General features: G+C 42.5%; 1 protein-coding gene across 1 annotated transcript; it reads left to right on the top strand.

The window, feature by feature from the left end:
• Positions 1-40,092: 40,092 nt before the first annotated feature.
• LOC129853453 (polypeptide N-acetylgalactosaminyltransferase 9) lies at positions 40,093-125,147 on the top strand. Its single transcript, XM_055919504.1, has 12 exons — positions 40,093-41,218; positions 54,882-55,065; positions 62,310-62,476; positions 66,703-66,877; positions 74,747-74,944; positions 79,068-79,185; positions 102,283-102,468; positions 104,236-104,373; positions 109,708-109,803; positions 123,072-123,239; positions 123,660-123,807; positions 124,962-125,147. Exons 1-11 carry the CDS (start codon positions 40,978-40,980, stop codon positions 123,804-123,806), a joined length of 1,818 nt encoding a protein of 605 aa, XP_055775479.1. The 5' UTR covers positions 40,093-40,977; the 3' UTR covers position 123,807; positions 124,962-125,147.
• The last annotated feature ends 19,032 nt before the right edge of the window (positions 125,148-144,179 follow it).

Here is a 144,179-nt window from a genome sequence, read left to right as displayed (position 1 = left end):
CAGCAGTGGAAATGTACTTTGACTTGAGTATTTCAACAACTCTTCTCTTCCTACTTGTTAGGCAATTATATCTACCTACGGGGGAAGGATGGCCAGCCACACAGGAGAGTGATTTTTACTAAGGGGGAGAAGGAGGCTGTGCTGACCGAGATGCATGCCGGCCATAAGTACATACAGTATCTCCCATTTATAACACTGCAGTAATACATCAAATTTTCTCACAGTAAAGTGTAACCTGTGTTTGCTTGTTTACGTATCTGTCTCTTACCCTGTTATCTTTAACTCTGCTCCTGTTCTCCAGGACCTAGGGGTTCTGCCCAACACCCAGACGTGGATCCACCTGATGGCCTCCATTAGCAACCACCCTCCAACTTTTCATTACATCATCTACAGCTACTGTTGTTGTTAATATCTGCTAAGATTTTTTTATTTTTTTTTGCTCTGTCATACTGGGCACATAATATGTGAGATACACAGATGAACTAAAAACACTCGCTCTGCAAACACCCTGGACTTTGCAGTCTCCCTCTTCAAGTCCCCCTTCCGAGACTGTCTGCCTGTTGAGAACAAGTGACAGGCAGAACCTCCCACCCACAAAGCACCCACCTCTATATTCCACACACCAGAATTCAGTATTTTAGTCTATGATTGCCATGTGAGTGTACAAAAAATTTGTGGGAAAAAATGAATGACACAAACTATAAAACTATCAAAGTTGATGTATTAAAATCTTATTTATTGGCAGGTTGGTTTTCGCAGCTGTTTCACAAGGTGTTCATTATTGTAAGTTGTACGGTATCCTTTGATGGTATTTATTTGTTCCACATTATTTGTTATATCCTAGTACCTACAATAGATGCATATATATATTCAACCACAAGGGTGTACCAATGAGCTGTGCAAAATAGAAAAAAAGGAATCATAATCGAGGGGCAGGTTCAAATAAAAACATGGCAGCCAGACAAGCCAGTGTATGAATCAAATGGATTTGCATATGAATGGAGTGGAAATTAGCTGACTTTGTGACCTGTAAGGTAAGTAACTTTGATGTGTCAAGCAGATTAGACATATTCTTTGACATTTCCGAAACGCAACGTTTAACACATGGATTTCATGTTGTACTGTTAACAAGGTACCCAAAAGTAGTTTGAATTGATGTTTTCATTTTATTAGCTAAACAAAATTTGTTTAAATAGCGAAACTGTCGCAGAAATCATCCTTGTTTGCATAGAGATGACGAAAAGAACGTCATTTAGGCTGTAATGATCTCCAAAATTCGAATCATTAGGTAACCACACCGTTGGTATAGCAACGGTCACTAATAGTTTATCAAATCCCATTGAGACCCAGTGGGGGACACTATTTGGCCGTGGGACATTATTTGGCATGACAGGCATCATTGTATTTGTCAAGGCTGTCTACATGTCAGGCCTGTTGTCGTTCATTTGGAGGGGATGGAGAGAAGTGTGTGCGCGTGCGCGTGTTACTGCATTCAAGTGTTTGGGTGCATTCACTGCCAGACCCCTCCCTCCCTGTTGAGAATGAAATGATTGGTCATGTCCAAAGTGTCTCTGTCACCTTAGTCGCACAACAGATATGACTTACCAATTCACACCATCCATACGCCTCTGGTGTTAACATGGCCGTTACAATTATGGAGAATGTCGCATAATGTGTGAAATATATGTCTGTCATTGTTATGAGAGAGTGTCAAAAATAACAAATTGTTTTCGAAAACAGACATACTGAACAACCGTGTAGGGCTTTTATACCAGCAATGGGAAATTATAGATCATAATGTGTGGGGTGGTAATTGAGGGAAAGGTGAAGATACTATGAACCAACATGAATTGTTTGCTTCAAAGGGAAATATTTGTGAGAAGAATAATGTTCCAGTGTACATATTGATTGGATATGCCTCGATTTTCCATTTCCTGCACTTTCTATGATTACCGCTGTGATTTATGGTGATTTAGGTCAGTGCTACACTCCCCTAGTATTGCACTTGAGGGTCTGAGTATTTCATTCTGACAGGAATACAAAATAATTCTATTCAGATAAAGGAAACAAATATCATGAAATGAGACACAGCGAAAGCACTCAAGAGTAAAATAAGTGTCTGGCCTTGCTGGTGTTTCTCCCCCTCCATCTCTCTCAATTAAGTTTAATTCTAAGGACTTTATTGGCATGGGAAACATGTTTACATTGCCAAAGCAGGTGCAATAGGTTAAATAAACAATCATAGAAACAGTGAACAATCACAAAAGTTCCAAAAGAATAGAGACATTTCAAATGTTATATTGGATACCAATAAATATAGATTGTATTTAAAATGGTGTTTGTGCTTCACTGGTTGCCCTTTTCATGTGGGAATATCGCACCAATCTTGCTGCTGTGTTTCACCTAATAGATATGAGAGTTTATCAAAATTGGATTTGTTTTCAAATTCGTTTTGGGTCGTTGAAATATGTGTCTCTAATATGGTCATACATTTGTCATGAGGTCAAGAAGTGCAGCTCAGTTTCCACCTAATTTTGTGGGCAGTGTGCACATAGCATGTCTTCCCTTCGAGTGCCAGGTCTACATATGGTTGCCTCTCTCAATTGCAAGGCTATGCTCACGGAGTCTATACAACGTCAAAAGCTTTCCTTAATTTTGGGTCAGTCACAGTGGTCAGGTATTCTGCCACTGTGTATTCTGTTTAGGGCCAAATAGCATTCCACTTTGCTCTGTTTTTTGGTTAATTCTTTCAAATGTGTCAAGTAATTATATTTTTGTTTTTTCATGACTTGGTTGGTTCTAATTGTGTTGCTATCCTGGGGCTCTGTGGGGTCTGTGTTTGTAAAAAGAGCCCCAGGACCAGCTTGCTGAAGGGACTCTTCTCTTGACTAATCTCTCTGTAGGTGATGGCTTTGTTATGGAAGGTGTGGGAATCACTTATTTTTAGGTGGTGGTAGAATTTAACAGCTCTTTTCTGGATTTGAATAATTAGCGGTACTATCCTAATTCTGTTTTTGCAGAATTCTGAATGTAGAGTCCCAATTTGGTGTTTGTCCCAATTTGTGAATTATTGTGGTTGGTGAGTGGACCACAGGGCAATGTTCTATAACTGATTCAAAGTATTTTTAGCCAGATCCTAACATACTGACCAGACCGGACACGTCGCATGCGCGAGTGTCTCCGTTGCCAAGGGCTAAAATAGAAGCCATTCCTATTTCTGACGCAGATCGCGCTGAAAGTCCTGCCTCTCCCATCTCCTCATTGGTTTATAGAAGCAGGTACCTACGTGCCATCTCCTCATTGGTTATACCCACGTGGGTGATTGAAAGATGAACTTTGTTGCCGGTTGTCGTGGTAATACAATGAAAGTTTAGATGCCAATCACCATATAAGTTCAAAGATGAAAAAGCCTGGAAGGAGAAGAGATGACTAGAAACGATTTGGTTGGCCATTTTATGTGTGGATTAATTGTCGGAGTAGAGGTCCTTGTGCATTTCAGGTAAAATAACAACTCAATGTTTATATCCCAAGACAAATTAGCTAGCAACAGCAAGCTAGCTAAATAGGACAAATTAAAGTTAGCTAGCAAGTGCAAGCTAACTAGCTAAATTGCCATACATGTTTAATGCTTTTCAACCTGTCCCCAAATGAATGTCATTGGTTCAGAGTTTGTTTTGATATTTTCACCTGCGTGTCGTGATCGCGTTTGGTGTGGGGGGAGCAAAATACATTTATGCACGTTAGTGCACGCGCTCAGCCGGTTTGGGTTCCGTGTAATAGAGATGTCAAATGTTATGTTCCTTTTGAAGACGTAAAAGGCCCCTCTTGCCTCTCAGATTGTTTACAGCTTTGTGGAAGTTATCTGTAGTGCTGATGTTTAGGCTGAGGTAGGTATAGTTTTTTGTGTGCTCTAGGGCAATAGTGTCTAGATGGAATCTATATTTGTGGTCCTGGCAACTGGCCTCTTTTGGAACACCATTATATTTGTCTTACTGAGATTCACTGTCAGGGCCCAAGTCTGACGGTATCTGTGAAAAAGATCTAAGTGCTTCTGTAGGCCCTCCCTGGTTGGAGACAGAAGCACCAGATCATCAGCAAACAGTAGACATTTTACTTCTGTTTCTAGTAGGGTGAGGCCGGGTGCTGCAGACTGTGCTAGTGCCCTCGCCAATTCATTTGTATATACATCCCATTCTCACCCCACGGCTCTGCGGAAATAAATATGTGTGTTTTTTGCTCATTTTAACTGCACAATTTAAGTTTGTGTACATGTATTTTATAATTTTGTATGCTCTCTCTCTCTCTGTTTCTCTTTCTGTCACTCATTCTCTCTTTCTCTAGCTCTCTCTCTCTTATTCCCTCCCTCCTTCTTTCTCTCTCTTTCTCCATCTCTCTCCCAGCGGGGTGAGACAGGGCAGTGGAGGGCCAGGCCAGTGGAGGGTCAGAGGGTGGTCTTGCTGTGCGTGAGTTATGATCACACTGAGGTCCAAACAACTCCAGAAGCTACTGAGGCAGAAATAAAACTCACACATGATGTCTGCTCACAGGGTCCCTCCCACCGCCCCCCAGCCAAGCCACGTAGGGAAGTCTAGAACACTGCTCCTCACTCAATCTAATATATCTGATTGGGAGAGGAGGGGTGAGAGGGGGAAGAGACAAAATAGATAGTGAAAAAGGGACAAGCGATAAAATAAGGGGAGAAAGATAGAGATACAGTGAGAGTGAGCGGAAGAGAGGGGACAGAGCAAAAGGAAGGAAAGAGAATAGAAAAAGCCGGACTGAGAGAGATAAAGACAGACAGGGGGGAGCCACACAAAGAAAGAGGAACGTAAAAATGGTGAAAGAGAGAGAGAGCTCCAATGGAACTGTTGATGGGCTTAATATGCTTCATCTGTGACGCCTCCTACTGTGAACTGACTGTGATGGGAGGTGATGCGTTAAATAAATGATGATGCTTCTGTCTTTGTAGTGGAGGAGAGGAACCACTGAATACTTCAGAGCTCTGTTTACTGTCTGATGGAGGAGTCCAATGAACTACATAATTGAAGTCATCGTGAGGGTGACACCCTGACGAACACAATGGTCGTACTGTTTTTAGATGCTATCGGTGTTTATGCTGCTACCTCTTGGTCAGGGAACAGGATTGAAAAATAGATTCATATCTTAAATAATGGAACTCAACTGGATAAATGAAGGATACATAAAACGGTGTTTAGTAGCATGCCGCCATTGCGTTATTATGGAGGCTCAATGTCACCTTGAGGCCCAGAGACCAAATGGGCTCTCTTCCATAGCGACCATCCCTTTAAATGTCTGTGGGAACCTACAGCCTCTGCTCTGTTGGAAAATCATCAAAAATAATTCCTAATGCCACCGAACGATTGCATCTTTGGCAACGGTTGTTGTTGTAGAAGGTATGCCTAACGTGTACCTTGTAAGACCCATTATTTTAGAAAAGGTGATGAATCTTTTACGATTACTGTAAATTAATGCAGTAAAACTGTGGTTGTAGTCTGCTGTAATAGTGCTATAAATTGTGAGTGAGTTAGAGAGAGCGAGAGAGAGCCTCTGGCCTAGTGAGTGAGCCACTGAGGAGAGATGAGTTGAGAGAGGCTCCTGAGAAACACAGCTGTAAGGAAGCAGCACATCCGTTCTGCAGCAAAGGTTCTCATGTGCCAATGACTATAGTCATTATACAATGCATATTATCCCAGGGAAACAACCACAGTGGCGGCTGCCGTGAATGCCTGTGCCTTAGGGGCCAACTCAGAGCCTAAGTTTATGTTGTTGTCGTTATTGTTGGAAATCAATAGGCTTCCATGGATGTTGAGCGCATCCCAAATGGCACCCTATTCCCTATATTGTGCTCTACTTTTGACCAGAGCCCTTTGGGCCTTGTCACTATTTAGGGCATAGGGTGTCATCTGGGATGAAGTCATTGTTGTTTTCCTGTACTGTAAAAAATATATATGATTCAATGTACAATCATAAGGTAACCAGCTGCAATAAGATTCTGAGTTTCAAAAAAATTGGGCACATACCTGAATCAATCAAATTTCAATCACATTTATTTATGAAGCCCTTCTTACATCAGCTAATGTCACAAAGTGCTGTACAGAAACCCAGCCTAAAACCTAGGAAGAAACCTAGAGAGGAACCAGGCTATGAGGGGCGGCCAGCCCTCTTCTGGCTGTGCCGGGTGGAGATTATAACAGAACATGGCCAAGATGTTCAAATGTTCATAGATGACCAGAAGGGTCAAATAATAATATTCACAGTGGTTGTAGAGGGTGTAACAGGTCAGCACCTCAGGAGTAAATGTCAGTTGGCTTTTCATAGCCGATCATTCAGGGTATCTCTACCGCTCCTATAGTCTCTAGAGAGTTGAAACAGCAGGTCTGGGACAAGGTAGCACGTCCGATGAACAGGTCAGGGTTCCATAGCCGCAGGCAGAACAGTTGAAACTGGAGCAGCAGCACGACCAAGTGGACTGAGGACAGCAAGGAGTCATCAGGTCAGGTAGTCATACATTTTCAAGTTAAATTGTATGTTCACTCAACTTAGAATTTTAGGTTGAGTGAACGTATAGGTAACTGCCAAAATAAAGGAAACACCAACATAAAGTGTCTTAATAAGGCGTTGGGCCACCACGAGCCAGAACTGCTTCAGTGCACCTTGGCATAGATTCTACAAATGTCTGGAACTCTATTGGAGGGATGCAACACCATTCTTCCACGAGTAATTCCATCATTTGGTATTTTGTTGAGTGTTCAATTGGGTTGAGCTCTAGTGACTGAGACTGCCATGGGATATGATTTACAATGTTTTCATGCTCATCAAAGCATTCAGTGACCACTCGTGCCCTGTGGATGGGGACATTGTTACCCTATGGGGGCATAGACATGGTAGCCCCCCAAAAAGGGCCTGCCCAGCATGTATATATGACCCTATGCATGATGGGATGTTAATTGCTTAAATAACTGTGGAAGCACCTGCTTTCAATATACTTTGTATCCCTCAATTACTCAATCTCTTCCATTATTTTGGCAGTTACCTGTATAATTCAACTTAAGAATTTATTCTACCTTACTTGCATATTTCCCAGTGTAAAATGTAACAATTTATGACAAAACACTCTTTAGGGCCTAGTTACACCCACGTCAAGCCTGCACGTCACATTATTCTGGCTTACAAAGTGATGTGTCATTCCTAATGGGTTTCAGCCAGAGTGAGGATATCCAACAATTGGAACTTAGACTCACCTACAACCTGCATTGAGAATAACTGCCAGGGTATAGAAGACTGATATTGCTGTCTACCTAAATCATATAAACTGAACAACCATTTCAGTAACAGGATGCCCAAGTCCAACTACTAATAGATTGGATTTGTTTAGAAAAATGTATGTTATTTATGTTTGTGTAGCATAACATTAATCAACTAATCAATGTGCATGCAAAAACACAGGTATTGAAACCAACAATTTTGAAAATCAACCTGCAATTGAGCTTGCTGGGAAATATGATAATGATAGGTGTTGTTTTGAGTGGTTTTAAGCAAATGTACAGCTCTCTTCGAGCAGAATTTGTTGATTCAATATACAATTGTAAGGCAACCAGCTGCAATAGGATTGTGAGAGTCCTCAACATTTCAATCAAATCAAATGTAATTTGTCACATGCTTCATAAACAACAGGTGTAGACTAATTGTGAAATGCTTACTTATGGGCCCTTCCCAACAATGCAGAGAGAAAAATAGAAACATAATAGAAAGATAATAATGCAAGGAATATATACACAGTGAGTAACGATAACTTGGCTTTATACACGGCGTACCAGTACTGAGTCAATGTGCAAGGGTACGAGGTAATTGAGGTAGATATGTACATAGGTAGGAATAAAGTGACTTGGCAACAGGATAGTTAATAAATCGTAGCAGCAGCGTATGTGGCGAGTCAAAAGAGTTGGTGCAAGGGGGGGTCAATGCAGATAGTCTGTGTAGCTATTTAGTTAACTATTTAGCAGTCTTATGGCTTGCGGGTAGAAGCTGTTCAGGGTCCTGTTGGTTCCAGACTTGGTGCATCGGTACCGCTTGCGTGCGGTAGCAGAGAGAACAGTCTATGACTTGGATGGCTGGAGCAAAATGAATGATGGTGTTGGAGTTGTGCTTGGCCACACAGTCATGGGTGAACAGGGAGTACAGGAGGGGACTAAGCACTCACCCCCGATGAGCCCCTGTGTTGAGGGTCAGCATGGCAGATGTGTTGTTGCCTACCCTTACCACCTTGGGCATAGTATATAGCAGAACCAACATATAGTGTTACCTTCCAAAGGCAAACATTCATTTGTAATTCGACTCAACAAGTTTTTATACATTTAGCTCACTGTGAGCAAAGTTTGTTCAGTGAACATTAGATGGATTTCTTGTCCTTCTGAAGTCCATCCAACTCACAGGATAACGCTGCTTAAGCAATTGTTTAAGTTGGCTTTTTTAAAGTGTGAGTGTTAGGTTGTTGTGCCGTGGGGGGATCCATTACTAGCTTACAGTTCCAGAACCACCAGGTCCAGGACCATCATCTCATCGTTCTGAATCTGTAACAGCAGAGAAGTAGGGGCCATATACTAACAATAAAAACACTGTTGATTTGGATTGAACGGCTGCACTCTTAAGTAGTGTAAATCGCGAACTGATTAGTGGGCCTATGTGGGGCTTGCCAGGCCAGGCTTGAACATATGGAGAGCAGAACATATCTTGCCAAGGTACCACTCACTCTGTCGTCAGAGAGTGTCTCTTTCCTGGAAAGGTGATCTCATTGCCATGGGTGTACCCATCACCTTGTTCTAGCTAAAACAGTATGTAACTACGGATCACCAGGCGACGGTGTGGACAGCAGATAAACACTGTCAGAATGTTTTCATGTGATAACAGCAAATTGGAATGGCAGGGAACATGTTGTTTTTTTGCCCGGGCTCCACTGCGAATAACCATTTGCATGAAATGAATATGTGAATGGGGAAGAAAATGGCTGAGTACTCAAGTTAAACTAATTAGCAAGCCCAGCAGGGGCATTTGTTCCACAGCTATCAAGGAATTCTGCGCTGAGCTTTTCATTATGCATTCAACACTCCCAGTCTCTATTTGGTTGGATAAAAAGCATTTAAGTACTAGAGATGGGGAGAAAAGGCAATGCTTGGAGCAATAAAAAAAGTGTTTGTTACATTTTAGAGGAGCCTTGCTTGTTTGTTTTTTATTTTGTCTAAAAGGACAAATTCAGATGTCACTGGGTGTTAACTGACTGGGTGTTAATGGAGTTTTTCAAAACTGTTTTTCAAAACTGCCAAAATTGAATTACTGTACAGTACTTTGTTATGGCTGTTGCTTTAGTTTTAGTCAAGGTTGCTTTAATTCTCTGTAATTCATTTTTAAATAGTGGAATACTCAAACTAGGGCTGCACAACATGGCATGTTCTTAACTCCATTACACAGCCCTAACTTAAATTAAATCATTACTCAGTTATGACTTGCAAATATGAATGCTTTCCTTTATCATGTCTTTTGTAGCATGTAAAAGGAGCACAACTTCAACTCTCTGAACCACCCAGGACGTACTGTTTTAGCATAGTACTGTGTAGATGCAGAAGGGAAATTCCATGGTAAAGGCATTAAGCTGAGACTCCGATTTTTCACTTTAAATGTGCACAGTAAATGAATAAATACATTTACTGGAAAAACTGCCGATGCAAAGATTTGGTAACAGAATTATGGTAAAATCTCTTGTCAGTTTTATTCTGTTACCAAACATTGCATATGCACAGTTATTCCTGAAAATGTGTTTTTGTAAAATGTTAAGTGGAATTTGTTAAAGGTTGTCCTTGTGCATAGAGTTCTAGGGTTTGTAAAATTTTTAGATTCATTGCTTTTGTTTGGTATGCATTTTAAAGAAAAAAAATTGTCTCAACTAAATTACGCTAACACGGAATTATCCATAACTACCATTAGCTGAGTCAGTCCTTCGATTGGTTTCTCTTTCTCTTTTCTCTGTATCATTGAGACTTGTAAATGCACTTAGAATGGGAATTGTCTTCCGAGCAATTCTCTAACGCGTCATTTCTAAGAACCCTTTGCTGTGTGTTATTCACAATATACCCATGGGCTCTCATGCCTTATTGCTTACTTAACTAACCACACATTTTAAGTGTTTTACTTCAGTGACAAACAATGTCATAGTGAAATGATCCAACTTGTTAAAAGACCAGGAGATACACAAGTTAATCCAAAATTGATGAGCGGTTGACTCAACTTTGCAATACTATTGTCTTCCAGACAGTCGTAGCGCAGATTACAATAGTCAGTATGATTGATCCCAGACTGAGCCTTGCTAATAGTAATGTCTCTCCTCTGCAGAAGTGTCAACAGCTCAATATACTGTCCACGTCCCAAATGGCACCCTATTCCCTATGAAGTGCACTACTTTTTACAAGTTCAAAATGTTCACTCTACATGGGTGTCTGGTTACTTAAGTATTCCTGTAAGGTGAATGACTTTGAAGCAGTACATCTTTTTTTGTAGAAAATCTAGCAATGTTAATAGCACACAAAACATAAAGCTAACCTGCCACTGGAAATACCACAGTGGGATTTTTATTTTATTTATTTGTATTTAACTTTTATTTAACTAGGCAAGTCAGTTAGGAAACAAATTCTTATTTACAATGACGGCCTACCAAAAGGCAAAAAGGCCTCCTGCGGGGACGGGGGATGGAATAAAATAAAATAAAAATGCAAAATACAAATGTAGGACAAAACACACATTATGACGAGAGACAACACACTGCTACATAAAGAGAGACCTAAGACAGCAACATAGCAGGGCAGCAGCAAGTAACAAAACAGCATGGTAGCAACACAACATGGTTGCAACACAACATGGCAGCAGCACAACATGGTAGCAGCACAAAACATGGTACAAACATTATTGGGCACAGACATCAGCACATAGGGCAAGAAGGTAGAGACAACAATACATCACGCAATGCAGCCACAACTGTGAGTAAGAGTATCCATGATTGAGTCTTTGAATGAAGAGATTGAGATAAAACTGTCCAGTTTGAGTGTTTGTTGCAGCTCGTTCCAGTCGCTAGCTGCAGCAAACTGAAAAGATGAGCAACCCAGGGATGTGTGTGCTTTGGGGACCTTTAACAGAATGTGACTGGCAGAACTGGTGTTGTACGTGGAGGGTGAGGGCTGCAGTAGATATCTCAGATCGGGGGGAGTGAGGCCTAAGAGGGTTTTATAAATAAGCATTAACCAGTGGGTCTTGCTACGGGTATACAGAGATGACCAGTTTACAGAGGGGTGATGTGTTCTGTAAGGAGAATTGGTGGCAAATCGTATGGCCGAATGGGAAAGAAAATCTAGCCACTCGAGAGCACCCTTGCCTGCCAATCTATAAATTATGTCTCCCTAATCTAGTATGGGTAGGATGGTCATCTGAATCAGGGTTAGTTTGGCAGCTGGGGTGAAAGAGGAGCGATTACGATAGAGCAAACCAAGTCTAGATTGAACTTTGTGATGATATTCAATGCCCTTTATGTCACGTTCCTGACCTGTTTTCCTTTGTTTTGTATTCATTTTAGTTGGTCAGGGCGTGAGTTGGGTGGGTTTGTCTATGTTTGTATTTCTATGTGGGGTTTTGTGTTCGGCCTGGTATGATTCTCAATTAGAGACAGGTGTGTATTGTTTGTCTCTAATTGAGAGTCATACAAAGGCAGCCAGGGTTTCACTGGTGTTTTGTGGGTGTTTGTTCCTGTGTCCTCACAGGACAGTTGAAGGTTAGTCACGTTTGTTGTTTTGTAGTTTGTAGTGTCTTGTTTGCTGTTTTTCATTAAAAGATGGCTTATTTCCCTCAATCCGCATCTTGGTCCTATCCATGCTCCTCCTCGTTTGAGGAGGAGAACAACATTGACAGTCATTACAGAAACACCCACCACAACAGGACCAAGCGGATTGAGGAGAGAGAGAAAGAACTAAAGCAATGGAGAGAAGAGGAATGGAGTTGGGAGCAAATTTTCAATGGAGAAGGACCCTGGGCTAAGGTGGGAGAGAATCGCCGCTCTCGGGAGGAGAGGAAGGCAGCCACAGCCCAGGAGCGCAGGTATGAGGGTACGCACGGAAGCCCGAGAGGCTCACCCAAAAATTTCTTGGGGGGGGGCTAAAGGGGAGTGTGGCGAAGCCGGGTTGGATACCTGAGCCAACTCCCCGGGCTTGCCGTGGAGTAAGAGGGCGTCGTACTGGTCAGACACCGTGTTATGCGGTAAAGCGCACGGTGTCCCCAGTACGCGTGCTTAGCCCAGTGCGGGCTATTCCACCTTGCCGCACTGGGAGGGCTAGGTTGGGCATCGAGCCGAGTGCCATGAAGCCGGCCCAACGTATCTGGTCTCCAGTACGTCTCCTCGGGCCGGTGTACATGGCACCAGCCTTACAGGTGGTGTCCCCGGTTCGCCTGCATAGCCCAGTGCGGGCTATTCCACCTCGCCGCACTGGCAGGGCTACGGGGTCCATTCAACCTGGTAAGGTTGGGGAGGCTCGGTGCTCAAGAGCACGTGTCCTCCTTCACGGTCCGGTATATCCGGCGTCACCTTCCCACCCCAGCTCAGTACCACCAGTGCCTACACCACGCACCAGGCTTCCAGTGCATCTCCAGAGCCCTGTTCCTCTTCCACGTACTCTCCCTATGGTGCGTGTCTCCAGCCCGGTGCCTCCAGTTCCGGCACCACGCACCAAGCCTCCTGTGCGTCTCCAGAGCCCTGGACGCACTGTTCCTTCTCCCCGCACTCGCCCTGAGGTGCGTTCCCTCAGCCCGGTACCTCCAGTTCCGGTACCACGCACCAGGCCTAGAGTGCGCCACGAGAGTCCAGTGTGCCCTGTTCCTGTTCCCCGCACTCGCCCTGAGGTGCGTGCCCTCAGCCCGGTACCTCCAGTTCCGGTACCACGCACCAGGCCTATAGTGCGTCTCAGCCGGCCAGAGTCTGCCGTCTGCCCAGCGGTGCCTGAACGGCCCGTCTGCCCAGCTCCGTCTGAGCCATCTGTCTGCCCAGCGCCGTCTGAGCCATCTGTCTGCCCAGCGCCGTCTGAGCCATCTGTCTGCCCAGCGCCGTCTGAGCCATCTGTCTGCCCAGCGCCGTCTGAGCCATCTGTCTGCCCAGCGCCGTCTGAGCCATCTGTCTGCCCAGCGCCGTCTGAGCCATCTGTCTGCCCAGCGCCATCTGAGTCAGCCGTCTGCCACGAGCCATTAGAGCCGCCCGTCTGTCCCGAGCCAGTAGAGCCGTCCGTCAGTCAGGAGCCGCTAGAGCCGTCCGTCAGTCAGGAGCTGCCAGAGACGCCCGCCAGTCAGGAGCTGCCAGAGACGCCCGCCAGTCAGGAGCTGCCAGAGACGCCCGCCAGTCAGGAGCTGCCAGAGACGCCCGCCAGTCAGGAGCTGCCAGAGACGCCCGCCAGTCAGGAGCTGCCAGAGACGCCCGCCAGTCAGGAGCTGCCAGAGACGCCCGCCAGTCAGGAGCTGCCAGAGACGCCCGCCAGTCAGGAGCTGCCAGAGACGCCCGCCAGTCAGGAGCTGCCCGCCAGTCAGGAGCTGCCCGCCAGTCAGGAGCTGCCCTACAGTCAGGAGCTGCCCTACAGTCCGGAGCTGCCCTACAGTCCGGAGCTGCCCTACAGTCCGGAGCTGCCCTACAGTCCGGAGCTGCCCTACAGTCCGGAGCTGCCACTCAGCCCGGACCTGCCGGAGTCCCTCAGCCAGGACCTGCCGGAGTCCCTCAGCCAGGACCTGCCGCCCCTTATCCCGGTGCTGCCCCTTGTCCCGGTGCTGCCCCTTGTCCCGGTGCTGCCCCTTGTCCCGGTGCTGCCCCTTGTCCCGGTGCTGCCCCTTGTCCCGGTGCTGCCCCTTGTCCCGGTGCTGCCCCTTGTCCCGGTGCTGCCCCTTGTCCCGGTGCTGCCCCTTATCCCGGTGCTGCCCCTTATCCCGGTGCTGCCCCTTCATTTAGGTGGGGTTAGTGGGAGGGTGGTCATTGGGAGGGGGATAAAGAAGCGGGGATTGATTATGGTGGGGTGGGGACCTCGTCCACCGCCAGAGCCGCCACCGTGGACAGACGCCCACCCAGACCCTCCCCTAGACTTTGTGCTGGTGCGCCCGGAGTTCGCACCTTAAGGGGGGGGTTCTGTCACGTTCCTGACCTGTTTTCCTTTGTTTTGTATTCATTTTAGTTGGTCAGGGCGTGAGTTGGGTGGGTTTGTCTATGTTTGTATTTCTATGTGGGGTTTTGTGTTCAGCCTGGTATGATTCTCAATTAGAGACAGGTGTGTATTGTTTGTCTCTAATTGAGAGTCATACAAAGGCAGCCAGGGTTTCACTGGTGTTTTGTGGGTGTTTGTTCCTGTGTCCTCACAGGACAGTTGAAGGTTAGTCACGTTTGTTGTTTTGTAGTTTGTAGTGTCTTGTTTGCTGTTTTTCATTAAAAGATGGCTTATTTCCCTCAATCCGCATCTTGGTCCTATCCATGCTCCTCCTCGTCTAAGGGGGAGAACAACAATGACTGCCTTTACACTTTATGCCCAGTGAGAGAAAGGAAAATAACATTGCATGTACTATATTTGTGATAAGGTCTAAGTCTCCCTATCATGCTTTTGTATTTACATTATGTAATCAGTTAATCAATGTTGCTCCAGCCACCAAGACGTAACAGGTTCCATGAAAAAAATTTAATCTGCTTAAAAGAGACTCAAGGTTGTCACAGTGATACAAAGCTGGGCAAATTCAATTGGATGAAATGAGTTGAGACAGTTAATACGAGAGCTGCTTGGCTGATGAAATGGATTCATTGTGACGGCTGCAGATAATAAGCTTTACTCAATCAGCTTGAGAGTGCATCCAACTGCCATTTCAATTGCTCCTACCTTGCAATACTGATTGAATAGAGCCCTGTGTGTCTATTGGGGACACATATTGTCAGGGAGAATAGCACTGTATTGTAGTGTTATCAAAAGAGACCGCCATAGAGCTGGGTTAGAACATTTGAATCGTTTACAATGAGAAAAATAAACAATTTAATGTGAAAGAAATCCTTCAACATAGGGCTTTCAAATACAAATGATTGTTATTATTGCGCAATACACATCCAATCTATTGAAAAGGACAATTCTAATTTTCAATGAAAATGAATGGCTTAATAAACATATGGTAAACATCCTTGACCATATAGTAAGCACGTCCTCATTTCCCCATGTGAGTCCTGGTCCATGATCATCAATATCAACAATCCTTCAACAAATCACTTAACTGACCCTAGATCGCCATTTAGCTGTGTTGACGCTGAAATGTTTTTTTGGGATCGTCATTTATAGGTCATTTTAACAAGAGGATTTCAGAGAACTGGCTTTTCTCACAAATTACAATTTTACACTCCACTCTATGAAATCAGGATGTGCATATGGTAGCCTGCTTAATAGTAGTTATCTTTTATGTTGGTCACAAGCCACTACAGATAATATTTTTATGACCACATATGGTATTTGATTGGTTGGCACTGTCACAAGGTTATTACTTACCACGATCACATTTTTTATCATGTTCATGTTACCAGAAAAGTTTTCTGCAATTCTCATTTCAATCCATATCCATTCACTTTATTGAAAAAAATCAATGGAACTCTCTCCAATGACTGTCAATGCGAAATCTTTCTGCAGCAAGCTCTAGTCTAGTAGTCACTAAAATGTAAATGAGGAATTCCTCAAACATAGCATTTGAGGAAATGTTCATTTCGGAGACAGAGATTTCTTTTGGGGAAATATATAATGCGACTTCCACACAGTGAGGCATTTTGCTCACATGGCCAACTGAAAAAAGTCTGCACATCAAAGAATACATGTCTTAACATCATGCTTTTAAAATGTTCTATTTGCTTCAGGCAGAAGGAATTTTTCTACAATCATCTTCCAAATGCTTTGGGAGTCATGAAAACATCCTTTTACACAGACAACAAATCCTTGACTGTGATGTCCTTCTGTTGTCTCATCTCAGGAGCTTTTAGGTTATTTAAGGATATTATATGACAGCCTGAGTATGAAGTCTTATGAAGACTGGAATCCCTGTCATGTCATTATTCATCATACAGCAACGAAAATGCACATGGACAACTGCTGCAATATCTGCTGTCCATCCAAGAACAGCTAACTATTCCACTGACAAACCAGCAGCTAAACGGTTACCATACAGAATTATTGTGAAATGCTACACCCAATGACATTGGGCAGTAAATGATTTAACTCCAAACATACAGTATTGGTATAGCCTATAGCTTCCATACCATCCACCATCAGTGCTGGTTGTTATTAAAAAGCCTTGAATCAAGTCAAGTCGCAGCAGAGGGGCGAAATGTGAAACACAAACATTTACTCTGGGAGAATTCTCTGAATAATTACCTGTGTGTGTGTGGTTTCAAATGAAACAATTGAATAGTGGACAGATTAAAGGAATCCGTCCTCCAGCAACCATTAATCAAAGACATTCGAATGAACTTTCAATTGACTTTCTTACCCTTGGGGCTAAAATAGATGTCACACTGAAAAATGGGGTAAGCAAGCAATCTGTAATTCAAACTTGGTTAGTTTCTGTGCTCAGTCTGCTGGTAGGCCATTCAAAAAGAACTTCTGAAAAATGCATTATCTAAAAGCCTGATGTCTATTAAATATGCCAAGTAGTTAGCATAATAGATCGTAAGCACAAGTTACTCTGTTTTTCTTGCCAATATTTGTATTTCTGCAGGCAATGGCAACACTTTACATCACATTGCTCCTATGTACCTGTATAGAAACACTATGCTTTACTTACTGTACTATAGTAATAGCATTATGCATGTAAAGTGTTACTTATGTATTGACCATTGCTATCTACATCATATAGGCCCTTATATTGTATAGTATATTTTGCTACCACACTTTTTAATTCCATTACCACCTTTCTATTACCATCTTCCAGACACGACAGTGTCCTCCCAGGGGGTGAGGTGGTAAAACGGGGAGCAGAGAGAGAGTTCCAGTGGCAGAGGAGTAGTATTGAGCCCCTGTAGTCCCCTCATGTGTCACCCCTCCTCTCAGTCGTCCGCCCACCGGCGCCCTGCCTGTAGCCTTTTGCAGTCACCAACCACCGCCCTCCTGCATCAACTTCTCTCTCTCTATCTCTCTCTTTCTCCATCACCACACAATTATTTTCTCTGGAATAACTGCCCACGTCTCTGTCTTTAATTACAATCACACAGACAAGGGCTTTAGCAAGGGGAGAAAGAGAGACACACGCAGCTTTGATGTCGGCTGGCTCCTGTGCGGTGCCTCCATTTTTTTAAATGGCTTTTAAATGGCATTAATGCTGTCTGACTAATTCCCACAGTATATGTTTGTTCTCTGTTAAAACTTCTCTGGGATATGTGGGACGCTAACGTCCAACTTGGCCAAAAGCCAGTAAAAATGCAGAGCGCTAAATTCAAATAAATTACTATAAAAATCTAACTTTCATGAAATCACACATGAAAGACACCAAATTAAAGCTACACTTGTTGTGAATCCAGCCAACATGTCTGATTTCAAAAAGGATTTACGGCGAACGCACACCGTGCGATTATGTTAGGTCAGTACATAGCCACAGAAAAACACAGCCATTTTTCCAGCCAAAGAGAGGAGTAACAAAAAGCAGAAATAGAGATAAAATTAATCACTAACCTTTGATGATCTTCATCAGATGACACTCATAGGACTTCATGTTACACAATACATGTATGTTTTGTTCGGTAAAGTTCATATTTATATCCAAAAATCTGAATTTAGGCGGGACCCTACTGTCTCACTTGGCCAAAAGCCAGAGAAAATGCAGAGCGCCAAATTCAAATAAATTACTATCAAAATCTAACTTTTATTAAATCACACATGAAATATACCAAATTAAAGCTACACTGGTTGTGAATCCAGCCAACATGTCAGAATTGAAATAGGCTTTTCGGCGAAAGCAAACGATGCTATTATCTGAGTTAGCACCAAAGTAAACAAAGAGAGAGAAGTATATTTCAACCCTGCAGGCGCGACACAAAACGCTGAAATAAAAATATAATTCATGCCTTACCTTTGACGAGCTTCTGTTGTTGGCACTCCAATATGTCCCATAAACATCACAAATGGTCCTTTTGTTCGATTAATTCCGTCGATACTTATCCAAAATGTCCATTTATTTGGCGCGTTTGATCCAGAAAAACACCGCTTCCAACTTGTGAAACGTGACTACAAAATATCTCAAAAGTTACCTGTAAACTTTGCCAAAACATTTCAAACTACTTTTGTAATACAACTTTAGGTATTGTTTGATGTTAATAATCGATAAAATTGAAGACGGGATGATCTGTGTTCAATACAGGATTAAAACAAACTGTAGCTAGCTGTCTGGTCACGCGCCTCTAACTGGACACTTCCAGTGACCCTCGTTCAAAATGGCCATACTTCTTCATTACACAAAGGAAAAACCCTCAACCAATTTCTAAAGACTGATGACATCCAGTGGAAGCGGTAGGAACAGCAAGAAGGTCAATTAGAAATCTGTATTCCCAATGCAAACTCATTGAAAAGAGAGTTACCTCAACAAAAACAAAATCTGGTCAGACGAACACACCAGGTTCCGCCTGCTAAATAAGTTCTGTTATACTCACAGACATGATTCAAATAGAGTGTTTTCTATCCAAATCTACTAACAATATGCATATCTTATCTTCTGGGGATGAGTAGCTGGCAGTTGAATTTGGGTATGCTTTTCATCCAAACGTGAAAATGCTGCCCCCTATCCTAGAGAAGTTTTAAGTAAAGGAGAACACATTCTCGCTGTTGTTGAAAGTATGTTACAAAGGCTTTTGATAGGAGAAACGCGGATGTGATTTGGTCTGACACAGTGGCTCCCCAATGCAATGTTCCAAATGTGGATTTTAGTCTGGCCATCTGGGCTGCTCTGCTCTGTGGTGCCAATTCCCACTTTTGGTGGATTGATCTGGATGCATGCACTAGGTTATGCATATATACACTCAGTAGCCTTTAGGTTATTAGGTACACCCATCTAGTACCGAGTCGGACCCCCCTTTGCCTCCATAACACCCGGAATTCTTCGGGGAATGGAAACGTTGCTCAATTGGTATCAAGGGACCTACCCGCCACAAGGCTGTACCGTTAACACCAGGCAGGATGGGACAATCAATTCATGCTGCTTACTCAAAATCCTGACTCTGCCATAAGCATGACGCAACAGGAACTGGAATTTTTCGGACCAGGCAATGTTTCTCTACTCCTCAATTGTCGAGTGTTGGTGATCGCGTGCCCTCTGGAGCAGCTTCTTCTTGTTTTTAGCTGATAGGAGTGGAACCCGGTGTGTTTGTCTGCTGCAATAGTCCCATCTGCGACAAGGACCGGCTGGCTAGCTGTGCGTTCCGAGATGCCGTTTTGCACACCACTGTTGTGCTGTTACTTGCGCTGTTACTTGCCTGTTTGTGGCTCTCCTGTTAGCATGCACAATTCTTGCCATTCTCCTTTGACCTCTCGTCGACGAGCTGTTTTCTCCAACAGGACGTTGACTGGATGTTTTTTGTTTGTCATACCATTCTCTGGAAAACCCGAGACACTGTCATGCGTGAAAAGCCCAGGATGCCAGCCGTTTCTGTGATACTGGAACCGGCGCACCTGGCACCGATGATCATGCCAATGTAGCGTGGTTCGTTCTGCGTTGTGTAATTCTTAATGAAGACGCTGCCACAACTGATGGTCTGCTCGTTGAAATCTTTTTATTTGCCCTGCACACGAAGAGACAACACACACGTTACCCTTGGTGCAGTCACAGCTATCCGGCACCTTGCTAGCCGAGGGTCAGGCAAAAGAGCGCCAAAAGGAATTAACAGGTGCTGCGTGCACACACTCGCTGCACAACAGCATATACAAGTAAAACTATACAGAACATAATTCTGACAAAATAAAAGACATACCTGCACACGAAGAGACAACACACACGTTACCCTTGGTGCAGTCACAGCTATCCGGCACCTGCGCGAGCACATGTACACTCACTCAACCACTGTCACAAGTACTTAGAAGTTACAACAGATACCCCAGTCAGTGAGCTCTGTGAAACTTGTTAACATAAATTCCTACACTGTCCACACTATAACAAACGTATGGTTGCAAAACAGTACATTGTATAACCTTATGACGGTTCCATATTAAACAGTTTCGGAGCCAAGGACAACATACCTTGCTAGCCGAGGGTCAGGCAAAAGAGAACGATAAAGTGGTATGGGGATACAGATAACCCGCGATGGGCCAAACCAAAGTATACAAAACTTTTACAATCACTTGTATGTACAATATTGGTATGAAAAAGTGTTTGTACACCAAATAAAAACATTAGCTATGCAGCTGTAATTAAATAAAAAAATACACTGAATTATTATTATTATTATCAGATTATTAACATTCCCTCTTGACCTGGCCTATTTGAATTGGTCCTTGTGTGCAATTTGGTGCGTAATCTAGGGGAACAACATCACACTGCTACATTCACCCCCACTGTTTTACACTAGATTATAGGCCCAAAACAAAACACATTACCTCAAAGGTAACAAAGCAAAGAAAGAAAAAAAATTCACACCCACAGGGCGACAGAGTAACCCAGTGTAGTCCCTTAATTCTAGACCCACAAATGGTCGATCAGCTGAAAAGCTATCCCGCGAAGGATTAGGAAAAATAAGGGGTAGCTAATCCCTTATTCAACCGTATATGAAAAATGCCATATACATTTTATGCCGATGGACTACACACAAAGTTACATGAATTGTCAAATATATTAGACAAACCCACAAATCATTCTAAGACATGCTTAGATTTCCTACATTCCTACAAAAGAAAAGGTAGGCAATATCCTACCGTCACTGAGAAAACAAGAACTGTTTCATTTCCTGTGTAGACATAGTTTGGATTAACCTATCCACTGGCTTAATAAGTCTACCCAGTCTAGTCCGAACACCCTCACCCACAAACCTAGCAGGAATGTCACAGACAGCACTAACCCTGCTCAGAGGTCTAACCTCAGGATGGGGAGTACTACAGATCCGCATCTCCGGAGCCAGCACACTTTCAGTTACCGACTCAACACTAGTAGTGTCAGACGACTGATCAGAATCCTGGTAGATTGTCACAGACCACACTGACGAAGCATCTTCAACCAAGGTAACATCATCCACACTGAATGGAGTTTCGCAATCAGAACTCTTGTAGGCTTCGGGGATATCTCTCTGATCCACTTCTGCTGAGCACACCTCACTTAAGGGGACTTCATACGGTTGTTCCACCTCACTTCCATCAGCCGGGACTTCACCATCCTCTTGGAGTATCCTCCCAGAAGACTCAGGAAGGCCTGCTACCCAGTGGACAGTCCTGGCGTCACTCCCATCCATTTGGCTGGACATTGCAGACATCTCAGAGATCACGTCACCACTCGATAGAGATCCGTGACCCTCAGGTTCCTCCCACGAAGGTAAAGGCAGAAAGTTGACTGGCATAATCAGGTTCCTATGCACAGTTTTGATGCGTCCAGTGGTAGGGTGTTGGATACGATATGTGTTCAGTGAGCTGTTCTTTGCAACCACTATGTACACCACACTCTCCCAGCAATCAGCCAGTTTCTTCTTGCCCCTCTCCCCCTTGTTAGCAAGTAGAACTCTATCTCCCTTGTGCACCGAGTGACCCTTAGACCGTCTGTTGTAGACCTCGGCTTGTCTCTTTTGTTGCTTACTGGCATGCTGCTGGGCCAATGTCATGGCCTCTCTCAGATCCTCACCCAGAGACTGGACATACTTATCCACATCTACTATGTCCCCATCCAGCAGCACACTTTCAAACATAACATCTACCGGCAACCTAGGGGTGCGTCCGAACATCAAGAAGAAGGGTGGAAACCCAGTAGTCTCATGAACAGTGCAGTTATAGGAGAATGTCAATGTGTTCAACATCTGAGGCCATTTAGCCTTAGACCTAGCTGGCAGAGCTCTAATCATCCCACCCAGTGTGCGATTCAGACGTTCTGCTTGACCGTTACCCATGGGATGATAAGGTGTGGTGTGGGACTTTTCAACACCAGATAACTGAAGTAATTCTGCAATAAGTAAACTCTCGAAGTTTGCACCCCTGTCAGAATGGATGCAATCAGCGAACCCATAAATGCAGAAGAAATTATTCCAGAGAACACGAGCAACAGTCTTAGCAGACTGGTTTGGACATGGATACGCACAGGCCAGCTTAGTAAAGTGATCAGTCACTACTAACACATCAATAGACTTGTTGTTTGAATCTTCGGCAGTCCAGAAATCAATACACACAAGTTCTAAAGGTGCCGTTGTCACAATGGAGACAAGTGGAGCTCTTGCTTCAGGCTCAGGTGCTTTACTCAACACACATCTCTTACAGTGGGCCACGTATTCCTTGACATCCTTCTCCATAGATTCCCAGTAAAACCGCTGTCTCGTGAGCCACAATGTGCGCTGCTGACCCTGATGACCAGCATCATCATGAACTCCCTTCAACACAAGGCCTCTCAAAGACACAGGTACAACATACTGGAATATTTTCTTCTTACTCACTGGGTGTTTTGAGACACGATACAGAATCCCTAACCGCGTGGTGAGTTTCCCCCACTGTCTTAGAGTATAAACTGTTTCTTTAGCTTCAAAGACTCGCTCTCTCCTAGATGGGCGCCGGCCTCTATCTACAAAGAACATTACTCTGCTGATGATAGGATCCAGTGACTGGTTATCATACAGCTCCTTGTGTGTAAGGACAGGTAAAGGGCTCTGACCCATGGACATCAACTTCTCAAGGTGCTGCACATGTGAAACGGACCTCACTGTGGCCCCATCATCCCATCGGCGATGGGCTTGGAGGACAGCAGACACCTCTTCACAGGAAACCAACCCACTGACATCGTCTCCAGCTCTACTCAACTCACTCCCAGGAGCCATAGACGTTCCACAGCCAGCCTCGGGCTGCTCACAGGAGAGACGGAACATGTCTTGTACATCATCCAGTCGAAGACCTCTGGCTTCCTCCAGCAGGACATCATATGGAATTCTTGTCAGTCGGTGCAGAACTTTGGGGCGGACAAATGGCTCTCTGCTCAAAGCATCAGCAACGACATTCTTGGGCCCTGGTATGTACTGGATATCAAAATCAAAAGGTGCCAGCTTTGCAACCCATCTCTGCTCACATGCATCAAGTCTCGGCTTTGTAAGAATATATTTGAGTGGATTGTTGTCGGTCCACACCGTAAACTTATGCCCTCGCAGCCAATGGCTGAACTTATCATGAATGGCCCATTTCATGGCTAGAAATTCCAGCCGGTGAGCAGGATACTTGGATTGTGCATGATTAAGAGATTTACTAGCAAAAGCTATTGGCCTGGCTATGGCCTTCCCATCTTGCACTTGGGATAGTACCGCTCCCAAACCACTAGTAGATGCATCAACAGAAAGCAAAAATGGCTGAGAAAAATCTGGATGAGCCAGCAGTGCCTGGTCAACTAGTGCTGCTTTCAAAGCTTCAAAAGCGAGTTGACACTCGGCAGTCCAGTCTGCAGCAGTGAGCCTGCGAGAGGGACCAGGCCTCTTTCTGCCCTTGCCTCTCCTAGGCTTCTTCTGACCTGTAGTCAGCTGAAACAATGGCCTAGCAACCATGGAACAATTCTCAATGTAGTGTTGATAGTATACTACCATACCAAGGAAAGAACGGATTTTGCTAGGAGACGGAGTGACACCATCAGCTTCCATCATCTCACTCTCAGTCACATTCAAAATGGTTTGAATCTTAGCAGGATCAGTGGCTACGCCCTCCTGAGAAATGATGTGGCCCAAAAACTTAACAGACCTCCTCAAAAACTTGCACTTAGACGGAGACAGTTTAAGATTGTGCTCCTGCAACCGCTGGAAAACCATCTCAAGTCTCTGCAGACTCTCTTCCTCCGTCTTAGCAAAAACCATCAGATCATCCAAATAGCAAAGGAGACTTAGAAAGTTTTGGTCCCCAAAGATGGTCAGCATCATTCTCATAAACGTAGCCGGGCTGTTGCAAAGGCCCTGAGGCAAACGATTGTACTCGTGCAGACCTAAAGGAGAGGAAAAGGCAGTGTATTTCTTATCCTCTTCATGCAGTGGCACATTGTAGTACCCTGATGTCAAGTCCATTGTGCTGAAGAAGGCATTACCTCCCAGCGCCGCCAGTACATCAGCCTGATGAGGCAGTGGATGAGCATCCTTCACTGTGCGGGCGTTTAACCACCTAAAGTCAGTACATAGACGCAAGTCCCCATTCTTTTTCCATACCAGCACCAATGGTGAGGCATACTCGCTGCTGGATTTTCTGACGATTTCCTTTTCCTCCATATCATCCAGTGTTTCCCTGAGTTTTTGGTAATCAGCTGGAGAAAGCCTACGATAAGGTAATCGAAATGGGCGGTCATCAGTCAGCCGTATGCGATGGCAGAACTCTTTTGCCTCTCCACAATCCAGGCTATGTCTAGAGAACACCGTGTCATACTTCTCAATTAAACCGACAAGTTTGTCTTTCCAGAACTGTGAGACTGGACACTCCTCAACCGACAGGCCTTGAAGTCCAAGATTGCTCAGTGTACTGTTTCCATTAACTACACTGCCATCAACTGAACTCTTGGCTGTAAGACTGCCATGTGAGCTGTCACATTGTGCTTTTGCCACGTTCTGGTAAGCAGCTTTCTGCTTGACATCATCAAAATCCTCCAATGCAATACAAGGGTACACATCTGCCACTTTAGCATTTCGTCTCAGGGTAACTGGCGAAGTTGTTGGATTCACAATCTTCACAGGGAGCCATCCATCCCCCCACAGAGGCGTAACTACTCTCCCTACTAGTATGTGTCGATTCACACAACGAGACGTGCTGGGCTCGACAACAACAGTACTGCCCACAGAGAGTTTTGTCTTTGGGGGTAAGCGGCCCCACACCAGATGCTCACTCATGGGTTGGAGCGTTACTGCCCTCTTCAACTTAATGGTGCCCACTTTATCTGGGATGGAGTCTCCTCTCCATCTCTCCAGATTTGATAGGAGACGCAGGAACTGGCTGTCCTCACACTGGCCAGAAGGACCTGGCGTACCCACCACCCGCCAGTAGCTGTCATTTGATTTGAACTGTCTAATCAGAGACTTCAACACGTTAGTGCCAACAATGAGTTCATCAACCTGCCCATCTACAATAAGCACTGGGACTACATAACTGAAGCCATAAAGCTGTAGTTTCAAGTCACACATGCCCACTGGGCTAGTTTGCGTCCCACCACAACCCACCAGTATGATGTCTGAAGGAGCTAGAAAGTTCCCCTCTACCACTCCTGCCTCCCTCAACCGAGGTACAATATCTGCGCGCAGAGTAGTAGCCATGGACCCACTATCTAACATCCCCTTCAGCTCAACTTTATCCTGTACTAGCACGGTGGTGTAAAACAAACTGTCATTCTGAGAAATTCTCATTGTGTTCTGAAAAATTACTGTGTTGTTCTTGGGTACTGACTCACAAAAATAAGAATAAACAGATGGGATATCATCATCATCATTGGAGGAAAAATTTGCCTGCCCCACATTGCCATCCTCAAAATGTAGGCTTTCTAGTTTTCCAGACCTGCCAGTCTGTCCACATCCAGGGCTCTTTCGCTTCCCAGTCTCACTACAGTCAAAGCTCATGTGGCCAGGAGAGAAGCACTTGAAACACAGCTGGTGCATCTGACAGTGAGCTTTGGTCCAGTGATTAGTGCTTCCACAGACAGCGCACTCACGCTCACGTTTGGGGAACTGTTTACGGGGCCCTCTGTTCACAGACTGAGTATTGCTGACAAGAGCCTTCTCTAGCATACTCAAAACTTTCTCTAATGTCCCACCCTCAGATACAGATTGGGCCTGTTCTGGTTCACGGCCACATCGAGAAAAAGATAACACATTAGGTCTGCTCTCAGGATCCACTTCCTCCTGGGGGGAGTCGAAGACAGCAGCCACCTGCTGTGAAAGTTGTATTCTACATGCTTTACGCTCCCTTAACAGTTCATCCAAACGATCCTGTACCTCACTGGCTGTCCAGTCACGCAGGGGTTTGCATTTGAACACTTGGACCAACTCTTTATCAGGACAGTTGCGTACAAACATGACTGCCAACTCTGAGCGCTGATTGGGCAAAGTTCTACCCTCACCTACAAGATACTGTTCAGCTGCGTCTGCAGCTTTGTTAAGCCTAATCCAGAAATCTAGTGGACCCTCATTAGCATATGGTTTCATTGAATAGAAATCAGCTAATGGCATACCTGAGTAGACAGTATCCCCAAAGTGTTGCTTGAGAACACTGAACACTGCCTTAACATCTGTGACAACAGGGTTGTTACGCATCCAGACTTTGGTCACATCCCGTGCCCTCCCCATGAGCCTAGACATCACCTCCCCAACATTCTCAGACCCAGTGTAACCCCTCTTCTCTAGGTAGACTCCCATTAGCTCCTCCCACTCCAGGACAGAGTACTCATCTGAGCCATCACCCCTGAAGAAAGGTGGAGCACTAACCTCTGACTTCACAACCAGATTCAGCTTGGACGCATCAATAAAAGTTGACCCACATTGTTCAGGCAGGGGAAACTGCTGGGATTGGTCAGGGGAATGGGCAGGAGAAAGACTTGAAGCCCCAGGCTGCAGTAAACTCGCTCTGATAGATTCTCCTATCTCTGAGCCAATCTGCTTAATAAGGTCACTAAGCTGACTCGGTGTCCCATTATTACTGAGGACTGGGGACGATGGTACATCAAGAGACAGAGGTGGGATACCCTGGTCAGGTGGAGTAAACAGCCTACTCCTCCCAGTGCTAGTAAACTCAGGACTAGCAACCACTCTACTCCCAGGAGCTGACTGTACAAATGGTGTAAATGCATGGACACCCCTCCCTCTACCCACACTAACCACACCAAAATCCCCAGCATAACTCATCTTATGGACTTGAGAGTCTTCCATGGCTCAATAGAGAACTAAACTACATGTAATTTACTGCATACAAATACAAAAAAAAAATGCAATAAACAAATTCCCTCAAAACATGCAAATAAACACCAATACAATTATCTAGTGAATATGCTACATTCACCTTCACTATTTACAGTATACATTCACTTATAGCAAACCATCAACAAGTGCGCATGCGCGGATCGCGCATCTCCTCCACATGCACAGCTCCGGTGGTCAGCTTGAGCTAACCAGTCGGCAGGTCGCGGCACCAGTTTGTAGCGTGGTTCGTTCTGCGTTGTGTAATTCTTAATGAAGACGCTGCCACAACTGATGGTCTGCTCGTTGAAATCTTTTTATTTGCCCTGCACACGAAGAGACAACACACACGTTACCCTTGGTGCAGTCACAGCTATCCGGCACCTTGCTAGCCGAGGGTCAGGCAAAAGAGCGCCAAAAGGAATTAACAGGTGCTGCGTGCACACACTCGCTGCACAACAGCATATACAAGTAAAACTATACAGAACATAATTCTGACAAAATAAAAGACATACCTGCACACGAAGAGACAACACACACGTTACCCTTGGTGCAGTCACAGCTATCCGGCACCTGCGCGAGCACATGTACACTCACTCAACCACTGTCACAAGTACTTAGAAGTTACAACAGATACCCCAGTCAGTGAGCTCTGTGAAACTTGTTAACATAAATTCCTACACTGTCCACACTATAACAAACGTATGGTTGCAAAACAGTACATTGTATAACCTTATGACGGTTCCATATTAAACAGTTTCGGAGCCAAGGACAACATACCTTGCTAGCCGAGGGTCAGGCAAAAGAGAACGATAAAGTGGTATGGGGATACAGATAACCCGCGATGGGCCAAACCAAAGTATACAAAACTTTTACAATCACTTGTATGTACAATATTGGTATGAAAAAGTGTTTGTACACCAAATAAAAACATTAGCTATGCAGCTGTAATTAAATAAAAAAATACACTGAATTATTATTATTATTATCAGATTATTAACATCCCCTCTTGACCTGGCCTATTTGAATTGGTCCTTGTGTGCAATTTGGTGCGTAATCTAGGGGAACAACATCACACTGCTACACCAAGCTCAAAGTTACTTACGCCACTCGTGGTGCCCATTCGAACGTTCAATCAAACAGTAACTGAATGCCTCGATGCCTGTCTGCCTGCTTTATTTAGCAAGCCACGGCCATAGAGTACGACCTTTCTTCACACAGGAAGCGGCAAAGGTCCTAATCCGGGCACTTGCCATCTCACGTCTGGACTAATGCAACTCTCTGTTGGCTGGGCTCCCCGCTTGTGCCATCAAACCCCTGAAACTTACCCAGATGCTGCAACCACACTTGGTGTTCAACCTTCCCAAGTTCTCCCATGTCACTCTGCTCCTCTGCACACTCCACTGGCTTCCAGTCAAAAGTTCTCATCCACAACAAGGCCATGGTGCTTGACTATGGAGCAGAAAGAGGGAAATTCTCCTCCCTACTTTCAGGCCCTACACCCCAACCCGAGTACTCAGTTCTGCCACCGCTGATCTCTTGGCCGTCTCACCCCTACGGTGGGTAGACTCCCGCTCAGCCCAGTCAAAGCTCTTCTCAGTCCCTGGACCCCAATGGTGGACCGAGCTTCTCCCTGACACTAGGACAGCAGAGTCTCTGCCCATATTCCGAACATGTTTGTCTTTTCCTACGGGCACTGACTTTGCTGGAAAAATGTACTTACTATGACTGATATTTGTTTGTCTCACCTATCCATCTTACCAAGCTAAATGACTCAAATGTAGAGATCTTAGCCACAAATACACACTCACCCTCACACCAACACACACACACACGCACACATACACACACACTGTACAGTAGACCCACATGTGGAATGCACACAGTACATGTGGATGTTCATTCCAGTAGCCTGGCCTGGACGACTACAGTAAATTGTTAACCATAAGAAATAATGATCTTTCTATTTTAGCATTCAGCCAGTAAATCATAAACCATAAGCTTTGGGAACGTTCACTGTCTCCAGCGACAAACCTACAGAGACCCAATCAATCTGCATACTTACAGGAACAGAGCTGGATCGTCAGTATAGAATAATGATTAGTGTGCACACAGGGATTTAAAACAACAATCTGTCTGGCATAATGATGAGGTAATATGGATAGTCCATTTATCTTTGATTAGATTTTTGATGCAGTGATTCATTCCCTTGGCCAGCTGTTTCATTATTATTTCTAATTACCTGGACCGATCTCCTATCAACGCTCGCTACACTGGCGAAACGTAATTGCTTCTGCCATAAATCAAGTAACATTTCAGGGGAGTCTGGAGAGTTCCCACCCTAGTCAAATGGAAAAAGTCAGGTTTATGCTTGTATTGAGTTGTATTGATAAACCCCATAATTTCAGTTTGACATCATGTCCATACCTTTGAGCAGCTGTCCGAACAACCATCTCAGCTCAAGGCCAATGTGTTGTCAAACAGACAACCTCCCCCAAGAGTGTCTGTTTGGTCGAACTTATAAAAAAACGACTTGCATCTGAGACCAGAGTGGTTAAGAATGATGAATTATGGGTAGCGAGAGACTAGTGTATGAAGCTCAGGGAGCACATTGTCTCTTAATGAGGCTTGTTGCTAATAAACACTGACGGTCCCGTCGGCCGGCTCAACTGCCTCCTTTCAGTGAGACTGCATTAGTCTGGGAAAAACAAAAGCACCATCAACCCATTTCAAACTTAACAGTCCACTGGGTTATTAATATTGTAATTGACGTTAAAGCATTAGGCAAATCAACGGTTCCATTTGTACTGCAGGAGAAGTGGCTTGGGCGGATCAAAATGAGCCAAGTTAAGGCAGATAGATCTGGGTTAGCCTGAGATAAAAAGTGATAATGTATGAACTTAGTACTGGCACACTCTCAGGGCAGGCACCACTGTACAGGAAGGTATGTTTAAACGAGACACAGTTTGTGCCTGTATACGTGTACATCTGAGAAAAGCACAGTAATTAACTCTGCATCCACTACCAGTTATTGTAATCCCAGACGCACATTGGTTGGTTTTATTCTGTATTGTGTTAGTTGCTTTCATATACTGTACTCTGAAATGTAAACCTGTTGTGTTGGCACTTTATTTTGCAGTTCAGAAATGATCATGTATTGACATGATGAAATGGTAACTACACAGTAATAACCCATGAATTCTTTGGTAGCGAAAAACATGAACCATATGCTAAAAGCAACAGTAGCCACAACTTTGTCTAATGGGTAAGGAAAAGTTGCATCAAAACCTCCATTACAAGTGGACAAAAGGCTGAACAGTGAAACCTTCTTTAACACCTCCTACCTGCTAAAGTAGTGCAATAAACTCTACATTTGGCCCTTGCCATCTGTTTCCTGGGAATGGGTGTCTATTTGCACTTTGTCTGCTGTTTCCTTTGGTCTGGACATTTCTACAGTAGACTCACGCCGTGGATGTCCATGATCGGTCTGACATCTGGGTATTCTTGCATAATAGCATCTCTTCTGACCGCATTACATCTCTAAAGGATTCAGCAGACTATGTCTGTGTCCAAAATGACACCATTTTCCCTATATAGTGCACTACTTTTGATCAGGGCCCATGGGGCTCTGGTCAAAGGTAGTGCACTATGTAGGTAATAAGTTGCCATTTGGGATGCAGACCATGGCTGACTCCTGTGAACCACATGCGGATGGAGAGAGGCTTCAGAGGATGAGAACGTTCTGCGCACTCATCTAAAAGCATCCGTTCAAGGTTGGGGAGACAAGTTGTGTAGACTAAATGGCTCACAGGAGTTTTCCTGACTAGGTGACTGACTAGTCACATGAAAAACTGCAGGCCCGTATTGGACATTTCTACTTACGTTCTTAACATTGTAGGATAGTGTATATATGGGGTACATTTCTTTAGCATTCTAATACAAGGGACACATGCTCAATTACAGCGTATTAAAACATTCCAAATTGAGGCATTTCTTGTCAAATGTCAATTTGATTTGGGGCTCAACATGGAAAATGAGGCTCAGTAGCCTCTCCTCTCCATCATGTCACCTTCATAGGTTTGATAGAGACGTGCAGAGACACTGTGAGGTGGATGAGTAAGGTGTGTCTGACAGCCTCCAATGCTAATACGGCTAAAAGGCCTCAGAGTTAGTTTATGTCTGGCTAAGCTGTCTTGTGCTGAATACACAAAACAGGAACCGGTCACATAGAAAGTTTAGGAGAGGAGGGGAAAGAAGGGGGGAAGAATGAAGGTAGCACAATAATATACTATATTTATGTAAATTAGGTATTTCTGTTTTTCTATTTTTAATACATTTGGTAACATTTCTAAAGACCTGTTTTCGCTTTGTCATTATGGGGTATTGTGTGTAGATTGCAGCAGCAGCAGTGATATTCGTATCATAATCGTAGTCATAATAGTAGTAATACTAATATTAATAGTATGAACAGCAGTGTACCAGTGGGCTACTGAATGATTCCCCATGCCTGTCTGTTTCAGCAGCAGACTTCTCTCTCCACAAACCAAATCAGCATATTTTGTCATTTGATTCATATTCAGCAGGAAACCTCATTAAGTTCTGCAGATAAAGCCAATTATTTCAAATCTACTTGTCATGCAGAGCATGATATCTAAAGGGATAGATACATGTGTATGAATAACAACCGAGGAGCCAACATGTTACCTAATGTGTTACCTCCTCTGAGCCTAGCAGGATAGACCATGGCCTGTCATCATACAGTTGTGAAGTTCAATAGAGCAATGTCTTTGATTCTTGTTCATTAACATTGAATGTTAAACAGTCCATATGTCTTGTTTAATCTCATAAAATGAAAATTCACTGTTCAGAATGGTTTGAACTAGAATGGCTTCAATTAAGTAAAACATCTGCTTGCTTTAGGGGGAAAGGCTGTATGTACAAAGGATGTTGTCATTCTTGATTTGGAGATTGAAGAAAGTAATGGTGGGACTAATGAGCACCCGTATCAGTTCGATGTGTTTTGGGGGTATTACCAATGGGGGTAACAGCATTAAAATTCCATTACCAACGTGGGAAAGTTTGAAATGAGAAAGATCTCCCTGATAAGTCTAAAGCTGGCAACCAAGCTGTCCTGATAAAGCACAAGAACCGCAGTTGTAAAATGAAGAACGCTAGTTCTTGAAGGCCTTGGTGTCAGACTAGGTTCCTGAAGAAAAACATGGATTGGTAAAAAGAAAAGGTCTGCTGGGACTATCAACCTCTATCTGTAAAACGTTTATCTTAAAATGTCTCAAGAAATTTACTCTAGTGCGAGAAAACATTTATAAGCCTTGAGCTCTCCGTCCCCCTACCATTCAATAAACGTTTTACAGTTATAGCCCAATTCTAATTGTATTGGAAAGTCAAACAAATCAAAGAGCATACATCTGCACTTGGCTACTCTGAGGAGAAAGGCCAGGGATGAAAATGTTTTGGAAGGCCTTTTTCTGGGTTACTCTAATCAAGAGAAAGTACACAGGGACTGACTCTGTTGACTGTAATTTACTAGAATCGTGATTTATTTGGAACCACTGATCAGGCAGCAGTTGGTCTCTGGCAGGCAGGGTACACAGTGGTGAGCATAGATAAGAGCTTCAACTGGCAATTGGGTAGATGGAACCTCCATTCTGAGGACTGGGGGACTGATTTCTTGGAGGATTGTGTTCTTGAAATAGGAAACCTTTTAGCCATTGAAGACAGAGGCTTGAAATCAAGGAATTTGTCTGGAAATATTGTAAGAATAATAATAATAAGAAAGGAAAGAAAATAGAACACCCTTTTCTAGGTTATTAACAAGGGTATTAAACCTTACTGTTACGTCCGTCGTCGGAATGAGACCAAAGCACAGCGTGGAAAGTGTTCATCGTACTTGATTAGAATGAACACCCAAAAAACAACAAAGGATAAACGAACGTAACGTTCTGCAGGGCTAAACAGCTACTGTGCAAAAACAACATCCCAGAAACTAGGGTGGAAAACAGACTGCCTAAGTATGATTCCCAATCAGAGATATCGATAGACAGCTGCCTCTGATTGGGAACCATACCCGGCCAACAAAGAAATAGAAAACTAGAATGCCCACCCAAATCACACCCTGACCTAACCAAATAGAGAAATAAAAAGGCTCTCTAAGGTCAGGGCGTGACATTTACAGTATTTACCTCTTGACTTATTCCACATGTTGTTGTGTTACAGCGTGATTCAGAATGGATTTTCTAACCCATCTACACACAATAGATACCCCATAATGAGACAAAGTAAAAAAAAATAATAATAATAATAGAATTCATTGCAAATTTATTGAAAATCAAATACAGAAATATCTAATTTACATGAGTATTCACAACTGTCATTACATGTTAGAATCACCTTTGGCAGAGATTACAGCCGTGAGTCTTTCTGGGTAAGTCTCTAAGTCTCTTTGCACACCCCGGGATTGTACAACATTTGCCCATTGTCACGATCGTGTACTGGAGAGACGGACCAAGATGCAGCGGAATAATGATACATCTTCTCTTTTTATTTAAAGAAGATGAACGAACACGACACACTTTAACAAACTATACAAAACAACAAACGACCGTGAAGCTAAATAACGTTGTGCACATACACATACAGGCTACAAACGTTCTACATAGACAACGCTAGACATCTGAACTCAACACAAACCCATATACTACACCCCATAACCCCTTTACCATAGAAACACCCAAAACCAACCAAACATAAACATTCCCCATGTCACACCCTGACCTAACTAAAATAATAAAGAAAACAAAGAATACTAAGGCCAGGGCGTGACACCCATTTTATATTTTTCAAAATTATTCAAGGTCAGTCAAATTGGTTGTTGATCATAGGTAAACAACCCTTTTCAAGTATTGACAAATATTTTCAAGCAGATTTAAGTCAAAACTGTAACTCAGCCACTCAGAAACGTACACTGTCTTCTTTGTAAGCAACTCCAGTGTAGATTTGGCCTTGTGTTTTAGGTTATTGTCCTGCTGGAAGGTGAATTCATCTCCCATTGTCTGGTGGAAAGCAGACTGAACCAGGTTTTCCTTTAGGATTTTGCCTGTGCTTGGCACCATTCCTTTTATTTTTATCCCCAAAAACTTCAGAGTCCTTGCCAATGACAAGCATACCCATAACATGATGCAGCCACCACCATGCACTCTTAGAAAAAATGGTTCCAAAAGGCTTCTTTGGCTGTCCCCATAGGATAAACCCTTTTGGGTTTCATGTACAACACTCTGTGTAAAAGGTTCTACATGGAACTCAAAAGGCTTATACAGTTTAAGTCAGAAGTTTACATACACTTAGGTTGGAGTCATTAAAACTTGTTTTCAACCACTCCACAAATTTCTTGTTAACAAACTATAGTTTTGGCAAGTCGGTTAGGACATCTACTTTGTGCATGACACAAGTAATTTTTCCAACAATTGTTTACTGACAGATTATTTCACTTATAATTCACTGTATCACAATTCCAGTGGGTCAGAAGTTTACATACACTAAGTTGACTGTGTCTTTAAACAGCTTGGAAAATTCCAGAAAATGATGTCATGGCTTTAGAAGCTTCTGATGGGCTAATTGACATCATTTGAGTCAAATTGGAGGTGTACCTGTGGATGTATATCAAGGCCTACTTTTAAACTCAGTGCCTCTTTGCTTCACATCATGGGAAAATCAAAAGAAATCAGCCAAGACCTCAGAAAAAAAATGTGTAGACCTCCACAAGTCTGGTTCATCCTTCGGAGCAATTTCCAAACGCCTGAAGGTACCACGTTCATCTATACAAACAATAGTACGCAATAGTACATATAAACACCATGGGACCACGCAGCCGTCATACCGCAAAGGAAGGAGACGTGTTCTGTCTCCTAGAGATGAGCATACTTTGGTGCGAAAAGTGCAAATCAATCAGAGAACAACAGCAAAGGACCATGTGAAGATGCTGAAGATAACAGGTACAAAAGTATCTATATCCACAGTAAAACGAGTCCTATATCGACATAACCTGAAAGGCCGCTCAGCAAGGAAGAAGCCACTGCTCCATAACCCCAATAAAAAAGCCAGACTACGGTTTGCAACTGCACACGGGGACAAAGATTGTACTTTTTGGAGAAATGTCCTCTGGTCTGAACATCGTTATGTTTGGAGGAAAAAGGGGGAGGCTTGCAAGCCGAAGAACACCATCCCAACCGCGAAGCACGGGGGCAGCATCATGTTGTGGGGGTGCTTTGCTGCAGGAGGGACTGGTGCACTTCACAAAATAGATGGCATCATGTGAAGGATAGTTATGTGGATATATTGAAGCAACATCTCCAGACATCAGTCAGGAAGTTAAAGCTTGGTCGCAAATGGGTCTTCCAAATGGACAATGATCCCAAGGATACTTCCAAAGTTGTGGCAAAATGGCTTAAGGACAACAAATTCAAGGTATTGGAGTGGCAATCACAAAGCCCTGACCTCAATCCTATAGAAAATGTGTGGGCAGAACTGAAAAAGCGTGTGCGAGCAAGGAGGCCTACAAACCTGACTCAGTTACACCAGCTCTGTCAGGAGTCATGGTCCAAAATTCACCCAACTTATTGTAGGAAGCTTGTGGAAGGCTACCCGAAACATTTTACCCAAGTTAAACAATTGAAAGGCAATGCTACCAAATACTAATTGAGTGTATGTAAACCTCTGACACACTGGGAATGTGATGAAAGAAATAAAAGCTCAAATAAATCATTCTCGCTACTATTATCCTGACATTTCACATTCTTAAATTAAAGTGGTGATCCTAACTGACCCAAGACAGGGAATTTTTACTTGGATTAAATGTCAGGAATTGTGAAAACCTGAGTTTAAATGTATTTGGCTAAGATGTATGTAAACTTCCGACTTCAACTGTACCTGGAACCAAAAAGGGTTCTTCAAAGGGTTATCCTATGGGGACACCCAAATAACCCTTTTAGGTTCTAGATGGCACCTTTTTTTCTAGGAGTGTGTTTGAAAATATGAAGAGTGGTACTCAGTGATGTGTTGGATTTGCCCCAAACATAACACGTTGTATTCAGGACTAACATGACACAGGATAAGACCCAGATGCAGACACAGGAGGCAGACAGTTCCAATCTCAGATAACAGGGGGCAGGTAAACGGCAGGTCCAGGGCAGGCAGAGGTCGGTTATCCAAGACAGCGTCAATAAGGGACAACGGCAGGCAGGTTCAGGGCAGGCAGAATGGTCAGAACCGGGAGGACTAGATAACAGAAACTAGAAATAATGGACAACAGGAGAACACTTTGGTAAGACTTGACAAGACAAACTGGCAACAGACCAACAGAAAATGCAGGTGTAAGTACACAGGAGATAATGGGAGAAATGGGAGACACCTGGTGGGGGGTGGAGACAAGCACAAGACAGATGAAACAGATCAGGGTGTGACAAGGACAAAAGTTCATTTATTTCCCAGATTTTTTTGCACTATTACTTTAGTGCAATGGTCACCAACCTTTTCTGAGTCAAGATCACTTTCTGAGTCAAAATGGAAGCTGAGATCAACCATACAGATTTTTTTTAAACATGACTTAAAAACACGTAAGCCTATGTAATATCAACCAATTAAAACAGATCAATAGCAATGAGGTTTGTGCAGTAGGCTATAGGCCCAATACATGACCACTGCATACCTTTTTTTTAATGGACAGGTGGCCTGCATCTGATGGTCAGTCTGAGGGGAGGGAGGGAGCGAGCAACCGTGAGGCTGTCTTTCACCAGACTCACCGTCCCTCCGCTCTCCCTCCCTCCACTGAGTAAAGGGGACACAGTCTTCTAGCTGATGGTGAAACTCAAGTCACACTGCATTATTTCTGCCTCAAGCACCAATTCATGTTGTTACTCCTATGACCAGAGAAAGTGAAATATTCCTTGATATTATAAGACATTAGAGGCTAAAAATAACAACAGAAGATTATCGGAACACTTTGCTATACTCATTCATTGCAGCTGGTTGTAGTGTGATTGGAATTAGGGAGAATGCACATTTTTTTAGCTTACAAAAGTATTGACAGTGCTGAATAACAAATTAAACATGAACTTACTAAAGAAAACAGCAGGTCTTGGCTGTATTCGTTGAGTCTCTCTAGTCATGGTTTTAAAAGTTTTGTAATCTCACATTATCAATTTTGCTGCATGATCAAGGCTTCTTCTACCTTCAAACACATGAAATGGTTCAAAATGGGAACACTTTGCCTTCCCAGCGCCAGGGCTGCTTAATCTAGTGCACCTACCGCCAACAACACGAAACAAATAAAAACATTTGGAAGCAAGGCTTTATCGTTGTTTTTTTTACAGAGATGCTTGGTGATTAACTAAGAATGACATGGAGATCGACCAGTAGATCGCTATTGACCGGTTGGAGACCACTGCTTTCGTGCCCTATTTCAAGCAGGATACATGCTTTGGAATATTTTTATTCTTTACAGGCTTCCTTCTTTTCACTCTGTCATTTAGGTTAGTGTTGTAGAGTAACCTCAATGTTGTTGATCCATCCTCAGTTTTCTTCTATCACAGACATTTAATAACTCTGTAACTGGTTTAAAATTACATTCGTCCTCATGGTGAAATCCCTGAGCGGTTTCCTTCCTATCCGTCAACTGAGTTAGGAAGAAAATGTATTGATGCACCGCCCAAAGTGTAATTAATAATTTCACCATGCTCAAAGGGATATTTAATGTCTGTTTGTTTTTTTACCCATCTACAAATAGGTGCCCTTCTTTGTGAGGCATTGGAAAACTTCCTCGGTCTTTGTCGTTGAATCTGTGCTTGAAATTCACTGCTCGACTAAGGGACCATAGATGATAATTGTTATATGTGGGGTACAAAGATGAGGTAGTCATTTGAAAATCATGTTAAACACTTATTGCACACAGGGTTATTCCATGCAACTTATTATCTGACTTGTTACACAAATGTTTATTCCTGAAATTAAGTAGGCTTGCAATAGCAAAGGGCTTGAATACTTATTGAGACATTTCAGCTTATAATTTTATATTACTTTGTAAAGCTTTCTAAAAACATAATTCCACTTTGACATTATGGGGTATTATGTGTAGATCAGCAACACAACATCTACGTTTAATCGATTTTAAATTCAGGCTGTAACACAACAAATTGTGGAAAGTCAAGGGGTGTGAATACTTTCCGAGGGGCACTGTACATGATGTTTTGCATTGGTAGGTGATGGCATGCCCTGATCTTTTTCGCATGTCCTTGTGCTTGTCTCCACCCCCTCCGGGTGTTGCCCATCTTCCCCACTTATCCCGTGGGTATTTAAACCTGTGTTTTCTGTTTGTCTGTGCCGGTTCGTCTTGTTTGTTCAAGTCAACCAGCGGTTTCTCAGCCCCTGTTTTTCCCCAGTTTCTCTCTTTTTCTCATCCTCCTGGTTTTGACCCTTGCCTATCCTGACTCTGAGCCCGCCTGCCTGACCACTCTGCCTGACCCTGAGCCTGCCTGCCGTCCTATACCTTTGCTCCTGCTCTGGATTATCGACCTCTGCCTGACCTGAGCCTGCCTACTTCAACACAGTCTGCACTTGGGTCTTACCTGAAACCTGATAGGTGAAGTTGATACACGTTTTTACGTCGTAGGCTACTTACACCTGTGATACCTGTTTGCGTTTTGTGTAGCCTAACTACATTAAGATATCTCTAAAGAGGTTGACTTGAAATCAATCAGCAATCAATTAAGTCATATACCAACAATAATTGATCAACCATTTTCTGTCTGTTGTTCTGAAGGGGAGATGGAAAATGTATAGGTTATTTTAATTTCAGTTAAACTTATTGGGAGTATGGTATCTCAATCAACCTGACTATTTTGTGTGGGATTTATTCTGTTGGTATTAGGATAATACAATCAATCTTGCCAGGTCAAACGTGCTTAATTCATTTGATATTCATTTGACCCTCTAGCATTGTCCTTACAGGGTTATTTTTGTATAGCTCCTGAGACCTAGCAAAAATAAGTTTGGGAATTATATTATTTTTTACATCACAGAAGTCTTTGGGGTGAAAACAATATGTTTCAAAGACACTGTAGTGGCCATTAGGACTTGGTTGATAGTCAATATGAAACATTTTACAATACAGTAAATGGGGACCGTAAGTAAAACATATAGTTAAAATGTGTATGCAAAATGTATATGTAAAATGTATGCATATGTAGCAAAAAAGTAGTAATAAAAAGTGAAAGATACTTGTCCTCCATAGAGGGGGGTTAATAATAGTGTATATATATATATATATATAGGGAATGCATCCTGATGTACATTACAGATAACATGTATTAACAAGCTCTTATTTAATGTGAAACACATAATTGCACTGCTCTGAAAACCCACCAAACTATTCCGGAGATATTTGCCTATTAGTGGTAGTTGTGATGCTAGCCATTTTGAAGAACCAGAAATGTTTTTGATAAAAGCCTCTCAAAGGTACAGCAGAGTGGCATGTAAAGGCCTTAGAGATATGGACCAAAAACTAATGTCCACTAGAAAGGACAAAAATTAGGAGCACATATCCTCTGGAATGTGTTGGCTGACTGGACATAACTACTAATGCTGCAATGGGAAAAACAGTAGCTATGATACTTACAAGCTCATCAACTCGAGGTACAATAGTCAATACACATATTGGACATAGCCTAGGGTTGCATAATACATTTTCTAATGACATATTATTGTTATCATGTTATGTTATTGTTATTAAGTGGCCGGATACAGTGCACCGTAAGTATTCCAAGAAAATTGCTTTTTATATTCATCTTTATTTGATCCCTGAGACAGCTCGTGAATATTCATGACTGTGCCGCTAAACGTCACAACGCAGTACCGCTTTCCCTGCGCTCTTCCTCTGAGAGACGTCTGAACAGAGAGAGGGTGGGATGCAAGACAGCATGCGAGAGCTGGCAACAGAGAATGGTTGGCTCGCTCACCATGCAGAGAGGCAGTGCGAGCATCGGAACCGTTTGACAGCATTTGAGGACAAACCCGTTCTGAACTTCTGTCACCACCTCAACGTTCTATTGCGACCAATGGTGGATTGGTGGAAGAAACTCACTGCATAATTGAGGGAGGCATGTGCACATTTCGAGACACATCCGAATCTATTTCAGGATCAGGACGAATCCTGTGACCACTACGCCTTTGAGAGGGGAAATGTCAAAGCAGTGATATCGAATGCTGCTTTGCAAATACGGTATTATGAACTGTTAAGGATGGACGAGCTGATGTTGTCCTTGTGACTGAGATTTGACGACTTTCCACATTACAGTGCACGTAGATATGTTTTGCTACAGTACATAGGATATCCTATTTAAGACTATGGTTCGTGTCTGACGTAATGCATTTATAGTGGACACCACAGAAGACATGTTTCTCTCCACCAGCAGTGAGTCTGTGAAGATATAGGCGTTGATCTAAAGAGAAAACATTGTTTTGTCCAGCATGCTTGTCAACCTTCAACTTCTTCAATATAGCATCTGGATACACAGTCTGGGAGACCATAAGCTTGAACAGTAGTAGCTCCACACCAGCCCAAGAGAAAGAAGCGTGCCGCCGGTATCTCAGTGGTGCTGAAAAGACAGTTCCTCGTTTCAGGACTCCCAAAGTTGACTTCCACTGAAAGCGTCTGATTTTCACTGCTACAGAGCCGAGAGTTAGCTAAATACTCCAAATGGATTATTATTTGGCTTGACGGCGTAAGCCCGACTGTTCTCTTGGGTTACATGGCTGTGGCACGCAAAATAAAAACGTTGCTCACGGTTAACATTTTTGTTTTTGTGGGGATCATATTGTTCTCAGTGTACTGCAGAATACAAGACCGTTCTGAGGAACTCATTCAGATCGGCAGGATATCAGACCAGAGACTGAGAACCAGGAATGGAAAAGTGTCCAATTTAGTGGACAGGCAGTCTATACTTCAGAGGCTGGAGCGGCTCGAGGACGTTGTCTACAACCAATTAAACGGTATGGAGAATACTTACTTAACAACATTCAGTATAGTCTTTACTCAAGTATGAGATCTTTTTTTAATTGTCAATATTAATTGTGGAGTCATATCTCTATAGTTATGTACATCCTGAGTTACTTTCATATTACTACAGAGCAACTATAAACAGCCTATGTATGTTACATTGGACTTGATCAGACAATGGTCAATAAAATAATATACAGCTGGTATATCAGCCAATCAGATGGTGTCAGTCAGTACAGTACAGTTTTTTTGTGCAGCGTGAGTCATCCTGTAATGGATGGTGGCTCTTCATGGTGTTACAAACTATTGCCAACTAGTGAATATGTTTTACTCAAGTAGAATCAATGCTACAGTTCCTAATATGTTCACTTAACTTGGTGTGATCCCTATCACGACCTTAGCCAATAGTTTTGTATTAAAAACAACCCTGCCTCTGACTACTGAGTTCTGCCTGTCTCATTCCTTTGGCCCCAATACAATCATCTTGATGGGCTGTCTGAAATCTAAAACAAGTTCCAATAGAATGGTTCTTTATCAGGTGCTGAACAAACTTTATTTCCTTACTAGCTTTATTTCATTAGTCACTGACATGTATTGTAGGAGATTTGGTCTGCCTGGCAAAACAGCATCCTTTAAATCGTGTAAAAAAACATCTGTGTGTTCCATGGTCCTACTCGCTTATGAAACATGAGAGAGCCATAGACTGAAAAGTCCAACATTTAATTTGAGAGGGCCTTTTAACCCTTGTAGAGAATATTGAGTATGCATCACCATGTAGCATTTTATACAGTCAATTCCCCAAATGCAGTAAGAATCAGCAAAATGTTATCAATAGTATATACAAATCCTATGATAAGCAGCCTGTGCCATTACTGATTTGTTTGAAGTAGTGAATCATTCCCTCAATCATAAAATAAAAACAAAAAATAATTTCCATAGAGGCAGGTTCTTAAAAGATAAGTTGTGTACTCACTGTATCAAACCACCATAGTGATATTTGGCCTTGGTGCCCAGCAAAAGGCCCATTTAATGACGGAACTATTGTATTATGAACAGGATTTTGGTGAAAGTGTTTGTGAAGTCAGTTTATTCCCTTTCTCAAAAGTTCTCAAGACCTTTGGAGCAAAGCCAGGAGGCACTGCCTCACCAAATATATGATGCATCCTCTCATTCAGGGGGCTTTATCTAGTGTAAGGGGCCGGGGAGCCCCCATGTATTTATGTATGTAGGGCAGCAGGTAGCCTAGCAGATAGAGCACTGGGCCAGTAACCAAAAGGTCGCTGGTTCGAATACCTGAGCTGACAAAGTGAAAACTCTGCCGGTGTGCAAGGCACTTAACCTTACATTTACATTTGACATTTTAGTCATTTAGCAGACGCTCTTATCCAGAGCGACTTACAGTAGAGTGCATACATTTTATTACATTTATTTATATATATATATATATATTTTACATTTCATTACATTTTACATACTGAGACAAGGATATCCCTACCGGCCAAACCCTCCCTAACCCGGACGACGCTATGTCAATTGTGCGTCGCCCCACGGACCTCCCGGTTGCGGCCGGCTGCGACAGAGCCTGGGCGCGAACCCAGCCCAGCCTGGGCGCGAACCCAGAGACTCTGGTGGCGCAGCTAGCACTGCGATGCAGTGCCCTAGACCACTGCTCCACCCGGGAGACCTTAATTTGCTCCAGAGGTGCTGAACTACTATGGCTAACTGTAAAAATAACATTTCACTGCACCTATCTGGTGTGTGACAAGAAAAACATTGTTATTCCCCCCCCCAAAAAATTATGTATTCTCCCTAAATATATTTTCCAGTAATGATATGTAGATAAGGAATCATCTACCAAACATTTTCAGTAACTGATGATAATCGATTCATCAGTTCCAGTCTTTAGGAATCTGAATCGCTGTAATGAATTCGCCGCCTCTTCTGACAATCTGCATTCTATCTACAGGATAATGACACTTTGGGAAGAGCGAGAGATTTCATATGGTGGTTATTTTGATACTTTACTTTGATGATTCCCTACAAAGCCCTGATATGAATATGTCCTTGTTCTCCTAAATGAGAGGTTAGATTCTGCACCTATCTGGTGTGTGACAATAAAAACATTGTTATTTAAAACCTTTTTTAAAATGTATTTTCCCTGAAGTCTACAGAGTCAGACAGAGTCTGGAGGAATCCTTCCCTCCTGTCACCAACCCCTCCATGTTTAGCATCCAACTATTTATTGACACACTTAATCATACATTTATATCCCGATTTATTACCCGATATGTAAATGGGGCACAGACCACTAATTGTATCCTATTGCAATTGGGATTGGCTGTACAGAGTGAGAACCTTGCGTGCCAATAACTATTACCATGTCCGGCAGCGATTTGAAGTAATTGCCCATTTTTCAGTTGTTTATTGTCCAACAGTGACATGCCAATGGATTAAGACAAGGCCCAATTAGATTTAGAGGACATTTAAAATGCCCAATCTTCTTCTATTACATGGCTTTGCAAAGTGATGCAGCTCCTGTGCATTGTGCAAGCATTTGTTCCAGTACTGCTCAGTCAGTGATTTGGACAATGTGCCCTCATTTTGTATTTGACTCTGTGTGATATTGGTTAATGTGTGGGTTTAAATATTCCATAGATTTGTGAACCAGTCCGTTTGTTTGCAAACGCCGCTTCACTGGCATCACAAATGATGCTCTACTTCCTATAGTTGGCACCCTACTTCCTATACTTCCTATAGTGCACTACTTTTGACAAGGACCCATAGGGCAAGTAGTAGTGCACTATACAGAATAGGGCATAGGGTGACATTTGGGATGCAACCACTGTATCCAATATGATCTAATATCATCTAGCACTATCTAATATTTCAATTAGGTCATTCCTCATCAAAACAACAGTGAAGTGTGTTATCAGCAACTCTTTCAGTACGGAAATAACCGAGAAGAGGGTTATCAGCATCTCTCCTCTGCTGAAGAGGCACTCTCCTCTGCTGGATAAGCGTCTATCTGGGTTTAAGCTTCTGGTTAACAGGCTTATAGGACAGTGTTGTGACCTAAACAGTGTATACAAAATGCCAGATCTCTACTTACTATCAGTGCAACTTTAGATTCACAGATAGATCCTCTCTGATCGGTGTATTCATGTTTTGGGCCAGAGGTGTATTTGTTTATCAATAATCATCAATAAATACAGTGCCTTTGGAAAGTATTCAGACCCCTTTGACCTTTTCCACATTTTGTTATGTTACAGCCTTATTCTAAAATTGATTAAATAAATGTTTTCCACTCATCAATCTACACCCAATACCCCATAATGACAGAGCAAATAACAGGTTTTTATACATGTTTGCAAATGTATTAAAAATAAAAAACTTTATCACATTTACATACTGCAAGTGTTCAGACCCTTTATTCAGTACTTTGTTGAAGCACCTTTGGCAGCAATTATAGCCTCGAGTCTTCTTGGGTAGGACGCTACAAGCTTGGCACACCTGTCTTTGGGGAGTTTCACCCATTGCTCTCTGCAGATCCTCTCAAGCTCTGTCAGGTTGGATGGTGAGTGTTGCTGCACAGCTATTTTAGTTTCAACATCAGTTGCATTCAGATGTCACAGCCTCCAACCCAATGCTGTCCTAAAACAGACAGGCTGAGCTGAGCAGGGCTGAGTGTTTGTCATCAGTGATGCATGTCACTCCTGGTTTCATCCTGTGTTAGTGGAGGTGATGAGATGGCATGGACGTTCCATCTGCACCACTAGATATGACTCCTATCTATAATGCCCAATTGAAGAGTTTCATTTAAAAATGACATATATACATTTTCTGAAACATTGGTAACTTAGCTTTAGGGTTTACACAGTCAAATGTATCAAATAACTACATTTCTAATTAAGAAATTTGCAAATGATACATTTGTGACGTCAATATTAGAAAACTTCAATACAGTAAAATGAGATCTGTATGTGTCACGTTCCTGACCTGTTTTCCTTTGTTTTGTATTCATTTTAGTTGGTCAGGGCGTGAGTTGGGTGGGTTTGTCTATGTTTTGTATTTCTATGTGGGGTTTTGTGTTCGGCCTGGTATGATTCTCAATTAGAGACAGGTGTGTATTGTTTGTCTCTAATTGAGAGTCATACAAAGGCAGCCAGGGTTTCACTGGTGTTTTGTGGGTGTTTGTTCCTGTGTCCTCACAGGACAGTTGAAGGTTAGTCACGTTTGTTGTTTTGTAGTTTGTAGTGTCTTGTTTGCTGTTTGTTCATTAAAAGATGGCTTATTTCCCTCAATCCGCATCTTGGTCCTATCCATGCTCCTCCTCGTTAAAGGGGGAGAACAACATTGACTGCCTTTACAGAAACACCCACCACAACAGGACCAAGCGGATTGAGGAGAGAGAACAAGAACTAAAGCAATGGAGAGAAGAGGAATGGAGTTGGGAGCAAATTTTCAATGGAGAAGGACCCTGGGCTAAGGTTGGTGTGAATCGCCGCTCTCGGGAGGAGAGGAAGGCAGCCACAGCCCAGGAGCGCAGGTATGAGGGTACGCGGCTAGCACGGAAGCCCGAGAGGCTCACCCAAAAATTTCTTGGGGGGGGGCTAAAGGGGAGTGTGGCGAAGCCGGGTTGGATACCTGAGCCAACTCCCCGGGCTTGCCGTGGAGTAAGAGGGCGTCGTACTGGTCAGACACCGTGTTATGCGGTGAAGCGCACGGTGTCCCCAGTACGCGTGCTTAGCCCAGTGCGGGCTATTCCACCTTGCCGCACTGGGAGGGCTAGGTTGGGCATCGAGCCGGATGCCATGAAGCCGGCCCAACGTATCTGGCCTCCAGTACGTCTCCTCGGGCCGGCGTACATGGCACCAGCCTTACAGGTGGTGTCCCCGGTTCGCCTGCATAGCTCAGTGCGGGCTATTCCACCTCGCCGCACTGGCAGGGCTACGGGGTCCATTCAACCTGGTAAGGTTGGGGAGGCTCGGTGCTCAAGAGCACGTGTCCTCCTTCACGGTCCGGTATATCCGGCGCCACCTTCCCACCCCAGCTCAGTACCACCAGTGCCTACACCACGCACCAGGCTTCCAGTGCATCTCCAGAGCCCTGTTCCTCTTCCACGTACTCTCCCTATGGTGCGTGTCTCCAGCCCGGTGCCTCCAGTTCCGGCACCACGCACCAAGCCTCCTGTGCATCTCCAGAGCCCTGGACGCACTGTTCCTTCTCCCCGCACTCGCCCTGAGGTGCGTGCCCTCAGCCCGGTACCTCCAGTTCCGGTACCACGCACCAGGCCTAGAGTGCGCCACGAGAGTCCAGTGTGCCCTGTTCCTGTTCCCCGCACTCGCCCTGAGGTGCGTGCCCTCAGCCCGGTACCTCCAGTTCCGGTACCACGCACCAGGCCTATAGTGCGTCTCAGCCGGCCAGAGTCTGCCGTCTGCCCAGCGGTGCCTGAACGGCCCGTCTGCCCAGCTCCGTCTGAGCCATCTGTCTGCCCAGCGCCGTCTGAGCCATCTGTCTGCCCAGCGCCGTCTGAGCCATCTGTCTGCCCAGCGCCGTCTGAGCCATCTGTCTGCCCAGCGCCGTCTGAGCCATCTGTCTGCCCAGCGCCGTCTGAGCCATCTGTCTGCCCAGCGCCGTCTGAGCCATCTGTCTGCCCAGCGCCGTCTGAGCCATCTGTCTGCCCAGCGCCATCTGAGTCAGCCGTCTGCCACGAGCCATTAGAGCCGCCCGTCTGTCCCGAGCCAGTAGAGCCGTCCGTCAGTCAGGAGCCGCTAGAGCCGTCCGTCAGTCAGGAGCCGCCAGAGACGCCCGCCAGTCAGGAGCTGCCAGAGACGCCCGCCAGTCAGGAGCTGCCAGAGACGCCCGCCAGTCAGGAGCTGCCAGAGACGCCCGCCAGTCAGGAGCTGCCAGAGACGCCCGCCAGTCAGGAGCTGCCAGAGACGCCCGCCAGTCAGGAGCTGCCAGAGACGCCCGCCAGTCAGGAGCTGCCAGAGACGCCCGCCAGTCAGGAGCTGCCAGAGACGCCCGCCAGTCAGGAGCTGCCAGAGACGCCCGTCAGTCAGGAGCTGCCCGACAGTCCGGAGCTGCCGTACAGTCCGGAGCTGCCGTACAGTCCGGAGCTGCCCTACAGTCCGGAGCTGCCGTACAGTTCGGAGCTGCCCTACAGTCCGGAGCTGCCCTACAGTCCGGAGCTGCCACTCAGCCCGGACCTGCCGGAGTCCCTCAGCCAGGACCTGCTGGAGTCCCTCAGCCAGGACCTGCTGCCCCTTATCCCGGTGTTGCCCCTTATCCCGGTGTTGCCCCTTGTCCCGGTGCTGCCCCTTGTCCCGGTGCTGCCCCTTGTCCCGGTGCTGCCCCTTGTCCCGGTGCTGCCCCTTGTCCCGGTGCTGCCCCTTGTCCCGGTGCTGCCCCTTATCCCGGTGCTGCCCCTTATCCCGGTGCTGCCCCTTCATTTAGGTGGGGTTAGTGGGAGGGTGGTCATTGGGAGGGGGATAAAGAAGCGGGGATTGATTATGGTGGGGTGGGGACCTCGTCCACCGCCAGAGCCGCCACCGTGGACAGACGCCCACCCAGACCCTCCCCTAGACTTTGTGCTGGTGCGCCCGGAGTTCGCACCTTAAGGGGGGGGTTCTGTCACGTTCCTGACCTGTTTTCCTTTGTTTTGTATTCATTTTAGTTGGTCAGGGCGTGAGTTGGGTGGGTTTGTCTATGTTTTGTATTTCTATGTGGGGTTTTGTGTTCGGCCTGGTATGATTCTCAATTAGAGACAGGTGTGTATTGTTTGTCTCTAATTGAGAGTCATACAAAGGCAGCCAGGGTTTCACTGGTGTTTTGTGGGTGTTTGTTCCTGTGTCCTCACAGGACAGTTGAAGGTTAGTCACGTTTGTTGTTTTGTAGTTTGTAGTGTCTTGTTTGCTGTTTGTTCATTAAAAGATGGCTTATTTCCCTCAATCCGCATCTTGGTCCTATCCATGCTCCTCCTCGTTAAAGGGGGAGAACAACATTGACTGCCTTTACAGTATGTAAAACATTTACATTTGACATTTTAGTCATTTAGCAGATGCTCTTATCCAGAGCGATGTCACACCCTGACCTTAGAGAGCCTTTTTATGTCTCTATTTGGTTTGGTCAGGGTGTGATTTTGGGGTGGGCATTCAATGTTTTGTTTTCTATGTTTCTTTATTTCTATGTTTTGGCCGGGTATGGTTCTCAATCAGGGACAGCTGTCTGTCGTTGTCTCTGTTTGGAAACCATACTTAGGTAGCCCTTTTTCCCTCCTTTCAGTGTGGGTGTTGACTTTTGTTAGTGGCACTTATTCCCTGTAAGCTTCACGGTCGTTTTGTATTTTTTTATTGTTTTGTTGGCGACATTCAAATAAAAAGGAATATGTATGCTCACCACGCTGCGCTTTGGTCCATTTCTTTCGACGGCCGTGACAAGCGACTTACAATAAGTGCATTCATTTTTGAGATAGCTAGGTGAGACAGTCAAATATACAGGATACAGACATTCCATTTCAACTGATCAATGGATATATAGTGTTTTGCAAAAAAATCGATTAATAATAAAAAATCGGAGAACAGTAGTATTTTACACACCCATGAAGGTACCAATATGCAATCATTTCTAATGAAAAAACACAAATGTGAAAAATTGGTGGGTAAAGCATTTGGGAAATAAACCCTTCGATTATGCTGCAGAGAGCAATGTTGTTAATAAAGCCTGGAGAGAGAGAAATCCTGACAAGGAATTAGAAATGTAATTTTGTCTCATCTCCCATACCCCATACCTTAATAGTATTCATCAGTAATTCTACAGTATATTGGAGAGCCCACAGACAACTCCCCAGCAGACTGGAGAGGGGGAATGGAGCCTGTGAAGGAATTAAATATATTTCCCAGTAATGATATGTAGATAAGGAATCATCTACCAAACATTTTCAGTAACAGATGATAATCATTTCATCAGTTCCAGTCTTTAGGAATCTGAATCTCTGTAATGAATTCACCGCCTCTTCTGACAATCTGCATTCTATCTACAGGATAATGGCACTTTGGGAAGAGCGAGAGATTTCATATGGTGGTTATTTTGATACTTTAATTTGATGATTCCCTACAAAGCCTTGATATGAATATGTCCTTGCCCTCCTAAATGAGAGGTTAGATCTGTGTGAAAATATTTCCTTTTCATTAGGAAACTGGCGTATTACAAGATTTATAGACAGATATGCTGTACTAGATTATAAAGTATTTTTGCCTTATAATTGCTAAATGGTGCTTTTGTGTACTTCTTCTTTTGAAACAGTTCTTTCCACTTTCAGACCTTTGCATGTGTTGCCATGCAAGCTTAGATTGTTGTGATGGCACATTGGGTCTCGAGATATCATTCTGATCATTTCCAAATACGAGTCACCCCTATGACCCATTGGTTTGCGTCTTTTGAAAAGAGCAGAAAATCAGGACTTTATGCGTAATGCCTTTCCCGTGTTGCCAATGTTTTATGGATCGCCCACATTGTAGCTTTTAAAACCAACCACAGGGAGTTATTTTCCTCTTCTTGAACAACAGATCACTCGACCACATCCGAGACATCAATATTTATAACATCTCAGCTTCACTTTTGACACGCATAACTCCACTTTTCCTTTAAATCATTCACAAAATGGGGATGTCTTTTAGTTTGACGTCTATCGGAAAAGCCCAAGTTAGACACTTTTTTAAGGTTATTGCATAATTTATCACTGTAATGACTTTAATGTGTCATGTTGCGGGTGCCTCTGTAAAAATGGATCCTGAGGTGAGCGACTGAACATCAAGATAGATATGCACTTGGACATAGTGCACCTAGATTGATGTTTGATGGTCTTTCTCGTTATATCTGCACAGACACATCTGTCCATCTGAGTGCATAGGAACAGTACATCATCCTCCTCTGAGTCCCAAATGGCACCCTATTCCCTATATAGTGCATTACTTTTGAACAGGGCCCATAAAGCTCTGGTCAAAAGTAGTGCACTATGTAGTGAACTAGGGTGTCATTTTGAATGCAAACCTTTATCTCCCAATAGCGTGCTGCAAACCTCGTAATACAGGGAATAGCACCTGTGTGTTTACGGTGGAACAACCAGATGTTTCCCTGTAATTACCTCATTGTGGGATAATTAAGATGTTTTGCTAATGTGTAGTTTGAAGAATGAAACTAGAGGAAGTAGAGGATATTGGGTAGAGGATGTGTCAGTGATACAACATGAATCATCACAATAGGATAGGATTACACACGTCTGTAGATATGCTTGTGTTTACACTAAAAAGCTTGACACTCTTTTTGGTGGCTTTGCCATAGTGAATAAGCAATGTACAGTTTTACCCCAGACACGAAAAGTCCTATTAAAAGTGCCCTATAAGTCAATCTAATAAACCTGTCGTCAGTGTCCTGGGGAAATCTTGTTGACTTGATTCCCCTACCCTTCCTTCACAGATTTATTCTGCTTCATAGTCACAGAACTACATCATGGTAGGCATATTGTCTGCCTTGACTGAACAAATTAATGTTTCTGCACATTGTATACAGGTCCAACCCAATGGTACAAGCACAGTGCTCAAACACTGTGGTCAACTGTACAGTAACACAATTAGTCATAGAGGTGCATTGACATTCAGAGTTCTGGCCAAACACTGTGGTAGCTGGAGCATATGCCATTGTTGTTTTCCAAGTAGTTTGCCCAACCTGAGTCACAATAATCTTTACTCTGAATGAGAGTCCAATACATTTCAATGATGAATCGCAGAAGCATATTGTTGTATTTTGTTGCCTTGTCTGGGACGTCTCTCATTGTTGTAGATAATGAGTCAACCTACTCATGGGTTTTAGTGAATGCAATCATTCAATGTTCGATTGTGTCTGGAATATGAATTATATTGAATGGCTTGAGGCTTGTCTAATTAAATATCTCAAGTAGCTTTACACACTTAGCAATATCTACTGTACCAATTCAGAGTGGTTTGTAATAAAACCCAATTTAATTTATACATCCTTGTAGCGGACTTGTCGTTTTTCATCCAAAGCTTAACCCCTCTATTTACACTAATAAGTTGTGGCATTGTAAGGATTCCTTGCTTTGCTCCAATCAACAGAATATTCAGCCTCAAGAGAGAAAAACATGAAAGATGAATCAGCAGCAGAGTGAGAAATTGTAGCTACAACAAATTATTCTCTGAGGTGTTATCAAAGCCCAATTGTTTTGGCAGCAGCACAACAAAGGCAGCTCCAAACCAATCATCACCAAATCCCTGAGCCGGTTCTGTTTGCTGTTGCTGCTCAATAATGCGTAAAAACACAGGATAAAACCAGTACTCTGGACCACACTCACAAGATGAACAGTGATGTAGTGGTAAAAAAATACGAAGGTAAACTCTGATCCTCAGTCACGGTGAAAAAAGTAACGTTCCCTATACTTACAATGGATTTTTCGGCAAGGTGGGTAAACTGTCACGCAAAATATGAAAAGGTGGGTAAACTGTATTTACCCTCCACTACACCACTGATGATGAGTAACATTGCTTTAGACGCAGAGTTTCATTGGCTTCCTGGACCACTGACTAAGCTTTAGCTTAGCGGGCTAATGTGCTCTTCTGACGTGTAAGAGACCAGGGTTCAAACCATGTCAGTCGCACGAGGCCTATGTTAAAATACCTCTTCTCCACTCTGTCAGGCAGCAGCAAATGGCAGACAGACTTCCTGGCTCAATGTGCATCCGCTTATCCTCTAATGGAATTTTCTTCAACCAGCCAGAAGAAGCGGAAAGTGAGGGGAGCAAACTAAGAAGGACTGCGGAAAACAAAACTGCGGGGATGTTAGGCTGTTTCCGAGTCTCACGCAGAGGCACTCCAGATTTTACTTTCCGTTGCTTCTTCGATTGCCTCAGTGTTATGAGAGCGGCGATTGGGATTCAGACTGGGTTCATAACGCTACTGAACCCCACCCAGGGTGTCAGATGACACCACTACGTTTCCCCTGATGTGATCCCTCTCGTGACAGGTGACAGCTTGCATCCGCCAACCGTTCAGCTCCAGTGGCAAATCTCCCAGAACCTCAAAGCCCTCATCCCCAAAATGTTTTCTTTGCAATGGCTTGTGGAGAAGATCTTCATTAGTATGGCCTGTTTACTTGCTGTTTCTGTCCATCTGTTGAGAAGAGGCAACATGGTTTACCTGTGGAGATCACACTGGAAGTATGATACAGATACAATTAAGCCCCTACACTGTGTAGCAGAGTTTAAAATATCCAAACCAGAAACGCTATGAGACTTGATACCTATAGTAGACAAGGTGCAGCAGTCTCCATACTTAAACAAACAAGGTGAAAGGTAAAAAAAAAAGAAAGAGCCAGGAATATAAATACAAACCAAAACTATCATTATGAGCCAGACTTTGAAGTCTGTCTGGAAAGTTTAACAGCAAAATATCCCTCTCTGTGATTAAAGACTGAACACTTCCAAGAGCATTCACTTGATGAGTTAAATAAAGGTTAAATAAAAAATAAAAAATAAATGAGACTGCTGAGATCTCGGAAAATCGAATTTCTGATAACCCATTGTGCCCTTCATTTCTGATAAACCTTTCCGTTTTAAAAATGTCACAGACAGGGGAAATGTGTTATGGTCTGTTAAATGCATTGTACTGTGTCATTTTAATAAGAGCATCAATGTCTGATACATTCAATCGGATGTCAGTTACAATCAGTGCTGTCAGTTACAATCAGTGCTGTAAAAATACTTAAGTATTTTTTTTTTATAGGTATCTGTACTTTACTATTTATATTTTTGACGACTTTACTTTTACTCCATTACATTCCTAAAGAAAATAATGTACATTTTCCCTGACACCCAAAAATACTTACCAGGACACAAAAATGGTCCAATTCACTCACTTCACTCATCAAGAGAACATCCCTGGTCATCCATACTGCCTCTGATCTGGTGTACTGACTAAACACAAATGCTTTGTTTGTAAATTATGTCTGTGTGTTGTAGTGTGCCCCTGGCTATCTGTCTGATGTGCTTATTATAAGCAATTTGAAATGCTTTATACTATTAACGTATCTTTACTTTTACTCAAGTATGATAATTGGGTACTTTTTCCACCACTGGTTACACTAGTGGGAGACTTAACTGACAGATTTATTTCTGATGTGTGATCCACTGTGCACAGCCACTGTGCACAGACGTCAATTCAACATCTATTCCACGTTGGTTCAACCTGTGTGCCCAGTGGGAAGACTTAAAATCACTTAGTGAACGGCCATCAATGTGCAGTTGAAAAGCTGTATTTGTTTGTTGATAGATTCTGTATTTACAGAGCTGACCCCTTCCTCTGCAGGGAATTATAACAGTCTAGAGAACTGCTATGGTGACCAATAGTATCTGTAAACCTGTCAGTCCCAATCAGTTTCAGTCTAATTCTAATTAGGTTATAAGGAAAGTGTATCTAATGTGCTTCTCCAAATGAGGAGAATTCCAACAGTGATTTTAGACCTGATATCCTGTAAAATGATCAGTACCAGGGAAATGTAGACTGAGTGTACAAAACATTAAGAACACCTGCTCTTTCCATGACATAGACTGACCAGGTGAATGCTATTATTCCTTATTGATGTCACTTGTCAAATCCACTTCAATCAGTGTAGATCAAAGGGAAGAGACATGTTAAAGATTTTTTTAAAGCCTTGAGACAATGCCCATTTACCCTCTGAATGGCACACATACACAATCCATGTGTATGTGTGCCATGGATTGTGTATGTGTGCCATTCAGAGGGTAAATGGGCAAGACAATATATTGAAGTGCTTTTGAACAGGGTATAGTAGTAGGTGCATCTGTTTGTGTCAAGAACTGCAACACTCCTGGGTTTTTCACATTCAATATTTTACCATTATTTAACTAGGCAAGTCAGTTAAGAACAAATTCTTATTTTCAATGACAGCCGAACGACAGAACGACAGATTTTTACCATGTCAGCTCGTGGTTTCGATCTTGCAACCTTTCAGTTACTAGTCCAATGCTCTAACCACTAGGCTACCTGCCGCCCCAATAGTTTCCTGTGTGTATCAAGAACGGTCCACCACCCAAAGGACATCCAGTCAACTTGAAACAACTGTGGGAAGCATTGGAGTCAACATGGGACAACATGGGCCAGCATCCTTGTGGAACGATTTCGCCCCCTTTTTGATTCCTTGCCCTGACGAATTGAGGGCAAAGGGGGTGTGCAACTCAATATTAGGAAGGTGTTCTTAATGTTTTGTACACTCAGTGTACATATCTCCAATGCAATGCTTGTGCCATAGAAGTCGAATGCAGACGTTATACTGTATATGTCTCTCTATGTCTTGCACCACTGCTTTTTCTCTGCTGCTCGCTCTACTCTGTCATCTTGAGAAATCCACGCCCAGGCTGGTATTTTCAGCACCTTTAAAGACAGATAGTGTAATGATGCACTCCCCATGATTCTCACAGCCCATGAATGTCAATCACCTGTCCCTCTGTGTGGCCTCTCCTCTCACCTACCACTCTCTGTCTTTTTTTGTTGTTGTCTGTCCGTCTCACTCTCTGTGTCTCTGTGTGTGTGTGTGTGTGTGGATGTCTGTGTGTTTGTCCTCTAGGGCTGGCGAAGCCCATGGGGCTGGTGGAGGGGCCTGGGGGGCTGGGCCAGGGAGGAGCAGCTGCCACTCTGGGTGACGACAGCCAGGTTGACGGGGAGGGGAAGTACGAGGAGTACGGCTACAACGCCCAGCTCAGTGACCGCATATCCCTGGATCGTAGCATCCCGGACTACAGACCCAAAAAGTAGGTTTGACTTTATTTATTTATTCATTTAGTATGTTTTATTATATTTATTTGTGCAAAAGAAAGTAACATTGTCTGTAGGTAATAGAAGAGCCAACTGAATTGAGGTAAAACAGTGAGAACCCCAAAATGGGTTTTTAGATTTGTCTCGTCTCTGTACAGTAGCTAGGCCAGGGCAGCTGCATTAGACATGAGTATTCCTTACATGGAAAGACATTGTCCCAGACAGCCAGAGAAGATGTTGATAGTGGGGCGGCAGGCTAGTTAATAATGCAATGAAAGAGAGAGTCCAGCAGTATTTCTTATGAAAGAGACCATGGAGACCCCAGTAGGAATATTAATGGCCTTTTTAAAATTAATCTTATATTTAGAATGTGGGACTACATCTGTGATACAATGACTGTGAGCGAATAATAAGGCATGCCACTGGTGTTCAGATCAGCCCGTGTCAGAGAACAAAAACAGACAGACAGAGAGAGACGTCCAGAGACTTCTTTGGGCTTTGCTGGGGATAACAATTCATTTCATCCACATCCGCTTTGTAATCTCCTTTCTTTCATGCTGGAAAATCAGCGAGAGGAGAGAGCGAGCAAAGGAAAGACGGGTTACTAATTAATAACCAGCTGAAAACTGCTTGGTGGAAAAGAGGATTTGAGGAAATTATTCTTTATGAGGAGGATAATGTCTACAGGAAGTCAGTGTTGACGGTTTGATCATGTCTACAGGAAGTCAGTGTTGACGGTTTGATAATGTCTACAGGAAGTCGGTGTTGACGGTTTGATCATGTCTAAAGGAAGTCGGTGTTAACGGTTTGATCATGTCTACAGGAAGTCAGTGTTGACGGTTTGATAATGTCTACAGGAAGTCGGTGTTGACGGTTTGATCATGTCTAAAGGAAGTCGGTGTTAACGGTTTGATCATGCGTACAGGGAGCCCGTGTTAACGGTTTGATCATGCGTACAGGGAGCCCGTGCTAACAGTTTGATCATGCGTACAGGGAGTCAGTGTTAACGGTTTGATCATGCGTACAGGGAGCCCGTGTTAACGGTTTGATCATGTGCACAGGGAGTCAGTGTTAACGGTTTGATCATGTCTACAGGAAGTCAGTGTTGACGGTTTGATCATGTCTACAGGAAGTCAGTGTTGACGGTTTGATAATGTCTACAGGAAGTCGGTGTTGACGGTTTGATCATGTCTAAAGGAAGTCGGTGTTAACGGTTTGATCATGTCTACAGGAAGTCAGTGTTGACGGTTTGATAATGTCTACAGGAAGTCGGTGTTGACGGTTTGATCATGTCTAAAGGAAGTCGGTGTTAACGGTTTGATCATGCGTACAGGGAGCCCGTGTTAACGGTTTGATCATGCGTACAGGGAGCCCGTGCTAACAGTTTGATCATGCGTACAGGGAGTCAGTGTTAACGGTTTGATCATGCGTACAGGGAGCCCGTGTTAACGGTTTGATCATGTGCACAGGGAGTCAGTGTTAACGGTTTGATCATGTGCACAGGGAGTCAGTGTTAACGGTTTGATCATGTGCACAGGGAGCCCGTGTTAACGGTTTGATCATGTGCACAGGGAGTCAGTGTTAACGGTTTGATCATGTGCACAGGGAGTCAGTGTTAACGGTTTGATCATGTGCACAGGGAGCCCGTGTTAACGGTTTGATCATGCGTACAGGGAGCCCGCGCTAACAGTTTGATCATGTGTACAGGGAGTCAGTGTTAACGGTTGGATCATGTGTACAGGAAGTCAGTATTAACGGTTTGATCATGTGTACAGTAGGTCAGTGTTGACGGTTTGATCAAGTGTACAGGAAGTCAGTGTTAACGGTTTGATCGTGTGTACAGGAAGTCAGTGTTGACGGTTTGGCTATACCGTTTATTTCCATGTATTGTTTACTCCCTCGTGATAGATAATCATACCGCCAGTCCTGTGTTTGACATATAATGCAAGGGGCAGCTGTGGAAATAATAATGATTCATGCAGTTCTATGCTGTGTGTGTGTGTGTGTGTGTGTGTGTGTGTGTGTGAGACATGTGTGCCTCTATTCAACACAATTTTTCACGCCATTAACAAACATATGCAGCAAGATATGCCCTTTCTTTAGATGTCATTCCAGAGGGTGAAACCCTTCCCCAAAGCCAAGCAGATCATAACAACCATATAGACACACTGTTTGATGATGATACAGTGGGCTCCCTATGCATAAAGGAAATCAATATGTTTAAGCTTAACATATTCGTGTCTTACAGTTCTGCGTATTATTGCACCATGGCTGGAATGATATAAAACAAACACGGTCCCTGCACTTTGAACGACCTTGTTGGGGTAATTAATTAGACATAGGTAGCAAGATGTCTACTGATTGGAACAAGACAAGGACTTTGATGTGTGATCCTTGGTGCAGGAAAGGGATAGGGCTATTTTCATACCGTGTGGGTGCATTGCATTGCATATTGGACTGAATTGGGCTGTGTAGAAACACACAAGACACACCTTCAATATACTGACACCATTTCCACACTACTGAGCGGAGCCAAGCCGATCTGTACCGCATTGGCCTGCTTATGCAGCCGCCTTGGTTTCTGAAACATTGCCTGAAAGGACAATGTGAAAAGAAAAAACCTTAGCCAGCAAAGTATAGGATTGGGGTCTGTAGGATAGTGTGGAAAGTGTAACACAAGACACCTCTGGTCAAATGCCATAATTGCATGGGAGTCGTGGACCGGGGGGGGGGGGGGGGGGGGGGGGATTATTGAATGATCTCTACATCCCCTCTGTCTCTGTATTACACTGTCTTTCTCCTTTTGTAGGGTTTTAAGACCTACAGCCGATCTATTCATTCTAATTACAGCCCACTATCATCATGGTCAAATCAGGACTTGTCAAGACAGACCATTTCCCTAAACCCCTTTTACCTCCATTCACTGTCCAGTGGTCTGAGCTTTATGTTGCCAATCCTTCCAGCGGTGATATTTTCTAACATTGATCCAGAGGAAGTTAACTTGAGGCTTTATTATCCCATCCAGGAACTGATGTCACACCACACCATGTTGCCCATCCTTGGGTGGCCTGTAGCACAATGCTGCAATACTATGTCTTAGAGAAGGGATGGGCCAATAAGAATGATGCACTAGCTGGCACCTGAGGTTCACAGAGGGCAGAAGAGAATAGCATCTGAATGAGAAAGAAAATGAAAGACTCTTCTAGCCTATACCTCACAGTCAATGTGAAAATGCAATTTCCATGCTGTTAGCTCTCTGTTGCTCTCTAGTTTGCCTAGTTTGGCTCTTTTAGCCCCTGATGAGAAGTTGTACAATATTTTCTATTTCAATTCATCTATATCATCTGTAATCATTTGTAGCAAGACATGTCACGATATTGCTCCTATATTCATTGAGATCAAGCAATGCAACCAATGTTGAGGTTGGTTCCACATAGACGTATCTGGGACTGGGAACTAGACTATAAAGCAGGAAGGTCACACGGCTGGGCGCTACCTAATTTCTTAAGCCTCTGATACCCTGGAATGGGATCGCAAGGTCACCGCAGCGGCCATTTGTAAGTAAAAGGCTTCAGCTCGAATGTTTCTCTCACAAAAGCTGAGTTTATCTCCTCAACAGGGCAGCGAAATGACAAGGCAAACTAATGTCTTTTTGAGAACAATCTTTTCTATAGGGGTAGAGTTGCTTTCATTTCCTGTGCAGCACAGGTTATCGCAGGTTAATGTGAAATTTCAAAGCGAATAACATGGCTGTGAAAAGCAGACGGGCCGGCCAGCCAGCGTCGCAGGCCGAAAAGGGAGTGCGATGGGAATAAGTCTTAATCTGGCGCTCTGTTTCTGTCACAGATCGTTCTAGGTTGAATTATGAGAGCTCGCCAGTGAGCTTAGTTCCATTACAAACAGATGAGTCGATCGCTCATACTGTTATGGACCTACAAACCTCCCCGTTCCAGCAGACAAGCACGAATTTAAGGTTGAGCGATGTCCTAAATTGAATTCAGTAACTAGGGCATTGGAGCTACAATATCACTTAACAACCTCAATACTGAATTTGCCCATAGACACAACTCAGCTGAAGTGATCTGGTGCCTTTCCCCAGCCCCTTCTGGCTTTTATTCTTACGGTAACCATATTCATACACATACTAGCCATGACAAATTAAACTTAGCCCAAATAAAACATACATCATTCGATTTGGCATGGTTGTCAGCTTGTGGCTGTCCCCCACTAAAGGAAAACTATTGCACAAAGATTCACTTGTATTCACTGCCAGATATGGCTCCGTGTTTACGTATAATGCATGTATGGCTGATTTGAAAGAGGCGGTGGAACAGCTGTGAAAGAGAACAAAATAAACTTGCTGAGAGAAAAGGAATCCTTTTGGAAGGATTTCAGGAAAACACTGAAAAGCCTATCAACTAAAACAGTCCTATTTGATATTATTGAGGAAACATGGAACTTTCTGTATAGAAGCAAAAACAAACTAGGAAACGTATATAAACTGATATGTGAACCAACTCCGATTTTCAATCAAATCTTTTCCTGACAGAATAAAATAGAAATTGACTGTAACTGAAATAATCGTATAGAACGTCACTTTGAACTTGAATAGGGTAATATAGTGCAAATAATACATTAACAGTATGACCCATTTAGACAAAATAATGTACAGTACAGCTTCAATTTTGTTGTAGCTTGGTGTTGCAGCGTTGTAGGAGAGAAGGATTGTTTCCCCCTTTCAGTCCTGAGAGCGGAGGCTGTAGGATTGGGATTTTGTTGTTAGTGAGGAGCAAAGATATGAGTGATCTTGCATAAGTTATGAGCGTAAGTGCTCCATGATACACTGTGGCCAGCACCCTGAAGGTACTGGCGGAAGCTTGCATGTAAATAGTGTCACCATAGTCCAACACAAATAAAAATGTCCATTGCACAAGTTCCTTTCTAACTGACATAGAAAAATCTGATTTGTTTTTAAAATAAAAACCTACGTTTTAATGTGCTGTTTAAAATTGAGCTTTTCATTTAACCAGATGCCACTTAACCATTTATACAAGAGGCACAGGAGTAAACAATTGTGTTGTCAGCATACAGGTGGTGTTTTAAACATTTCTACCAACATCATTTGTGTAGAGTTTAAAAAGGACAGGCCCTAAAATGGACCATGTATGACACCCGTGCAGTCTCTCCTCTCCATGTCATTGTACATTTCGCTCCTGTCATTTCCCATTGCTGTGAGGTGAGAAACAGTTAGTGCAGGCCAGACACACACACACACACACACACGCACACATCATTGGTTTATGCAGAACTGACTGACTGCACTATTCTCAAGTTTAGGTGGGTAGAGAGGACAGGACGCAGAGTTATAATAAAAGTGACTCCAAATCACACAATACATTATTTACCATTCATTTCTATTGGGCACAAAATCATATGAAACGCAACTGAAACTAACTGCAAATGCATCCAACAAGTTTGTCACAAGCTTGATGTAGTCATTGTGTAGTAGGAATAAGGGACGAAATACTAAACTTTTGTGCGGAAAATTACGGAAACAGTAGGGAAAACAGCGCCACTGTCTGCCCCACGGCCGTTGTTTTTGTTTTGTTCATGAAGCAGAGCTGGGGATCCTCGTGCATCGTGGGTAAAAAATAATTGCAGCACTTTTGCTGCTGTTCTATTATGCATGATGTCTGGGGGGGGGAAAAAACTGTGGTCGTTTGTAGTAACGTCTTTGTTGTTGTAATATCGCAAACGGACTGTGGTAATTTCACCATTAAGGATTCCAGCTTTAAATGACTCCTTTTCTTTGTGACCTCTCCTCTCATCTACTCAGAACCAAGTCGATTTAAGTTTTGAATGAATTTGTTGTGTTGATATTTTGCCACCACCGCCTCATAACCCATTCATTTCAACCATAAGTGAGAACATTGTGGAAAATATAAACACATCTTATTGTGAGTAGTACTTCATTTACACCTAATTGAGGTGCAATATGATTACACCCAAACAATTTGAAGATGAAATAACACCCCACGTCAATTGAACGCCTATTCCACGTCGGCTCAACGTCATTTCATACAAATGACGTGGACACGACGTTGATTCAACCAGTGTGTGCCCATTGGGACAGCAGCTGAAATATAATTAAGATGCTGGTGGGCGATGGTTTACAAGATGTTCGTGTGTGCTGGTTGTTGCCATAGGAATCCGTTTCAGTATGACCAGCTTTACCTTTAGATGCCTGCAAAGCCTTATGCTACTGTGAAAGCCCTCGGGAAACGCAATGGGAGGAGTCAAAAAGACTATGATGAACTGCATATAAAAAATATAGGAAATCTAAACGCTACTGTATGGGGCCTGTTTACGTGCTTGTGTACAGCAGCAACCACTACTGTGGGCGTGTGCTATTCATTCCATTAACTGGGTCATTGAAAACGACAACATGAAATTGGATTGCAATCACTGCTCCACAGCTCCAGTTACCATGCGTTGGTGTGAGAGGCCTAATCAGTGGCAGCAAGAGCGTTTTCTCTTGTTGAGATCCTGGGCTGTAGAGAGAGAGAGTTGTGGGAGATGGAGGGAGGAGGGATAGGGCGAGACACAGAGAGAGAGACTGTTGGCTCTGGAGACTGGAGAGCGAGAGAGGGAAGCCAGAGAGAGAGATAGAAAGAGAGAGGGAGGAAATCCCTAGCCCATCAGTGTTGGTGTCATTCCCAGCCCTGTTCTCTGCACCTCATCTGCCTCTCACCTCCAGCTTATAGATCTCGCTAGCCAGGAAGGTGCTGCATCTTTCATGTACAGCCAGGCTGCAGCTTTCCCTTGCCACAACCCTCACATTAAAGAGTGTTCCTATTTCCCCTACTTTGCTTTGTCAGAAAACGTCTCGGGCCCGTGGTATGCTTTAAGGGGAATCGACTTGAAACACTATTAATTCACTGAGCATACACACACACAAGTCTTCATATATTAAATGTATGTATGTGTATGTATGTACATGTAGACTCGGTGAATGAATAGTGTTTTATGTTTGAATGTTCTGAACATTCATTGTAGAAGGCAGAAGATATTTAAATGCACATTCTTTTTGCATTTCAATATCTTCTTCCTTTTCCAATGGAAGTTCAAACAAGACTTGGTTTATTCAAATGAAAGAGGGCAGCTCACTTTTACCGGTTCACTGGCCAAATCCTGAATTGTGTTCCATAATTATAAAACCGTATGATTTGTTTCCGTACAGGTGCAAGCAGTTGACCTACCCAGAGGACCTGCCTCAGATCTCAGTGGTGTTCATCTTTGTGAACGAGGCCTTGTCGGTCATCTTGCGGTCCGTCCACAGCGTGGTCAACCACACCCCTGCACACCTTCTCAAGGAGATCATCCTGGTGGACGACAACAGCGACAGTGGTAAGACGTCTAGTTCAGATGCTTCTTCAGTATAACCATCTAACTGTTCGTTCCCTGTGACTGGACTCAATCAAATGATCAATCAAGTGAAGTTAGAAAGCCCTTGTTACATTTGTCACGGTGCTGCTACTGTTAGCTGACCTAGTGTTTTGCTTCCCATATCTCATTCGAATAACCACAATCCCTGTATTACTGCGTTACTGCATTTTCTTTGTGGCTAATTGCTCCACAAACATTACCTCTCCAATTCATTTTTGTCTCTTTAAAAGTGTACGGTGGAGTCACAAACAAAAGATTGCATCTGTTTGTGTGTGGGAAAAGTGCCAAAGGAGTCAATTCCCTTATAAAATAAATGAACAGCCGTGTTCGAATAAGTCAAGTTACACAAAATACATTTCTAACTTAAGTGTGATTCTCTCTTTCTCTCTCCCCCTCTCTCTCTCTGTGTGTGTTGATTGTGCGTGTGTTCAGAGAAGAGAATGAACGAGGGCAAAGTAGAGAGGAATGGAGAACCCTTGGGGGTGTGCTCTTAAACACTGTTAGTGAGGTCTCTATCCCCTGTTGAACTGATGTGCAGTGCACAGCCTTCATTGTGATTTGGTCAACATGGGGCTTTGGTTGCTTCCACACACCTGCATGGCCCCTGGCAGCCGGCCCCGCTCAGCCACGACTCCCAAAATCCTGCCTGTTTCAGAGAGGGACAATGAACTAGATTCCAGCCGACACTTGGCCCTCCATCACTTGGCATGGAGCTGGATTTAAGTCCCAGTTTCTCCCCGGCAGGCGTAGAGAGGACGCACAAATAACGTACTGAAAGAGGACCAAGTAAGAGTCAACATTGGCACCTGCCCACTCTCCATGTAGAGGCTCTTAAATGGGCATCCATTTAAACCAAATAAAGTAGGCACAAATGGGAGCCGCGGCAAAATACCAAACCAAGTACTCCCCCTATCCATCTACCCCAATATTTACTGGTTGTGATTGGTGATGATAATTTGTGCAGATGTTTAAGCTGTTCTCTCCAGTAACAGACTATTAATATGCAGGCTAGGCTACTTGACCTTTTCTTGCTGGCTATGCCTGTCACCTCTCATTTGACCACGGCTCTGAGAAATGACTAGAGGTAAGGCACAGAGGCTCACTTGGTGCATAATGAATCACACTCAGGGAACATCCCACTGGGCACAAACTGGTTGACTCAACGTTGTTTCCACGTCATTTTAATGACATTGCGTTGAACCAACTTGGAATAGACGTTGAATTGTCTGTGCCCAGTGGGATGTTTGCCTTGTCTTTGTGACATATCCTTTAGCTGGGACAGAGAGTGACATTTATTGGGCTGCTCCTTTGCCTTAGTGAGTGCCGGGCGTGCGGGGAAACCAAATGCTTGTTCTACTTGATGAAGTTTAGCTTGCTGTGTATATCATACAGTAACAGTCCCAAACACTCATTCATTGTTGCAGCTTAAATATTATCAGAAGGACAATGTTTAATAGGCCTTCTGGAATATGGCAAGTAAATTAATAACTTAATGGTTCATATAATGAAAATAGCATCCCAGCTGGCACATTTGGTTCCATGGAAGTTGATGGAACATACGTTTTTGGTTTCCCATTGGTTCTGGGGCGTTAAGTTTCCTGAATGGTAAAACATAATGTTTTTTTAAATGTACTGAGAACAGAAGGGCAAATTTCACCTGTTCTGGGAACGTTTATTTTTAGGTTGCAGGGAGGTTCTGAGAACGTTTTACTATGGCTCCTTGAAAGTTTTCCTGGGAGATTCTATTAAGAACTGAAAATTATTAATGTTCTGAGAACATGTTTCAATAACAGTTTTAATAACACTGTTAGCTTAGTTTGGGTTAACTGTTTTGAACTCCAAGCACAGATAGGATACATGGAAATTCATTTGCTTAGGCATTAATCATGCAATTAAAGGTGTTGATTTTAGTCTTTTCAAACAGACCCCATTTTAAAGGAAACAAACACTCATTAACATGAATTGAGGCCAGTTAGTGCGCGCGGCCAACACACCTGAACACACTTAACAAGATAGAAGATGGAGAAAGTTTGGTTGACGCTGAGAACAGAATGTGTATGTTTCTAAATAAAAAAAAATTGCTACCTGGGCATCCTACACCATTCCCAGAATCTGGTGTTTTGTTTGTATGCAAAAGAACCGTAGGACAACCACACTCTCACCAAGCTCTAGGAAACATATGGTTCTCAGAACGGTATGTGCTAGCTGGGATCTGTTGAACTGCAGCGAAAATGAGTACAGCTCATAACGTGACATGAGAGCTTAATCCAAATACAAGTGGATTGCAGTTGATCATCAAGACAAGAAATATGACCAATCTCTCCTCTCTCTCTCTCTCTCTCTCTCTCCCTCTCTCTCTCTCTCTCTCTCTCTCTCTCTCTGTCAGTGGTATAGGCTATATAAGTTATGTATTATATGACGTAACCCGCTGCCAATTGGCCTTAATCAACATGGCTACACACTGGCCTTTGATCTCTGGTGACCCCGCAGGACGTATTTGGCAATAGGCATCGTCGAGAAGTCATACATCAAAATAAACCACTTGATATATGCAGATGAAAATGTGTAAGCCTTTAGAGGGATCAAATTAAACCAATGCATGTGAGAAAAATCTATCAGACACAGCAGAAGGCCTCTCACAATCTGACCATTTCACCCTGAAATCCTTTGGCTCCCTGTATGGTGAAATATGTATTCATTCCACATTCACAGTATGATGGATAGTTATTTATTCTTTGCTGTTTTGCACCGCCGATCCCTTTAAAACGTAGTCCATGGTTCATAATTCTCCAGTGCCACGGATGCAATCCACATTTCTATTTGTTTGCTGGGCACCAGAGGGGATCCTATAACGTTTCTCCCCCCAGCAGAACAGCCATGCAATTATTGCACTTGTTGTTGGGTTCCATAATCTTTTAGCTGCATCAGTGGTGCCGCAGTTTTCACACAGCTCACAAGCCATTCTAGTGAACTTAAACATAGACAAACAGAAAAAAAGCCCAGGAAAACGTTCAACTAGGGTGTAGAGGTCAGATCGCAGTCGTCTATCGCTACGGCCCAGAGTTCTTTATGGTCAGATCACATGATCAGGGAAAAACATTTGGCTCTAGTCGTTGGTTGTCTGTTAGTGTCACATTGTAGTCAAAGGTTGCTTAAAGGCGCAATCAGCAGTTGCTACAAACATGTTTGGACTTAGAAATGAATGACATGTACCCATTCTTGAAGAATATGACTTATAATATAAATGCCACAATAGCTTTGTTCAACTGTCGTATCCCATCAGAACCCACATGTAAACTTGTTTTACCCCAATGTTTGTGAACTAACACTATGTAGCCTCAACACATGGTTCAAACTCTAATGTTTATATCATGGTTGGTCAATCCTTGCATAGCTCCATAGCTCTGCCTATGAATTTGAGAGTGATTACATTTCTCCAGCCGCATCCCTCAGCTTTTTTAGCAAACCAGGGGTGCGGAGGCAGCTTTGTAAATGTTTCTACTGATGATTGCCACTTTAATGTTATAGGCAGACCAGCTTTACCCATTCTGACAAAAAGTACTGAACACACCTCCAATGACAGCACCTCCTCTATCCAACTGAGACCTGCAGATTAGACCAGGTGTTCTTTCAGAGGTTGATTTATGTACAGAGCAGGCGTCAGCTCCAGGCGACAGCTCCAGGCGTCAGATCCATTATGAAGCGTTGCTCGCCCTTACTATTCTCTCTCTCCCATAGAAGGTAGAGCACTCAGCAACCTGGGAGGAGAACCTCAAACACTCACAAATCCTCCAAAAACATTAGGTGGGCTCAGTCAGTCAGTCGGGCCATTTGTGGAACTGCTTGTTCGCCTCACAGACTTTATTTACAGGTAAGACAGCGACACGGAAAGAAAGCCAGGCTCATCCCTTTGAGTAGAGTGAAGGGAGAGGGAGGGAATGTTTTTACAGTACAGAAATAATAGTCATCTGTGTTGTGCTGGGTCGCTCTAGTTCTACTTTTACGTAACTCGTGATGCTGAGCTCTGTTGTGTTCTTCTTGGGGAAATTCATGACCCCATTTTTATTCAGACAAACAATGCTAATTGATCAAACAACACTTTCTGCAAACTATGCATTTGCGGTGAAGCCAATACTTTGTGTTTCTGTTTTCCAACAGAACTGATTCTCTTTTTCTTGTCTCTCCAGTGGAGCTGAAGTTCAACCTGGACCAGTATGTGAACAAGCGTTACCCAGGCCTGGTAAAGATCGTCCGCAACAGTAAGAGGGAGGGCCTGATTCGAGCCAGGATACACGGCTGGAACGCTGCAACAGCCCCGGTCGTAGGCTTCTTTGATGCCCATGTAGAGTTCAACACTGCCTGGTAAGAACTGTGCTTCATCTTCATACACTCTTCATTCTCCTTTTCCCTCTTGGGGTTCATGTTAGAGTGCAACGGTTGTAGTCCTACATAATCATCAATGAAATATGCGGGTCGCTCCTTAAGCATTTTGATTAAGCGTCAGCTAAACAGTGCTTACGCTACGAGGAATTCTTACTGAGGCAGCACATTCAGGGAATATGACCTTCCTTTTGAAGGAGTTAGAACAGTTTATAAGCTTTTCCTCATCACTCCTGAACTGTGACTAATGGCCAATAGAAAATACACTGTGTGGGTTTCAATGATGGTACTGTTACTGTACTGTGCTGTCCTGTAAGTCGCTGCCATTTTAACGGTGGTGGCAGAATAAAATAATAGAGAACAGCTCAAATGTTGTGTTTGCCACACTGTTCCCACCCTCCTCAGGCCTTAGACTTTAGTCTTATAAGCAGGATGGGGGTCTCAACCCAATGTCTGGCTGACAGTCATGCTTACCACCAAACATGTCACTCAAGCGCATTGTAATTGGCACCTAATTCGAGCCTGTCATCCTGTCAGGCTTTTTAAGACTGAGTGTGTGTGGTGTGTTCCTGGGGAAGCTAGGGAGAAGCTGCGGGGAAGCTGGGTGAGGGCTGGAACCGAAAGTTTGGGTAATAAATTGTTTCTCTGCCTCCCTGGTTGTAGCTCAGGTACTTCACCTAACAAGATATTGCCATTGCTTCATAACTCAAACATCAGACAGAACAGGAAGAGAAGACCGATGACCAATATTTGCCAAATATATGTACATATCACTTCAATAAAAGTGTGGTTAAATATCTTGTTCAAGAGTATTGAATGCCATCATTTGTAATGAATAGGGCCTAGAGTTTCCCTGGACCAGGAAAATCTAGGGCCTGGAGTGAGATCACAAGTGAGGTCACATGGTCATAAAAACTCCTTGTCCCCTCCTCCCTAGATATGAGTAAACGACTATGTGATTCCTACACACGTGACTATAATAAATCAACATACAGCATTAAAGGTAAAAAGGCTCAAGGCCCTCTGAGTTTAGACTAGTCCTCCGGAGGAGGATCTCATGTACCTTGATCCTGGACCAGGAGGGCTTTTAGTTTACTGTGATCTGATCCGCTATACATTCATCACCGCCGACCTTTCAACTTCTGGGCGGAGGAGAATCTCATGTACCTTTATCCTGGACCAGGAGGGCTTTTAGTGGGAACTTAATGGCCACTCCAAACCCAGCTGTCTCTGCCAGCCAGCCAGCTACATGGGGGAGTCGGTTGGTTGGTTTCATCAGGAGTTGGAGTGAGTGATGATAATTGATTCCCTGGTGGTTCCCTCATCTGTTTCCCCATCTGCTCCTGAAAAAAATGGATGTGCTTTTCCGTCCCCTCACCACCCTTTCACCTCCACAGGAACCACCCTCATTGTTTCTGATGTTCGCTCTCTTGTTGTACATGCAGGGATCAGTCTGAATTTCTTTTGACTTAGTTCACCTGCTGCCTTTGTGACTCACACACACACTTCACGTTTCACTTTTTTATAGTGTGGCTCCTTTGTTTGGTACAGCAGCCGTTCATTTGTTTTACATGAGTCTACATTATATTTGTACATCAGCTTATGAAATGTACAACTGTGCCCTTGGATTCGACATATTCTCTCAAAGAAGCCATAGAATGTAGAAAAAAAGAATGATATAGATGAGATGAAAAACGTCAGGCACTACATCACTCTAGGAAACATGTTTTGGTTAATCCTTGGCATCCGACCGCAAGGCGCTAAAGAGGGTACGGCGTACGGGCCAGTACATCACTGGGGCCGAGCTCCTTGCCACCCAGGAACCCTATACCAGACGGTGTCAGAGGAAGGCCCTAAACATTGTCAAAGACTCCAGGCATTAAACTGTTCTCTCTGCTACCGCAATGCAAGCCGTACCGATGCACCAAGTCTGGAACCAACAGGGCCCTGAACAGCTTCTACCCCAAAGCCATAACACTGCTAAATAGTTAGTTTAATAGTTAACCAAATAGCTACCCGGACTATCTGCATTGAACTTTTGCACTAACTACTGTTTATTATCTTTCCTGTTGCCTGTTGTAGTCACTTTATTCCTACCTATATGTACATATCTACTTCAATTACCTCATACCCCTGCACATCGACTCGGTATTGGTACCCCGTGTATATAGCCAAGTTATCGTTACTCATTGTGTATTCATTATCACTTTTATTATTACATGTCAATACTTTTCTATTATTTCTCTATTTTCCTTCTCTCTACATTGTTGGGAAAGGCCCGTAAGTAAGCATATCACTTTTAGTCTATACCTGTTGTTTACGACGCATGTGACAAATACAATTTGATTGAAATTGATTTGTGTTGCACACAGCACATTTTTTGGCCCTTCAACTGTGAGTGTGCTTCTGTGTTTGCACAGAGCTGAGTATATAGATTTCAGTGTGAATAGCAAAAAATATGACACGTGTTGAATGTTCAGTATGTGGTGTATTGTGCTGCTGGCCCTTATTCAAATACTAGAAGAAACCTTAGATGTGTCCATTCGTTGCAATCACAAGCCCCTCTATTCATCATCATATGAATATGCATTATGGCACATACATAAGTGATAGGTGAGATGGATTGTTCCCCTGCTTTTTGTCATGAGGCATAGTGAATTACCCTGTTAGAGCTAGTAATGTATGCAGGCTTCCAGTTTTCTGAGCCAAGTGAATGTGCTGGCACTCTGAAGCCAAGAAACTGTCCAGTTGATATTGTTTACCCTTAGTATAGAATTGATTATACACATACGGAATTCTAGGATAGTTTGATATAATTGCATCATAAATGTACTTTGACACTCAATTTCCTTGAACCCATGTTGGTTTATTAAGTATGAATAGTTCACGTTTGAATAGTTTTCATTGTTGGAATGGATGGAATATATTTACATTCAGTTTGACATTTTCTCGATGGGTAGATGTTATATCATTGCATTGCGTTATTGCTGTATCATCTAAGCTTACACAGTGCTTTCCTTCCCTCCAAAGCCATAGCAGTACAACTATACATCCAATGCTGAGAAACAGGGTCGTCCATTCCGAGGCGAACGTTCTAATTCCGCTAACCTCCTTTTTTCTGTAAATACAATTAATGTGGTGGAAATACGACAGGGTTGTAATGAGCATTCGTGCATCTTGAACTCTCAGCTCACAGTGGGAGCAGCCTCAGATAAATGTATATTTATTTGTTTTTTGAATTCTGCACTGTTGCAATCAGGTTATTAATGATTAATTATTAGTCCATGCGAGCGGTTTATGTGTGTGGGGGAAGATTAAAGGCTGTGGGTGTTGGATGTAGGCTGCATGGCTGTAATGAAATGCACAGGTCACAACCCCACGCTTTGATGGTGCTGTGATGCTGCTACACCTTGTGATCCCACCGTTTCCCAGGATTCAGATTGAGGTCAGAGAATGGAAAGTAGGAAAAATAAGAGACTGTTCCAACCTCTTCCAAGGACCTCTCAATTGGTTTGGATTGTGTGCTTTGCATTCGTTGTTCAGAAAATTGAAATATATTTGAATAGGATTCAATGAGGTGCTTTTCTTGGATACATTTGTGAACTAAACACTTGATTTCCAAAAAAATGTAAAAAAGGGTAGATAAGATATCATAGACCTTATACTGAGTAGTTCCTTTTTTCATTGTGCAAAACAGTTTAAAAATCAGACATATTTTGACACTTGTGGTCTCTTCTCAAAGCTTGTATCTCTTTTAGTGGATATAATGAGCTCAGTCTGCTTGCTGTGCAAGTGTGCTAAAAGTATTATTTTTCATTTAACAGTACTGAGCTTTGGAAACAATGTGGCCCTTTTTTCACAGCTAAATTGAAACATGCCTTACCTTTCTTCTTGCTCTGACTGACTGGTCTTGGTTCAGTGTTTATCCGTCTTGAAACATGCCTTACCTTTCTTCTTGCTCTGACTGACTGGTCTTGGTTCAGTGTTTATCCGTCTTGAAACATGCCTTACCTTTCTTCTTGCTCTGACTGACTGGTCTTGGTTCAGTGTTTATCCGTCTTGAAACATGCCTTACCTTTCTTCTTGCTCTGACTGACTGGTCTTGGTTCAGTGTTTATCCGTCTTGAAACATGCCTTACCTTTCTTCTTGCTCTGACTGACTGGTCTTGGTTCAGTGTTTATCCGTCTTGAAAGGAGGAAAGATGGCGTAACGCTTACACAGTGAGTGCTTCACAAACCACACACTAGGCGGGCATCCAAAAATACAGAATAGACAGAGATTTATGCTGCTAATACTACAGTATTATCAGCTTTTCTCCCCAAGCATATATACCTACCAGGTCAACTGAAAATGATCAAAGTAATATCAAGACATAAAAGCTAAAGGTAGATAGTATTGCAAGCTCCTAACCTCTATAACGATATTGCCAAAACCTTATTCAGTGGACCTGACACTGTAACTTTCAATTCAGTGTGAATAATGATCCCTACAGATGTAGAATCTTAATTTGAGACAGTTTGCTACAGCAGGAAAATACTGTAGTGCTGCAGCAACAGGAAATGTGAATTATTATGTGTATTATATGCATATGCGCATTTTTATAGGGGTTGATACATTTCGTAACGGAAAATCATGTCTGAAATTTCAAAGTGGAAATTACAAACTTCAAAAGCATTTTTAAACCTCAAATACATGAAAGGTTTTTAATTTCCCGTTCTCCTGCAACAGGGTGATCAATTTAAGATCCTACATCTGTACATTTCATTCAGAACAGTCATTTTTACAGGAGTAGTATTGACTAATATGAATATTTTTGCTACAGATTCATGCATTATCTATCCAAAACAGCCCTGAAGACAACTGTGTGACTGGGTAGTCCAAGATCTGTGCACAGTGTGCAGTCTTAATGTGCTAGAACATGGCTGGAGGCGATGAAAGGCTTCTCACATGCAGACACGCACACACACACACACACACACACACACACACACACGCACACACACACACACACACACACACACACACACACACACACACACACACACACACACACACACACACACATACACATACACATACACATACACATACACATACACACACACACCCACACACTCTTTCTCTCTCTCTCTCTCTCTCTCACACACACACACACACACACACACACACACACACACACACACACACACACACACACACACACACACACACACACACACACACACACACACACAAACAAATGTGCATGCACACCCACGCTCACACACATTCTCGCTCTCGCTCTCTCTCTCTCTCTCACACACACACACAAAAACAAATGTGCATGCACACACATACTCACATCTACTGCGCTCATAAAAACTACAGTAGGTCACAATGAAACCCCCTCGACTTTCTACATGGGCAACTCACGTGTTCTGGTGCATTAACCTGTAAACGAATGAAACAGATCCTGTTTTAGGCACTCAGCGCCTGCAGTTCTGTGGCTGCATGGTTGTGAATGAAGCTAGATTCCATTATCTGATAAATCTGTGTTTGAGAAACTTTCCCAATTCAAGATGTGTCACACAGGAATTCCATTAATCTGTAAGAATGGAGTCGTAATCTCAGCGGCCTGCATTCTGGGCTCTGTGCAGAGGACAAAGGTAGGACAGATAAGGAGAGGAGCCATCCTCAGAAGATGGCATGTAGACTTAAGTACGCACAGATTGAAATCAGGGCATTTTTATCCTGCCATATGATGCTGCTCAACCCCAGGCAGGTGTGTTTCCTTAGGTCAGGAAAATAAGTGTTGATCACAATATTAGACATCTTCCATTGGTTTTGAGTGGGTTAAAAACACACAGGGCTGTTTATTTTTTTGCATGTAGACATCAAGTAAACAACTCACAAAATGTTCCATTTGTCCAAAACGTCTGTACATGTATATGTTGAAAAAGGCTTGAGACCAGACCAGGTAGTAATAAAATGAGAGAAGCTCCAGAAAAACAATGAGACCTATTGCGACAATGTATTTGAACAAGATTACATGAGTCATCACTGAGGGAAAAAACCCACTACTTGAATATGAAACCAAATTGAATCTGGCCCGATGTGGGTGAATAACCGTCACGGAGATGGTGCATATGAAATGAAAGGAGAAGAAGTGGGTGGGGGGGGGTAAAAAACCTCATCAGTCAAACCTGATCCCTCATTGTTTCTGAGATACCCGGTGAGGTAGCTAGTGTTGGGCACGCTGCTAGCTAGCGCTGGGCTGCTACAGTACTGTCGAGGGACAGGTGAAGATGAATGACTGATGGAGTGTACTGGAGAAGATGGGGCATCTGAGTTCTCAAGGTTAGAGAATGCATACAGGATCCACCAAAAGCAAGATCTCAACATGTGGTAGATATACTCTATTCATCCTTGCCTATCCATGTTAGGCACTTGGCAATATGACGCTTACAGAAGGTTGTTGAGGGAAGTAAAACTTGGCCTACTCATTCTAAGTAGAATTAACTCCATATAATATTTATTTGCTGGCTGAGAAATAACATATTGGCAATAGATATCTCAAAAATAACCTGGGGATTAGGGCTACACAAACATCCTAGCGTTTAATGACTCTAAATGCAGACGTTTTCAATTCAAGTGTTCAGTGACAATAAGTTAGCGGTGCAATATTTTTTAGCACCTTTCAATTATCACGTTTTATTACTTCATCGTTCAAGTTTGACTGTTCAAAGCACATACGGTAAATTATGTTTGTGCGAAAATGTAGCTCATCAACACATTTCTTTACCTGGACACTGGCCAACTTTCCAACAGCAGATGGGGAAGTCAACCCCTCTCCCACACATACTTTTGTCCTTTCCATTACACCTTAAAGTAAGTAGAGGCCCAGGTCTCTCATATGCCAATCTTCCCGAATGAGATGGGAAGGTTTTTACAATCACGCCGCTCTTATTAAATGATTGCTTTTACTTAGTAGTGCATCTGTCAGTCATTTTTTTTACCGGAAACCCACTTATAGCTCCATTTGGATCCATTCCCTGCACTCTTTCCACTACCCTGATGTGATAAAGAATACTTCTGCTTCTGGAAGATAAATGGGTTTGGTTTTTAAAGAAATAGAGAGAAAGGGGAGGAAGAGAGAGAGAGAGAGAAGGGGATAGAGAGAGAGTTGAAGAAAACATGGTGAGAGCGATAGAGGATGAGAATGGAGGGAGATGAGGGAGAGGGTATTCTAAAGAGTTACGCTAATTATGGATCATAATTGCAGCCTGACAGATTGAAAATTGTACGAAATGCAGCTTCTAGGTATGAGTAGTTGCTCTAAAGCTGTACTGAAGCAGACCTGACATTAGACAGATGATCAAAGTACATGTATAGCCAGGGCTAACACCATGGCAAATGAATTGACAGAGACCCTTATTCCCCTTCCATCTACCCAAAGGTATCAGCATGCATGCCATAGGCCAAGGGAGTAGGACATGAATGGAACAAACACATACACACTGTAGCCAGCCACTTCAATGACTAGGGGACAACAACACCAAGGGTGCTGCACACAGTTTGATGTACTCTGACACCGAACGTGCCAAGCAAAACACCCTAGAGTAAGCCCCTGTTGAAGACTTTGGCAGGCTTTTGGAAAAAGGCTTTTATTGAGAATGTCTGGCAACCCTGTAGATGAGAAATAAAGATCTCGAGGAAGCCAACACTGCTTCTTTTTTTTTATTGCTGGCCATATGTATTTCATTTATTTCTCTGCAGTGTTTTAAAGCGATGTTGATGGATGATTGTTTGATGGTTGTGACAGTGTCACAGTACAATAGCTCAACCCTGATGTCTCTCTTCTCTGATCAAAGGGCGGAGCCTATCCTGACCAGAGTGAAGGAGGACCACACCCGGATCATCCTCCCGGCCATCGACAACATCAAGTTCAACACGTTCGAGGTGCAGCAGTACGCCAACGCGGCCCACGGCTACAACTGGGGCCTGTGGTGCATGTACATCATCCCCCCCCAGGAGTGGCTGGACAAGGGCGACGAGACAGCCCCCATCAGGTAACACACCTCACCATAGTTGAGCACCCCCTCCATTTTGACGAGGAAACCTTGATATTGGGTCATTAGTGTAATTTCATACAGTGAGCACTGTACATGACTTTGGTCTACAGTGTTCATTGGTGCTGTATTGTATGGAATAAATGTTATCACTGTAATCATAGAGTTGATTATTACAGTAAATATTCACCTAGGAGCCTCAGGTAAATCATGTTTTATGTTTTTTTTTATATGTTCAGCATTATTATTATGTCATATTATCTAAATTACACAGAAATAGTCATATATTTCTCCGGACATGTGTTTGGCTGGGGCAAGGTCATGGCAACACACACAAATCAGGTCATAAAATAGTTGTAATTAATTATTCATACAGCCCCTAATGCTGTGTCTGAAGACTGGAGGTGACTGCTGAGCCATGTGCTATGGGCCATTTGTCTTCTGGTTGAGACATTAAAGCATGATTTAGCTTATGATTAAAATTTAACACAATGTCAGAAGCCAACCAACAGAGACAGAAGAGACAATATGAGACTTCTCCTCTGATGAAAATGTCAATCAGACTGTTCTGACATCATGGCTATGCTACTTTGCTGATCACTATTTGGATCACAACCGAACCATGCTTTGCCAGTTAGAGACAGAAATGTTAAGCACTGGAAATAATGTTAAGCAGAGCTCTGTTAAGCGGTGTTACTGTTGCCCCCCCGAGACAGATTAAATGGACATACAGAACAAGCATGAAAAACTCAACTTTTCTTATTAAATATTGTAAGAGGATTCCTTTTCATATGGACTACAGTAACCCAATTGTTTCTGTTGTAAGATATTTTATCAAGTTCATGAGATGTCGAAATGTTTTGTCAAAAACAGCAGTGGGATGGCTGCAAACATTGCAGGTGCTATTTGCCGTCCTGTTATTGACACTCCGCGCCTCAAGGGGCAGGTGGTGTGTGTTGGCTGTGCTGATCTCTATTGGAGATCATTTCTGTACTTGTTTCCTAAATCTCTTTGCCCATCAACAATAATGTAGTGTAGGCCTATGGCTTTTCAGAGCTCAGGTGTTTGGGCATCCAAAAATAGATCCACAACAGTGCCTTCAGAAAGTATTCATGCCCATTGACTTATTCCACATGTTGTTGTGTTACAGCCTGAATTCAAAATGAATTAAATTGTTTTTTCTTCTCACCCATTTACTCACAATAATCCATAATGACAAATTGAAAACATGTTTTTATTAATGTTTGCAAATGTATCAAATGAAATACAGAAATATAATTTACATGCAGTAAGTATTCACACCCTTGAGTCATTACATGTTATATTCACCTCTGGCAGCGATTACAGCTGTGAGTTTTTCTGGGTACGTCTCTAAGAGCTTTGTATAGCTGGATTGTGCAATATTTGCACATTATTCTTTTTTAAGCTCTGTCAAGTTGGTTTTGATCATTGCTAGACAGCCCATTTTAAGTGTTGCCATAGATTTTCAATCCAATTTAGGTCAAAACTGTAACAAGGCCAATCAAAATATTTAATGTCACCTTGGAAAGCAACTCCAGTGTATATTTGGCCTTGTGTTTTAAGGTGAAAGGTGAATTTGTCTCCCAGTGTCTGTTGGAAAGCAGACTGAACCAGTTTATCCTCTAGGATTTTGCCTGTGCTCAACTCTATTCCACATATTTTTATCCTAAAAAAAACTCCTTAGTCCTTGCCGATGACAAGCATACCCATAACATGATGCTGCCACCACCCATGCTTGAAAATATGAAGATTGGTACTCAATGATGTGTTGTTGAGGATTTGACCCAAACAAAATGCTTTGTATTCAGGACATAAAGTTAATTTCTTTGCCACATTCTTTGCAGTTTTACTTTAGTGCCTTATTGCAAACAGGATACATGTTTTGGAATATTTGTATTCTGTACTGGCATTTCACTCTGTAATTTAGGTTCAGTTTTCTCCTATCAAGGTCAACTTCTTCAGGATCGGTGTCCCGTCCACAAAATGGTTGAGCTAACGAGGTTGTATGTAACAAGAACATTTCCCAAGTCTGTAACCGTTTTAAAGTCACCATTGGGGAAATTCCTGAGCGCATTCCTTCCTCTCCGTCAACTGAGTTAGGAAGGACGCCTGTATCTTTGTAGTGCCTGGGTGTATTGATACCCCATCCAAAGTGTAATGAATAACTTTATCATGCTCAAAGGGATATTAAATGTCTGCTTTTTTTCTTTTTTTTTACCCATGTACCAATAGGTGCCCTTATTTGTGAGGCATTGGAAAACCTCCATGGTACTTTGTGGTTGAATCTGTGTCTGACATTCACTGCTTGACTGAGGGACCTTACAGATAATTGTATGTGTGGGGTACAGAGATGAGGTAGTCATTCAAAAATCATGATAAACACTATTTTTGGACACAGAGTGAGTCCGTGCAACTTATTATGTGACTGGACATTTTTACTCCAGAAATTATTTATGCTTGCCATAATGAAGGGGTTGAACACTTATTAACTCAAGACATTTCAGTTTTTCATGTTATATTAATTAGTTACACGTTCTTAAAACATAATCCCTCTTTGACATTATGGGGTATTGTGTGTAGGCCAGTAACAATACATCTCAATTTATCCATTTTAAATTCAGGCTGTAACATAACAAAATGTGGAAAAAGTAAAGGGGTGTGAATACTTTCTGAAGGCACTGTAATAGCAAAAACGTCACTTTTATAAACTTTGACTGACTGAAAAACATCATAAAATAAGAAAAGGAGGTGAAAAACCAGACCGAGGATGAGTGTGTAAGCAGTTTGCCCAATGGAAAAGGGAGATTTCTGCAAGATATCTATAGAGCAGTGATTGCGCAGATGTTGGTTTGTGTGTGTGTGTACGTGTGTGTGTTTGTCTTTCTTCCTTACCCCACATAATAATTTCATAAAGCACACTCCATGCAGATTATTTTGGGAAGACAAAACTCTGCAATTATCGTCTAAACACGACTATATGCAAACAAATATAAACGCGCACAGCATCCTTGACATCCTTAAACAACCTCCTTTTGAATAATAACACAGTGTCAATGAATCATTATAGAGTTCCCTCTTCATCCTTCCTCTCTGATAACCTCCTCCCGATAACATACAGTAGGGCCAGCCGTACAGAACTGCACTCTCCGCTGTGCATGTTAATGTATGGCGTACTAGGCTCCATGCTGCAGTAGACTACAGCTACCCACTGATCAGATTGAAAATAAGCTTTTTGACTCTGTTTGTCATCGCACATCATGGACTGCTATATTTTTATATGACATTTTTATGAAGTCTATGTCATAGAGCACTAAATGCAATGGCTAAAGGCAGTAAAAGCAAGCCTACGGTGACAGTGGCCCGGAAATAAAAACACCTTTAGAGACCTAGAGAGAGCAGGCTGGAGTGGAGAGGAGAGTGGCCCATCCATCAGGCCAGCACAGGTGGCTCTCACATGGAGGTTTGTGTGTGTGTGTGTGTCTGACAGTCTATATTTACTAGAGGACCTTGTCCCCATCATAGATTCCCTCTTATACATCCCTAAAGCAATGCCCCCCCCCCCCCCCCCCCCCGACCACTAGCCTACCTGCCACCCCTCTTCCTTGAAGAGCTTTATAGACCCAGTTCTATTGTATTATGGAGATGTCTCTGGAAGCTGGTCCTCTTGATGTTTTAACACAGACACGTATGGAAAAATGCATATCTGAAGATATACCAAACGCTGAGCCTGTGGTATTTTCACAGAATGTCTGCGTGAACTTGTACCCCACATGTAGATGTACAATTAAGAAAGAAGAATGGTGTTCTCCGTATTGTAAAATGCATTGTTACTCAGGAGTTTTCCCAGGTTAATCATGCATAGATTTTTGTGTTAAATTAAATTAAATCAAATCAAGTAAACAGTGTATCGGCCTGCAGTGTAGCCCAGGGTGCAAACAGCCTGGTGTGCAGTAATTATTACCATTATTATGAATCCTGTTTTTTTTAGTAAAGGGTCTACTCAACAGAGTGCACTGGTTAGTCACTGAGGCTGATCAAGACAGTGACAGGGGAATGAACACTGTTTTTAAAAGCCTCTCTCCATCTCTGTCTTTTCATCTAGGACACCAGCTATGATCGGCTGCTCCTTTGTGGTGGACAGAGAATACTTTGGCCAGATCGGCCTCCTCGATCCTGGCATGGAAGTCTATGGAGGCGAGAACATTGAGCTTGGCATGCGCGTGAGTACAACACTGGCTCATTCTGCTTATTGAATACGTCCACATTCTTTTGATAGAATCAAATGAACACATTTATCTTTGAGAAGTTACAACATGAAGGTACAAAATCATAATCACACCAAAAAGTAGTTAGAAGTGCCATTGGAAGTTGAGGTTGTTAACAAGCCTATTCAGCTAAAGCGAGTGGGATTGGAAAGGAAAGAGTAGTGTGCTGGAACATAATACCAGTAATTACAAATCCAATATTAGGTACAGCGCCGGCTCACTTGGAAAGTCCTATTGAAATGACTTATTGTGTTTATATTCCCTTCTTTGGAATGGCTCACGATTAAGTTTCCTTGTGTTTTGTAGAATACGGGTAGTAGCTTAAGATACAATACCCAAAGGCGTCAACTGAGAGATGTTAGAAATATGTTTCTCAGACGGGAGGGAAAATCCTTAATGCAAATATTTCAGTCAACCCTATGGCTTTAAAGCCCTATTCTGAAAATGATCATCTCTTTGCAGCTGCTTTGAGTTGAATTTAACGCTTCATGTGAGCAGAGGCTTGGTTGAAGAATTGGTCGCGTTTTTAAATTCAGAAAATGTTTCTCCTCAGCCAAGTGGAACCACAATCTAAACTCACTCTGGGCTTATTGGAATGAGACGTGCTTGAAAAAGTATCCTTCATTAATGTCATCACATCCAGTTTAAAATCTTCAGATTGCTTGAACGGTGCTTCAGAAGGGTTTCTGCAGCCTTTGGAAATGCACTTCAGAGGCGAGATAGATCTTGGTTGTTTTATTGATAACTCAACCCCTCTGAGGAACCTGGACAGAATATTATAGTAGCTGATGACCGTCTCAAAGTCCTCATCATTCTAAATGGACTAGCATGACCTCATAAATAGAAAGGATTTCCCGCTGAATAGTAAGAGACATTCAGGCAACAAGTAAATGGTTGTTTCAGGTTTGTTACCAGTGAACAGTCCCATTCTTCATTGAGCCTAATAGTAATTCCAATGTTCAGTACGCCACCCCCGAATTTCAGTCTTCAAGGTTAAACTCTGTTTTGTTATTCACCGGACCTGCCATTATGCAGCAAACCATGCCACTGAGTGGTCGGTTCATAGGGTAGGAGATTGATTCAGATACGGCCACTAAATAGAGTGTTATATGAAACCCACTGGAGTGTGTGTTTTATACTGATGTACTCCACTTTGTCATTCTGCTCCATTGAATGACTTGCGTCAGGTCTGACATTTGCACAATGCTTACATAAAGTAATTGCACTCTCCTTGATTCAGGCAATAATAACACCAATGTCACAAATGTCGTAACATAACAGTCTCTCTTTGTCTTTCCCCATAATGCCTATGCAAATACTTGTACCTTTTCTTCTCTAGTTCTGTCATTGTGAGGAAAATGAAACAGATATACCTGTATAAGAATGGCTGAATAACAAACCAACTGTGATTCACCACCATAAATACTGTATTGTACAGCTTCTAATGGAATGGAGATGGGCTTCTCTGTTGCATGGGGCATTTATGTCTCTGAGGCCATCTCATCGATTGATAGAGAGAAGATGCTGGGTTCACAGGCCACAGTGGTCTTCTGTGTGGTAGAGGAGATCTTGGGGTAAGCAGTAGCTGAATAAAACAAAGTCATCGGAGGGAATCAAGATCAGAAGTGTATGATCTTATTGAATTCTTTCAATGTACGGTATCAGTGGCGGTCAGTGATGTTTAAGATGAGGGAGGACAACTTTGTTTTTGATGAGCTTGGCCTTATTTCTATTACAGCATATTGGATGACTGTCATTCATATTCCATTCACCCAGTTCAATGTTACAGCTATAGGTTTAGGCTACTACATGACACTATACTTTTCCATATACCCATCATGAGGTTGCTCCAACCTAGCCTATGAATGAAAGTTTACAATGTATACAGAACAAAAATATATACAGTACCAGTCAAAAGTTTGGACACACCAGTGAAGAATGGGACAACATTCCACAATCAACAGCCTGATCAACTCTATGCGAAGGAGATGTGTCTTGCTGCATGAGGTCCAAAGGGTGGTCCACACCAGATACTGACTGTTTTTTTTATCCACATCCCTATCTTTTTTTTTAGGTATCTGTTACCAACAGAGGCATATCTGTGTTCTCAGTCATGTGAAATCCATAGATTATTGACTGAGTTCCTTACATGAACTGTAACTCAGTCAAATTTTTGAAATTATTGCATGTTGCGTTTATATTTTTGTTCAGTATAGATGCACAGGCCAAGTGAAAAATGTGAGTAATCAAAGGGGTAACATTCATTTAATAACACGCAACACCTGTTGAATATGACGGGTGTCAGTAAATTGTTGCCAGCCGCAGTTACAGTCAACGCACTAGATAACATGAAAGCAGCCTAACCAGCTCTGCTAGGGCGAATAAAATGGTCAGAGTGAGGTGTTCTCTCATTTGTGTTCTCTCATTAGCAAGCGTATAATCTGACAACGCTCTGAATTTACGAACGCCCAAGAGCGCACTGAGCAGACTCTGGCATTCCAGAGTGAATTTACAAACACAGCCAAGGCGACAGACAGTGACACATTCAATACCGCCTTGCACACTCTTGCCTGCCTGTGGGGGGGAGTAGCCCATACAGGAGTGGAGGATGGGACTGACTGATGGACTGGCAAGCACAGGTGTGGAGGACAGAGGCTCAGGTGGTGGAGTAGCACGTACAGGAGTGGAAGACAGGGGACTGACTGATGCAGCTGTGGACTGGATGCTGGTAGAGGGGGTGGGAATAGGACGAAAGGTGCCAAGAGGCAGGGCTGTCTCCAGCACTGGAACGGTCAGGTCCTGAAATTCCACAACCTCCACAAAGCTCACATCCTCCCCTTGGACATCAGGATCACCTGTCTCTAGTTCCTCAATGGCAGCCTCGTAATCCTGCAGCACCAAACCAGTCTGATTGAAGAGGTACCCCAAACCTATTACCTCCCCTAAAAGAAAAAAATATATGAGAATACACCAGACTGAGTATGGAATAATTCTATAATAACATTTCACAAAGAGAAATGTGTTGCTGTTTATATTAAATATAAAAGCGGCATTATTACATATTACATAAAAATCATATTGCCATTACCAGTGTATTTGCGTGGAACAGTGTAAGGAACCATAATCTTTCCAAGCATATCCTGCCCGAGGGTGTTGGCAGTGTGACGAAGGATGACACTGTAGGAGTGTGGCTCTTTCCTGTCACTTGTAGCTGCAACAGCATGGTCCTGATTCCACCGTGCCAATCCATCAACCAGGTACGTCTGATAGAAGGTATCACTGGCTAGTGTGCCTGAAATATAAATTCACAAGGTTGGTACATTCGAATACAACCACCAGTTCAAACAGAGACAACAGTAATTGTACATTTAAAAGTGAATTGTTTTGATTGTGTTTTTACCTGGGAGGAATCAGTTCAGGTGAAGACGGAAGCATTCTAGTGATGTGGAACTTCTGGCACATCTGTATATGGGCAGGGGAAGTCCTCCCTTGATGCCAGTCTGGATATATAACTGGACGCCCTCTGGGTCTTGCTTGATCTGTGTCCTCCAGATGTCCTCCATCCTGCAGGAGTTGATCAGAGGCACACCCAAGGAGTCACGCCCCTTCTCACCATCAAATGTTACGCATGACATCATGCGTTGATGTCATGCGTGATGTTACGCATGACATCAACGTCTAATGGACCCATGAGCTTTGCCTCCAGCTCTTTTCGTTTTGCATCCTTCAGTGCTTTTAGGTCATCCTGGTCGTACTGGAAAATGCACTGGCTGAGATGATTCATGAACGTTGCATACAGCTGGTGGGAGTCGGTGTTGCAACCAACTGCAATGTGCCTCATGAAGTGCCACATGTCCAGCTTTATCTTCAGCTGTGCCCAGGCAGCGAACATCTTCTGAATGTGGCTTGCTCCGCAACAGTCCCTGTTCACATACAGGATGGAAGCTGTTGTGACTCCAGCATCCGCATACCTTTTGATGAGGCCAACGACCATAGGGCCCAGTCCTTTTGCCCTCACTGGCTGTGAGCACGGACATGAGGACTTGTCCATGCTCATTTCCCCCATTAGTGGCCCACACAGCAGTTTTGGCACTGTGGCTTGCCAGCTTCTTTACTACCTTCTTGGTTGAGTCGATCTTGAGGACCGTGCCAAACTGGGAGGTAATGCCGGGCTTGATGCCACTGGTGTCACCAGTCCAACACTGACTGCACTGGAGTAGAGCTTGCAGTCAGTCAGGTAAGGTCTAGTCCTCTGCAGCCAGGACTGCATTGTTCCTCCACCTTCTTTTGTATATGGCTGCTGCTGTTCCCCAGACCTCGCTGTCTCATCAGACGAACTACCTTGATGTCACAGACGAGTTTAGCTGTCAAAATGCAGGGAAACTGGATGCTGTGGCCTATATCCAGCTAGGAAAGGATGTTGTGGTTCAAACTGATGACCTTCCTACTGCACTTGGGACATTGAAGGTATTCGGCTGCCAGATAGTAAGATCCGTCCACATCCACAACCTGCCTGATCTTCTGGTGGAGTCCTGATGAGGTCAACTCCCCCCTCTGACAGTCAAAATGTGGGCAATACAGCTTCCCCTGCCAGAGGTTCCTGGGCATCCAGAGCAGCAGAGGATGGGCAAAGAACCTCTCCATCACCGGTGCTGAGCTGCAGATGAGGGGTGTTGGAGGGGGGTACCACCACATTTTGTCAACCCTGGCAAAGTCCATCTCTGGAATCCCATTCCCCGACCACCTGAACAATGCCTTGGACACCCACTTATGGTCCACATCAGGCAAAGTGCATTGCCAATCCTTGGGAAGACATACTACGTCTCTCCCTGAAATCAAAAGACAACAACATCTCAACACAATAAATAATGTATTGATGATAAATTCCCCAAGGACAGGTCCTTATATCACATGAGACATACATAAATCGGAGGGTCTGTTGTCCGGACCTCTGGCAGTCTCTATGGGGGTGCCACAGGGTTCAATTCTTGGACCGACTCTCTTCTCTGTATACATCAATGATGTCGCTCTTGCTGCTGGTGAGTCTCTGATCCACCTCTACGCAGACGACACTATTCTGTATACTTCTGGCCCTTCTTTTGACACTGTGTTAACAACCCTCCAGACGAGCTTCAATGCCATACAACTCTCCTTCCGTGGCCTCCAATTGCTCTTAAATACAAGTAAAACTAAATGCATGCTCTTCAACCGATCGCTGCCTGCACCTGCCCGCCTGTCCAACATCACTACTCTGGACGGCTCTGACTTAGAATATGTGGACAACTACAAATACCTAGGTGTCTGGTTAGACTGTAAACTCTCCTTCCAGACTCACATCAAACATCTCCAATCCAAAGTTAAATCTAGAATTGCCTTCCTATTCCGCAACAAAGCATCCTTCACTCATGCTGCCAAACATACCCTTGTAAAACTGACCATCCTACCAATCCTCGACTTCGGTGATGTCATTTACAAAATAGCCTCCAAAACCCTACTCAATAAATTGAATGCAGTCTATCACAGTGCCATCCGTTTTGTCACCAAAGCCCCATATACTACCCACCACTGCGACCTGTACGCTCTCGTTGGCTGGCCCTCGCTTCATACTCGTCGCCAAACCCACTGGCTCCAGGTCATCTACAAAACCCTGCTAGGTAAAGTCCCCCCTTATCTCAGCTCGCTGGTCACCATAGCAGCACCTACCTGTAGCACGCGCTCCAGCAGGTATATCTCTCTGGTCACCCCCAAAACCAATTCTTCCTTTGGCCGCCTCTCCTTCCAGTTCTCTGCTGCCAATGACTGGAACGAACTACAAAAATCTCTGAAACTGGAAACACTTATCTCCCTCACTAGCTTTAAGCACCAGCTGTCAGAGCAGCTCATAGATTACTGCACCTGTACATAGCCCATCTATAATTTAGCCCAAACAACTACCTCTTTACCTACTGTATTTATTTATTTTGCTCCTTTGCACCCCATTATTTCTATCTCTACTTTGCACCTTCTTCCACTGCAAACCAACCATTCCAGTGTTTTTTTTTTAACTTGCTATATTGTATTTACTTCGCCACCATGGCCTTTTTTTATATTTTTATTTATATATATATTTTATTTGCCTTCACCTCCCTTATCTCACCTCACTTGCTCACATTGTATATAGACTTATTTCTCACTGTATTATTGACTGTATGTTTGTTTTACTCCATGTGTAATTATGTGTTGTTGTATGTGTCGAACTGCTTTGCTTTATCTTGGCCAGGTTGCAATTGTAAATGAGAACGTGCTCTTAATTTGCCTACCTGGTTAAATAAAGGTGAAATAAAAAATAAATAAAATAAAAATACTGTGTAGGCCTGGTACATCACTATAAATACACCACACAAACACGTAGAATGAGACTTAAAGAGGCTGAGCAGTGAGTATTATATGTAATAACTTGATACTTGTAACTCCATTGGTCGCGGCACGTCTGACTCCTGTGACTCAAGCTGCTCTGCTGCCATAAGGAGCTCACCATCATCAGGCTCAGAGGCTGGAAGGGCTGAAAAGTAGAACTATTCAATAAATTAGATCAATAGATTAAACAACATTGTTTTACTTATCTATTATCTCCATAAACTAAAATATAACATCATTATGATATAATTTATATTAACATAATATTGAGCTTTCTAGGCTGAACCTTCCGAGGAGACATGAGCTTCCTTATTGTGCTGTCGATGATTCTGGGAGGGGCGTAATTTTCCAACCAGCAATGACCTGAGTGAGGATGTTGAGGACCTCTGGGAACAAGTGGTCATCTGGTCTTTGAATGGCTGGGTGGTGGAGGATGGCTGGGTGGTGGCGGATGGCTGGGTGGTGGTGGTGGATGGCTGGGGGGTGGTGGCGGATGGCTGGGTGGTGGCGGCGGATGGCTGGGTGGTGGCGGCGGATGGCTGGGTGGTGGTGGCGGATGGCTGGGTGGTGGTGGCGGGTGGCTGGGTGGTGGTGGCGGATGGCTGGGTGGTGGCAGGTGGCTGGGTGGTGGTGGCGGATGGCTGGGTGGTGGTGGCGGGTGGCTGGGTGGTGGCGGATGACTGGGTGGTGGCGGATGGCGGGTGGCTGGGTAGTGGCGGATGGCTGGGTGGTGGCGGATTGCTGGGTGGTGGCGGATGGCTGGCGGGTGGCTGGGTGGTGGTGGCGAATGGCTGGGTGGTGGCGGATGGCTGGGTGGCGGCGGATGGCTGGGTGGTGAACTCAATCCTGATAGCCTCCCGGCCCTCAGGGAAGAGCTCCATGTATTCCTTGAAAGTCATCTTATTAGCAGCATGGTTTTTGAAATCACTCCTTGCTGGCTGAGAGGCAGAATCTTTCTGCATCAATGCCACCAAATACCCAGCCCAACCCAGCACATTTTCAACCACCCACTTGAAAGACTGCTCCTTATAAATGCCAAACTGCATCTCATGCTGATCCGGCAAATGTGCCCTGCTTGCTGGGTTGCCACCTCTGAGCAGTACAGCCCTCCTGGCTGATTCCACCACATTGGAGACACAGCCTTGCTCCACACTCTTTTAGTAGTTTATGTCCTGTAAATCCTGGAATCCTTACTGTCAGTTAAGACAAGGCTTCCATTTGGCAGTTTTCTGAACCCGGGCTCCATGTCTGCTGTGAAAATAAAGGGGAAAGTTTGTATTTAATAAGTATAAATGATATACATTTCAATCACAGTGAGCAGACTGGGTTAATAGATGGAACAATAAAATGAAGTATATAAACTCTAGCTACTTATGCTATCTTTAGCTACTTGCTAAAGGACATTTCTACCACAAACACACCAGCATAAGCAAGAGCATAGGATATCGCTCATGCCTTTTGATTCATAATTAACATGATGACCCTAGCCTATTTGATATGAAGACAGTGCTTGCCCTATAGCTATGTCTAGTCCAATTAGCTAAATTAATTAAAAGAGAAAAAGTAGAGAAAAAGTAGAGAAAAAGTTTGATGATGCTGAGTTTAGTGACAAAACACAACTATTAGCTATAAAATCACACTTTGTTTAGATAGCTAGCTACGGTAATAAGCTAATAATAACTCCCGTTTGGAAATAGCGGGGTTAACAGACTATTTTGATGGTCAGAGTCATCGGACGTTAAACTAGCTAACGTTACTTTACTTCGATAACCTGTGTCAGTGTCAAAACACCAGTTTACTAACGCGTTAGATCGCGTTACTGTAGCTACACTATAAATCTTGTTAACATAGCTAACGTTACTTCAGAAAAGAAAGATAACTCGCCAAAATTACCTGAGAGGAAATATATTTTTCCATGGTCCTCTTCTAGCGTTTAAAGTTCCCGCCATAGCTCATAGCTAACGTTACTTCAGAAAAGAAAGATAACTCCCGAACAAAATTTCCTAAGAAGAAACTTATTTTTCCATGGTCCTCTACTAGAGTTTAAAGGTCCCGCCATAGCTATAACTTCATCGGTTAATTCTTGGTTACCTCTTGGTTGCACTGGTGTCTCGGATTGGTTGGTGAGTGCAATTCTTGGTTACGTCTTGGTTGCAGACGGCGCTATGATTGGTTGTCGCAACCAGAAATTTCCTCGACTCACGGTTGTGCGCCAAGCGTATCTAGGGTGTACTCGTTAGTCCAACAGTTGCAAACGTGAGTTTCTTTGGGACAAACTCCGGTATGTTTATCCCCGCTTCGTTCCGTTTGCTACTATTTTAAGAAACGTTTTTAAACAGAATCGGCGGAATGAATACACCCCTGATCACACTGAAACGCAATGCACTTTCATAGCAGTCACATACAAAAAGTGGGGAAAATGTTTTTGTTTTAAAATTCCTTCTCGCATCTATGCGCTCTCCTCCTTTCACCGTTTCCATTCCCTTGTGGATTTCTGTGCACAACACATCAGCTGTCTGTGACTATGTGAAAAGTTATTTTCCAAACACACAGCCTACATCGTTGTCACCATATTAGCCAATGACATTAGTAACGTCATGGTCAACATAGCTACATAGTAAACCCGTTACAGTATACAGTTAAGCAAGCAGTTTAGCAGTTACACCGATGGGCCTCGGTGGCGACTTGAAAGCGTTCCAGTGTTGGATAGCCATAGCCAGCAGGTTTGGGGAGTAATGCATTACATGTAATTCATAACATGTTAGGGATTACAAAAAAATGTAACTGTAATCCCTTATGTTACCAGCTAAAATAGTGTAATCAGATTACAGATACTTTTGAAAAAGTAGATGATTACTTCGACGATAACTTTTTAATTCAGAAAGTTTGTTATTGTTTCAACTATGGAATTAAACAGCTGCATATTATCAAGACATCATAGTGTCACCAACGAAAAGGTAAACAATAGGCCTATAGCAAATGCGGAATATGGCAATCATTTTTCACATGTAAATATCCCTTTTCAGTAGTGCTCAGTGCATGCCATTCCATGAGCACAGCATTTATTTTTCAACTTGAAGCAAGGAGCCCAATCAGTCCTCCGTGACCACAAATTCATCAACAACAGAGTAGGGCTGGCTAATAAACCTTAGTTTTGGGGTTATGCTCAGGTAAAACAATTTGGCTAATCTATACTTCCATATTTCCAAGTCATATTCTTGAAGATCAAAGGGTATAATATTTATTGGAATGACTGAAATTCTGATAGACTTAGGTTTTTAATGTAAAGATATAATTTAATCATATTATTATATTTAGTAGAAAGCGATGGGTTACAAGAAGCCTACATAACCAACCCATAAAGTAAAATGTAACATCCCATATATAGCCAGCTATGTCAATTTTAACATTGATTTATCCTGCAATAGATGTCGTTCAATTGGTAACATACATTTTTCTCTTCTTCGAATGCGTCTTAAGGGGAAAGTAATCTAAAAGTAACCGAATGTAATCGTATTACGTTACTGAGTTTTGGTAACCCAAAAGTTACGTTACTGATTACAATTTTGGACAAGTAACTAGTAACTAACATTACTTCTAGAAAGTAACCTACCCAACCCTGATAGGCAGCTGGTGCAACCCTGCTGTTGTTGACTGCTGTTGAGGCTACTGTAGACCTTTATTCCAAAGTGTGTGTTTAATCAATTATTTGTTGACGTGAATATATTCATTATAGTTTTATCTAAAAAGGAAAACTTTTTTTATGTTTCACTATTTTTATTTTTATGAAATTTACTGAGGAGGATGGTTCTCCCCTTCCTCCCCTGAAGAGCCTCCACTGTACAGTTTAGAGATGTATTTACACTACAGGGAATAGGAGGGGCTTTCATGGAAATGTGGGAGAAATCATAAAGAGAGGAAGATATATAGACTATAGATGTTAAAGTAAATGTTTCTGCTGTTTCTTGATATCACAGTTTTCCCATTTATCCCAGTACTGTATGTGTACCAAATAGTTCATTTTTGTCATGGTATTTAATGATGTTGATTATCGATGCCATTGCAGCTCTTCCAAAATATTAGTATTCAGGTAGTTTATTTATGCTGCAGTTCACTGTGACTTATAAATAAGTCTAACTTGAAACCCACACCCTGGTATCAGAGAGGAAAACATTGCTTACCATGAGGCTGAGTTTGCAAAAATAAAAAAATATCAAGAAGGAATAGAAATGATGAATTCTGCCAGAGGTGTCAATACACATTTATTGCGTCATGCATTTTCCATCTCTCACTTATGGTTGCTGATACAGCATCTCATGAGACCAAAACACTGCCCTTCATTTTCAAGTCCCCTCAGGAATATGTAGCTACAGTATTAATTACTTAAAAATCATACAATGTGATTTTCTGGATTTTTTCCTCTACATGCTTTGTAAGTAGGAAAACCTGCAAAATCGGCAGTGTATCAAATACTTGTTCTCCCCACTGTGAAGTTTACATATACCTAGGTTGGTGTCATTAAAACTCGTTTTTCAACCACTTCACACATTTCTTGTTAACCATCTATAGTTTGGGCAAGTCGGTTAGGACATCTACTTTGTGCATGACAAGTAATTTTTCCAACAATTGTTTACAGACAGATTATTTCACTTATAATTCACTGTATCACAATTCCAGTGGGTCAGAAGTTTACATACACTAAGTCGACTGTGCCTTTAAACAGCTTGGAAAATTCCAGAAAATTATGTCATGGCTTTAGAATCTTCTGATAGGCGAATTGACATCATTTGAGTCAATTGGAGTTGTACCTGTGGATGTATTTCAAGGCCTACCTTCAAACTCAGTGCCTCTTTGCTTGACATCATGGGAAAATCAAAAGAAATCAGCCAAGACCTCAGAAAAAAATATAGACCTCCACAAGTCTGTTTCATCCTTGGGAGCAATTTTCAAACGCCTGAAGTTACCACGTTCATCTGTACAAACAATAGTATGTAGGTATAAACTCCATGGGACCACACAGCTTTCATACCGCTCAGGAAGGAGATGCGTTCTGTCTCCTAGAGATGAACGTACTTTGGTGCGAAAAGTGAAAATCAATCCCAGAACAACAGCAAAGGACCTTGTGAAGATGCTGGAGGAAACAGGTACAAAAGTATCTATATCCACAGTAAAACGAGTCCTATATTGACATATCCTGAAAGGCCGCTCAGAAAGGAAGAAGCCGCTGCTCCAAAACCACCATAAAAAAGCCAGACTTCGCTTTGCAACTGCATATGGGGACAAAGATCGTACTTTTTGGAGAAATGTCCTCTGGTCTGATGAAACAAAAATATAACTATTTGGCCATAATGACCATCGTTATGTTTGGAGGAAAAAGGGGGAGGATTGCAAGCAGAAGAACACCATCCCAACTGTGAAGCACGGGGGTGGCAGCATCATGTTGTGGGGGTGCTTTGCTTCAGGAGGGACTGGTGCACTTCACAAAATAGATGGCATCATGAGGAAGAAAAGTTATGTGGATATATTGAAGCAAGATCTCAAGATGAAGCATGTACAAAATCATTATATCCGAAGAGGAGAGGGGATTTGAGCCACTACATGAGGGAATTTGCCCATTAGGCTACTGCGTCACAGTTTGAAGGCAGACATGAAGAGTCATGGGAGAAGATGGAGATAGATGATGAGAAATATGTACATTTGTGTGAGAGATCAGTACAACAGGAGACCTGGCCTGTGTCGTATATCGACTACAAATATACTGTATCTCTCATGTGGATTTCTTCCTTTCCTTTCCGTTCCTCCACTGGCTCATCTACCCATTACATGAATGATTAATTCTCAGAGAATACAGTCCTTTAACTGAGAAGACGTGGGAGGAAAGATCTGTTTTTCATCAATAGGAACAGTGCAAAGGTAACAATGGGTGGACCATTTCATATTGATCAAGTATTTGTCTTTTTCAAGACATAAATTATTTAGAGGGCCTGAATCAATCTGCTGGGGCTTAATCGACTGAGAGGTATTTACTCTAGGCTTCATTACAGTAGGTTTTATCTCACTACCTCACCACTAGTCATAGGAGGGAGGACACAGAGGAGGGAGGACACAGAGGAGGGAGGACACAGAGGAGGGAGGACACAGAGGAGGGAGGACACAGAGGAGAATAGGAACAACAGTGATGTAGACCTTTCTTAAAATACCATATAGGAACGATTTTAATGCTCCATTCATTCAATGGTTTGAGTTTACAATGTGGCTATTCTAGTTGTATAAGTTAATATTGAAGTAAATAAGTATAAATAGATCAAGAGTTTATTTTTGTAACGTTATATCCACAAATGTTTCACATTTGTGTTTTCTCATCAGAAATGATTGCTTATGGGTACCTTTGTTTGTATATAAAATATTACTGTTCTCAGATCTTGAATTCGTATATTTTAGATGTGTATGAAAACATGTTTTTTTTTTTGCTAAACAATATACAGGCCAATCCATTGTTTAGCTAGAAAGGAATGTTTGTATCCTGCATATTTGACTGTGATATGTGGTTATCTTACCTAGCTGTTTTATTAAGATTAATACATGTACTGCAAGTTGCTCTAGATAAGAGCATCAGATAAGTGATTCAACTACTAAAATGTCAAATGTAAATGTTTCACATATAGATCTCACATTACTGTATTGAATTATTAAAAAAACAAAACATTTTGTGTCTGTGCGCACAGATAATTGGACTGGGTTTATATTGTTTTATAAGGTATAGTGCTGACCCAGGAATCTGCCACTAAATACTTAAAAAGGTCACTGTTAGGTGCTTCCTAAGAAAAGGTAGGTGCAGGAGTCAGGAGCAGGAGAGCAAGGAAGTCCCAGTAGCACAATCGTTTATTGAAAGTCCCAACACAACAACAACAGGTGGGGAAACACACCCAACGAAGTCGCCACACATAGGGATTCCCTAACAGCCCATCCAGCTTATTTTCAAGTATTTGAAATCCCTGAATGCCTTTTGGAGATTGACAAGGTTATGTGGGTTTCAATACATATTGTAGCGCTCGACAGCCAGACAGAGAGTTTTCCTATTCAGGGCCACAGGGAGTAGCAATTAGGCAGAACTTGTCAGCGCACTTATTATCTACATGAGTCATAAACTTCATTATAGGCCTCTTTCAAGTGTGACTGCTCTTGCACCTATCTTTAAACACACATTGACGAGGCAATTAAGATCCTTTAAGACATATTGTTCATTTCATAACCCTCTGTTTTCAGAGCCTGTTATGCAAAAAGAAAAAGTGAAGCTAATTAACCATCCAACTCTGTCTGAAGTTGCCATACTTACCTAAATATACGTTGAAATGCACAGACTTGAACTTGGATCATCCTTCTCATTATAGAAAACACGTTTTTAATTTGATAGTTTAATTGGAGGGTGTTTGATGGTGTTAGATGTGTTTGACAAGATGGAAATTATTTTTTACAGCTAATCTGCTGTTACAAAAAGAAACACTTAAGTAGTGAGGAATGCACTGGTATGCCAGACAAACTCACTACAATTAAGGGGACTGCCGATGAGAAAGCCGGGGATTCAACTGCTTTGCACGTTATGACCGTAGAGTTGAAAGCGCTGCATCACATCACTGAGACATCCTGATTTGAACTCTACATTTTGGGTATGAGAGAGAGAGAGAGACCTTCAGTTCATTCTGCCTGAAACATCACTCATCTCATTGGACACCCCATTTGGGAGGGGACGGAATAGACTTTGCATTGCAACACATTATTATGCTGCTGCCTGGTCTTCTAGTCATTCTTAACAGCCTTAGAGACAATGGTCTGACTAGTTCTGAATGTGTTAACTATGGTGTTGCATGCATGTGACATGGAGGCTGACAAAAACACCAGTTGACGGGTGTAGGCCCAATGAATTGTGCTCGAACCAAGGTTTACCACTTATGATTTATTAGTATGGCCTGTTAGAGAGGAAATGTTAAGTATTCTACTATTCAAGCTGAAGCTTTGAGGGAAAGATGTTATGCTATCATGCCATTTTTGTTCTTCATATCCACATGCTGAATCAATCGATGTGTTTGGGATTTGCATGGGGGAGTGATTACATCAGTGGTTTGAATGCTATTGATGTCCACACTACACGGTGGGGGTTCTCAAATTGAATTCATCTTTAAAGTCACACTGTACATCACAAAAACTTACAAGAAACAGATGTGAGGAATATTTCTTTCACTTCATAAAGCAAAACAGCTTCATGGGAGAATATATCACTTTGTGGTCAGGATTTCCTGCTATGTCTTTGAAATGGGCAAATCAGATATTACATTAAAAGGAAGAGAGCTCTCCTGGGTACAGAGACTCTAGAAGCCAGTGAGAAACATTTCAATTAAGAACAGAGACAGAGACACAAATTCCTAAGACACAACTAAGCACACACACACACACACACACACACACAGCTCAGTGGTAAAACAAGCCCACAAATGCAAGTATGTCTTTCTTATTTTTCATTGTGAATATTTCCATTCTGTGTTGTAGTGTTAATCTCTGTAAGGGCTCCGGCGGTAAAACTGTTAAAGAAATTCACCTGGCTTTGTTTTAAAAGGTTAAGATATCCCAATCCCTTTAATCCTCCCTCATCCATTGGTTGCTTCGCTCTGACTTGACACAAAATTGATCCCAGAATTGCAGCTCCGTGGCAGAAATGGAAATGAGGACCTTTAGGGCAGTCAGTGTGTCTCCCTCCCACTATGGGTCAGGAGACACTGGTGGCTGGTCCCCTTGTGTCATGTGATAGAGCATGGAGTTTGTAACGCCAGGGTTATTGCGTTCAATTCCCAGGACCATCCATACATAAAAATGTATGCTTGCATAAGTCTCTTTGGATAAAAGCATCTGCTAAATGGCATATGCTATTATATTATTAGTAGTATATAGAAGGAAAACTGAGTCAAAGCTAATTTATTTGACAGGTCACAAGAATATTCAAAAGATTGTAGGCATTGTAGCTGGGACTGTATATCACAATACAAAAACGGTTTAAAAGCCACTGTCTTTGAGAAGCTTGACTATTACCAGAACTTTGATTATGCAAATTGGATACATTTACAGTATGTAAGAGTGGGGAGAGGTGAATATATTTTTGAATGTATCAAGTGCTATAACTCAGAAATGTCAATTATGTGATTTGTGTGATTGTCAATGGGAGAAGACCATTAGCTAACCTAAGGTATAGATTTTCATAACCGTATGGCTGATGGCATACCTCCCTGTATGTACACATACATTGCCTTTGGAAAGTATTCAGATCCCTTCTTTTTCCACATTTTGTTATGTTGCAGCCTTATTCTAAAATTGATCAAAGTGTTTTTTCCCCCTAATCAATCTACACACAATACCCCATAATGACAATTTATATAAAAAATAAAAAACATATTTTTTTAAATATCACATTTACATAAGTATTTAGACCCTTTACTCAGTACTTTGTTGAAGCACCTTTGGCAGCGATTACAGCATAGTCTTCTTGGGTATGGCCTGTATTTGGGGAGTTTCTCCAATTCTTCTCTGTAGATACTCTCACGCTCTGTCAGATTGGATGGGGAGCGTTGCTGCACAGCTATTTTCAAGTTTCTCCGGAGATGTTCGATCGGGTTCAAGTCTGGGCTCTGGCTGGTCCACTCAAGGACATTCAAAGACTTGTCACGAAGCCACTTCTGAGTTATCCTGTCGGAAGGTGAACCTTCGCCCCAGTCTGAGGTCCTCAGCGCCTTTTAGCAGGTTTTCATCAAGGATCTCTCTGTACTTTTCTCCGTTCATCTTTCCCTCGATCCTGACTAGTAACCCAGTCCCTGCAGCTGAAAAACATCCCAACAGCATGATGCTGCCACCACCATGCTTCACCGTAGGGATGGTGCCAGACACAAATCCTGTCTCAAAGCTCTACGGACAATTCCTTCGATCACATGGCTTGGTTTTTGCTCTGACATGCACTGTCAACTGTGAGACCTTATATAGACAGGTGTGTGCCTTTCCAAATCATGTCCAAACAATTGAATTTACCACAGGTGGACTCCAATCCACTTGTAAAAACATCTCAAGGATGATCAATGAAAACAGGATGCATCTGAGCTCAATTTCGAGTTTCATGGCAAAGGGTCGGAATACTTATGTAAATAAGGTATTTTAGATTTTATTTTTATTACATTTAAAAAAACAAAATACCTGTTTTCACTTTGTCATTATGGGGTATTGTGTGTAGATTGCTGAGGATTTAAAAAAAAATATTTAATCAATTTTAGAATAAGGCTGTAACGTAACAAAATGTGGAAAAAGTCAAGGGATTTGAATACTTTTCGAAGGCACTGTACATGTATATATGATTACAAATCTCAAAAGGTGTGCAATTTGCAGAACAAGGGCATTTTACAATACATTTAGAGTTGACTGTCTGTGACATACTGTAGTTATGGAAAATGTATGTTTTTCGTTTGGCAAATGCCCTCCAGTCCCCACAGTTTTCTGAATAACAGACATACACAACATGGAGTTTATAGTAACCAGAGGTCCGCTGGGGTCATGCCAGGGTCCATTGTCCTTAGCTTAGTCAACCATGCTTACAATATGACCAATAAATATTGGCGCTTAACTCTGTGACCCTCCAGGAAGCTCCTAAAGTCACTGGAAGGGACCGACTCGGCACACTAGTTACACTACAAACCCCATTGCATTTTTTTACTCAAATACTTCTTGTAAGTTGATCTCAAAATCAATGAAAAGTCATTATTACTTATGTTTGTGGTACTGACTCAAAATTAAATGTCACATCAACAAAATAAATTCAACATAACTTTGCAAGCCAGCATAATGTGACTTGCAGGTAGGGTTACAAAATTCTGGAAATTTTTCCAGGTTTTACAGAAATCCCGGTTGGAAGATTCCTGGAAACCGGGGAATTTTGGATAAAGTTACCAGAATTTTGCAACCTAACTTGCAGGCCTGTTGTGGCCTTTAAACCATGAGTTTCAGGCCACTGAATGAGGGTAATGTAATGAACATGAGGCAAGACAGAGAGCTGGTTTCAAGCGCAGGGCGCAGCAGGTGTTTAATGCAAAGGACCACAGGAGGAGGCAGGTAACTGGGTCCAGGGGCAGGCAGAAGGTCATACACAGGGGGTTCAAAAGGGCAACTGTACAGGCAGGGAAAAGGCTAGTAACGTAGTCTGGGAGATCAGGCAATAGGTAGATAACAGGAAATCCAATAGGCTAAAGTACAGGCAGGGAATAGACAAAAGGCATCATTTGTGAAGCAGGCAAAAACGATCATACACTGGAGGAGTTTATCATGGGAAACCCAGCGCTCTGAAAGACGTGTTATAAAACAAACAATACCTCACAGTGATGGGGCGCAAAGAACTGAACTAAATAATGTGTGATAATGACAGGTGTGTGAACAGGTGACTAGAATTCAGGTGATTGGGATCTGGAGAGTGAGCTGCGTTCAGGGGATCTAGATGTTTGAGAGTGTGGGCTGGAAAGTGAGCTGCGTTCAGGGTTCATGAAAGAAAGTACATGGCAAAAGAAAGTTTGAAGAACACTAATGTAAGAGATCCTCTGAGTAACAGAACCTTATATAGACCTTAGATTCTCCAATATGTCGGGTTAGTAGCGATACTGTGTAATGGTGCTGTTTCCAATTCTGTTTACTGCTGTTAATAATTTTTATGGTTTTTACAGTTTATGTTTCCTATATCCCTCTCGGGCTTAGCTCACCCAAATGGTCCTGTGCCAATTAACTAACGCCACACAACGGCAATTATATTAGCAATTAAATTACCTCTCCATCAAAGTAAACAGTCTCCTATGTTAGGTGATGCCTCTTAATGATCTCTATCCTGTGTTTAAAGAGGAATTTATGCAAATCAGACTTCACTATATATTCCTATGAAACTATAATAAGATACTTAAAGAAGTTTGTTTCATAATCTATTTAGAGGTGAAAAGGTAATCTGTGTATGATACTTCTGTGTTGTTCCCCAACTTACCCTGATGCATGGCTGTTGACTCCTATGATGCCATATGAATCAACAACCATATATCAGGGCAAGACTCCAATTTAACTTAATACATTTGAGATAATTATTGTTTTACTGTGGTAGTGAGAAGTTTGATTACTGCTTATAGAAAACACTTTTTAACGTGACTTGACAGGCCAGATGATTCACATACAGATCAATTATTGTCTATTTGAGGATATCAGGCGCAAGCTGTGCTGGCGAGGCTCTGTCAGCATGGCATAAATGTGTTTTCCACGCAGCCCTGGTGCAATCATCACATCATCATTATGCCTTTTGTGTCCAGGGAAAAAAAGGCATTTGGTCTGATTTGTTTAGCTAATGCCCTGGCTGAGACCTCCAAAGTTACTAGAGAGTGGCAGCAGCGTCATAAGACATCCTGGAACAGACGTGACATACATGAGAAGCCTGCAGTCTGCTCCTTCCTCTGCCTGGTACTGGCCTGCTGCACACCACCTGTTCTCTCTCTGATTGACTAACACTCTCTATCTCTTATGCTGCAAAGGTCACATTATCACTGATGATTTTGTGTGTTTTAAAAAAGGAACTGACCTGACTCTCCTCAGACTCCATGTTCTGTGATGTCTGTTAGCTATTTATTTCCCAAACCTACCCTGTCATAGAGGATTTGTCTGGTCTGATCTGATTAGGCTTTTTCAATGTCATTCAGGCTGATTACAAGAATAGACAGAAAGGACAATCTTAGATAAACGCACACTGTTAAAACCATACATCCCAAATGTACGCATACCGACACAACACAAACACAAACGCACACTCACAGACACACACTTTTACACTGATCCTTTGCTGCTGCTACTCTGTTCCTTATTCTTACTCTTATTATTATATTTCCTGATGCCTAGTCACTTTACCCTGCCTTCATGTACAGTACATATCTACCTCATATCTCGTACCTCTGCACATTGATCTGGTACTTGTCCTCCCTGCATAGGCTATAACTTCATGCTTGTGTATTTAATTGTATTCCTCTTGTGTTACTATTTTATTTTTAAACTCTGCATCGTTGGGAAGGGCTTGTAAGCAATCATTTCACAGTAAAGTCTACACCATTTATAATAGGTGCATGTGACAAATAGAACTGGATTTGATTTGATACACCCACTCTGACACACTTGATTCTCCCATAAGTAAACAAGCATTACCTGTGCAGATCCATCTCTGCAATCACCCAATGCTATCCTGCACAGTTTTTTAAAAAACACATTGAAAATGTCCTGACTGTAACGGAGGCCTAGCTAGGAGTTTCTTGTTGACTTTGATAGGCACCACAGAGGGTTATGATTTATGTACAGACTAAAGCTACAGCGTTTATCTGGCAAATCCCTGTTTACGATCCAGCTATTACTCTGGTGTGCACATTGACTGAGAATATAGGTGATTGAAGTGATTGTGTTAGCTGCGTTGTTGGCTAGCTCCTGACGAGTGAGCACATTTTCTATGCCAGGCAAAATTGCAACTCATTAGCTCATTGTTATGGATGTATCCAAATAAATGTCACTAGAAAACAGCTTAAAACAAATGCAAATGCAGCTACTTTGCTGTTATTCTGGCTGCACTTTTTGACGTGACCGTAAGTTAGCCATAGTTGGCTAGCTAGCAAGCAAGAGATACGAACGTTGCCAGCCAGTTTGGCAATGGAACATTTATAACAAACGACTGGGCCATGTCCATAGATACAGAGCAAAAAGAACGAGCTACTGGGTAGCATCTCTGGCAAACGAACCGATAGAACGAACAACCAGCCGGCTTGGGTAGCAACCCTAGATTTGTGTCGGGACTATATCTTGTGGAAGGATGAAATAGTAGGAACAAATTCATCAAAATAAAGTTTTTAATGAAAATATGTCAATCATTATTTGAATATGTTGATAATAGTGTATTACCACTGCATGTTCATCAGTTAAGTGCTTGTGCTTTAGTAGAGGCAGGGTTGAAGATGAGTCTGTGTTTGTTTGATTAGGTCTTTGTTATTTGAAACCTAACCATTGATCAGTAAAATAATAAGCAATCTATTAGTGAATGCAATGTCATCCACAGACACACAATGAATGCAAGTCGTTTGTATGTTGTAGCCATGAAGGTGCCTATTGATCATGTAATGGTAATAGCGCTGATTGATTTATTAGTCCAGGGTCACTCCACACTTCACTGCTGTTTAATCTAAGAGAGGGTTTACAACCAATCTGGGTCACTATGGAGGTTGATTGAGTCAAATGCAACCATTGAGGGTGTGAGTTGGAGGAGGGCAAAGGCCTTCACAGCCAGGGAATGGAGGAGAAAACAAATGTATTAATGTTATGCCTTTATTAACATTCAATTAAACACACTTGAGTGGTACTGTACAGTATATGCAAGTTATGGTAACAGTGACTTGATTAATGTTTGATGTATTTAATTTCCATGAACGTGGCACACAGTACGATAAGGCTTGGGGGCTTAGCGGCTCCAACATCTTTCCTCAATGAATTTCACAGACCAGCAAGAATTTATTTGGTATATTTGAATACTTTCTCCTTTTGTTAGCACTCAGCACAGCATACTCTATTTGTATAGTGCTTGTAATACAATCGCTCAAATACTTCTGCGTTATGTGCGGTGAAGTACAAGAAGTTCCAACATAAGCTGCCACAAACTGCTAGTGAAATGATGGAGGAGTATATGCTTTGCATAGCGGCAGTCTTTTTGGGGTCATACACTTAGCAAAGGGATGTTTTCCAATGCAAGCATTGTTTTTAGTGTCAGTGGAAGTCCCAAGTAAATGCAATGGGTTTCATTTATGCAGCCCTGTCCAGCAAAAAGGGTGGAGAACAAACTTTTGCCACAATGTATCCTGACTAGGGATCCATCAATCAATGGAATCTGAGAAATGACATTTCTCCTACTGACTCAATTCCCTCTGCTCTGCCTCATGCCCACACTCACTCAGTGGACCAACATGCGTCATTGCATGCAGTTTGGTACGAAACCCTTTTATGTTTGACATAAAGTAGGAGCACAGTGGAATCCATGCTATCACAAAATATGAAACATTAGTGGTACACATACAGTAAGTCACTATCATGTCAAGTATTCCTTACTACCCCTCCAAAACAATGGTGATGTCACTGCTAGTCTAAATTTAGTTTTTACTTTAGGGTGGTGACTCATTAGTATGTAATTAAAACACGTATTAGTATTTCGGTACTATAAATTCGACTGGTGGATGTCCTGGTTTCTTCAGGGTGTTTTTCTGCGGCATGCAGGCAGTTATCTGTGTCCTCTTATGCTGAGCATGAGGTAAATGTTGGGTTCAGTGGAATGTTAATGGTTTGGAACATCTGTTCTGCATTGTGAAGATTGTCATTAAGAGACTCTCGGAGTGCTGGTGGCTCTGCAGTTTAAAAGACAGGAGGACTACATTACCATATGCTGTCCTCTATCTTTCTGCTCTGGTGTTGGAAATGTTCTCGTTTAAGTTCTCTCTCCCTCTCTACTTTTGACTTTCCTTTATATGCTGTAATTCTGTGTCTGGGCAAGTGTTATCCTTATAACAGGTATGAAGTGAAGACCCAGATGCAGACAACGTCGAATTAACAATGGTTTAATAATCCAACAGGGGCAGGCAAGACAGGTCAAGGCAGGCATGGGTCTGTAAACCAGAGGTGGGGCAACGGTACCGAACAGCAGGAAGGCTCAGGGTCAGGGTAGGCAGTGGTCAATAATCCAGAGGTGGGGCTAAGGTACAGGTTGGCAGGCAGGCTCAGGGGCAGGCAGAGTGGTCAGGCAAGCAGGTGGGCTCATTTTCAGGACAGGCAAGGGTCAAAACCAGGAGGGCGAGAAAAAGAGAGACTGGGAAAACCAGGAGCTGGGGCAAAAACGCTGGTTGACTTGCCAGTTCGTCTTGTTTGTCAACAGAAGAACAGAGAACACAGGTATAAATACACAGGGGATAATGGGGAAGATGGGCGACACCTGGAGTGGGGTGGAGACAATCACAAAGACAGGTGAAACAGATCAGGGTGTGACACCTTAGGTTGGAATTGTTTTCCAATAACCTGGAAGAATTCATTCTGGTAGTCGTTGCTGATGATGCAGCCACTATTTTCCTTCCTTGAGTATTGAGTCGGTCACAGTTGAGTGTCATTGCATTTTTCAGGCCCGTAGTCAGTCAATACTTTTTGCATTGATGGACGTTTTTCTCCAGGATTACATGCTTTTACCACTTATTTTTATGTATTACCACTTTTTCACAGACAGACACTATTCAACCACAATCCAGTGCCAGGGTTACTGTGTGTCACAGGAAACTCTCTAGGGACACTCATATATATGGGCCATTCCCATACAGACCCATTTATCAGGCCTGTTTTCACCCACTTCAGCAGAAAAGAATGGCCTGTAGAACCTAATTGCTGCATCAAGCAAACAACCTCCTCCGTAAAAAGATAAACAAGGAGGCAGCTATAACAGCTAGCAGGAAATCTTGCAGATACAGATGCTTTCTCTGTCTGAACTACTAAACAATCCTCTAGACTAGGCTTGACTCTGTCCTCTCTCTGCTGTCTCCTCTCTAGGTGTGGCAGTGCGGCGGGAGCATGGAGGTGCTGCCCTGCGCCAGAGTGGCGCACATCGAGCGGACAAAGAAGCCGTACAACAATGACATTGACTACTATGCCAAGAGGAACGCCCTGCGGGCCGCCGAGGTCTGGATGGACGAGTACAAGTCCCACGTCTACATGGCCTGGAATATCCCCATGAATGTGAGCATAGCCATGGTCTGACAGCGCCGGACCTTTGGAGAAACATACGGCCACGGTCAAGGCTTGTGTGAAGATAGAAATAGAATGACATTCTACGAAAAGAAAGGGCTTATTTCTATTGATGATATAAATAGAATGACATTCTATGACAAAACAGGGCGTATTTCTATTGAGTGTAATGGAGGTGGTTCGGTGAACCAAGCTCATGAGTAACCTTGCCTAAGACCTGAAGACTTGTGTTAGCTAATACCAAAGCTTTAGCTCAGCAGGGTAACACAGTATTATTAACACAGTAACACAGAGTTCGAACACTGTCTGCTCTTTTACTCACCCATCCATCCATCCTCCATCCTCCATCCTCCATCCTCACCACTTGTTCATTCAGAACAGCATCCTGTTCTGTGCCGGGCAGGGCCCCTCTAGAGAGACTATGCCTCAATGGAAATTCAGAATTCCGATTTCATCCCACTCAACCTTCAGAGCAGCTCAGTGAGATCTGAACGACGACGTCTGGCTCTGAGTGGTGGAGCTGAGAGCTGAAACCAAATGAATGAGGGGGCCTTTCATTTAATCAGAGTCCACTTTCATACACATCAGTTTAGACGTAATTGCTTTCAAGAGCCATTGAAATGGGCTTGGAAAATAATAATTTTCAATAATCCCCAAAAAATTCTGTACTGCAAAAGATCTGTGTGTCACAGGGGGCAGGTGACAATGCTTTATTAAAACACAGCCTGGTAGAAATTGTATGTTTTTCAAAACATTATTGTCAGTAGAAACAAGCTTTGGATTGTGTTTCACTCAAACAAGGCCTCCTGCACAGGACCACATTAAGGTAACAATCCTAGGGAGGCCAATGCCTCTGTAAATGTGGCAGAAAGCGAGGGAGAAGAAGGGAGAGGTACAATGGATGCATGCAGGAGGAGCAGCCTACTGATTGAAGGCCTCCGACAGTAACTAAGACAGCACCCTATAGACAAACTAGCTTATCGCATAACATTCTTTATGTAATTACAATCCCACTGACATGGTGCTTTTGCCTCTCTGTCCCATGGCACAGAAGTTATTTTATGTACTGTACAAAACGTTTAATGTTATAACTAATCCATCTCCCATTCCCTCCACCACACACACAGAATAATTGGTTATTGGTTACTCTGCTAGGAGTGCAGGGTCCATGATTCACTGTGGTTACCACCATCAGGTAGTCCAAATAACGTCTCCCAAATGGTATGCATCTGTTAGCCTCATGTTGTAGCTAGTTAGGAAGACAGAGGACAATGCCATTATTCTCAGATATTAAAATATGGTTGATACCCGTGGAAAAGGGAGATTTTTAAAGTCAGTGTGCCTCTTAATGAGGCAGTGTATGTCTGCTGCAGAGGCCAGGGCACAGTGCAGAGCTCAGAGCAGAGCAGTTATTAAGCAGCCACCTCCATGCACAACACCAGCCGGCACGGCGGGGCCGTGAGGACTCATAATTAAGCAGCTGATTAGAATTTGCACAGCATACATGTCTAATGAAAGAACAATGAGGGTCCCACATGACAGGCCACCATCCATCCATCTCTAAACCAAACCCACTATTCCTCTCTCAGCTTCTCTTTTCCTTTTTTCTACCCTTCCTCCTTCCAGCAGTCTTTCCAGGCCTCCATTTTTCTATTCAAACCACAACAAGTGGAGTCACATGTTGCTTAGCTAAGTAGATAATAAGTAATAGCCTCCTGGGTAAATGTTAAATGTGATTTATTTTCCTGTTGCTACCAGAACCCTGGGGTTGACTATGGGGATGTGTCTGAGCGGGTAGCCCTGAGGAAGAGACTGCAGTGTCGGAGCTTCCACTGGTACCTGGAAAATGTCTACCCAGAGATGCGCATCTACAACAACACAATCACATATGGGGAGGTGAGACATTCACTGTTCACTATTCACTATCAACGATAGCGATACAAAAACAAAAGCATGTTTTGAGTGGAGTACCTATACTGTGTAGTGGAATACCCGATTTACATTTTCACTACTAAAAAAGAAAAAAATATTTGAGTGGAATAGCTGCAGCCTACTGTGTGTTTGAAGACACTTTCTACAAATAATACACATTTCAAATGAGTTCATTTGCAAACCCACAAATTCATGAAATCTTTCCTTCAGTCTTTTGTTGAATTATTTGGCACGCACTTGTCTCTTGCAGTGATTGCAGGGTGTGCTTTGTTTTTTTTCTCTGTATTTGCATATCAGAGCTTCATTATAAGAAGCAGTGATTTCCTTAATGTCACATACAGTACCACGCGAGCTATGTTTACACAATGTGCACTCAATCAATCTACCATTGACATTGTATTTCACCGCTTCTGCACTTCTGCAAAGATTACATGTTGAAGGAAATACATTCATTTAGAGGGAGTCATCGAAAGGTAAAGGTATCATGTTTCCACAGAAACGCTGCGCAGCTACAAAATTTGATGCAATTTCGCCGTAATGAGTTTTAATTACACACTTATTAGCTTTCGATGCCAACTTGATTGTTTGAGCTCGGCTGCACAACCCTGCACAGCGGAAAAGATTATGACAGGATGAGAAATTGAGCGCAAGAAGTCAGACAGCCAATTCAGAATCATTGTAAAATAAAATGACTTTTACTTATTGATTTCGACATCAGAGTCGGGGGAGAAAATCAATAAGCTTTTCAAGTATATGGTCGGCATATATCAGATTTAAAATAGGCCGTAACTTCATCAAGCAGCACAATGTTGGCGGCCCTGGCCCCATGAATGGTGCTAGCCCTGCTTCTTGCAAATGGATTCAAGTCTTGGAACAGTTACCTTGTGTTGCCATACCGCAGCAGCTGAACAACAGCTGCACCCCCTGCACTGACCAGACCAGTGGCCCAGTACATCACTGGGACCGTGCTCCCATCCATCCAGGACATCTACACGAAACCGGTGCCTGGGGAAGGCCCGCAGCATCATCAAGGACCCCGCACACTCCAGCCACGGGCTGTTCACTCCCTTACCGTCGAGCAGACGTTATCGGACCATGAGGTCGGATACCAACAGGCTCAGAGACAGTTTCTATCTACAAGCCATCAGACTGCTGAACACTTGAACTTGATTGACCACCAGCTCAGACATACACACATCCACACACACACAAACACATTCATGCTACACACACATCACAGCTGCTGCTACCAGTTTCTTACTATGATTTGTAAATACTGCACAATGTAAACACTTGATCCCCCCTTCCCCACGTGACTATAAATTCTACCTTCCTGTATTATACTTATGCTAAAATGTTTACTCTGTTCTACTGAGCCATTTACTTTATAGTTGTCTTTATTCTTGTGTTTTATTATTTCTTATTGTTGTTGCATTGTCGAGAAGGAAACTGCAAATAAGCATTTGGTTGGACGGTGTATACCATGTGTATCAAATACATACGACTAATAAAACTTTAAACTTTAACCAGACAACACAACATGATAGATATCTTCATGTAACAGTATTGTTTCTGTCCCTCTCCTCACCACAACCTGGGCTTGAACCAAGGATCCTCTGAATACATCAGCAACTGCTGCCTACGAAGCATTGTTAGCTATCGCTTCACAAAAGCTGCAGCCCTTGCAAAGCAAGGGAAACAACTACTTCAAGGTCTCAGAGAGAGTGGTCACTGATTAAAACGCTATTAGCTAGCACCGCAAACTAGCTAGCCATTTCACACCCGTTACATTCACAAGGTGGAAATAAAGTGATACACATTCAATCACATAGTCTTAAAGGCACACTAATCCACACTACCATCTGGACTAGGAGGAGTCTAAGAGATTAGAGAGGTTTATTTTGCTTACATGATCTTAGATTAAGCCTATCAGTCCCGAGACCCCAGCAAAAATTGGCTTTTCATATATCTGACATTAATTTAGCTGCATGTTCAACCCTTATATTTAGCCTCACTATGAAGTGAGGATAAATATAATTACAACACAAAACAACACAAAATATTTATTTATTTATTTTATATTTAACCTTTATTTAACTAGCCAAGTCAGTTAAGAACAAATTCTTATTTCCAATGACGGCCTACCCCGGGTCAAACCTGGACAACGCGGAGCCAATTGTGCTCCACCCTATGAGACTCCCAATCATGGCCAGATGTGATACTGCGCAACTTGGGAGCATTCATGAATTTTATTGACAGATGTCAATCAAAAAAATAAGGCCCGCCAAAGCAAAAACCTGATAAAAATGAATTTGTTTGCTCACTGGGAAATTCATATACAACTATTCAGTGACAACTGTGTGGAGTTTGGAGTTTGTGACAGCAACTATCTGAGTTTGTTAGAGTATTATAGACACTATGTCCTGGGATTTCCAATGATCTTCTATGTAGAAGAACCCCTTACCTTCTAATGCTTGTCAGTGTCATAGACATGTCACATGTGCGTATTCATGAGTCTCAGCTTTTTATTGATAGCTTTTACTAGCTCAAACTATTAAGACTCTACATATGTTTTTGGAAAAAGACCGAGACTCCGGGCCCCTTCTGGTTCCGCCCTTGTCTCACAAACACAGAATAATGGTTGGTACAGTATCTATGGATGCAGAAGAAATAGACAAATACAATTGTCCAGAACAAATCCCAGAAGTCTGTAGCTGTTTTAAAGGGGTCCAAAACATCATTGGCTCATTGGGTTAAAATGGAATCTCTCATCACTGTAGTGTGTACATTCTTACTTTATGAGATGTGAGATGATAAAGTGCCGTTTCTTATTACTAATATTTAAAAAATATATATATTTTACAGTATATTCTGGACAAGAGGTTATAAAAATTATAGAAAATATGTTCGATAAGACTGTTATAACAACAGTTTTGTGTTTATAAAATTTAATTCCCTTACTGAAAATAATAAATGCAAACTTTGCATAGACACATGCACTTAGTACATCTTTCCCTGAATCTAAGCGTAGCCTGATTTCCATCTTCATGTGTGTATATCTGTGTTGTTTGGTGTGTTGCAGGTCAGGAACCGTGAAGTGTTTTTTGTATGGTGTGTTGCAGTTCAGGAACAGTAAAGTATCTGCCATGTTTGGTGTGTTGCAGATCAGGAACAGTAAAGTGTATGCATTGTTTGGTGTGTTGCAGGCCAGGAACAGTAAAGTGTATGCATTGTTTGGTGTGTTGCAGGCCAGGAACAGTAAAGTGTATGCATTGTTTGGTGTGTTGCAGGCCAGGAACAGTAAAGTGTATGCATTGTTTGGTGTGTTGCAGGCCAGGAACAGTAAAGTGTATGCATTGTTTGGTGTGTTGCAGGCCAGGAACAGTAAAGTGTATGCATTGTTTGGTGTGTTGCAGGCCAGGAACAGTAAAGTGTATGCATTGTTTGGTGTGTTGCAGGCCAGGAACAGTAAAGTGTATGCATTGTTTGGTGTGTTGCAGGCCAGGAACAGTAAAGTGTCTATATTGTTTTGTGTTTCGCAGGTCAGGAACAGTAAAGTGTGTATGTTGTTTTGTGTGTTGCCAGCCAGGAACAGTAAAGTATCTGTTGTTTTGTGTGTTGCAAGTCAGAAACCCTAAAGTATCTGTATTGTTTGTTACGTTGCAGGTCAAGAACAGTACATCATATGTTGTTTGGTGTGTTGCAGGTCAGGAAAAGTACAGTATCGTTGTTTGGTGTGTTGTAGGTTAGCACCAGTAAAGTGACTATTTTGCTTGGTGTGTTGCAGGTCAGGAACAGTAAAGTATCTGTTGTTTGTTATGTTGCAGGTCAGGAACATTAAAGTGTATGTGTTCTTTGGTCTGTTGCAGGTCAAGAACAGTAAATGATCTGTTGTTTGGTGTGTTGCAGGTTAGGAACAGTATGTTGTTTGGTGTGTTGCAGGTCAGGAACAGTATGTTGTTTGGTGTGTTGCAGTTACATTTTAGGTGCTGTTTTTGTGTTGCAGGTTAGGAACTGTAAAGTGTCTGTGTTGTTTGGTATGTTACAGGTGAGGAACAGTAAAGTGTCTATTGTTTGGTGTGTTGCAGGTCAGGAAGAGTAAAGTATATGTGGTGTTTGGTGTGTTGCAGGTCAGGAACAGTAAAGTGTCTATTGTTTGGTGTGTTGCAGGTCAGGAAGAGTAAAGTATATGTGGTGTTTGGTGTGTTGCAGGTCAGGAACAGTAGAGTGTCTGTTGTTTTGTGTGCTGCAGGTCAGGAAGAGTAAAGTATATGTGGTGTTTGGTGTGTTGCAGGTCAGGAACAGTAAAGTGTCTATTGTTTGGTGTGTTCCAGGTCAGGAACAGTAAAGTGTATGTTGTTTCATCTGTTGCAGGTTAGGAGCAGGAAATAGTCTGTTGTTTGGTGTGTTGCAGGTCAGGAACAGTAAAGTATCGGTTGTTTGTTAAGTTGCTGGTCAGGAACAGTAAAGTGTATGTTGTTTGGTGTTGCAGGTGAGGAACAGTAAAGTTTCTGTGTTGTTTTGTGTGTTGTAATTTAGAAACAGTAAAGTGTCTGTTGTTAGTTGTGTTGCAGGTCATTCACAGTAAAGTTTCTGGGTTGTTTTGTGTGTTGTAATTTAGAAACAGTAAAGTGTCTGTTGTTAGTTGTGTTGCAGGTCAGGAACGTGTCTGTGTTGTTTTGTGTGCTGCAGGTCAGGAAGAGCAAAGTGTATGTGTTGTTTGGTGTGTTGCAGGTCAGGAACAGTAACGTCGCTGTGTTGTTTGTTGTGTTGCAGGTCAGGAACACTAAAATGTCTGTCGTTTTGTGTGCTGCAGGTCAGGAAGAGCAAAGTATATATGATGTTGGTGTGTTGCAGGTCAGGAACAGTAACGTCTCTGTGTTGTTTGTTGTGTTGCAGGTCAGGAACACTAAAATGTCTGTCGTTTTGTGTGCTGCAGGTCAGGAAGAGCAAAGTATATGAGATGTTGATGTGTTGCAGGTCAGGAACAGTAAAGTGTCTGTGTTGTTTGGTGTGTTGCAGGTCAGGAACAGTACATTTTAGGTGCTGTTTTTGTGTTGCAGGTTAGGAACTGTAAAGTGTCTGTGTTGTTTGGTGTGCTGCAGGTCAGGAAGAGTAAAGTATATGTGGTGTTTGGTGTTTTGCAGGTTAGTGTCTGTTCTTTCATTTGTGGCAGGTTAGGAGCAGGAAATAGTCTGTTGTTTGGTGTGTTGCAGGTCAGGAACACTAAAGTGCCCGTTACTAGGTGAGTTGCATGTCAGGAACAGTAAAGTGTCTATGTTGTTTGGTGTGTTGCAGGTCAGGAACAGTAAGGCCAGCGGCTACTGTCTGGACCAGGGATCAGAGGACGATGACAAAGCCATTCTCTACCCCTGCCACGGGATGTCCTCACAGGTTAACAGATTTCACTCTCTTTTGTATATTTACAAATAATATAAACTGTTTACATTTTCGGTTGGTTGGACATGAAGATACCTTCTTTCTTCACTAAATAATTTAAGCATTATTCTTACAGTATGCAGTGTAATGCCTTGGTATGGCACTTATCTTAATATTGACAGCCAAGCAAAATCTACAAATCACATTTCATATTGGTGAAATAAGCTCAGAATTGTGAATATATTTACAATATAATGAACAAAAATATAAACGCAACATGTAAAATGTTGATCCCATGTTTCATGAGCTGAAATAAAAGAACCCAGAAATGTTCCATATGCACAATAAGCTTATTTCTCTCAAATGTTGTGGACAAAATTGTTTACATCCCTGTTAGTGAGCATTTTTCCTTGGCCAAGATAATCCATCCACCTGACAGGTGTGGCATATCAAGAAGCTGATTAAAAAGTATGATCATTACACTGGGGACAATATAAGGCCAGTTTTGTCACACAACACAATGCCACAGATGTCTCAAGTTTTGAGGGAGAGTGCAATTGGCATGCTGACTGCAGTAATGTCCACCAGAGCCGTTGCCAGAGAATGTAATGTTAATTGCTTTACCATAAGCTGCTTCCAATGTGGTTTTAGAGTATTTGGCAGTATGTCCAAATGGCCTCACAGCTGCAAACCACGTGTAACCATGCCAGCACAGGACCTCTACATCCAGGTTCTTCACCTGCAGGACCATCTGAGACCAACCACCTGGACAGCTGATGATACTGAGAAGTATTTCTGTCTGTAATAAAGCCCTTTTGTGGGGATAAAATCATTCTGATTGGCGGGGCCTGAATGGGCCTGGCTCCCAAGTGGGTGGGCCTATGCCCTCCCAGGACCACCCATGGCTGCGCCCTTGCCAGGTTCTTCACCTGCAGGATCATCTGAGACCAGCCACCTGGACAGCTGATGAAACAGGAGTATTTCTGTCTGTAATCAAGCCCTTTTTTGTGTGGATGAACTCATTCTGATTGGCTGGGCCTGGCTCCCAAGTGGGAGGGGCATATGCTCTCCTAGAAACACCTATGGCTGCTCCCCTGCCCAGTCATGTGAAATCGATAGATTAAGGCCTAATAAAAAAAAATACATATATTGACTTTGTTCCTTATATGAACTGTAACTCAGTAAAATTGTTGAAATTGTTGAATGTTGGGTTTATAATTTTGTTCAGTATAATTCATAATGCGATTGATTTTTGCTTTCCCGTTTGTTTATTCTAATATTTTAATCAATGGCCTCCCTGGTAGTTCCATTATAGAATATTCACTAGATGCTGACCTGTGAGTGTGAGGGCAAAAGGGTCTTTGCAACTATTTTTGTGTGCCTGCAATCATGCAAATATTATTCATGGCTGATATTTTCCCCCTCTGGATGCGGAGTGACATGTTTATTATCAGTCGCATGCTGAATATAAAATAGTTGCAGAGTGTTGGCTGGCTCTTTTCCCCTTCCCTCCTCCAGAGAGAGCTCAGTGCGGTGCAGTAAAGCTACACTGAGTCTTTAATCCTACCCTCAGGGGAAATAAACAAATGGAAATGAATGTTATGTCATTGTATCATTAGATTACAAAGCTACTACACAGGATGCAGTTCCATTTTTAGAGTCGTTTTGATTTTACTGAACTTTTCCTATTACGTATAAAAAATGTAATTGTGCGGAATAAATCTTTATTAGTCTCTCTGTTTCCCCCATGCCTCTTGTAAGGAGGTTTAAAACCAAGATGACAATGGCTCACCTTGTCCATTTGGGCTAATCCTGATAAAGGGCATGGCAGAGGATGGGGATTCCAGGGCCAGGGTCGCCCCACTCAACCCACCTGGCTCATCCCAGCAGGAATACCTGATGTGTGTGGTGTACATGGAGCAGTGGATGGTGTATGTTGCTCCCTGTTCTTTGTTTGAACCATTTATGCTAAGAGGCCTTTTAAGACCCCAGCAAAGGGATCTGTAGTAGTCAGGGGCTGCGTCCAAATGGCATAGGATGTCATTCTCATACAGAATAGGGTGCCATTGTGGATGCAAGCAGGGTGTTTCACATGACACGCTGGTCTCCTGCTGTTGCTCAACCCCCATAGGGAGAGGAAATGTGCTGTGTTCTGTCCAGGGATTCTGTACTGTATGGTCGGCTTGCCTATGAGAATATAACACAATAGATATGGTAGGAGAAAATCCAAAGAAAAACCAACTGTAATCTTTTTTTTTGAGAGCCGATGCTCTTTCAATGGAAAGTATAGGGGCATACTGAATTCTAACTCCCATGATGCAATTCCTATGGCTTCCACAGGGTGTCAGCAGTCGATGTTCAAGGCTTCAGGCTTGTAACTTCGAAAACGAATAAGAAATATCAGTTTAACTTCTCTAGGGTAGGGGGCAGCATTCGGAATTTTGGATGAAAAGCATGCCCAAATTAAACTGCCTGCTTCTCGGGCCCAGAAGATATGATATGCATATAACTGGTAGATTTGGATAGAAAACACTCTAAAGTTTCCAAAACTGTTATAATAGTGTCTGTGAGTATAACATAACTGATTTGGCAGGCGAAAACCTAAGAAAAATCCATTCGTGAAGTTTTTTGGGGTGTGGTTTGTAGTTTTCTATTCAATGCCATTACAGTATCCATTGACTTAGGACTCAAATTGCAGTTTGTATGCCTTCCACTAGATGTCAACAGTCTTTAGAAATTGTTTCAGGCTTGTATTCTGAAAAATGAGGAAGTAAGAGCAGTCTGAATGAGTGGAGCCTAAAGTGTCACAGAGCTTTTTCATGCGCACAACCGACAGAGTGCCTTTCCTGTTTACCTTTTATATTGACAACGTTATTGTCCGGTTGAAATATTATCGATTATTTAGGCTAAAAACAACCTGACGATTGAATATTAACATCTATTGACATGTTTCTATGAACTTTACAGATACAATTTGGATTTTTTGTCTGCCTGTTTTGACTGCGTTTGAGCCTGTGGATTACTGAAGAAAACGCGCGAACAAAACAGAGGTTTTTGGATATAAAGAGACTTTATCGAACAAAAGGAAAATTTATTGAGTAAATTAATGTCTGCTGAATGTAACCATATGAAGATCATCAAAGGTAAGGGATTAATTTTATCTCTATTTCTGACTTGTGTAACTCTTCTACTTGGCTGGTTACTGTTAGTAATGATTTGTTTGCTGGGCTATGTTCTCAAATAATCGTAAGGTATGCTTTCGCCGTAAAGCATTTTTGAAATCTGACACCGTGGTTGGATTCACAAGAAGTTAATCTTTAAACCTATGTAAAATATGTTTTGTTTTCTGAATTTTTATAATGAGTATTTCTGTATTTGAATTTGGCGCCCAGCAGTTTCACTGGCTGTTGAAGAGGTGGGACGCTAACGTCTCACGTACCCAAGAGAGGTTAAGTACAGGGACTCACTCTTGGGAATTCATGTATGCGCGCGCAATGAAGACAGAACGCAACAGCTAAAATCGGTTTCCTTCTTTCCGTAAGAAATAATATCGTTTGATTACATTTTAGGGTATCTGAGGAGTAAATAGAAATGTATTTTGACTTGTTGAAACAAAGTTTAGGGGTAGATTTTTGGATTCCTTTCTCTGTATGTTGAACGAGTGGATTACTCAAATCCATGGCACCAACTAAACAGACTTTTTGGGATATAATGAAGGTATTTATCTAACAAAATGACATTTTATAGCTGGGACCCTTTGGATGACAAATCAGAGGAAGATTTTCAAAAAGTAAGTGAATATTTAATCGCTATTTGTGAATTTATGAAACCTTTGCCGGTGGAAAAACATTTTGATGTGGGGCACCATCCTCAAACAATCTCATGGTATGCTTTCGCTGTAACGGCTACTGTAAATCGGAAAGTGCAGTTAGATTAACAAGAATTTAAGCTTTTTACCTAAATGTTTAATATCCATAATTTTTATGATTATTTATTTGAATTGCGCGCCCTCCATTTTCACCGGAAGTGTCCCACTAAGCGGGACCCCTAGCCCTAAGGGGATTTATTAAGGGCAATTTCACCACTTTTCAACCTCATTTCATTATCTCACAATACCAGTGTCTACATATGTGAAAACAGCACATTTCTAAGTTTTGTAGAAAACTTCTACTCAATGTACTCAATGTAGTGATGAGCGATTAACTAAAATGTCAGTTACAGTTGAAGTCGGAAGTTTACATACACTTTAGCCAAATGCATTTAAACTCAGTTTTTCACAATTCCTGACATTTAATCTGAGTAAAAATTCCCTGTTTTAGGTCACTTAGCATCACCACTTTATTTTAAGAATGTGAAATGTCAGAATAGTAGTAGAGAGAATGTTTTAATTCAGCTTTTATTTCTTTTATCACATTCCCAAGGTGTCAGAAGTTTACATACACTCAATTAGTATTTGGTAGCATTGCCTTTAAATTGTTTAACTTGGGTCAAATGTTTTGGGTAGCCTTCCACAAGCTTCCAACAAGAAGTTGGGGGAATTTTGGCCCATTCCTCCTGACAGAGCTGGTGTAACTGAGTCAGGTTTGTAGGCCTCCTTGCTCGCACATGCTTTTTCAGTTCTGCCCACAAATTTTCCATAGGATTGAGGTCAGGGCTTTGTGATGGTCACTCCAATACCTTGACTTTGTTGTCCTTAAGCCATTTTGCCACAACTTTGGAAGTATCCTTGGGGTCATTGTCCATTAGGAAGACCCATTTGCGACCAAGCTTTAACCTGACTGATGTCTTGAGAGGTTGCTTCAATATATCCACATAATGTCCCTATCTCATGATGCCATCTATTTTGTTAAGTGCACCAGACCCCTCCAACATGATGCTGCCACCCCTGTGCTTCACAGTTGGGATGGTGTTCTTCGGCTTGCAAGCTTCCCCCTTTTTCCTCCAAACATAACGATGGTCATTATGGCCAAACAGTTCTATTTTTGTTTCATCAGACCAGAGGACATTTTTCCAAAAAGTATATGCAGTTGCAAAGCGTAGTCTGGCTTTTTTATGGTGGTTTTGGAGCAGTGGCTTCTTCCTTGCTGAGCGGCATTTTAGGTTATATCGATATAGGACTTGTTTTACTGTGGATATAGATACTTTTTTACCTGTTCCCTCCAGCATCTTCACAAAGTCCTTTGCTGTTGTTCTGGGATTGATTTGCACTTTTCGCACCAAAGTACATTCATCTCTAGGAGACAGAATGCGTCCCCTTCCTGAGCGGTATGACAGCTGTGTGGTCTCTTGGTGTTTATACTTGCGTACTATTGTTTGTACAGATGAACGTGGTACCTTCAGGCATTTGGAAATTGCTCCCAAGGATGAACCAGACTTGTGGAGGTCTACAATTTTTTTCTGAGGTCTTGGCTGATTTCTTTTGATTTTCCCATGATGTCAAGCAAAGAGGCACGGAGTTTGAAGGTAGGCCTTGAAATACATCCACAGGTACACCTCCAATTGACTCAAATTATGTCAATTAGCCTATCAGAAGCTTCTAAAGCCATGACATAATTTTCTGGAATTTTCCAAGCGGTTTAAAAGCACAGTCAACTTAGTGTATGTAAACTTCTGACCCACTGGAATTGTGATACTGTAATGGCTGTCGTCCTCTTCTTCCTCTGAAGAGGTGTAACAAGGATCGGACCAAGACGCAGAGTGGTAAGTGTCCATGTTTTAATATAATCCACTGAACACAACAAAAAATACAAAATAACAAAGTAACCTAACCGAAACCGTCCCGTGTGGCATGAACACAGACACAGGAAACAAACACCCACAAACCAACAGTGAATACAGGCAACCTAAATATGGTTCCCAATCAGAGACAATGCAAAACACCTGTCTCTGATTGAGAACCATATCAGGCCAAATGACAAACCTAAACATAGAAACACATAACATAGACTGCCCACCCCGACTCACGCCCTGACCATACTAACTAAAGACAAAACAAAGGAAAATTAAGGTTAGAACGTGACAGATACATTGAATTATAAGTGAAATAACTTGTCTGTAAACAATTGTTGGAAGAATTACTAGTGTCATGCACAAAGTAGATGTCCTAACCGACTTGCCAAAACTATAGTTTGTTAACAATACATTTTTGTAGTGGTTGAAAACGAGTTTTAATGACTCCAACCTAAGTATATGTTTACGTCCTACTTCAACTGTATTTTTTGTTTGTTAAACAACTAATTTACCAACATCAGTTCAGTTAAATTGAATTCCATTTTGTTAAGTTTTCTTCTGTGAGCGCAATGTGCAGTTTTTCTATAGATAAATTTAGATCAAGCCCAAACTGTGCGATGTACTAGGGAGTTGAGAGAAGAGACAGAAGAACGCACGATCTAGAGGGATATAGAGCAGTTGTTTCGTGAGGTTTCTCGACCTGAAAGTACATGATCTAAGTGATTGATAGTTGGTATTCAGCAGTCATAAAAATATATACTATTCACATTGAAAAGCAACCAATAAAGTGTAATTGTTCGGAGAGCATAGTCAGCAGCTTTATAGAAATGGGATGATAGGCCTCAAACTAATGTAATTGTACAGTGGAGTACAGTATAGCAATCTCAGAGTGGCACATTGCAGAGCTGTCGCTCCGTGGTAGAACGAGGTGCGGAGGGGGGATTTCCATAGCAATAGGTCTCACTCTGAAATACTTCCTGCTATACAATAACACACATACATCATATTTACTATACTGTACCCCAGCCTAGTGTTAATGAGCCAATTAGTGAACTCATGATTAGCCTGCCCCAAAGAGGCTCCCACCCAAACTTTACTGTGCCAAGTAATTGAGCATCAGGCTCTAATGTTTTGAGAACAGGTTGATTGGCTTGGCATAATAATTTCCTTATGGTGGAAAATTATTTGGTATAGTCAGATTTTAATTGCGTTAGGAAATAAAGGCATCCACTCCTTAACGCTGTAAACACATCTTAACAGGGATTATATTGCTGGACTGTCTACAGTTCCCATTTCCACTACTGATGAATCAGTTTATCACGCCAGTTGCCACACATTACACAACCCCTAAACACCAGGATGGAAAGTCAGTTGGAGGACATTTGAAAGAAGAAAAAACAAGAGTGAAATGAATAAATTACAAATTAAATCACATAATCGTTGAAGATGTATTCGTCTTGCTGCCAGGAAGGAATTCATGTTCAAACAGGGTTATAGTGATTCAAACAGAATGGAAAAACAGCTACCACTTTGTGATACAGATAGAGCTGTGTCGGTCATGAAATTTTGTCAGACGGTAACTGTCAAGCAAATAACTGCCGGTCTCATGGTAATTGACCATAAATTAACATAAATACGTTTAGCATCTCCATGCTTCCACGCATTGCATACAAGCCAGTGATGCGGACCTTTGAAACATCTACATTTGAAAATGTCGAGTAAATAAATGTAATATAGCCTACACCATCACAATAAATTTATTATTACAGGCAGGTCTAAAGAAACATAATGATATGAAGAAAATATGGATTATTTCAGAAGAACAGAATAGCATATTCGGAGTTGTCCTTATGTTAGGCTCAGATCTGGCTATGCCATATGGCTGTGGGCTACACTAGTTCATTTAGCAGATAAGATTTGCTTATAATTCCTGGGGCATTATTTTATATTATTATATGGTAAGAAGAACACAATTGAATGTTGCTGAATAAAAAAGAAAGGATATTTTCCCCAAACGATTTCTGAGGGAGTGTGCACATGCAGCTGTTCTGTGTTAAGTGGTTAACAAAGTGATCATTTGAAACCGGTTGTCACGCCCTGACCTTAGAGAGCTTTTTATGTCTCTATTTTGGGTTTGGTCAGGGTGTGATTTGGGTGGGCATTCTATGTTCTATATTCTATGTTTTTGTATTTCTTTGTTTTGGCCGGGTATGGTTCTCAATCAGGGACAGCTGTCTATCGTTGTCTGTGATTGGGAACCATACTTAGGTAACCCTTTTCTCTCCTTTCTGTGTGGGAAGTTGTCTTTGTTTGTGTCACTATATGCCCTTAAGCTTCACGGTCGTTTTGGTATTGTTTATTGTTTTGTCGGCGTCATTCTAAATAAAAGGAATATGTACGCTCACCACGCTGCGCTTTGGTCCACTTCCTTTGACGGCCGTAACACAGGTCCTCCTACATTGCCTTCAGAACGTATTCATACCCCTTGAATTATTCCACATTTTGTTGAGTTACAGCCTGAATTCAAAATGGATTAAATACATTATTTTCTTACCCATCTACACACAACACCCATTATGGCAAAGTGTGTTTAGAAATGTTTGCAAATTTATTGAAAATGAAATACCAAAATATCTAATTTACATAAGTATTCACACCCTGAGGCAATACTAGATAGAATCACCTTTGGCAGCGATTACAGCTGTGAGTCTTTTCTGAATAAATCTCTAAAAGCTTTGCACACCTGGGTTGTGTCGTGGAAATTTATATTGAGAGAGACTTTGTCATTTCTTCAAACAATCATCTTTATTTAATATCGATTAATTATTGCAATAACGAAGCTGGTCAACAGCACACTCTAAAGTGCGTGTTGCAGAGAGCTTAACCGAAAATGAAAAAACAGAGATCTTATATAGGAGACCTAAACATGCTTAGTCACCCCTCCCGTGCTGACTTGGGGACACCACAAGCCACCATGGGTTAATCTCCTGGTTATTTGCATAGATGTTGTTTTACCCCCAACCCGGCTTAGTTTCCCAGATGCCAGATGAAGATGAGACAATGAGGGATTGTTCTAAACTCTTCCAGGCTATCTCTGTCTCGGGTCACACACACCACATCTTGTCTATGGAATGCCAGCTGTAGATATTTATCACCAAGTCATTGTCAGCTAAAGCTATCTCTAGCAAAACCCGTTCCCTTGACCATACGCCCAGACTAACTGCAGGAAGCTAGAGTGGAAACACAGCATTAATAGAACAGAAATGTCTTACTATTTGTTAACTATTAATCGTTAGCTGTTAATATCAAACAAATCAGGTAAATACGTAATTTTTCTCTCACAGTTGTACAATATTTGCACATTATACAACACACGAGTCAAATCCTTGATGCTGACTGGTTAATGATGTTGAAATGCCTATTTACTCTGTTCCATCTCACTGACCAATCCACTGTCTCATCAGCCCATACAGGCAATTTATAAACTTGATCTCCACTATAAAAAGCATCTAGACATTATCTCCCATTTTTTTAGACTAGCATTTGGTTGTTAACAGCGGAGATTTGTATAAACCTTCCTGTCTGTCTTTCTGACATTTGTACATTGTTTCAATATTGAAATTTGATCATCAGCTGTCCCATAGTAATGCACATGTCGGGAATTGGGATGAGACAGACAGGCAGACAGCTTTTCTCAGCCAGTCGAAATCAAGAATCAGCTGGCATAATTTTTATGGATATACGTATACAAACAAATGTCAATAGAAAACATGTCAAACGAAATTAATTGTAGATCGTTTTCAGTCTTTCCAGCTTCAGTTTGAAGTGATTGTGTTAGCTGTGTTGTTGGCTAACTTAGCTTCTCTGAACAGTATCCTGACGAGCACATTTTCTATGTCAGGTGAAATCATGCATCATTAGCTCATTGTTATGGATGTATCCAAATAAATGTCACTAGAAAACAGCTTAAACAAATGCAAATGCAGCTACTTTGCTGTTATTCTGACTGTGCCATTTGATGTGACTGTAAGTTAGCCGTAGTTGGCTAGCTAGCAAGCAAGGGATAAGAATGTTTCCAACCAATATGGCAATAACACATTTAGAACGAACAACTGTGTCATGTCCATAGATACATAGCAATAACACTTAGTCTCGGGCCTAACAACACCCGTGGCAATATATCCACCAAACACCGACTTCTCTGGCATGATCTCCTAATTATTCTTTTTGAATTCTTCAATCTCTAACAAGGTGGTTGTTGATCATTTCTAGACAGCCACTTTCAAGTCTTGCCATAGATTTTCAAGACGATTTAAGTCAAAACTGTAACTAGGCCACACAGGACCATTCAATGTCATCTTGGTAAGCAATTCCAGTGTATATTTGGCCTTGTGTTTTAGGTTATTGTCCTACTGAAAGGTGAATTTGTCTCCCATTGTCTGTTGGAAAGCAGATTGAACCAGGTTTTCCTCTGGGATTTTGCCTGTTGCTTAGCTCTGTTCTGTTTCCTTTTATCCTAAAAAAAAACCTTTGTCCTTGCCGATGACAAGGATACCTATAACATTATGCAGCCATCAACCATAATTGAAAAATATGAAGAGTGGTACTCAGTGATGTGTTGTGTTGGATTTGCCCTAAACATAACACTTTATATTCAGGACATACTGTAAAGTTATTTTCTTTGCCACATTTTTTGCAGTTTTACTTTAGTGCCTTAATGCAAACAGGATGCATGTTTTAGAATATTTGTATTCTGTACAGGCTTCCTTCTTTTCACTGTCATTTAGGTTAGTATTGTGGAGTAACTACAATGTTGTTGATCTATCCTCAGTTTTCTCCTATCACAGCCATGAAACTCTGTAACTATTTTAAAGTCACCATTGGCCTCATGGTGAAATCCCTGAGCGGTTTCCTTCCTCTGTGGCAACTGAGTTAGGAATGACACCTGTATCTTTGTAGTGACTGGGTGTATTGATACACCAACCAAAGTGTAATTAATAACTTCACCATGCTCAAAGGGAAATTCAATGTGTGTTTTAATTTATTTTATTTTTTTACCAATGTACTGTACCAATAGGTGCCCTTCTTTGCTAGCCATTGGAAAACCTCCCTGGCCTTTGTATTTGAAATTCACTGCTCGACTGAGGAACCTTACAGATAATTGTTTGTGGGGTACAGAGATGAGGGAGTTATTCAAAAATAATGTTAACCACTATTATTGCACACAGAGTGAATCCATGCAACTTATTATGTGAGTTAAGTGCATTTTTACTCCTGACTTTATTTAGGCTGACAATAACAAATGGGTTAAATATTTCATGTTTTATTCATTTGTAAAAATGTCTAAAAACATAATTTCACTTTGACATTATGGGGTATTGTGTGTGGGCCAGTGACACAAAATCTTAATTTAATCCATTTTAAATTCAGACTATAACACAACATGTGAATAAAAGACAAAGGGTGTTCATACTTTCTGAAGGCACTGTATGCTTAATTTATAACCGCATGAGTGATTTATGCAACTTTAGAATATATTAGAAATCAAAACATATAGGCTAAGGTTTGTATCATAACTAAAGCTGCATGATGCGACTGAGGATGATTTGAAAAAAGTTGCATGAAACGTATGTGCTCTAGCCTACAAATTAGCCTACTAATATAAGTGTGGAATTTTATTTTTTTTAAATGCCCCTTTCCCAAAAAAACATTCACTCGAATAGTGAATGGAGGAAGAGCTTCCTGTGGTTACATTTTTAATATGCCGGGTAGGTTACACCGGTTTTAAAGCGGATTCATGTGCTTCATTTTAAGAATTGAACAATAAATATACTGTATCACAAGAAAACTGGGATCATCTTTTAAATAGTGGCAAGTCAAAACTGTTTTCACACGCGATTGCACATTGACTGGGTTTCTAAAAATACATATTTCTGCACCTGCCTGGCATCATTCACAAGTGATAATATTCTCACCCATCAGACTATTCTCATTGTAATCTTGTCTTTACATCTACATAATAATAAATGTGTGAAATTTGTTTTGATTTACTGTAGAATGGGCAATTATTATGCAACTGTCAGAACAGGAGCAGGGGAAAATAGACATGCACTTGAATAACTAATGGAGGACACTTTTCCCGCTGTTCATTTTCATGCCAGCCAGGTAGACTACTCCGGTTGTAAAGTGAAGCAATATGCTTAGTAGGCTATTAGTAGGCCGAGCTTATAGATTTGCATTGATGCATTGATGTCAGAGTGATTAGAGGGACAATAGAGTACCAGGCCATTAGCGACTAGCCGTTGGCAAGTTTGGTATGCTACTAATGACCATCAGCGGCATCAGAGCGCACTTTTGGAGAAGCCTAGGGGGTCTCAACTGTCAGGTGGAGTTTGACTGGTCATGATTCGTGACTGCCGGTCTGTTGGCAATATGGTCACTTTAACATCCCAAGACACAGAACAATATGGATAGAGTTTAACTTCAAGGATCAACTTTACTGCTCCAGGATCTACATTGTACACTTGTTTTCAGCATGCGAAAGATTTGAAAAGATGGTATTTGAAATACATTCCCTTGGTATTTCAATAGAAATAGTGAAAAGGCAATCAGCCACAGGACCTTCACCAGACCCAAGGTAGTAGAAGCTGAAAAGTCTGGACAAGTAAGTGATGAACCCATTGCACATTTTTCATGTGTTCCAAATTGGTGTCTCTTTATGTGCAGCACTCTGTGCAGCACTCTGCACAAAGAGCACTCTGTCACCTTCAGCCAGAGCTCCAGTACAGCCACTGTCCCCACATGAGCTGGCTTGTATATTGTTTATCCGGCTCTGAGTATTTGGTTTAAGGGAGTGGTAACAGAAAATATCAGCCTGCAGCAGCAGCCATTCATTCAGCTGCAAGGCTCACATAATGTCCATCTACGCCGGGTCGTCAACAATATGGGTTCAAAAGCATTCCGTTATATTGATGTATGGTTTCAAAAGCATTCCGTTATATTGATCGACCCCGACCTCCTCTTGTTCTGGTTCATACAGTTACTTCCGTTACAACACCCCCTTTTACCTGGATGACTGTGGAACAATGTGGAAGAGAAGAATATTGCGATGTTGGGCTGTATTGAAGACCCACCTATCTTTATCTTCTCATTTCTGTTAGAGGATCGGTGTAATGAATAATGGATGCTATTTCTACTGTATCCTTAAGTAACAGATATGACACACACAGACACACACACTTTCTAGTACTGGATTGAATGACCAGGGATTATGTCTGGTTGAAAAAAGCATTAATAAACTATGCCTCTGTTTGTATTATAATGTCCTAGGACAGTAACATAGATAATAGACTTAGCAGCTCCATAAATATCTTAAGTCTGCATACAGATAATGAATTTGCTCACTGAATTAGAGATGAATGGTGAAAATACTTTCTGGTGCATTTACTTACCAATTTTATTTGCAGCATTTACTCAAATGTACAGCGTTTTGGATCCATGTTTCTTTTTGTTATAATCAAATGAACTGCCTGATGTTCATCTCTGTTTTTCAGCTTGCCCGTTACTCAACAGAGGGCCTGCTGCAGTTAGGACCCCTAGGGTCAACCACCTTCCTGCCCAATACAAAATGTCTCATTGACGACGGAAGAGGGCGCACGCCCAGCTTGAAAAAATGTGACTCTGTTTCGCGGGTTTCGCAGAGGCTGTGGGATTTTACACAGGTAAAAACAAAACACAAATGGATTCAAATACAATAATTGATCAATGTTTCTGGAAGAGCCTCGGGCTTCTTCAAATTAACGGAGTCATGTATTGCATACATATTGAGGAAAATAAATTGTTCTCTATAATAGTATGAGCTACGTGTTAAATGTGAGATTAAATGTTGTTGCTGCTGATAAAGGTCCCTCCATTGTAGAAGAGTATGCCAAATCCCACGTCCATTCAGTGCATTTGCATTCACAACTGTCACATGACCGAGTGTGCCTGTATGGAGCAGGTAATAGTAACACTATTTGAACATAATAACTACCATCAGGAATATAGAGAATGATTTGAGGTTACACAAAGTTGTTTGGAACAATGTGTTCTATTTCAATATCAGTGTTTTTGATAGGATCCTTTTGTGTCTTGTTTTGCAGAATGGTCCAATCATCAGCAGGGACACTGGACGGTGCCTGGAGGTGGAGATGTCCAAAGATGCCAACTTTGGCCTTCGACTGGTGGTGCAGAGGTGTTCTGGTCAAAAGTGGATGATACGGAACTGGATAAAGCATCCAAGGCATTGAGGCAAGACATTACCTCTGAGAAAATTATATAATTTCAGTCTTGGAAGACAAACCCATGGACAGACAGTCAGAGAGCATTTCATATGAGATAGCTATAGGCCCTGGGACTGATGAGATGAGTTCACAGTGTGTGGATTATTCTATGGACTGTGTGCACTGAGCCCTCCCCTTAGAGCAAAAAGCTTTCAACTGCTGAATCTTCAGAAGAATATGATCAATATATAGTATGTGTTCAGCTGAGCTGAGGGTCAAATGTGGAGACTATACCATAGGCTTACAGCGAGCTATATAGTACTGTTTGAAATACTCTACATTTCTTACAGAACATGCACCTACATGTACAAAATAATAATAAGACACTTGAATGAAACTCACAATGTGGTTCAACACTGACAATGACAAGAATTGTGTTTTTGATATAAAGCCAATCCCAGGAATCTTTGCAGATGAGGTTGGAGCGAGTCATTTTGTTGATTCGACTGAGCAGATCAAAAGATGAAATTGCTTATCAGTCGCCATATCAATCTGTAATTACTTCAGGCTGTCATTTGGATAATTGCTTTGGACATTTCACAATCCTGATAAGAGATTTTTTTATATGACTCAAAAAGCTGTTCATCTTCCTGATGAACTTATAAGAATGCAAAGCAACTACTGTTCTCACAAATACAAAAATATATTATTTTGTATTTTTCTTTTGACTGTATTGCTTGCCACTAATTATCAGAGCAATAGCGTGCCTTTTTACATCCTTATGCTTCATCTGACCAGGGAATGTCAATTCCACAAGCATGTAAAAATTATGTTAAAGTAATTCATATATAAACCAATGTAAAGATGTCTAAATAATAGTAATATATTGTAAAATAGAAATTGGTATCAGTCCTCCAAGAAAAGTTAGGAGAAAAAAATGTTTTAATTAACTGCATTAATAAAAAAAATGCTATATTTTAAACCATTGAGTACAGAGCCAGGCAGTGTACATATTGGAACATTTAAAGATTTCTAAAGATTTTCCTTACCCACAATGCTGTTCACTGCATGTTACATGGAAGCCAGGGCCTATTTTTACAGATGTAAAGCCAGATGCGGGTGGTTGTTTGACTTTGACAGCGTAAGCCCACTTACCTGCCTTTGTTGTGTTTCCACTTACAGCCTCCTACTGGATTCTGGCCTCGCAACTCTCTAATCGTTAAAACCCACCCACAGAATAACAGGTCTTCACAAAGTACTGAAAGCGTTCCAATTTATTACGCTCAGCAAGAAACTCTTTTCCCACTGTATTTTCTGATGCCCAGCCAAAAAGTGAACAACTTTGAAGATAAAATAACTCTCTCTAAACCTTTTTTGGTGCCTCTCATATTTTGTCTCTCATTTATTTATACTGAATGGTCAAAATGTAGGTGCAAAGGGGATTGTGATTGCTATGACACATGTGCCCATAACATTTTCTTTACAAAGGGATGATATTTTGAAAGCTGATGAATGTTACTTGCAAGAAATGTCATTGAATGTCATCTAGTGGATTAGCATTAAACGGCTGAATATGAGACAATAGCTATTGTACACCTCCTAGCGGAGACCAAAGCGGTTCGTCGGACCGGGTATGCATTACACGTTTCATTCTCGCTCACGTGCCGTACAGACAGATAGTGTGACAGTGAGTGATGAGCTGGGTGGCAGAGGGGTGGTAGAAAGGGGAGCGGTGTGGGGGCGAGAGGTGCAGGTGGACAAGGACACATAGCTCTCATGCGAAGGGGGCCTGGTAGTTTCTCATTGTCATGCTGACAATAGTATTTTTATGCCTGGGTCCCAGCCAACAGGGAGAGGTGACTTCATTATTCAGACAGACGAAGGGAGCACTCTCTGACAAATTAAGGCGGAAGGGTGAGTCACATAGAATCTCATAGGACCCATTGCGAAATACAGTCAGTCACACTGCTGTGAGATTCTGTGAGACTTGGTTTGGGAACATTGCAAACTATTGGCCTATAAACTGTGTTGTGTTGTCTGATCACATATATATGTAGGCAGCTTGTTACTGCAATCAGATAATTATTCTACAGAAACATTGATGGCAATTACTGGGATGTACAAGAAAGAGGAGAGCACTGAAGCATATAGTTTAATGAGGGTTCAAAATAAACATAAGCCTGGCTGTAGATATAGGATACTTTGAAGATATGTAAAATAAAATATCCCATTGGTCTACAATTGAAAGCCCCAAAACATTCATTATAATCCATCTATTATCTATTCTGTTGAATCTTAACTCGTAATTAATTAAGAATAATAGTTCAGTTCAAGAAACACCCTGTGCAATTCAGAGGTAACTTTATGGTGAATTTGAATAAGTTGCGTCTAATGTATTAATGTTTATGAGCTCCCTGAGATAAAATTATAATTTCCACATCCAATATTTATTTTACTGTCTAATTCTGGCCTAACCAAAATGCATATAATTCTGGGCACCAAATCAATAAAAGTAAATACATGAATAAATGGGCAGCACATTAAAACATTTTAGCTTTTTGAAATAAATTGAATCGTACCCTGAAATTTGTGTAACGACTTAAAATCTGCATAGCTACAGTATAAACAGTTGAAGTCTAAAGTTTACATACACTTAGGTTGGAGTCATTAAAACTCGTTTTTCAACCACTCCACAAATTTCTTGAAAACAAACTATAGTTTTGGCAAGTCGGTTAGGACATCTACTTTGTGCATGACGCAATTCATTTTTCCAACAATTGTTTACATGCAGATTATTTCACTTATAATTCACTGTATCACAATTCCAGTGGGTCAGAAGTTTACATACACTAAGTTGACTGTGCCTTTAAACCGCTTGGAAAATTCCAGAAAATGATGTCATGGCTTTATTTATTTATTTATTTTATTTAACCTTTATTTAACCAGGTAGGCAAATTGAGAACACGTTCTCATTTACAATTGCGACCTGGCCAAGATAAAGCAAAGCAGTTCGACACATACAACAACACATAGTTACACATGGAGTAAAAACAAACATATAGTCAATAATACAGTGAAAAAAAAATAAGTCTATATACAATGTGAGCAAGTGAGGTGAGATAAGGGAGGTGAAGGCAAACAGATATATGTATAAATAAATAAAAATATAAAAAGGCCATGGAGGCGAAGTGAGTACAACACAGCAAGTAAAATAAAAACTAAAAAAACACTGGAATGGTTGGTTTGCATTGGAAGAAAGTGCAAAGTAGAGACAGAAATAATGGGGTGCAAAGGAGCAAAATAAATTAATAAATAAATACAGTAGGTAAAGAGGTAGTTGTTTGGGCTAAATTGTAGATGGGTTATGTACAGGTGCAGTAATCTATGAGCTGCTCTGACAGCTGGTGCTTAAAGCTAGTGAGGGAGATAGGTGTTTCCAGTTTCAGAGATTTTTGTAGTTCGTTCCAGTCATTAGCAGCAGAGAACTGGAAGGAGAGGCGTCCAAAGGAAGAATTGGTTTTGGGGGTGACTAGAGAGATATACCTGCTGGAGCGCGTGCTACAGGTAGGTGCTGCTATGGTGACCAGCGAGCTGAGATAAGGGGGGACTTTACCTAGCAGGGTCTTGTAGATGACCTGGAACCAGTGGGTTTGGCGACGAGTATGAAGCGAGGGCCAGCCAACGAGAGTGTACAGGTCGCAGTGGTGGGTAGTATATGGGGCTTTGGTGACAAAACGGATGGCACTGTGATAGACTGCATCCAATTTATTGAGTAGGGTTTTGGAGGCTATTTTGTAAATGACATCACCAAGTCGAGGATTGGTAGGATGGTCAGTTTTACAAGGGTATGTTTGGCAGCATGAGTAAAGGATGCTTTGTTGCGGAATAGGAAGCCAATTCTAGATTTGACTTTGGATTGGAGATGTTTGATGTGGGTCTGGAAGGAGAGTTTACAGTCTAACCAGACACCTAGGTATTTGTAGTTGTCCACATATTCTAAGTCAGAGCCGTCCAAAGTAGTGATGTTGGACAGGCGGGCAGGAGCAGGCAGCGATCGGTTGAAGAGCATGCATTTGGTTTTACTTGTATTTAAGAGCAGTTGGAGGCCACGGAAGGAGAGTTGTATGGCATTGAAGCTCGCCTGGAGGGTTGTTAACACAGTGTCAAAAGAAGGGCCAGAAGTATACAGAATAGTGTCGTCTGCGTAGAGGTGGATCAGAGAATCACCAGCAGCAAGAGCGACATCATTGATGTAAACAGAGAAGAGAGTCGGTCCAAGAATTGAACCCTGTGGCACCCCCATAGAGACTGCCAGAGGCCCGGACAACAGACCCTCCGATTTGACACACTGAACTCTATCAGAGAAGTAGTTGGTGAACCAGGCGAGGCAATCATTAGAGAAACCAAGGCTGTCGAGTCTGCCAATGAGGATGTGGTGATTGACAGAGTCAAAAGCCTTGGCCAGGTCAATGAATACGGCTGCACAGTATTGTTTCCTATCGATGGCGGTTACGATATCGTTTATGACCTTGAGCGTGGCTGAGGTGCACCCATGACCAGCTCTGAAACCAGATTGCATAGCGGAGAAGGTGTGGTGTGATTCGAAATGGTCGGTAATCTGTTTGTTGACTTGGCTTTCGAAGACCTTAGAAAGGCAGGGTAGGATAGATATAGGTCTGTAGCAGTTAGGGTCAAGGGTGTCCCCCCCTTTGAAGAGGGGGATAACCGCAGCTGCTTTCCAATCTTTGGGGATCTCAGACGACACGAAAGAGAGGTTGAAGAGGCTAGTAATAGGGGTGGCAACAATTTCAGCAGATAGTTTTAGAAAGAAAGGGTCCAGATTATCTAGCCCGGCTGATTTGTAAGGGTCCAGATTTTGCAGCTCATTAAGAACATCAGCTGACTGTATTTGGGAGAAAGAGAAATGGGGAAGGCTTGGGCGAGTAGCAGAGGGGAGGGCAGTGCTGTTGTCCGGGGTAGGGGTAGCCAGGTGGAAAGCATGGCCAGCCGTAGAAAAATGCTTGTTGAAATTCTCAATTATAGTGGATTTGTCGGTGGTGACAGTGTTTCCTATCTTCAGAGCGGTTGGAAGCTGGGAGGAGGTGTTCTTATTCTCCATGGACTTTACGGTGTCCCAGAAATTTTTGGAATTTGTGTTGCAGGAAGCAAATTTCTGCTTGAAAAAGCTAGCCTTGGCTGTTCTAACTGCCTGTGTATATTGGTTTCTGGCTTCCCTGAAAAGTTGCATATCACGGGGGCTGTTCGATGCTAATGCAGAACGCCATAGGATGTTTTTCTGTTGGTTAAGGGCAGTCAGGTCAGGAGAGAACCAAGGGCTATATCTGTTCCTGGTTCTAAATTTCTTGAATGGGGCATGCTTATTCAAGATGGTGAGGAAGGCATTTTAAAAAAATGACCAGGCATCCTCTACTGACGGGATGAGATCAATATCCTTCCAGGATACCCCGGCCAGGTCGATTAGGAAGGCCTGCTCGCTGAAGTGTTTCAGGGAGCGTTTGACAGTGATGAGTGGAGGTCGTTTGACCGCTGACCCATTACGGATGCAGGCAATGAGGCAGTGATCGCTGAGATCTTGGTTGAAAACAGCAGAGGTGTATTTGGAGGGCAAGTTTGTTAGGATGATATCTATGAGGGTACTCGTGTTTACGGAATTGGGGTGGTACCTGGTAGGTTCATTGATAATTTGTGTGAGATTGAGGGCATCAAGCTTAGATTGTAGGGTGGCTGGGGTGTTGAGCATGTTCAAATTTAGGTCGCCTAGCAGCACGAGCTCTGAAGATAGATCGGGGGCAATCAGTTCACATATAGTGTCCAGAGCACAGCTGGGGGCAGAGGGTGGTCTATAGCAGGCGGCAACGGTGAGAGACTTGTTTTTAGAGAGGTGGATTTTTAAAAGTAGAAGTTCAAATTGTTTGGGAACAGACCTGGATAGTATAACAGAACTCTGCAGGCAGTCTTTGCAGTAGATTGCAACACCGCCCCCTTTGGCCGTTCTATCTTGTCTGAAAATATTGTAATTGGGGATAAAAATGTCTGAATTTTTGGTGGTCTTTCTAAGCCAGGATTCAGACACGGCTAAAACATCCGGGTTGGTAGAGTGTGCTAAAGCAGTGAACAAAACAAACTTAGGGAGGAGGCTTCTAATGTTAACATGCATGAAGCCAAGGCTATTACGGTTACAGAAGTCATCAAAAGAGAGCGCCTGGGGAATAGGAGTGGAGCCAGGTACTGCAGGGCCTGGATTCACCTCTACATCACCAGAGGAACAGAGGAGAAGTAGGATAATGGTACGGCTAAAAGCTATGAGAATTGGTCGCCTAGAGCTACTAGAGCAGAGAGTAAAAGGAAGTTTCTGGGGGCGATAAAATAGTTTAAAGGAATAATGTACAGACAAAGGTATGGTAGGATGTGAATACAGTGGAGGTAAACCTAGGTATTGAGTGATGATGAGAGAGATCTTGTCTCTAGAAACATCATTGAAACCAGGTGATGTCATCGCATATGTGGGTGGTGGAACTGAGAGGTTGGATATGGTATAGAGAGCAGGGCTAGAATCTCTACAGTGAAATAAGCCAATAAACACTAACCAGAACAGCAATGGACAAGGCATATTTACATTAAGGAGAGGCATGCTTAATCGAGTGATCAGTAAGGGTCCAGTGAGTAGAGGTTGGTTGGGGTCGTGGCGATCCAGACAGCTGGCCGGGTATATGGCTATCGGTAGCAGCATAGGATGGAGGTCTGTTTGTAGATACCTCGTGCGTTTCCGTCGGTAGGTTCCGTGTAGTGGGGTTTTGTTCAGATAGCAGCCGATAAGACAGCTAACGATTAGCGGGCCTCAGGTGAGCGTTCAGGTAACGTCGGGACGGAGGTGCCGGTTGGATAAATCCCTCGGGCAGATAACGTCGGCAGTCAGTCGTGAAGGCCCGGTGGGGTTCCGTATCTGCAGCAGCAACAAAAGAAACGGGTCCGGATGGTGATGGAACTCCTCAGCTGGCTAGCTCCAGCATGATTTGAGTTTGCTCCGGGGTCGACGTAAGCCAATAGTCACACGGTATGCAGCTAGCTAGCTGCGAAATCAAGGTGCAAGTGTCCAGAGCCTGCGGTTGGAATCCGGGGAAACTGAGAGAAAAAAAGTCCCGGAATGCTCCGGTCCGAGTCGCGTTGCACAAAAGTGCCGGTAGATTATCGAGCTAAAGGAATAGCTGATGACCGCAAAACGTGGGCAGCTGAAACACCAACGCTAGCCAGCAAACCGGCTAATTTCGGGGCAGCTACAGATTAGCTTCTGGCTAGCTATCGGAGTAGCTTCTGGTTAGCTTTCAGGCTAGCTTCTGAATCAGCCCCTGGCTATCTTCCACGATGGATTTTCAGATTGAGGTAAATAATACTTATTGTAATTGGTGAAGCGGGTTGCAGGAAAGCTTTTGCAGGAAAGCTTTTGTAGTTGAGTTCTTGGATAATAAAATAAATAAAAGATATGTGAAGAAAAGGTGTAAATATATATATATACAGGACACGACACGACAATACGGAAAAGACGTCTGAACTGCTAAGCCACCTTGGAATGTACTTTAGAAGCTTCTGATAGGCTAATTGACATCATTTGAGAGTACCTGCGGATGTATTTCAAGGCCTACCTTCAAACTCCGTGCCTCTTTGCTTGACATCATGGGAAAATCAAAAGAAATCAGCCAAGACCTTAGAAAAAAATTGTAGATATCCACAAGTCTAGTTCATCCTTGGGACCAATTTTCAAACGCCTGAAGATACCACGTTCATCTGTACAAACAATAGTACGCAAGTATAAAAACCATGGGACCACGCAGCCGTCATACCGCTCAGGAAAGAGACGCGTTCTTTGGTGCGAAAAGTGCAAATCAATCCCAGAACAACAGCAAAGGACTTTGTGAAGATGCTGGAGGAAACAGGTACAAAGGTATCTATATACACAGTAAAACGAGTCCTATATCGACATAACCTGAAAGGCCGCTCAGCAAGGATAAAGCCACTGCTCCAAAACCACCATAATAAAACCAGACTACGCTTTGCAACTGCACATGGGGACAAAGATCATACTTTTTGGAGAAATGTCCTCTGGTTTGATTAAACAAAAACTAGAACTGTTTGGCCATAATGACCATCGTTATGTTTGGAGGAAAAAGGGGGAGGCTTGCAAGCCGAAGAACATCATCCCAACCGTGAAGCACGGGGGTGGTAGCATCATGTTGTGGGGGTGCTTTGCTGCAGGAGGGACTAGTGCACTTCACAATATAGATGGCATCATGAGATAATTTCCCAATGTGGATATATTGAAGCAACATCTCAAGACATCAGTCAGAAAGTTAAATATTGGTCACAAATGGGTCTTCCAAATGGACAATGACCCTAAGCACACTTCCAAAGTTGTGGCAAAATGGCTTAAGGACAACAAAGGCAAGGTATTGGAGTGGCCATCACAGAGCCCAAACCTCAATCCTATGGAAAATTTGTGGGCAGAACTGAAAAAGCATGTGCGAGCAAGGAGGCATACAAACCTGACTCAGTTACACCAGCTCTGTCAGGAGGAATGGGCCAAAATTCCCCCAAATTATTGTGGGAAGCTTGTGGGAGGCTACCCGAAACGTTTGACCCAAATTAAAAAATTTAAAGGCAATGCTATCAAATATCAAATAAAATCAAAGTTTATTTGTCAAGTGCACCGAATACAACAGGTGTAGTAGACCTTACAGTGAAATGCCTACTTGCAGGCTCTAACCAACAATGCAAGAAAGGTATTATGTGAACAATAGGTAAGTAAAGATATAAAACAACAGTAATAAGACAGTGAAAAATAACAGTAGCGAGGCAATATACAGGCACTGGTTGGTCGGGCTGATTGAGGTAGTATGTAAATGTAGATATGGTTATAGTGACTATGCATATATGATAAACAGAGTGTAGCAGCAGCATAAAAGAGGGTTTGGGGGGCACACAATGCAAATAGTCTGGGTAGCCATTTGATTACCCGTTCAGGAATCTTATTGCTTGGGGGTAAAAACTGTTGAGAAGCCTTTTTGTCCTAGACTTGGCACTCCGGTACCACTTGCCATGCGGTAGTAGAGAGAACAGTCTATGACTGGGGTGGCTGGGGTCTTTGACAATTTTTAGGGCCTTCCTCTGACACCGCCTGGTGTAGAGGTCCTGGATGGCTGGCAGCTTAGTCCCAGTGATGTACTGGGCCGTACGCACTACTCTCTGTAGTGCCTTGTGGTCGGAGGCTGAGCAATTGCCGTACCAGGCAGTGATGAAACCAGTCAGGATTCTCTCAATGTTACAGCTGTAGAACCTTTTGAGTATCTGAGGACACATTACAAATCTTTTTAGTTTTCTGAGGGGGAATAGGCTTTGTCGTGCCCTCTTCACAACTGTCTTGGTGTGTTTGGACCATTCTAGTTTGTTGGTGATGTGGACCAGGAACTTGAAGCTCTCAACCTGCTCTACTACAGCCCTGTCGATGAGAATGGGGGCATGCTCGGTCCCCCTTTTCCTATAGTCCACAATCATCTCCTTAGTCTTGGTTACGTTGAGGGATAGGTTGTTTTTCTGGGACCACCCGGCCAGGTCTCTGACCTCCTCCCTGTAGGCTGTCTCGTCATTGTCGGTGATCAGACTGTTGTGTCATCAGAAAACGTAATGATGGTGTTGGAGTCGTGCCTGGCCATGCAGTCGTGGGTGAACAAGGAGTACAGGAGGGGACTGAGCACACACCCCTGGGGGGCTCCAGTGTTGAAGATCAGCATGGCAGATGTGTTGTTACCTACCCTCACCACCTGGGGGTGGCCCGTCAAGAAGTCCAGGATCCAGTTGCAGAGGGAGGTGTTTAGTCCCAGGATCCTTAGCTTAGTGATGAGCTTTGAGGGTACTATGGTGTTGAATGCTGAGCTGTAGTCAATGACTAGCTTTCTCACATAGGTGTTCCTTTTGTCCAGGTGAGAAAGGGCAGTGTGGAGTGCAATAGAGATTGCATCATCTGTGGATCTGTTGGTTCAGTATGCAAATTGGAGTGGTTCTAGGGTTTCTGGGAAAATGGTGTAATGTGAGCTCTTACCAGCCTTTCAAAACACTTCAAGGCTACGGACGTAAGTGCTACGGGTCTGTAGTCATTTAGGCAGGTTGCCTTCGAGTTCTTGGGCACAGGGAATATGGTGGTCTGCTTGAAACATGTTGGTATTACAGACTCAATCAGGGACATGTTGAAAATGTCAGTGAAGACACCTGCCAGTTGGTCAGCACATGCCCGGAGCACACGTCCTGGTAATCCGTCTGGCCCCGCGGCCTTGTGAATGTTGACCTGTTTAAAGGTCTTACTCACGTCGGCTACGGAGAGTGTGATCACACAGTCGTCCGGAACAGCTGGTGCTCTCATGCATGCCTCAGTGCTTGCTTGCCTCGAAGTGAGCATAGAAGTGATTTAGCTCATCTGGTAGGCTTGTGTCATTGGGCAGCTCGTGGCTGTGCTTCCCTTTGTAGTCTGTAATAGTTTGCAAGCCCTGCCACATAAGACGAGCGCCGGAGCCATTGTAGTACGATTCAATCTTAGCCCTGTATTGATGCTTTGCCTGTTTGATGGTTCGTCGGAGGGCATAGTTGGATTTCTTATAAGCTTCCAGGTTAGAGTCTCGCACCTTGAAAGCGGCAGCTCTACCCTTTAGCTCAGTGCGAATGTTTCCTGTAATCCATGGCTTCTGGTTGGGGTATGTATGTACAGTCACTGTGGGAACGACGTCCTCGATGCACTTATTGATAAAGCCAGTGACTGATGTGGTGAACATCTCAATGCATTCGGAAGAATCCCAGAACATGTTCCAGTCTGTGATAGCAAAACAGTCCTGATTGAGTGTAAATACTAATTGAGTGTATGTAAACTTCTGAACCCCTGGGAATGCGATGAAAGAAATAAAAGCTGGAATAAATCATTCTCTCTACTCTTATTCTGACATTTCACATTCTTAAAATAAAGTGGTGATCCTAACTGACCTAAAACAAGACATTCTTACAAGGATTAAATGTCAGGAATTGTGAAAAACTGAGTTTAAATGTATTTGGCTATGGTGTACATAAACTTCCAACTTCAACTGTGCATGTATTATAGAACACGTCTATGTTATCCTTTTACCAATCACTGGAAGAGAGAACATACTTTCTTAAACTTCTCCAGCATGAGTTAATGTACAATACTGTCAGTAGTCATCAACTTCATAGACGTTTTTGTCAGTAAGCTACTATAGCTACATCCTTATCAATGCCCAAACGTTGCTAACATTCAACTGACATCACAATGTTATCTCAAGAGAAGACAATAGACATGCCAGATATGGATGGTAGAGCCTCAGACTTTACAGGAAACAACAATGTCACAAATGTTATGTTGAAAGAACACTTGGCCCCTAACTTCATAATTGAGTGGTGTCTTGCTGATGTGTTTGATATTGATCACTGGAGTCTGTGACTGTTTTGGGTACATTGAGAATTGAGACGATGCACACTTGCATCCTAACTGCTACTTGCCAATATAAAGACATTTGAAACTCATTTGCGAGTATCCTGTGTCCCACCGCAACATGTTTTGGTACATGATTCGCTATGAAACACTACCAGACAGACTCAATCTCCGGTAATAGATAGTGAGAAAGTTGTTAAAACAAAACGGCACAGAAACACTTTGCCACTCGCCAGTGACTGATTTAGCTAACATGGTCTGCTGTTTTAGCTAATATGACTGCTCAATGTGCCTGCTAGCTATTAGCTAGCTTCACTGACATACACAGAGATGGAACTACACTGAACAAAAATAAAAACTTTGATGGCCACTGGCACGCTGGAGAAGTGTGCTCTTCACAGATGAATCCCGGTTTCAACTGTACCTGGCAGACATGTGGGTGAGCGGTTTGGTCACCCGCACATCCCCCATGGTGGGGGTGAGATTATGGCATGGGCAGGCATAAGCTACGGAGAACAAACACAATGGCATTTTATCGATAGCAATTTGTATGCACAGAGATACCGTTATGAGATCCTGAGGCCAATTGTTGTGCCATTCATCCACCACCATCACCTCATGTTTCAGCATGATAATGCATGGCCCCATGTCACAAGGATCTGTACACAACTCCTGGAAGCTTAAAATGTCCCAGTTCTTCAATGGCCTGCATACTCACCAGACATGTCACCCATTGAGCATGTTTGGGATGCTCTGGATTGACGGGTATGACAGCGTGTTCAAGTTTCCGCCAATATCCAGTCACTTTGCACAGCCAGTGAAGAGGAGTGGGACAACATTCCACAGGCCACAATCAACAGCCTGATCAACTCTATGCGAAGAAGATGTGCTGCATGAGGCAAATGGTGATCACACCAGATACTGACTGGTTTTCTGATCCTACATTTTTTTAAGGTATCTGTGACCAAGAGATGCATATCTGTATTCCCAATAATTTGAACTGTAACTCAGTAAAATCTCTGAAAGTGTTGCATGTTGACTTTCGATTTTTGTTCAGAACAGATAGTGATTTTAGGCACTGATAAACAGCATGTACCTTGTGCTGTATGATAGTTTGACATCTGGTTGAAGTTGTAAACATGTTCTCAGAAATCAGTCTGGAATGCAGCAACAGATGACTCGATACTGTCTGCACTGCAGTGCACTACTTGTTTTAATGCATTTTTTTTACTGGAGAAATATTGCACTCAACACCTTAGCTAGATGTAAAATTGTACGAGTAAGACTCCCTTGACCAAAAAAAATCTAAATGAATTACAGATTTCTTGATTTATCTAATTCTGACTATTTAGAGGGGGAAATGTTGCTACCGTGACTCAAGAGGGACAAACAACTATAACTACCAAGGTACGATATAGCGAACATGACACACCCACATCAAACCATACCCCCAAGACCAAAATCAGTTTTTTTCTTTAACGAGCAACAGAAAAACACGTCTGGAAGTGGTGCATTCAGCCCCCCTATTATGCTGAGTGCCAAGCAGAGACGCATCAGGTCCCATTTTTGCAGTCTTTGGTATGACTCCACCGAGGATGAAACTCGCAACCTTTCAAACTCAGGCTGGACACTCTAACCACAAGGCCTCTGAGTTGGGCATACTGTATAAGAACTGTACAAAACACTGACAAATTATGCCATCCGTATCAGGCAGATCTTTAGCATGAACAACTGTACTGTAGCAGGCAGGTCAACTGGCAATGGCATAAAGATGGAGCCATGTAATTGAATTGTCACAGACAACCCCTGTACTGCACTGCCTGTCCATTGGCTGTACTCCAATTCTCTAATAATACAGCTGAATGAAATCAATCTCCCCTAGCACTGATGTGGTAATGCGACATGCATTATTTTATGTGTGCAGAGGGCTAAGTAGAATAAAGTACTGCAGTAGAGTGGACACAGTTAAACAGGTGATCTGTTCTGTTCCATGTCTCTTAAACCTTAGCGACGCACTGGACATTTGTGTTTGTGTGTATGTGCGTGTGTGCGTGCTTGCATGAATGATTGATAGTCTTTTAATTTCCGTCAACGGGAGTTACATTTGCTATTTCAAGTCTCTCTAACAAAGTTAATTACATTAGTTTTCAGCACTTTGGTTCACAACGCTCTTCAACTAAAAGTACTCAGCAGTCTTACTTTGAGCCAAACGTCCCTTGATTTTTCCTGAAAGTCACTAAAGAATCGTGCTGAAAATACAATACGCCTTTGCAGCCTATCTGATAAAGTACCAGCACTTATCATTGATGGAGGCTGGACCCTTCAGTGTTCACTTAAAAGCAAAGGAAGTGACTTTCGCGGCAAAACAAAAAAATAAGTGACTTTCCCTACACAAAGAAAAGTGGTGTTACTTTATTTGAAGGACAGTATACCTAGTATATATGACCTACAGTATATGAGTACTTCATAACACATTCACAACAGTGGGGGTGGTGTTTTATAACTGCTAATGTCAACTGACAGTTGTTGTCCACTCTGATCCACATCAAATAATATTGTTTATTGAAAACAACTACAGAAAAGTCAGTTGTTTCAATAAACAAACAGAACTGCAGATGCCATTCTCACTCAGACCACAGTCTTCAGTGAGAGGTATGTGCTGAAGTTTCCAGAATATGCTTTGCTGTGGGAGCACACTCCCTTATAAGCATTTGAATAATGTGTCACTCTTACCTGAATTAAGACTTACAGTAGCGTTGGTGCTGCACTTACTACGACTTGTAGGTTCTCCTCCAATATCCATACCAGCCAGAGCCACATACAAAGTAATGGACGTCCTAATGGCACCGACAGTTCACATGTAACTTTTAATATGTTCTCAGCACAAAATGTCATAGCAGATGACTATGGTCATTTTTTTATTTAGCTAGGCAAGTCAGTTAAGAACAAATTCTTATTTACAAGATGGCCTAGACCAGCCAAACCCGGACGACGCTGGGCCAATTGCGCGCTGCCCGATGGGACTCCCAATCACAGCCAGTTGTGATACAGCCTGGATTCAAACCAGGGTACACTGAACAAAATATAACACAAAATGTAAAGTGCTGGTCCCATGTAAAGAGCTGAAATAGATAAGAGACATTTTCCAGACGCACAAAAACCTTATTTATCTCTACTTTTGTGCACAAATTGGTTTACATCCCTGTTAGTGAGCATTTATCCTTTGCCAAGATAATCCATCCACCTGACAGGTGTGGCAAATCAAGAAGCTGATTAAACAGCATGATCAGTACACAGGTGCACCTTGTGGTGGGGACAATAAAAGGACACTAAAATGTGCAGTTTTGTCACACAACACAATGCCACAGATGTCTTAAGTTTAGAGGGAGCGTGCAGTTAGCATGCTGCCCCATGGTGGCGGTGGAGTTATGGTATGGGCATAAGCTACGGACAACGAAAATAATTGCATTTGATCAATGGAAATGTTTAGGCACGGAGATACCGTGACAAGATCCTGAGGCCTATTGTCATACCATTCATCCGCCGCCATCACCTCATGTTTCAGCATGATAATGCATGGCCCCATGTTGCAAGGATCTGTACACAATTCCTGGAAGCTAAAAATGTCCCAGTTCTTCCATGGCCTGCATACTCACCAGACATGTCACTCATTGAGCATGTTTGGAATGCTCTGGATCGACGTGTACAACAACGTGTTCCAGTTCCTGCCAATATCCAGCAACTTTGCACAGCCATTGAAGAGGAGTGTGACAACATTCCAGAGGTCACAAGCAACAGCCTGATCAACTCTATGTGAAGGCGATGTGTCGCGCTGCATGAGGAAAATGGTGGTCACACCAGATACTGACTGGTTTTTTGATCCATGCCCCTACCTTTTTTAAGGTATCTGTGACCAATAGATGCGTATAATATAATCTCAGGAAAAAAAAGAACCGGCCCTTTTTCAGGACCCTGTCTTTCAAAGATAATTCGTAAAAATCCAAATAACTTCACAGATCTTCATTGTAAAGGGTTTAAACATTGTTTCCCATGCTTATTCAATGAACCATAAACAATTAATGAACATGCACCTGTGGAATGGTAGTTAAGACACTAACAGCTTACAGACAGTAGGCAATTAAGGTCACATTTATGAAAACTTAGGACACTAAAGAGGCCTTTCTACTGACTCTGAAAAACACCAAAGAAAGATGCCCAGGGTCCCTGCTCATCTGCGTGAACGTGCCTTAGTCATGCTGCAAGGAGGCATGAGGAATGCTAATGTGGCCAGGGCAATAAATTGCAATGTCTGTACTGTGAGATGCATAAGACAGGCGCTACAGGGAGACAGGACGGAGAGCCGACCGTCCTCGCAGTGGCAGACCACGTGTAACAACACCTGCACAGGATCAGTACATCCAAACATCACACCTGCGGGACAGGTACAGGATGTCGCTGCAACAACAACTGCCCAAGTTACACCAGGAACACACAATCCCTCCATCAGTGCTCAGACTGTCCTCAATAGGCTGAGAGAGGCTGGACTGAGAGCTTGTAGGCCTGTTGTAAGGCAGGACCTCACCGGACCTCACCGGCAACAACGTCGTCTATGGGCACAAACTCACCGTTGCTGGACCAGACAGGACTGGCAAAAAGTGCTCTTCACTGATGAGTCACGGTTTTGTCTCACCAGGTGTGATGGTCGGATTTGCGTTTATTGTCGAAGGAATGAGTGTTACACCGAGGCCTGTACTCTGGAGCGGGATCGATTTGGAGGTGGAGGGTCCATCATGGTCTGGGGCGGTGTGTCACAGCATCATCGTACTGAGTTTGTTGTCATTACAAGCAATCTCAACGCTGTGTGTTACAGGGAAAACATCCTCCTCCCTCATGTGGTACCCTTCCTGCGGTACCCTTCCTGCAGACTCACCCTGACATGACCCTCCAGCATGTCAATGCCACCAACCATACTGCTTGTTCTGTGCGTGATCTCCTGTAAGACAGGAATGTCAGTGTTTTGCCATGAGCAGCGACGAGGCCGGATCTCAATCCCATTGAGCACGCCTGGGACCTGTTGGTTCGGAACATGAGGGCTAGGGCCATTCTCCCCAGAAATGTCTGGGAACTTGCTGGTGCCATGGTGGAAGAGTGGGGTAACATCTCACAGCAAGAATGGGCAAATCTGGTGCAGTCCATGAGTAGGAGATGCACTGCAGTACTTAGTACTTAACTTCTCTGGGATAACGTCCCACTTGGCCAAAAGCCAGTAAAAATGCAGAGCGCCAAATTCAAATAAATTACTATAAAAATCTATCTTTCATGAAATCACACATGAAAGACACCAAATTAAAGCTACACTTGTTGTGAATCCAGCCAACATGTCTGATTCCAAAAAGGATGTACGGCGAAAGCACACCAAACGATTATGTTAGGTTAGTACATAGCCACAGAAAAACACAGCCATTTACCCAGCCAAAGATAGGAGTCACCAAAAGCAGAAATAGAGATAAAATTAATCACTAACCTTTGATGATCTTCATCAGATGACACTCATAGGACATCATGTTACACAATACATGTATGTTTTGTTCGATAATGTGCATATTTATATCCACAAATCTCAGTTTACATTGGCGCCATGTTCAGAAATGCCTCCAAAATATCCAGAGAAATTGCAGAGAGTCACATCAAATAACAGAAATACTCATCATAAACTTTGATGAAAGATACATGTTTTACATAGAATTAAAGATACACTTTACGGAAAAAGCAAACCATGCAATAATCTGAGACGGCGCTCAGATATAAACAACATTTCTCTGCCATGTTGGAGTCAACAGAAATACGAAATTACATCATAAATATTCCCTTACCTTTGATGATCTTCATCAGAATGCACTCCCAGGAATCCTAGTTCCACAATAAATGGTTATTTTGTTTGATAATGTCCATTATTTATGTCCAAGTAGCTACATCTGTTAGCACGTATAGTACACATAACCAAACGCTCATGCAGATCCAGGCGAACGTCGGACGAAAACTTAAAAAAGTTATATTACAGGTCGAATAAACTTGTCAAACTAAGTAGAGAATCAATCTTTAGGATGTTGTTATCATAAATATTCAATAACGTTTCAACCGGAGAATTCCTTTGTGTCTATAGAAGTACTGGAACGCAAGTCGATATCATGTGGAATGCGCGTGACCAGGAACTGGCACTCTGCCAGACCACTGACTCAAACACCTCCCATCCGGCCCCACATCACAGTATAAGCTTCATTCAACGTTCTACAGACTGGTGACATCTAGTGGAAGGCATAGGAAGTGCAAACAGATCCATATCCCACTGGGATTTCAATAGGCGATGAGTTGAAAATCGACCAGCCTCAGAATTCTCACTTCCTGTTTGGATTTTTTCTCAGGTTTTTGTCTGCCCTATGAGTTCTGTTATACTCACAGACATCATTCAAACAGTTTTAGAAACGTCAGTGTTTTATATCCAATAGCAATAATTATATGCATATATTAGCATCTGGGAGAGAGTAGGAGGCAGTTCACTCTGGGCACGCTATTCATCCAAAGTGAAAATGCTGCCCCCTATCCTAAAGAAGTTGGCAATGGCCACATCACTGGCCACACCATACTGACTGTTACTTTTGATTTTGACCCCCCCTTTGATCAGGGACACATTATTCCATTTCTGTTCGTCACATGTCTATGGAACTTGTTCAGTTTATGTCTCAGTTGTTATGTTCATACAAATATTTACACATGTTAAGTTTGCTGAAAATAAACGCAGTTGCTGAGTTTATGTATTCTAAGTCATGTGAAATCCATAGATTAGGGCCTAGTGAATGTATTTTAATTGACTGATTTCCTTATATTAACTGTAACAGTAAAATATTTGAAATTGTTGAATGTTGCATTTAGATATTTGTTCAGCGTAGTTTGTCAAATAATAAAAAGTATATGGACTCCCCTTCAAATTAGTGAATTTGGCTATTTCAGCCACATCTGTTGCTGACAGGTGTAAACAATCGAGCACATAGACATGCAGTCTCCATAGACAAACATTGGCAGTAGAATGGCCCTTTCTGAAGAGCTCAGTGACTTTCAACTTGGCACCGTCATAGGATGCCACCTTTCCAAAAAGTCAGTCTGTCAAATTTATGCCCTGCTAGAGCTGCCCCGGTCAACTGTAAGTGCTGTTATTGTGAAGTGGAAACATCTAGGAGCAACAACAGCTCAGCCGCAAAGTGGTAGGCTACAGAGAACTTGGCCGCCAAGTGCTGCAGCGTGTAGCGCATAAAAATCGTCTGTCCTCGGTTGCAACACTCATTACTGAGTTCCAAACTGTTCTGGAAGCAACATCAGCACAATAACTGTTCGTTGGGAGCTTCACAAAATGGGTTTCCATGGCCGAGCAGCCACACACAAGCCTAAAATCACCATGTGCAATGCCAAGCGTCAGCTGGAGTGCTATAAAGTTCGCCGCCATTGGACTTTGGGTTTGGTGGATGCCAGGAGAACGCTGCCTGCCCGAATGCATAGTGCCAACTGTAAAGTTCGGTGGAGGAGGAATAATGGTTGTGGTTCGGGCTAGGCCTCTTCGTTCCAGTGAAGGGAAATCTTAACGCTACATTATACAATTACATTCTAGACGACTCTGTGCTTCCAACTTTGTGGCAACAGTTTGGGAAAGGCCCTTTCCTGTTTCAGTATGACAGTGCCCCTGTGCACAAAACAAGATCCATACAGAAATGGTTTATTTAGATCGGTGTGGAAAAACTTGACTGGGCTGCACAGAGCCCTGACCTCAACCCCATTGAACACCTTTGGGATGAATCGGAACGCCGACTGCGTGCCAGACCTAATCGCCCAACATCAGTGCCCGACCTCACTAATGCTCTTGTGGCTGAATGGAAGCAAGTCCCCGCAGCAATGTTCCAATGTTTTTCTAGTGGAAAGCCTTCCCAGAAGAGTGGAGGCTGTTATAGTAGCAAAGGGGGGACCAACTCCATATTAATGGCAATGCTTTTGGAAGGAGATGTTTGACGAGCAGGTGTCCACATACTTTTGGTTATGTGGTGTATGATTTTACAGGGATAGATACAGAAAGCAGAGCAGACAAAGCCCCTTGTCTTAAGAGCAAATGTCAATCCACTCCAGGACACTCTAAGCTTTGTTTAAATGCCAGTCAGAGATTAGTCTGGCATGGTTTCCTAACCAAATTAGGGAACCAGTTTCAACAGATGTGGCTCATATTAGGATGAGGAGAGAGTAGACTTTGATTTGTATAGTTTTTCTGAAAATGAATCATTTCTTGTTTTCTCAAAACATTTCTGAACAACTATTGTTTGAATGTCTTTGTAAAATAACTTGACTGCTTCTTGGCTCTACTAAAGATATATTCGCTACCTGGATTTGGGCATAATCTAAGAATATTTTCCCTAACACAAGCCTTTATTCTATTGTACGATGGCTTTCAAACTGGTATCATGCTGTCAATGAATATTAGCTATAAAACCAAGGACATGAATTTTAAGTCAGTGACTCATTTCTCTTCCTATATTATTGTTATTGTCATAGAGTCAATTTGACCAAGGCTGCCACTTATAGTCTATTTTAATTTGCAATAATGATACCCGCCTTGACTTGAGGCCACAATGTACTCTCCACGGCCATGTGAATGCAAATTATTCTCGCTTTATCTCATTCAATAATCAACCATGTCTGTTCAAATCTATGCATAACCCCACGCCCTTGATTTAGTTTGTAGAAGGGAAATTTGCACAGCACACATAAGTGACAAGGTCAGCAATTATACATACTCCTGTCTCTGTAATGACATGACAGTTCACAGACATTTCCAAAGAGAACAAGGAGTTCCACTTTAG

Source organism: Salvelinus fontinalis, chromosome 4 (assembly GCF_029448725.1).
Source record: "Salvelinus fontinalis isolate EN_2023a chromosome 4, ASM2944872v1, whole genome shotgun sequence".
Lineage (NCBI taxonomy): Eukaryota > Metazoa > Chordata > Actinopteri > Salmoniformes > Salmonidae > Salvelinus > Salvelinus fontinalis.
This window is presented reverse-complemented; position numbering and strand designations above follow the sequence as displayed.

What these genes read in the sequence shown, in the direction of transcription:
- LOC129853453 (XM_055919504.1), top strand. Translation starts at nt 40,978, where the DNA reads ATGGCTGTGGCACGCAAAATAAAAACGTTGCTCACGGTTAACATTTTT. An exon ending in GACGAGACAGCCCCCATCAG is followed by an intron (nt 74,945 to 79,067) that starts GTAACACACCTC and finishes CTTTTCATCTAG; the next exon opens with GACACCAGCTATGATCGGCT. An exon ending in ACATTGAGCTTGGCATGCGC is followed by an intron (nt 79,186 to 102,282) that starts GTGAGTACAACA and finishes TCTCCTCTCTAG; the next exon opens with GTGTGGCAGTGCGGCGGGAG.